This window comes from Lissotriton helveticus, chromosome 12, assembly GCF_964261635.1.
Source record: "Lissotriton helveticus chromosome 12, aLisHel1.1, whole genome shotgun sequence".
Lineage (NCBI taxonomy): Eukaryota > Metazoa > Chordata > Amphibia > Caudata > Salamandridae > Lissotriton > Lissotriton helveticus.
In genome coordinates this window covers 153,379,185-153,523,363 of record NC_136073.1, presented here as the reverse complement: position 1 = coordinate 153,523,363, position 144,179 = coordinate 153,379,185, and the positions used below count along the sequence as shown (strand labels likewise).

General features: G+C 44.2%; 1 protein-coding gene across 1 annotated transcript; it reads left to right on the top strand.

Annotated features, from left to right (window-relative positions):
- The first annotated feature begins 29,856 nt into the window (after nt 1-29,856).
- Nucleotides 29,857-139,050, top strand: LOC144798532 (hydroperoxide isomerase ALOXE3-like). The gene is made up of 14 exons (XM_078669460.1): nt 29,857-30,095; nt 47,238-47,442; nt 54,866-54,947; nt 65,413-65,532; nt 65,689-65,792; nt 75,424-75,596; nt 78,763-78,906; nt 94,998-95,201; nt 104,259-104,345; nt 104,427-104,596; nt 118,795-118,916; nt 121,258-121,358; nt 134,940-135,110; nt 137,551-139,050. Exons 1-14 carry the CDS (start codon nt 29,949-29,951, stop codon nt 137,728-137,730), a joined length of 2,010 nt encoding a protein of 669 aa, XP_078525586.1. The 5' UTR covers nt 29,857-29,948; the 3' UTR covers nt 137,731-139,050.
- The last annotated feature ends 5,129 nt before the right edge of the window (nt 139,051-144,179 follow it).

Sequence of the window (144,179 nt, the reverse complement as noted above, 5' to 3'; positions counted from 1 at the left end):
TGCCTGGCGCTGCAAAATGTGGCAAAATGCTGCACCAGTTCTTTGTGCACATGGCCCCAGGTGTTCAGCTTCTTATGGAATTCTGGAAGTGAGGAAGAGCCTTTTATGTGTAGATGGAGGTCCTTCCAAATTTTGGGTGCAAGGTAGGAGAAGGCAAGGCATCCTGTTCTACTTTTGTGGATGCGAGGGGTGTGTGCGAGTAAGAATGAGGCAGAACATTGGTGTCGTGAGGGATGGTGGAAGTGGCGGCGGAAGTTGAGGTATGCTGGCTCTATGTTGTGTAGTGCCTTGTATGCATGTGTGAGGAGTTTGAATTGGCAGTGTTCGTGTATCAGCAGCCTGTGGAGTTCTCTGAGGTGGGGTATGATGTGGGTGTGCCATGGGAGGTCCAAGATGAGTCTGGCTGCGGCATTCAGCCTGGTCAGAAGATGGCAGAGGAGGTTTCAGCATAGACTGTGTAGATGTAGTCTAGTCTACTGGTAACTATGGCTTGAGTGATGGTACTTGGGGTGTTTTGGGGGTATTTGGACAAAATTGAGAGTTTTTAATTTCAGCTGGAGACAGAAATACCGGAAAGAAAATATTGTGATACAAAAATATTATGATGCATAAATATTATCAAGAATGTAATTTTTTGGGTAAGTAGTATTGTTCTTAAGAATATCATTGTTTTTATTGATTTCTCTAATATAGTTGTTAAAAATATGGCTTTGTGGTTATTTTATTGTGTTCAATTGCATATATTAATTGTATGAGTTATAAATGTATAATTGTTATTTGTTTTTTCATCAATAGCTTGTAAATCTAAGTGATTTAGATTTTTTTTATTTTGGTCCTCTTTATTGTGTGATTACTTAAAATCATTACAAAGATAATAAATATGACATAAAATGACAATGCTAATGCATCGACTGGAGGGTATTAAGATTGCACTGATTACATTTACAACATTAGCGGCACAAAACTTTAAAGTCCAGAACAAATCATCCTTATCACGTGGAATTTAATAAGCATGCAGGGGCGCTATGCACATACATAAAATCAAATGTCAAATGCCCTAGTGCGCAACTGGTCACCTGCAAGGTCAAATGTAGCCAAGCTGTTTGGTAAAATACCCCGAACTAAGACACCTGCACATGATTCCACCATGAAATCAAACCATGTCTTATAATTCCCGTTATCAAGGTAGGAGGCTTTCAGCTTAATGTGCCACTTGCGGGTTCTAAAGGTTTAGTAGGCATGGAGTGGGAATAGTAAATTCAACCCCTCTGAAGTCCAATGCTTTCCGTAATGTTGAATAGACTGGAGTGGGAATAGTAAATCTTACCCCTCTGAAGCTATTACTACTGTTGTGCAGACTGGAGTGGGAAAAGTAAATTTAACCGCACTGAAGTCCAGCACATTCCCTACTGTAGCACAGAGGGGAGTGGGACTAGTAAATCTAATCCCTCCAAAGTCCAGTGCTTTCCCTACAGTTGTATGACAGAAGCCAATACTCTTGTCACCCAAATACCTTTACCCATCTTAAACCCTAAAAATACCCTTGCCATCCAAAAAAGCAAACCCAGTCTTCCTTACTTGTTTTTAATGTAGCTTATGAGTGGGCTAGGTCCCGGGGGACGGAAGGTATTTGTAAAACATTGAAGGGGGTGCACAGGGCCCCCTCCAACGGCATGTTTATGCCCTGGGAACCACCACCTCCTTGAGGCTTATGTAAATTATAATTGGAGGGGCTTGGTGGATCCCCCCGGGTCCCGAGGACCACTACCTCCCTGGCAATATATTAACAAAAATAGACAGGGGGACCAAAGAAACCACCATGGACCCTGGGGACCACCTCCTCCCTGGGGCTACAGTGAATATTAAAGAAGAGGTCCACACGGAGCCCCCGCCTTGGGGTCCACCACCTCCTTGGGGCGAAACACTTTTTTTTTAAATGAAGGAGAGTGGATGTAGAGCCCCCTCCTGGGCCATATACAGCCCCAGGGTCCACCATCTCACTGGGGCTGGCCCATGCACAACAAAGGAGTAGGGCTTCACTGCCACCCTCCTGAAGCCATATATGGCCCTGCTATTTCTTGAGGTGCCCACCATTAGGAGAAAGCTGTTTGCTTTTGCTTGGCAGGAGCTGACAGATCCTGCCAAGCAAAAGCAAAATATCCTACTTCAGCAAGTGAAGATGACATACTACTCCCACTTGCTGGAAGCAGAGTTCTCATCTCTTTCCCTGCCTGCAGACATGCGGGCAGGGAAAGAGATGAAAGTATTGCTTCCACACACAGGGAGCTGTATTTCCAGTAGTTCCCTGTGTGCAAGAGAAATGCCAGCTCAGGCAGGAGGCGGGAAGCTGGCTGGCTGGAACTGCAGGCGCCTTAAAGCTCCCCCACAGTCCCATAACACACTGGGTCCCTGCTCGTGGGCACCCAGGGAGATATGGCCAGGCTTAGAGAATGGGGTCCCTGGGGACAAAATTGACCTGAGAAGGAGGGCCATGCTGTCCCCTCCACCATTAAATGCTGGCCAGGACCTCAGCGATTGGGTTCCAGGGGCCACATATGGCCCCATCCCCCCATTACGTTTTGGACGGACCGTTTTGTCCGTAGTGCACACTTCACAGAAATTAAACTTCAACAGGAGGCACTTACAAATGTAAACAAAGCAGGTTCCCCCATTAAAGCTCCACTTCTGTAAAGGACACATGATCCTAATTTTTGGGCTTGGGGAAGGTCAAGCAAGTGTGTTTACTTGGCAATTCCATGTGGAAACATTTTCTGAAATCTTTCATGGATGTGACTGTATCGTTGATCTATTGGAGAGCAATCTGTATGTGACTGTGATGAGTGGGTTCTTTGTTCTGTCATGGTGAGAGCAGAGTACATGGTTCTGCCTTTGAATTACTATGAGAATGCAAGTGTACAAAACACTTGGATGCTTTGCCCATTTTGCTCTTCCACCCTTAGTAGTGTGCCAAGGACTTCCTGCCCTTTGCAAGGATGATGGACAGCTCATCAAGCGCCCCCCGGGCATTTCCGGACGATTTTGGTGAGGAGTTCTTGATGCGTAGGAATATGAGGACATCTCCTCCAAACAAAGAAGACTTACTTCATATAGTTTAGAGGAAAGACCCTTGTTTGGTGTAGATTTGCTTCTTTGTAGTCTTGTTTTCTTCTCTATAGGAGGATTCATGTTATCACATATTTCTGGATAAAGATGCTCCTGGAACAATCACATTACCAAAATGCACACAAGGTCACTGATGACATTTCATCGTGCTCCATTGTGCAGCTGTAGTGTAGAACAGTATTGGGCATTTACCGAAGGAGGTAGCACTTAGTGATTAACCAGTAGAAAGTACTCCCCTTGGGTAGATATTATGTGGAAAACTGTAGACTCTGGTTGGATAAAAGGGAAGGTGTGGTTCATTTGTTGCTGAGTCACTCACACAGCTACTGACACAACTACACAGACACTTAGATACCCACTCACATACCGCTCACAGATGTATTCAGACACTCATGCACTCACTCACAGACCCATACAGCCGCTCACTCTGCCACTCATAGATCCATGCAGACACATACAGCAACTCACAGACCCACTCACACACTCATGTACCCACTCACAGACCCATACAGTCACTTACACAGCCACTCACAGACCACCTCTGAGACGCACCCCCCACTTACAGACCTCCTAGGAGACTAATGCATCCACTCAAAGAACAACTCAGATACTCAAGCATTCACTCACAGACTGACTCACACACTCATGGAGACACTGACACACCCACTTAGACACTCTCACAAGCACTCACAGGTTACAGTTCGGAAATAGAATTTAAAAATAAACCTTAGAAATTCACTTTAGAAACCAAAGATTACAAGGACATTATAGTTATGAAAAAAACATTAAAAAACCTCAGAAATTCATTGAATAAAGTAAAGGTTAGGTGTATGTTATAGTTAGGAAATAGAATTAAAAATACTTAGAAGTTCACTGAAACAAACAAAGGTTACAGGGACATTATAGTTATGCTCAGACTTCACTCATAAAAACCAGTGACATTCAGCAGTTATAGTTACCCGAGCTAACTATAACTTATCTCCTGCAATACACTGCTTATGACCTCACATACTGCATCACTCATCCCATGGTCAGTGACATCACTAATGACATCACTAATAGCATCTCAATTGATATTCCTGATGCTATCATGGATGACATCATCGGTAGAACCATTCACACCCCACACAACCTCTCATACACCCACTGACCTACCCATACAACCAATCACACACCTACTTACTCATCCACTGAACTGTACACATACATACCCAGCCACTCACACATCCACCTGCACCCACTCACTTACCAATATACTACTCACTCACCATATACCTACACCCACAGCCACCCACTGACCCATGCAGTCACTCACTAATACAGCTACTCCCACTTATTTACCCATGCAGGCACTCACACATCCAGTCACTCACCCATACAGCCTCTCAACAGAGCCACTCACACACCCACACAACCACTTACATACCTGTTCACTCATCCATACAAGTACATACACATACCTTCTCACTCACCTATACAGCCACTAATGCAAACACTGAATGTGCAATACAGCTACTTACACACCCACTCACTTACCCACACACCCAATCAGTCACTCACTCACCCATACTCCTACTGACACACTCAGAGAGCCACTCATACAGCCGTAGACTCACTGATGTTGCCATTTACACACCCACTCACATTACCCATACAGCCACTCACACACCCACTCATGCATGCATTCAAATAGTCACACAGCCACTCGCATCATGTTAGACATAGTATCACTCATCAGTAGTGCACAAACTATACTAATTTAACATTTGTGGTACCTTGGAATACATTTTTAAAAGTCATAAATGTTTAAAAAACACTCTCAATTACTGGATGATTTTATTTGCGATGTCGCCAGTGATGTCACTTACCATGTCATGAGTAATGTAATATGTGAGGTCATAAGCAGTGCTTTGCCTGGGAATAATCTATAGTTAGTGCAGGTAACTATAACTGCTGAAATTCACTGGTTTTCTACAAGTGAAATCTGAGCTTGCGTTAGTAAATATCTATCTATCTATCTCTCTCTCTATCTGGATATATATATAGATATATGCACTTCCATGAGATGTCCAATCTTTCAGAGAAAAATTTGCACTCCAGCAATGTGCAATTAAGAGGTTTTTTCACGATAACCAGATCCCTCATCAGCATACAGGATGATGACACCCATTGTGTTTTGCCATTCCCAGACACCTTGCTTACGGGTGTTCGGCTGTTTATTTCCACAATAATTTTAACATCAAGTGACAACAATGTGACAATCAAAGAAGGACAAGAGTGATTCAACAAAATAGAACAGAACGTGGTGGCCATTTTGAAGTTCCACATTTTTCTAACCGTAGATTGTAATATAAATGATAGGTGCTTATAATGTGGTTTACAATTAATTTCAAAACATCTTGCAAACCTAAAACATAATATAAATGTATGCCTGCTGAAATGCAATGTTGAAACATAATCACGTCACATGAACAAAAAAGTCACTAGGTAAGCTCAGCGTGATACATGTTAGTACCAATCGTCTTCTTCTTAAATTGACGTCTTGTTAAATGTAAATGGGCAGTAAATGCCAAGTTGGCGATTTGGCATATTCAGCACATTAGTCCGCTGACCAAGGGCAAATGCTATGGAGTTACATTCCAGGAACTGTTAAGCTCCTGTATCCTGCGTCTAAAGTACATACGTCTATGTAAATCACATCTCTTATGGCCCATCTCTTATGGACCACGCACACAATTTAGCAAAAATATCACTGACTTCATCAGCCCACATGCCCTCCCCTCCGAAAACTACATCCTACTGGGAGACCTGAACTTCCACCTGGAAAAGAATAACGACAGCAACACCACCACCCTTCTGGACAACCTCGCCAATCTCGGACTCAAACAACTTGTTGACACCCCCACCCATCTTGCCGGACACACGCTCGACCCAATCTTCACCTCCAGCAAGCACTCCTCCTTCGATCACACCACTACTCTCCATTGGAGGGTCCACAGCTGCGTTCACTTCAACTACAAAAAGACCTCGACCCACAACCCCCCACAACCTATTCCCCGAAGAAACTGGAAAAAAATTACCACCGACCAACTTCTCACATCGCTTCACCAAAACCCCCCTGCCAAATCATGGGACCCTAACCAAGCTGACACCAACCTCACACAATGGATCACCCACAGCGCTGATGAACTAGCACCCCTGAAAAACCATCACATCAAGCAAGGCAACAAAAAAGCCCCCTGGTTCAACGACGACCTTAAGAAATCCAAGAAGCTCTGTCGTACCCTCGAGAAAGCCTGGAGAAAAAACCCAACCATCGACAACCTGGCCTCCTTTAAGATCGCCACCCGCAAACACCACCAACTCATCCGTTCCACCAAGAAATCAGCATTCAAAGATCGACTTGACAACAACGCCCAAAACAGTAAGGAACTATTCAACATCATCAAAGAATTTACCAACCCCAACGCCGGCTCCAACGACATCACCCCCTCCCAAGACCTCTGCGACTCTCTATCCTCATTTTTCTACAACAAAATCGCCGACATACATAACAGCTTCAAAAACCAATCCAAAGACCAGCCCACTTCACCCACCCCCGAACCAAAAACGCACTCTAACAACCTCTACGCCTGGAACACAATCACCACCGAAGACACCATCCGCCTGATGAACTCAATCCACTCAGGATCGCCAACCGACCCTTGCCCCCACCACATTTTCAACAAAGCAGACTCTATCATCGCACCCCATCTCCGCGATGTCATCAACTGCTCCTTCAACTCCGCTACCTTCCCGGAAAGCTGGAAACACGCCGAACTCAGCGCCCTTCTAAAGAAACCCACAGCAGACCCCACTGAACTTAAGAACTACCGCCCCATCTCGCTCCTCCCATTCCCCGCCAAAGTCATAGAGAAAGCGGTCAACAGTCAGCTCGCCGCCTTCCTTGAATCCAACAAATCCCTCGACCCCTCACAGTCCGGCTTCCGAGCCAAACATAGCACCGAAACAGCCCTCATCGCAGCAACAGATGACATTAGAACACTACAGGACAACGGAGAAACGGTTGCCCTCATCCTACTTGACCTCTCCGCAGCCTTCGACACAGTCTGTCACAGCACCCTCATACAACGTCTCAACAATGTCGGAATACAAGGAAAAGCACTGGAATGGATCATCTCGTTCATCGCCGGAAGAACGCAGAGAGTCCGCCTTCCCCCATTCAGATCAGAGGCCACCGAAGTCATCTGCGGCGTACCACAAGGATCATCACTCAGCCCCACCCTCTTCAACGTATACATGAGCCCCCTCGCATCCATCGCACGCCAACACAACCTCAACATCATCTCCTACGCAGACGACACCCAGCTAATCCTCTCCCTCACCAAAGACCCAAACACCGCCAAAACCAACCTACACGAAGGAATGAAAGATGTAGCCGAGTGGATGAAGAACAGCTGTTTAAAACTTAACTCAGACAAAACGGAAATCCTCATCTTAGGTTCATCCCCCTCTGCCTGGGACAACTCTTGGTGGCCACCTGCCCTAGGAACCGCACCCACACCTACGGATCACGCCGCAACCTGGGCTTCATCCTAGACTCCTCTCTCTCGATGTCCAGACAAGTCAACGCCATCTCATCATCCTGCTTCAACATCCTACGCATGCTCAAAAAAGTCTTCCGTTGGATCCCCACCGAAACTAGAAAGACGGTCACCCACGCCCTGGTCACCAGCCGTCTAGATTACGGAAACACCCTTTACGCCGGAACCACAGCCAAACTACTGAAAAAACTCCAACGCATCCAAAATGCCTCAGCCAGACTCATACTGGACATTCCTCGTCAGGCTCACATTTCCGGTCACCTGAAAGACCTCCACTGGCTCCCCGTCGACAAGAGAATAACGTTTCATCTCCTCACCCACGCACACAAAGCCCTCTACGACCTTGGACCCGAATGCCTCAACACACGACTAACCTTCTACACCCCCACCCGCCAACTACGATCATCCAATCAAGCCCTCGCCGCTATCCCACGCATCCGTAAATCCACCATGGGGGCAGATCCTTCTCCTACCTAGCGGCCAAGACCTGGAATCCTCTCCCCACCCACCTCTGCCTTACTCAGAACCACCTCTCCTTCAGAAAACAACTAAAAACCTGGATATTCGTAAATGCACCCCACTCCCCCAAGCGCCTTGAGACCCTCTGGGTGAGTAGTGTGCTATATAAATTCCTGAACTTGAACTTGAACGTGTGGGCACTTTGCGGGCACAGTATAATTAATATTTTACTGGGGTTCACATAACTATGGCAATGTTATATATATATATATATACTAGCAGCCCGCCCCGACGTTGTCTGGGTTTGAATTGCTGCCGGCCAGTAGTATATTGTTTTGTAGGATTTTGTTTTGATAGCATTTCTTATCTGTGACAGGCCTGTGAAACGCTCCGATTCACAGTGCACTGCTGATACACTTAAGAGTGCGCGTTCAGTAGTGTGTGAACTCGAGTTTCCCTACTTTATTTTTCCTTGCAATATTATATAGCGCAAACTCGACAACATGGCATGAGCACAATTTACATTACAGAAGAACACATTCATTTGTGGTAGGCATGGGGAGACAAAGCGATTTGCTTGGAATCACAGGATGTTGAGCTGATGCCGAGATTCAAATGTAGCTCCCCAGCTCTAAAGTTCGCAATTCTAGAACTTGTGGCGGGAGGTGTGTCTAAAAGTGTATGTCGGTGCTGGCCATCAATGAGAGAGACCTGTGCATTTTTCAAATGGGTGGTGAAAAAATATGAGTATGTTGCTGGAGATGTGGGCCGCCGTGCCACCAATGTACTTACCGGGGGAGGGTAAACACCCATTATTCGCAACTTTCTTTCCGTATACCATCACTCCGCATACTTTCATTACGAAAGTACCATGACCCCTCAATGCCATTATAAGGCATGGCATTACATTTTATATGCTTTTACCACGCATACATTTACAACGAAATTCGTTGTAAAGGCATGAATGGTAAAAGCATGTTTTTTTAATGTTTGGATAAGGTAAGTATGGGTATAGGGGTATATGTTTTGGGGTACTGAGGTATATGTTTTGGGGTGTTTGGGTATTTTAAGGGTTCCGATATAGTTTTGGGTTATGGGGTACAGGGGTAGTTTTAGGGTTTAGGGATAGGTATGGGTTATGGGGTATAGGGGTATTTTTAGGGTTCAGGGGTAGGTTTGGGTTTTGGGGTACAGGGGTATTTTAAGGGTTCAGGGCTATGTTTGGGTTTTGGGGTACAGGGGTATTTTTAGGGTTCAGGGCTAGGTTGGGGTTTGGGGTACAGGGGTATTTTAGGGTTCAGGGGTAGGTTTGGGGTACAGGGTTATTTTTAGGGTTCAGGGCTAGGTTTGGGTTTTGGGGTACAGGGGTATTTTTAGGGTTCAGGGGTAGGTTTGGGTTTCAGGGTACAGGGGTATTTTAAGGGTTCAGGGCTAGGTTTGGGTTTTGGGGTACAGGGGTATTTTAGGGTTCAGGGTTGGTTTTGGGGTACAGTGGTATTTTTAGGGTTCAGGGCTAGGTTTGGGTTTTGTATTTGTCATTGTCATTTTATATTCTGTTCCCTAAGTATACCGTCCTTGTAACCTTTGCTTTTTTCAGTGAATTCCAAAGGTTTGTTTTAGTATAAATTGCACTGCAATTTCATCTACAGATTTAATTTTGTTTTTGCAACTATAGAAATTAATTTTATTGCTGAATTTATAGTTAGCATACTTTTAAAAGTAAAAAACATGATTGAAGATATTTTAAATTACTAACTGTTTTTGTAAATCCACTAAAACAAGTAATTTTGTTAATTATTTGATGGGTCAGTAGATCTTCTGTGGTGCCCAAAAAAAGGACGTGACTGCCGCTACTCTCTGCTGTCTAATTGTGGTCATGTAATCGGAACAAACCTACGATTCCGGAATTGCAGTTTAATCAAAATCTGTAAAAATAAAAATAACATATATTCGTCCCTCAGGTTTTAGTAATTATATTAGTATAAACATATTCTTACATACATATGTGTAACCCTATATGCTTTTACCACGCATACATTTACAACGAAATTCGTTGTAAAGGCATGAATGGTAAAAGCATGTTTTTTTAATGTTTGGATAAGGTAAGTATGGGTATAGGGGTATATGTTTTGGGGTACTGAGGTATATGTTTTGGGGTGTTTGGGTATTTTAAGGGTTCCGATATAGTTTTGGGTTATGGGGTACAGGGGTAGTTTTAGGGTTTAGGGATAGGTATGGGTTATGGGGTATAGGGGTATTTTTAGGGTTCAGGGGTAGGTTTGGGTTTTGGGGTACAGGGGTATTTTAAGGGTTCAGGGCTATGTTTGGGTTTTGGGGTACAGGGGTATTTTTAGGGTTCAGGGGTAGGTTTGGGGTACAGGGTTATTTTTAGGGTTCAGGGCTAGGTTTGGGTTTTGGGGTACAGGGGTATTTTTAGGGTTCAGGGGTAGGTTTGGGTTTCAGGGTACAGGGGTATTTTAAGGGTTCAGGGCTAGGTTTGGGTTTTGGGGTACAGGGGTATTTTAGGGTTCAGGGTTGGTTTTGGGGTACAGTGGTATTTTTAGGGTTCAGGGCTAGGTTTGGGTTTTGTGGTAGAGGGGTATTTTTAGGGTTCAGGGCTAGGTTTGGGTTTTGGGGTACAGGGGTATTTTTAGGGTTTAGGGATAGGTTTGGGTTTTGGGGTACAGGGTATATTTATAGGGTTAAGATGGGTTAGTGTTTAAGGGTGTTGGGGTATTTTAAGGAGTAAGGGTGGGTTATGATTATGGGGTGCAGGGGTATTTAAAGGGAGCAGGGTGGGATTAGCACACGATATGAGACCTGGCATGAAGGGCGGAACGTACCACACGCCCCCAACGTTTGTCACGCCCTCAGCACGCGCCCACAGCACAACGCAGACACGCCCACAAGGGACTACTTTGCTGGCACGGTTCTTTTACCTTTTAAATGTATATGGTGGGCGTCTGCATAGCCTATGTCCTTCTGCTGCAACTGCCCTTTCCAATGCTGTATTGGCTGTTGTGATTGAAGCTGTGGTTCCTGAGATTACCCGCCTCAAAGGTTTGGGCTCTCTCTTTATTATATTAGTATAGATATATATACACACACACACACATATATATATATATATATATGTGATCAAGGTTACTGGATAACCGAAACGCGTCATGCCTGGAATACCATTTTATGCGAGCTATTAAATCTTCTCACTGATAATTTGCCTGCTTTTGGAGGTCCTTCTTTCTGTGTGGTGTGGAAATCGCTGAAAAGCAACAGAATTTGCAACGATATATATATATATATATATATATATATATATATATATATATTCACTGAAAAAAACAAAGGTTACAGGGACTTTATAGTTAGGCTCAGATTTTAGATGCAGAAAACTATAGAAATTCAGCAGTTATAGTTACCTTAACTAACTATAACTTACGCCCCGGCAATGCACTCTGTATGATCTCCCATATTACATGACATGGTCAGTGACATCATTGATGACATCACTGATGACATCTCAAATGACATCACTGATATCATCACTGAGGACATCATCCAGTGAGTGTGAGTGTTTTGTAAACTGAAAAATATATATAAGGAGCTACTGCATAAGTTAAATAAGTATTGTTTTCATACTACTAATGTCTATTATTATTTCTAACATATGTTATCTGAGTGCCTGTGTGACTGTTTGTATCAGGGTGTGAGTAGTTGTGCTAGTGTGTAAGTGGGTGTTTGAGTGGCTGTATGAGTCTGTGAATAGGCATGGGAGTGGTTTTCTGGCTATGTGAATGGTTGTATGTGTGTGTTAGTGGGTTTGTGAGTGGTTGTGTGATTGGTTGTGTTGGTGGCTGTATGGGTTTGTGAGTGGGTGTGTCAGTGTTTGTGTGGGTGTCTCTGTGGTTGTATGGATGTTTGAATGGGTGTGTGAGTGGTTGTGGGTTTGTGAGCAGGAGTGCGAGTGGTTGCATGTTTGTGTGAGTGGGTGTGTGAGTAGTTGTGTGAGTGGGTGTATGAGTGATTGACTGGGTGTGAGAGTGTGTGTGTGGTTTTATGGGTCTGTAAGTGGGTGGGTGTGTGAGTGTATTTTTGGGTGTGTAAGTTAGTGTGTGGTTGTATGGGTCTGTGAATGGTGGTGTGAGTGGTTGTGTTGGTGTGTGAGTTGGTATATAGGTGTGTGAGTACTTTTACGGGTGTGTGAGTAGTTGTGTGCATGTGTGAGTGGTTGTGTGGATGATGTCATCAGCGATGTCATCAGTGATGTAATTTGAGATGTCATCAGTGATGTCACTGACCACGTCATGGGGGAAGTAATATGTGAGGTCATAAGCAGTGCATTGTGGGGGCATAAGTTACAGATATCTCAGGTCACTACAACTGCCACATTTCTATGGTTTTGTGCATGTAGAATCTGAACCTAAAAATAATGACCCTGTAACCTTTGCTTTTTTCAGTGAACTTCCTTATTCATTTTATATTCTGTTCCCTAAGTATACCGTCCTTGTAACCTTTGCTTTTTTCAGTGAATTCCAAAGGTTTGTTTTAGTATAAATTGCACTGCAATTTCATCTACAGATTTAATTTTATTTTTGCAACTATAGAAATTAATTTTATTGCTGAATTTATAGTTGGCATACTTTTAAAAGTAAAAAACATGATTGAAGATATTTTAAATTACTAACTGTTTTTGTAAATCCACTAAAACAAGTAATTTTGTTAATTATTTGATGGGTCAGTAGATCTTCTGTGGTGCCCAAAAAAAGGACGTGACTGCCGCTACTCTCTGCTGTCTAATTGTGGTCATGTAATCGGAACAAACCTACGATTCCGGAATTGCAGTTTAATCAAAATCTGTAAAAATAAAAATAACATATATTCGTCCCTCAGGTTTTAGTAATTATATTAGTATAAACATATTCTTACATACATATGTGTAACCCTCTGTGTGCTTTTAAAGATAGTTACTTTTATTATGAGTGTGACAAAATTGTGAATCTACTGACTGGATCAGTGGACTCGCTTGATGATACACACAATCCTTGCTTTCTGATTGGGTGTATCATGGGTGATTGGGTGACACCACCGATGCATATGGAAAACCACACTCTAAATCACTCATTTGCCTTTCATTCTTCTATACAGAGGGTTGAGAAGCAGTGCTAATGTTTCATTTATTTTTGTGGAGAAAAACTTAGAATGGCTACATATGTGTTTTCTGACCAGCAAGGAAATCCTAATCCTGTTGTGGATGTTGTGTGGATGATGAGGAACAGTGGTGACCTGCAAGAAAAGAGAGTGATGTTTGGAAACATTTTATTATACCATCAGAGGAGAAAAAAGTAAATGCTAAAATTATGCGGTGTCATGTTTGTGGAGAGCAACTATTTAGAGGGACACATTCCAAGTGGAAGCACCTCAAAATTATACATGAATGGGTGTATAATGAGATGATGCAGGAGAAGGCAGATGGAGCAGGAGGATAGGTATCATCTTCAGGAGCTTTGGGGGACCCATCAACACTGAAAGTAATCCCTGTTCCCGCTTTGTGCAAGCAGTTAAGTGAGATGGTTACTCACTGTTGCAAATGTTTCATGCCCATGAGTGTAAAGATATAGTTTGTGGCTGCATACCTGGATGTAGTGAAAAATCACTGCTGTTAATTTTTGTTTGCTCCCCATTGAATTTTCAAGTTTTTGAGAGGCTGAAGCTGTGTTCTTCTTTCCAGGTGTTGTCACCTAACCCCTTTTACTACCATATTTATTTTTGTTCCTAATAAAAAAAATATTAAAGGTATCAAATTCAAGACATCAGGAGAACTTAAAGGTAGCGTTGTGTATTTCCCAACTTTGTATATGAGTGGGGGGGTGACTGGTTTTATGGGTGTGTTAGAAGGCATGTAAGTAAGGCATGTAAGTAACTGTGGGTGTGTGATTAGCTCTGTGAGTGTGTCTCTCAGTGTTTCATTGGCTGTGTGAGTACCTTTGTGGGTGGGTGAGTAAATATACGGGGTGTGAGTATTTGTGAGTGAGTGAGTGTCTGAGTATGCATGGGTCTGTGAGTGGATATCTAAGTATCTGAGTGTACCTGTGAGTGGGTCTGTGATTGGTTGTGTGAATGATTGTGTGAGTGTCTGTGTGGGTCTGCAAGTGGGTGTCTGAGTGTCTATGTGGGTCTATAAGTGGGTATGTGAATGTATGAGCGGGTCTGTGAGTGGGTATGTGAGTGTCTATTCCTTGGGGGTCTTTGAGTGGGTGTTTGAGTGTGTGTGCATCTGTGCGAGTATCCGAGAGGGTGTGTGAGTGTCTGTTTGGGTGTGTGATTCGGTATGAGTGTCTGTTTAGGTGTGCGAGTGGCTGTGTGGATTTGTGAGTGAGTGTCTCAGTGTGTGCATGGGTCTGTGAGTAGGTATCTGTTTGTCAGTGTGTGACTGTGAGTGTGTCTGTGATTGGTTGTGTGAGTGTCTGTGAGTGGGTGTGTGAGTGTCTGTGTGGGTCTGTTGAGTGGAGATGTGAATGTATAAGTGGGTCTGTGAGTGGGTGTGTGAGTGTCCATGTGGGTCTGTGAGTGGCTGTCTGAGTATCTTGTGGATCTGTGAGAGTGTCTGTGAGGGTATCTGAGTGGGTGTGTGAGTGTTCGTTTGGGTATTTGATTGGGTGTGTGATTGTCTGTGTGGGTTTGTGAGTGAGTGGCTGAGTGTATGCATGGGTCTATGAGTGGGTGGCTGAGTAGCTGTATGGATCTGTGACTGGGTGTGTGAGTGTCTCTGTGAGTGGGTATGTGATTGTCTGTGTGGGTATGTGAGTGTATGAGTGGGTATATCAGTGTGTGTGTGTGTGAGTGTCCATGTGGGTCTGTGAATGGGTGTCTCAGTGTCTGTGTGGGTTTGTGAGAATGCCTGTGTGGGTGTATGAGTGTATGGGTTTGTGAGTGAATGTCTGAGTGTCTGTATGGCTCTGCGAGTGGGTATCTGAGTGTTTGTGAGTGGGCATATACATGGTTATGTGAGTGTCTGTGTATATCTGTGAGTGGGTATGCAAGTGTCTATTTTGGTCTGTGAGTGGGTGAGTGTCTGTGTAGGTCTGTGAGTGGGTGGGTGAGCAAGTGGGTCTGTGAATGTGTGAGTGAGTTTGTGAAGGGGAGTATGAGTGTTTGTGAGTAGTTGTGGGATTGTTTATGTGGGTCTATAAGTGGGAATGTGAGTGTCTGTGCAGGTCCGTGAGTGGGTGTGTAAGTGTCTGTGTGGGTCTGTGAGTGGCTGTGTGAGTGCCTGTGTGGGTCTTGAGTGGATTTATGAGTGTCTGTATGGGTATGTAAGAATGTCTGTGTGGGTCACTGATTGGTATGTGAGTGTACAAGTGTCTGTGTGGGTATGTAAGAATGTCTGTGTGGGTCAGTGAATTGATATGTGAGTGTATCTGGGTGTGCATGAGTGGGGCTATGAGTGTATGTGAGTGTCGGTATGGGTTTGTGAATGGTTGTAGGAATGTCTGAAAGTGGGTGTGTGAGTGAGTAAGTAGGTCTGTGAATAGGTATGCGAGTGGGTCTATGAGTGGGCGGGTGAGTATTTGTGTGGGTCTGTGAGTAGATGCAGAATGTGTAAGTGGGTATGTGAGTGTCTGTGGGTGTTTGAGTAGAGTGTTTGCCTGGGTATATGAGTGAGTGTGAGTGGGTATGAAAGGGTGTGTGTGTTAGTCTCTGTGTGGGTATGTGAGTGCCTGTGTGGGTCTATAAATGGCTGTGTGAGAGGGCCTGTGAGTATGTTTATGAGTATCTGATGGGGCTTTGATTGATTGTGTGAGTGCCAGCATGGGTCTGTGAGTAGGTGTGTGAGTGCCTGTATGGATCTCTGAGTGGCTGTATGGATGCATATATAGGTCTGTGAGTAGGTGTGTGAGTGCCTATGTTGGTATGTGAAAGGGTATGTGATTGCCTGCATGAGTCTGTGAGTGGGTCTGTGAGTATTTGTGTGCATTTGTGAGTGGGTTTGTGAGTGACTGAATGGGTCTATGAGTGGGTATGTGAATGGCTGCATAGATCTGTGAGTGGGCATGAGAGTACCTGTGTAGTTTTGTGAATGTGTGTGTGAGTGTCTGCATGGGTCTGTTAGTGAGTCTATGAATGAGTGAGTGAGTAGCTATGTGGGTCTATGAGTGCCTGCAGGGGTCTGGTATTGGGTGTGTGAATGGCTACATAGATCTATAAGTGGGTGTGAGAGTACATGTGTGGCTATGTGAATGTGTATGGGAGTGCCTGAATGGGTCTGTAAGTGGGTCTGAGAGTGCATGTGCAGGTATCTGAGTGGGTCTGTAAGTGTTTTTTAAAGTGCATCAGAATCTGTGAATTCATCATGGATTCACACAGGGGCCACGCTGAGCACTGTGGCGGATCTGCAGAGCCCCACATGTGAAATAAAATATGTTTTAAGGCAATTATTTGCCCATCACAAATTCCTCTGAGACCCCTCTAACACACCCAAGGGGTCAGGGTATGTCTAACCTGCCCCCTTTAATCACTTTACAAATAAATGTAAAGACCCCAGGACTGTTTCCTGACAGTTAAAATGGTGGCTGCAACCTTCCATTCAGGTTACGGCTAGTCAACACCAATGCTGGGTACTTAGATCAACTTATCCACCTTATTGGATCCAAGGAGGATCCACATCCCTAGATATATAATTTTCTTTTGTGTATAATAACTCTGCAAGTACTGAACAGATTTACACTAAATTGTGAAGGGTTCTCGTCCCTGGGTATACACATTTGGTTTTCATTTAATATCTCAAAATCTACTAAACAGATTTACAGTAAATAACAAAAAGATAGCTTTCTAAACTAAGACCTACCATCCAGCCAAATTCAGTGTAATTCCAACCAGTGGTGTGGGCTGTAGTTGTGTCTTAAATTCCTATAGGAAATTGCATGGGGAAAAAGTGTTATGGGTCCCCCATGTTCATGTCCCCTCCTTGACGAATCACTCTGAAACTATCCACAAAGCAGTTGAACTCAGGTGCCTACTAGTTTTGAACGTTTTGTGGAGATTAGTCAAATGGGGCCAAAGGTATTGGCAAAACACAAAAAGCTTTCCCTATGGAAACTAAGTCCTAACTATAACTACCTACTGCCGACCACCAGTAGATAGTTATAGTTGGGCCGTAGATTCCATAGACTAGCAGTTCTTGTTTTGCTAATACCTTTGTCACATTTGACAAATCTTCTCAAAATTTTCAAAACTAGTTTGCCTCTCACTTCAGCTGTTGTCTGCAAAGTTTCTGGGTGATTTGCCAAGGATGGGATAAGAAAAAAGAGGGATCCAAAAATGTGTTTTCCCCTTGCAATTCCCAATAGAGATGTTATACATGTCTACAGCCTGAACTACCAGACAGAATGAGTCAAAGTTTTGTAGGAAGGTAGCCTTTGGTCCAGAAAGAACCATTTTTGTAATTTGGTGTAAATCCGTTCCATAGTTTTTGAGTTATTAGAGAAAAAAGAAATATAGATAGCTGGTCGGAGCCTAAGCACAGATCTCTTTTTGAGATTTGATTTGCTGCCAGCCTTTTAACCAGGAAGTGATGGCAGCCATCTAGGCCATTGGACTCAGTCACAGAGCAGCTTGGCATAGGCTTGTCCTGAAGGTAGATTGATACCCAATGCCCACACTCATTTGTCATTCTGTGGAATTACGTTGTTTTCAATTTGCACGAGTAACTTTTCTCATTGGACGCGACACCTTTAACACTGCTAGACTAGAGAAGAACATGTAGTCTTTGTATGTGTAGTAGTGGCAGAGTGACTGGCAACTGAGTGAAGGTGATTACAGTCTCCATTCTGTGAAGAAAGGAACCTCGCTCTGTGCTTGTGAAGTTTTGGGTATACACTTTTGTGACCTGCCTTAGCCCTTCAGGGAATGTTGAGTCTGCAGCAGAGACCTGACTGGTAACTAATTGAAGATGAGTACAGTCTTCAATCAGTAGAAAGAGGACACACCTTAGCCCTTTTCTGTTGAGTATAGCCATTGTCAGGGACTTGAGTCGACATGAAAGTTAGTAATTTGACTGTCAAGATCACACAAGAGCCATGCATACATTTGTGTTTCATTCAAGTACCTTTAGTATCTTGTTTATTGCTCCATGAGACCCCCATATTTTGTCAAACTGGTGGTTTAGTGACTTTGTCACCTACTCTTCACTTCTCTTTCTTTCACGCACAGGTACACGCACAAATACCTAGCTACTCCCCCTTGCTATGCCAATGACTTTTAGGCAGACTAGGTGAACAGGATTAAAAAAGTGGGGCCCATGGGTTATATTCATACTACAAGTCCCATACATAAATTGTAGAAAGTCAACCTCTATAAAATACATATTTATATTCCCTTGTCCATTGCTGGCATGGGGCATGCAGGACTTGACAGGGTTCCTACCATCACTGACATAAATCAGATCTGGCTCACCCAGAGATCCTATTCCTGTTACCAAGATTAGTGTCCTAGATTAGGATAAATACGTTTAGAATTTGGTCTCCAGAACCAAGAATATCAAAGGAAAGCAATTTTTGCAAAACTATGCAGGAAATTTAGAGCATCTGAAATGGGAACGTTGAACAACCTATGCTGGTCGGAAATAAAGACACAACATGACCAAAGAAACCCAAACACTTGGGGCGACTATCTGCGTATTGTCCTGGAGGAATTAGAGATCGAAGAAGCCTGGAACAGTAACTTGGAAAGGACATCATTCAATAAAGTGTGTAACACCAGGGCCAAGGCACTATCCTTCGTGGAAGATAAAAGGAGATTGGCCAAACGCTGTCATGCATGGGTGGTAATAAATTCATACATAAGCCTAAAACCACAACCCTACCTAGCAGTCCACTTCCGCCTATCACTAAAAAGGAGGTTCATGGCATTTAGATTTGGCGATCACTGCTCGAAGGACTTGGTTCCCACCTGGAAAAATAAACAGCAAATAAAGACATGTCGTTTATGTGGGTACCATACAGAAACTTTATGCCACCTAATGTGCGTCTGTGAATCCGTAAAAGTAGAAAGAAGGAAATTGTTGAAAACAGCCTTAAATGACTTAAATATCTGTACTTGCAGACATGTGGTAACAAGTTGGATGGGCGCCTCATCAAATATTTTAATATGTCGGGGGGTAACATTTATGACACTAGTAGATAACTTACTCACGAAAGCTGAAAAAGATTAAATGATTGGGGCCAGAAAAGGATTTTTACAGAAATTGTAAATATTTTAAAGTAGACTGAAAATACGTTTCGCTTTCAATTTTGTACGTTATAAATTGCGCTTTTAGTATATGCTTTATGGTTGTGACAAACTAAATAAAGTTAACTTTGACTTGACTTGACTAGATTAGGATAACCTGCAGTTCCTGGTAGGGCTCCTCAATTTATCTTTAGAGCAGGGACATATTCCACAGGCATGGAAAACATGCCATGGTACGGTCCCTTTAAAAAAAATCAATTCCAGGCCTGGCTAATTAATCAAATTATAGACCTGTGTCTATGCTGGCCATAACAGCTAAGATAATGGAGACACATGTCAATAGACAACTCTCCAGCTTAATGAAAGGCCCAAGACTGCCTTCACCCTTCCCATTGGTGTTTAGGATGGGACACAGTACAGAGTCTGCCGAGTTAGGCGTCACAGGAAATCTTAGATGACTCTTGGATGTGGCGAGATGGCTTAGCTGATCTTACTTGATTTCAGAGTGGCCTTCCACACTTTGTCTTATGTAACTCTCTTAGAGATGCTAACTGAGTTGGGACTTTAGGTAAAAGCCCTTTCTAGGATGGCACACTTCCTAAGGGACTGGTCTTTTCAGGTGTTTTCAGCACTGCCTCCTCCAAGCGGCATTCCCTAAATTCAGGAGTTCCCCCAGGATCATCCCTAAGTCCTGCACCATTTAAAATCTATGTGTTCCCATTGGGAGAATTGGTGGAAAGTTGGGACCTCACCTTGCCCTCAGATGACACGCAAACCATCCTCTCATTGTCATCAGCTAAAAGATTTAATGCAGAGGCCTTGAACGCCTGTCTGGGCTTGGTAACAGAGTGGATGAATAACCATTCACTCAAGCTCAATGGAGACAACACAGAGGTACTGGTGTTGGTAAAGAATCCTTCCCTTTGCGGTCCCCAACACTGACCGGAAAGTCTGGGCCCTCTTCAGGTGCTATCGCCGAAGGTGAAGAAGCTGGGCATTACGTTGGATAACATGTTGTCCATGAAACCACAGGTGATGATAATGGCTGCCACATGCCTCACTATCCAGAAACGGCTGTGGGAATTTATTTTGCAGCTCCCATTCCCAGTTCAAAGGACGGTGAATTGGGCACTTAAAATGTTGAAGCTGGATTACGGCAATATACTATATCTAGGAGCGGATAAAGCCTCCATTAAACAGTTGCAGGTGGTCCACAAGGATACTCTATAGACTTCTGAATAGTGCCCTGGCCTCCGGTCTTCTATGGGAACCCCCCTTTCTTGCAGTGAAGAAGAAAATTCCCTTTAACACCTTGTGCTACGTGCACAAGGCAAGAGCAAGGGTTGGCACACAATATCTGCAAGATTTTGTGAAATCCTATCAACCTTCCCAGAGCCTCTGTTTCAATTAACTTTGCTTATGCGTTGTCCCTTTAGTCAAACTCACATGTATGGGAGGCCAGTCTTTTGTGTTTCAGGGCCCTAAGTTATGGAACTCGTTCCGTGAATCTCTGAGAAACTGTTCATCATTGACGATCTTCCAAAGGCAGTTAAAGTCCTGGCTGTTCTAAATTAGTCGGACCGGGATAGACCTAACTTGATGGATTTAGCACAGGAAACCTCAATGGGGTTTTCCGGCACTAAAAACATCAAGTTAGGTCTAAATAAATAAAATAAAATTGTCAACATGGACACGCTCACACAAATACAGGCCCAAAAATAGTGCTAAATCTCAAACATATAAACGTTTTCTCAACAACCACACTTGTTTGTGCATACAGACATCTCTAAAAAAAGCCACTCCAGCTAAAAGCTAGACACCGGTGGGAATGGGCGGAGAAAAGGTGGGACATGCAAAACCCAATAGCAGCCAGCGAGAGCAAAACCACACGGCCGAGCGTGTGGTCAGCTTTCAAAACACCCTTACAAGAGGTCTTGCGCTGCGCGAGTTGTGCTGTGCACTGCAACGCTAGGCGCGAGACCTAAAAATGGCTTCACTCAAGACCCTTTATCAGGTGTATCATTTTCTGAGTACATTTTCTTTTGTTGGGTGGCCCAAAGTGTGAACAGACTAATTAGTTGCAATTCATATATCGGAGATTCACACGGAATTGGTTGATTGAGACTGTTAGAAAATAGCTTTAACACACATTTGTAGAATTATTTAACCCAATGTACTTCCGTTTTATTGAAAGTGTCTTACAAAGCCCAGCACATGTTCACACTGTGGTGTAATTCAGTAATATGTAGGCATAAACTCGACCTTAATGCTAGTGCGATCAATATCCAATTTTCTGGTGTAGGTATCCATTGTTTTTAAAAAAAGATTTTTTTTAATTATTAAGTCCTCATTGTCTACCCTGGTTGCTTCGATAAAGTCAAATAGAGAGCGGCACACTGCCTCAGATAACTGGATAGGTAGACCAGTATTGCTACAAAGTCACCTAATCAGTGAAATCGCATACCCAATGACTCATATTCCGCAACCATAAGGGCACTGTGTTGCTACACAGGTAAACCTGCCTTTAGACCGAAATCAACAGGGCAAAGTAAGCCAACATAGAAAGGAGCGAAGGGTTCAGAAGGTAGCACAATCATTGGACCAAACGGGGGGGGGGAACCTGTGTGATTCAAAGTTAGTTCCACTTCAGGAGATGTCAGAAGGCTCTCTTGTTTGTGTTACCTGATCTCATTAGATCGAGTTTTTGAGGTCTGTAACATAGATGTCTGCCAATCGGAAAGAGATGGTGGCATGGCGTCCTTCCATTTTTTACAAATTTCTCTTCTGGCCAAGAGCATGGCGTAAAAGAGGAGATATTTGGAAGGACCCTTCACCCCCTCCATAACTCCAAAAATTACCAGTACTGGATTTATCGTGATCTGACGACCTAGGGAGGTTGTAAGTGAAGTGCTTAAAGAGTCCCAAAATTGAGATAACAGAGGACATTCGTAAAACGTGTAAATCCGAATCTGCCATTTCCCCACACCTTGCACAGGCAACCGGTTGATTTTAAGCAAATTTTGACAGTTTTTGCGGCGAGTAGTAAGCCCTGTGCAAGGAGAAAAGATGGTTTCTTCGGAGCCACGCTGGTTTCAATATTTCCCATAATATCTGGAAAGAGCCAAGCCAAAGAGTTTCCACATCAAGGTCTGGAAAAGAACTCCCCCAGATTTTATCGAGCAGTTGGAATTCGCCATCCATCTCATCCAGCATTGAGTGATACCAAAAGGATATCTCCTTTTTTGCAGGGGTTTTAACTAAGAGTTGAGACTCTAGATGGTTGCCCCTCCCTAGTGGGGGTCTAAACCTGATGGTAGATTGCGCGTGGGCCCAACTTGCTATCTGTAAGTACTTGAACCTAGACAGATTAGAGCCTGTTCTAATACTTAACAATTCCCAAGATAAGAGGACCCCATCGACAAATAAATCACCCCACACTTTCAACCCCCCCTCTCTCAAAGGTAAAGCAAGGCTATCGTTAAGCCAACTTGGGCCCCCAGGTAAATCCCACAAAGGAGCCTTGCTTGAAAAATATCCTAGTTTCATGGCATTGCTGACCTTAGTCCATGTTCTAGCCATGCCCTGCAAGACCGAATTGAAAAAGAAACCCCTCCTGTGGCAACCCTGCCCCACTTAGCATGGCACTAAACATACAACCAATCCCGAAGTTGGTAGGTGTTTTCAATAACATACGGGAATGGGTGAGTTGAAATGCCCACGCGTACAGTTGGAAATCTGGGGCTGCTAACCCCCTCTTCTGCCTTCGACGCCTCTGTTTTTTCCAGTTAATTCTGGGGTTACGCTGGGCCCAGATGAATGAGTTAATGTCACTCTGTAATTTAATCAAAAGTGATGGCTCAAAATAAAGAGGTATTGTGTTAAACAAAAAGGTGATCTTTGGCAATATGGTCATCTTTATAAGGTTAACCCTCCCCAAGATAGAAAGAGGCAGTGATGACCAGGAACGCATAAGTTGGCGACATTCTTTTGCTTTAGCAGAGAAGTTGATCTCAACTATTTTGTTAATATCCTGGACGATTTCTATACCCAAGTAACGCATTTTCGAGTTGGGCTGAACCCCTATATCTGAGACTTCGTGGTTCCAGGTCATAATCTCAGTTTTGGAGGCGTTAACCTTGTATCCCGAGATTCCACCGAAGTCCGTGGCCAATGTAATAACAGAAGGGAGTGCTGTTCTTAAATCTGAAGAAAAAATCAGAATATCGTCCACGTACCGCGTACAGGGCCACCCTCTTCTCCCAACTCCCATACCTAAAAGGTTTGATGCAAGTGTCCTCCCGCAGCCGTTGGGCGAAGGGTTCGATGTATAAATCAAACAGGAGGGGGGAGAGAGGGCAGCCCTGACATGTACCCCTGGTGATGTTAAAAGGGTCAGTCAGTGAGCCATTAACCAAGAGACAGGCAGAGGGGTTTTGATAAAGTAAGCCAACTGCTCGGCGAAATCCTGCACCCACGTTGAACTTGGCCAAGACACCCGACAGTTATGACCAATTCAACCTGTCGAAGGACTTGGTCGCATCCAACGTGAGAACGGCCAAGAGCAGCCCGGCAAATGATGCAGCATCAATTGCACCTATTAGGTCATAAGTCAACTCAAAGAGTTGTCGACCCCTAATAAATCCCCTCTGGTCTTGATGTAAAATATCCCCGGCGACCATGCCCAGCCTATTGGCCATAATTGAAGCAAAAATGTTATAGTCCGCATTTAAGATGGAAATTGGATGGTATGATTCACAGAGAGAAGCTGATTTACCAGGTTTTAAGATTAAGGTAATTGACGCTTTATCCCAGGAAGTTGGAGGTAGCATCCCTACCTGAAGAATCTGATTCAATAAAGATGTACAAAATGGTACAATCGCCTGTTCTAGGAGCCTATAGATTTCTGCTGGAAGGCCGTCAGGGCCCGCTGCCTTCCCGGACTTGCTGTTCATTATAGCTTTCTTGACCTCATCCTGAGTAATCGTCTGATCTAAAGACGTGGATTGATCGGGGGTCAATGTAGGCAAGGATACCTCATTTAGCCAATTGACAATCGAATCCTGGTTGATACACTTGTCCTCCTTATAGATATTTTGAAAGAAGGACCTAAAGATTGTTCTTATTTCTTCATCTGAAGTGTAAACCACGTTGTCATGGGTGATCGAAGATATATTATTGCGGACCTGATCGGTCTTAGATTTCCAGGATAGAAGTTTCCCTGCGCCTTCACCGTATTGGAAATGGGCGATTTTACTGGTTTCCCATCTCTGTAATACACGTGCCTTCAGTATGGAATCCAAGTCCCCCTTAGCTCTAACCAGCTTATTCTGTAGTTCTTGTAGTAAAATAGACGAGGCTGATGATTGTAGTTCAAGCTCCCTTTGAAGCCTGCCTATCTCTGCCTCACTTGAAAGTACCTCTTCTCTATGTAACGTCATCATGACCCTGCTGGTAATTTGGCCCCTAAGAAAGGCCTTAAAGGAGTCCCATACCCACACTGGAGTGGCCGTTCCGATGTTACGATCCATGAAGCACTTGCTTTCCTCTACCAAAAAAGAGATCGCATCTTGTCTAGTGAGCAACGAACGATTAAACGACCAACTTCTAGGAACTACTTGTGGGAAGCCTGCCATTACCAACGATACTGTTAAATGGTCAGACAGATGTGAAAGTTGGTAAGTGATGTTTTTAACCATGCTTTTCAATGACTGACTGATCAAGATATAATCAATCCTGGATTGATGATGATATTTATGATTTCGAAATGAGACTCCCGGCTGTTGCCCGGATAATATCCTCCAGATGTCTAAATAACCGTACTGTTTCATATTGGGCAACAACAAAGATCTAGTTTTAGAAGGGTTCAATGCCCGATTGTGTGGGGACTTGTCCAATAGAGGGTCGGGGACTATATTGAAATCGCCCACTAATATAATAGGTTCTGAAACAGAAATCAAATGAGAAAAAACAGATGCCAAGGCACAAGGATCATCTACATTCGGGCCATAATATCCTACGAATGTAATTTGTCCCCCTACAATACTCACTGTGGAAATGACCCATCTACCACCTGGATCTGTTAATTTAGATACCAATCGAGCTTTTAGGGATTTTTTAAACAAAATTGCAACTCCTCTATTATTCGTAGATTGCGTGGTAGTTATAAAAAAGTCAATCCACGGATTCTTCTTAGCCAAATCGCGCAACTCTTCTTCTACCAAGTGGGTCTCCTGGAGAACAATGACCTGCGCATCACAATCACGAAGATATTGCATAATCTTATCCCTTCTGGGACGTGTGCGGAGGCCATTGATGCTCCAGGAAAGAATCCGCAGATTATTCATAAAAAAGCCGCCTCTTTCCTGCCGCCCTATTAATGGCGTTCACAACTGGGAAAAGACAACAAAAGATTAACACAACCATGCCGAAGATCACCTTAATACAGAAAAAATAATCCAGTACAACCAGAAAAGAAATGAGGATATTTTTTGCTTTCACCCCTTGCAACAACCACCAAATTGCCCCGTGACCCAAGCTATCCCCCCCCTGGGAAACCCTTGCCCTATCTATCTGGAACATGTCCAGAAGATAGTGCCCCCTCCGAGCGCTCGCAGTATAGATGAAAGTTATTGGAGAGCTCGAGATACCTAACAGATTTTAAACAAGATTCTGGAGTTTCTTCAATATAACCCTCCCCCTTTTTTTTTCCCCTTCCGATCTCTCCCTTTTTAAAAAAAAATGTACACTCTACTTATTTATACTCTCTAGTTAAATAGAATATATAACGAGAGATAGATAAACCATGCAAGTCTTTTGAAAAAACAAAAATTAAATCCCAATACGACTATGCCTAGGTTCCCTTATATCATTTTAAATGGAGGGGAAGAAAACCACTCATAGAACGCTAGTAACCCCCGCCTAACTTGATGGACCATCCTTTTTACCCCAAGCCAGCAACCATTCATCTGCCTCATGAACTGATCTAGTGTTGTACATTTTATTATTGTACATGATCTTCAATGCGGCTGGGAACTTAAGCTGGGCGGAGGCACCTAACTGCCTAAAGGCATCCAGTCTCCTCCCCAGCTCCCATTGTTTATCCAAAGTTGCCCTGGAAAGGTCTGATCTTACTTGGAAGGTGAAACCCTTTCCACTCAAAGACTTTTGTTTTAGGGCCTGACTAAGAATCATCTCTTTAAGGGAGTAAGTGTGGAAATTAACTAGGATTTTTCTAGGTTTTAGTCTTTGTGGACTTTTCCTAAAAGGCTCTCTGTGAATTCTTTGAATATCCAAACTCAAATTTTCCACTGACTGTTCAAGATTAAGTGAAACCCTTAGGAGCGCGATGAGCCCTCACTCTCTTCAGGGACGTTAAGGTATCCATTGTTGTGACATATATGTTTTGACATTTTATTTCAGCGTGGCTCAAAATACTTGAAGCTGATATGAAAATAAAAATTATGATATCTCTCTAGGTAAAATGTTATGTTGTCCAGACGCTATATTTGGTCTCAACCATGCTCAGAGCATGAACAGAATGTTCCTACAATAACAACAAGCGAGGAAGCCGGGATACAAACCCTTGTTTCTTGTCTTCAAATTAGTCCCTGAAATGGCATTTCTTCTAGTAAATATAGTTTTGTAGGGGGCAGCCTGGTTGTCCGCAGCAGGCTGTCCATTAGCTTTGTTTGTCAGTAAAATCCTTGACAGATGTGGATAAACACCGGTACACCATAAGCCAGGCTCTGGCCGCAAGAGCCCACATGTGCACTCTGAGTTCGGTTGGGAAACAATGTTAACACTTGCTCCCTGGGCACCTTTTTTGTCACACCTGAAATGCCAATTTGTTTATTAATCATTCTGTTCAAACAGATGGTTGGAATTGTATATATCCTCTGCCCTTTAATCTTTTATAGTGTGCAAACTATGAACAGATAGAGACCACAATTGGTGTGTAGTGATCTTTGATGATGTCACTGCAACATTTGTCTGTAAAATTATTGATGAGAAAACTGCATGGCGTGGGTGCAAGGGTTTGAACTGGCAAATTAATTTGAAGTGAACATGGCCAGTAATGGATCCCTACAATATTTGCCTTGTTCTCTTTACCCCAAAAAAGAGATGCTCTAGTCAAGCCAAACAGGTGGTATTCAGACAGACTATCAAAAATGTAATATCGGCCTACATAAATATCGAGTTGGAAATATCATCATACAGAAATATCACCTGCAAGAATATCGTTCACAAGAATATCGATTTTAAGTTAAGTACTATAGATTAAAAAAATATAGAAAGTGTAAATATCGATTACCAAAATAATTATGTTGTTAATATCGATGTTAATAATATTGTTGTTGATAATATCGATTTGTTATAATGTTTATGTTTTGTAATATATATTTTAAATATATATGTTATAAATTGTTTCTATAAATATTGTCTTAAAATATTTTGGACATTTTAAGTAGATTTTAAATTTCATGTAATAGTTTTTTGGGTCATTTTTAATAATGTAGCAGGGTGTGGGGTTTATAGGGGTACAGTTTGGGAAGTAAATAGTTATAATTAATTAATAATTTATTTTAATTAATATTAATTATTTAATTGATAATTATTTATTTTGATTGTATAATAAATAGTTTTCTTTAGTTTTGGTTTTAGATGCGGGTTTTGTAGGGTTATAGGGTGGCAAGTAAATTAATTATAATTACTTATTATTTATATATTATTATAAATAATTATTTAATTGATAATTATGTAAATTGTGTAACACATTCATTTTTTTTTTTTTTATTTGATATAGTTTTCTGTTTTTGTATGGGTAAAGGGTGTGCAGGAAACACATTATAACATTGTTTAAATATTGTTAATTAATAATTATTATTTAATTGATAATTAATTATGTAAATTGTGTAATTAAGATATTGTTTGGGTGATATGTTAGGTGTGAGTTTTATTTTTAGTGGTAAAGGGTGGGAAGCTAATTAAATACAAATCAATACTTTTGTAGCACGATATTAGTGTTGTCGATATTACGTCAGTGAACACAACCAGGTTATAATCTCTTTGAACAGAAGCTAGGAAACTGTTGAGACCTTCCTCAGCCATGTCAATGCAGTGCAAACTATTTCCCTACAGCATCCAAAAAGCGTGGGTTCTGCGGTGTTGTCTGTCTATAAAGGGCACATTGCACTTACGTCATCAAGAGAAATTATTTTCTTTTACTGCACATTACTGTTGGACCTCATATTGCTTTCTTCACAATGCAGTTGAGTATGTGGAATATAAAATATTGCCAGGGCCACTGGAACTATGTGGCAGGGGAGCACAAAATTATGCGGCAGGGTTGAGGTTGACAAAATTAAGTGGCTCGAAAAGGCAAATTACGCTACATAACGCAGCACATTTTAAAATAGTATTAGTTCAATATTTTATAATTTTTACAGAGGGTAGGACTGCCTGGGCAATGATTTAATTTCTTTAATATCAGTTTAATATCCATATACAGAAATAAACATCTGAAAGATGGCCAGCTAACCTTTGAAGAGGGCCTCCCACTGCAGTGAACATGTTGCCACGTTTCGAATAACGTTTGATCTGGTGGAGCTAGAAATTAAAAATAATAATAATAAACAAACTGCAGAATAGGCAGAACATAATGGAATATGTGCCAAATATGGCAAATCCATAATCCTGTGAAAAAGACTACAAGCTCAGAATTGTACAATTGCAGTGGCTTTGAATGCTGTTAACCATAGAATGGCCTTGTGTTGATTATATCTTCGCTCGAGTCAGGGATTTTCACTTCCCAACTCGGTGTATCCTGTCTTGAACAGCACTTCCATTCAGAATACAATGTTTAATTTTTTTTTTTACAGTTCAACAAATCATTTTTTCTCAAAAGCATCTTCCAATGCATTGTTTTTGGCCCATCACAGTTCACAGCCCAGCTCTAAAGATGCCTCTCCCTGAACCGCTCATGCACACGGGGCAGGGGTATCGTATGTGACTCCACTGCCTCATTTCCACCGTTCTGTTGTTATTGATCAACTTCAGCATAATGTTCAGTATTCCTCCTCGTGGCCAGTGGGGTCAGAGGGCAGCTTGTGGTGTTCTGGCATTGCTCCTTGGAAGGCTTCCAGTCGCTAGGCTGGCTCAGCATCATACACATTTGCTGAGCCAGGCAACTGATAGGCTGTGCTTCTGCCCAGCAGAGAGAGCTCTCACCCTTTCCCACGGCAACTGCTCGGCCATTCTGGGCTTTTATTAGCTCACATCGCTAAACATGCTCCAGCTTATCTCCACAGGAAATGAGCATGTTGCTAAGATTCTCTTGAAATGTTTGTTCCCCTCCTCCTTTGTCTTGTGGTTTTAATCAAATAAGGATGGGCGGGGCAGTAGCACTCCATGGGCCCAGCTGCCTGCACAAAGAACTCTGCTTTCTATAAAGAGGAAATACTGATGCCACACAGCATTAAAGTTGTATTCATCCATTGAAAGCAGCCAGCGAGCTCAGAAAACCTTCTGTATTCAAGGATGGCTTTTTATCACATCAGTGTGGAGACAGGTTCGAGTCCCACTGCAGGGACCTTCGATTGCATCTCCCTTACCCTGGTAGGACACCGCGGTGAGAGCTCCAAGGAGCCACTCCAGGATCCAGGGAGAGGCTTCATACCAGGAGCTGTAAGTATCTGGGTGAATGTTCCTATGCAGGGAGAACCCTTACCCTGGTAGGACACTGCGGTGAGAACTCCAAGGAGCCACTCCAGGATCCAGGGAGAGGATTCATACCAGGAGCTGTAAGTATCTGGGTGAATGTTCCTATGGAGGGTGACTGCATCTCCCTTACCCTGGTAGGACACCTCGGTGAGAGCTCCAAGGAGCCACTCCAGGCTCAAGGAAGAGGATTCATACCAGGAGCTGTAAGTATCTGGGTGAATGTTCCTATGCAGGGAGAACCCTTACCCTGGTAGGACACTGCGGTGAGAACTCCAAGGAGCCACTCCAGGATCCAGGGAGAGGATTCATACCAGGAGCTGTAAGTATCTGGGTGAATGTTCCTATGGAGGGTGACTGCATCTCCCTTACCCTGGTAGGACACCTCGGTGAGAGCTCCAAGGAGCCACTCCAGGCTCAAGGAAGAGGATTCATACCAGGAGCTGTAAGTACCTGGGTGAATGTTCCTATGGAGGGTGACTGCATCTCTCCTTACCCTGGTAGGACACCTCGGTGAGAGCTTCAAGGAGCCACTCCAGGCTCAAGGAAGAGGATTCATACCAGGAGCTGTAAGTACCTGGGTGAATGTTCCTATGGAGGGAGAACCCTTACCCTGGTAGGACACCTCGGTGAGAGCTCCAAGGAGCCACTCCAGGCTCAAGGAAGAGGATTCATACCAGGAGCTGTAAGTACCTGGGTGAATGTTCCTATGCAGGGAGAACCCTTACCCTGGTAGGACACTGCGGTGAGAGCTTCAAGGAGCCACTCCAGGCTCAAGGAAGAGGATTCATACCAGGAGCTGTAAGTACCTGGGTGAATGTTCCTATGCAGGGAGAACCCTTACCCTGGTAGGACACTGCGGTGAGAGCTTCAAGGAGCCACTCCAGGATCCAGGGAGAGGATTCATACCAGGAGCTGTAAGTACCTGGGTGAATGTTCCTATGGAGGGAGAACCCTTACCCTGGTAGGACACCTCGGTGAGAGCTCCAAGGAGCCACTCCAGGCTCAAGGAAGAGGATTCATACCAGGAGCTGTAAGTACCTGGGTGAATGTTCCTATGCAGGGAGAACCCTTACCCTGGTAGGACACTGCGGTGAGAGCTCCAAGGAGCCACTCCAGGATCCAGGGAGAGGATTCATACCAGGAGCTGTAAGTACCTGGGTGAATGTTCCTATGCAGGGAGAACCCTTACCCTGGTAGGACACTGCGGTGAGAGCTTCAAGGAGCCACTCCAGGCTCAAGGAAGAGGATTCATACCAGGAGCTGTAAGTACCTGGGTGAATGTTCCTATGCAGGGAGAACCCTTACCCTGGTAGGACACTGCGGTGAGAGCTTCAAGGAGCCACTCCAGGATCCAGGGAGAGGATTCATACCAGGAGCTGTAAGTATCTGGGTGAATGTTCCTATGCAGGGAGAACCCTTACCCTGGTAGGACACTGCGGTGAGAACTCCAAGGAGCCACTCCAGGATCCAGGGAGAGGATTCATACCAGGAGCTGTAAGTACCTGGGTGAATGTTCCTATGGAGGGAGAACCCTTACCCTGGTAGGACACTGCGGTGAGAGCTTCAAGGAGCCACTCCAGGATCCAGGGAGAGGCTTCATACCAGGAGCTGTAAGTACCTGGGTGAATGTTCCTATGCAGGGAGAACCCTTACCCTGGTAGGACACTGCGGTGAGAGCTTCAAGGAGCCACTCCAGGATCCAGGGAGAGGCTTCATACCAGGAGTTGTAAGTATCTGGGTGAATGTTCCTATGCAGGGAGAACCCTTACCCTGGTAGGACACTGCGGTGAGAGCTTCAAGGAGCCACTCCAGGATCCAGGGAGAGGATTCATACCAGGAGCTGTAAGTATCTGGGTGAATGTTCCTATGCAGGGAGAACCCTTACCCTGGTAGGACACTGCGGTGAGAACTCCAAGGAGCCACTCCAGGATCCAGGGAGAGGATTCATACCAGGAGCTGTAAGTATCTGGGTGAATGTTCCTATGCAGGGAGAACCCTTACCCTGGTAGGACACTGCGGTGAGAACTCCAAGGAGCCACTCCAGGATCCAGGGAGAGGATTCATACCAGGAGCTGTAAGTATCTGGGTGAATGTTCCTATGCAGGGAGAACCCTTACCCTGGTAGGACACTGCGGTGAGAACTCCAAGGAGCCACTCCAGGATCCAGGGAGAGGATTCATACCAGGAGCTGTAAGTATCTGGGTGAATGTTCCTATGCAGGGAGAACCCTTACCCTGTTAGGACACTGTGGTAAGTATGTGGGTGAATGTTCCTATGGAGGGTGACTGCATCTCCCTTACCCTGGTAGGACACCGCGGTGAGAGCTTCAAGGAGCCACTCCAGGATCCAGGGAGAGGATTCATACCAGGAGCTGTAAGTATCTGGGTGAATGTTCCTATGCAGGGAGAATGCATCTCCCTTACCCTGGTAGGACACCGCGGTGAGAGCTCCAAGGAGCCACTCTAGGATCCAAGGAGAGGATTCATACCAGGAGCTGTAAGTATCTAAGTGAATGTTCCTATGCAGGGAGAATGCCTCTCCCTTACCCTGGTAGGACACCGCGGTGAGAGCTCCAAGGAGCCACTCTAGGATCCAGGGAGAGGATTCATACCAGGAGCTGTAAGTATCTAAGTGAATGTTCCTATGCAGGGAGAATGCCTCTCCCTTACCCTGGTAGGACACCGCGGTGAGAGCTCCAAGGAGCCACCCCAGGATCCAGGGAGAGGCTCCATACCAGGAGTTGTAAGTATCTGGGTGAATGTTCCTATGGAGTGTGACTGCGTCTCCCTTACCCTGATAGGACACCGCTGTGAGAGCTCCAAGGAGCTACTCCAGGATCAAGGAAGAGTATTCATACCAGGAGGTGTAATGTCTCTGGTTGAATGCTTCCCTGGAGGGTGACTGCATCACCCTTACCCTGGTAGGACACTGCGGTGAGAACTCAAAGGAGCCACTCCAGGATGCAGGGAGAGGATTCATACCAGGAGCTGTAAGTATCTAAGTGAATGTTCCTATGCAGGGAGAACCCTTACCCTGTTAGGACACTGTGGTAAGTATGTGGGTGAATGTTCCTATGGAGGGTGACTGCATCTCCCTTATCCTGGTAGGACACCGCGGTGAGAGCTCCAAGGAGCCACTCCAGGCTCAAGGAAGAGGATTCATACCAGGAGCTGTAAGTATCTGGGTGAATGTGCCTATGGAGTGTGACTGCATCTCCCTTACCCTGGTAGGACACCGCGGTGAGAGCTCCAAGGAGCCACACCAGGATCCAGGGAGAGGATTCATACCAGGAGCTGTAAGTATACGCATCAATGTTCCCATGGAGGATGACCAGGACATATTTGACGAGCACAGGACTGAAAGTAACAAGGTGAGCCCAAAATTGTTAACTGTGACCACAGGGAAGAGCAGTGCTTAGATAGACTGAACAATCACCTAGAGTGGCATCATTCAATCAAAGGGTGGAATAGCGTGTCTACTATCTTTAAATGCTTCCGAGCTGCATGCTATGGGAACAATCTGTGTTCGTAGTGAGCGATGCAGCAGGATTTGTAAACTGTTGCACTGTACCCTAAAGGCTAGACTTTCATTTCCTGGACCCAAATTTCAAGGGCTTTTACTCTAAAAGCCCGACTCTCGTCTACTGGACCCAACTATCCATGGTCCGTCCTTTTACGTCTCTTCTTCTCATCTCTGGAACACATTATTCCAGTTATTTCATTTTACTTTAGAGGACCTTCCTCTAATTTCCTGGACTCAAATATCCAGGGTTTGTACTCAAAAATCCCTTCCTCTCAATTCTTAGACCCTACTATCAAGGATCTTTGCCATAAAGACCCCTCTCTCTCCTTCTGGATCCAACCATCCAGTATTTTATTTTATTGAAATCAAGGTATGACATTTGAAAAGAAAAATTTAAACCATGGACATTTACAGTGACATTAAAAGTCATGTGTCAGGGGAGGCATAGAGCAGGAGAATTACAAAGCAACAATACTGTAATCACAGGGTAAACGACGTTTACAACAAAACTTTATCCCCGCGGGGAATCACAACGCAGTCGTTATCACGACCGCGTTGTGATTCCGCATACCATTACTCTGCAAGTCAGAACAACGACTTGCGGAGGGGGGGGGGAGGTGTTGGATTTAAAATACAACACCTTTCCTAGAGTTCGTACAGACTGGAGTTGGAATAGTATATTATACTATTCCAACATCCAGAGCCCTCCCTCCACAAGTCGTTGTTTCGAATTGCGGAGTAATGGTATGCGGAATCACAACGCGGTTGTGATAATGACCGCGTTGTGATTCCCTGCAGAGAAAAAGAATGCGGGATGTGATCATATATTCGTAATCACAGTTCTAACATGCTCAAACCTTGTACAACAATTTCATCCCTCATCAACGGAGGTTCACATATCCAGCCCCTGTGGGTTTTCCACTTTTCCCAAATCTGTGTTTATTTGCTGGGGCACCCCCTAGCTAACCATCTAGTATTTGTATCATAATTGCCTCTTGTCTCAGCGTCCAGATCTATCCACCCATGGTCTGTACTATCAGAACCCCTTCCTCTCATCTCCTAGACTCAATCATCCATAATCTGCAACCTAACAACTCAGTTTTTGAGCTGCTAGGCCCCCACTATTTGAGGTCCTTACCCTAAAGACCCCTCCTCTCAGCTTCTCAGCTTCTGGGAGTTAACATACATCTGCACTTTAATGGCCACCCCTCTCAACTGGACTCAACCATCAAGGGTCTGTATCATAATGGCTGCTCCTCCCATCTTCTTGACTCAACCATCCAGGGTCTGTACCCTAGTGGCCCCTCCTCTCATCTCTTGGACTCAACCATTGAGGGTATGTATCCCCCTCTCATCACCTAGACTCAACGTTTCAGGGTCCAGGACCTACACCCTAGTGGCCCGCCTCTCATCTCCTGGATTCAACCATCCGGGGTCTGTACCCTACAAGCCACCTCCTCTCGTCACCTGGACTCACCCATCCAGGGTCTGTACACTAGTGGCCCCTCCTCTCATCACTTGCACTCACCCAACTAGAATCTGTACATTAGTGGGCCTTCCTCTCACCTCTTGGACCCAACCATCTAGGGCTGTACTGATGCGACACTGGGCAGCAGAGGGCTTAAGAGATATTGAAGAGCTTCAGAATGGGATGTGTAAGGGTGGAAACCTGGAGCTGCCTGGCAAGAAGGATAGAGAGGAAAACAAGGCAATGTTACAGGAGAGAATGGAAACTACTGGAGGAGAAGGGAGACAGAGTTGAGGGGAAAGGTGGGAAGGAGAATGGAAACTGCAGGAGTGCAGAGGGGTTTGCAAATGAGCTGCAGGTGGAAAGGTGGGGTAAATGAACATCTGGGTGGAGTGTTGGGTGGGGAGCCAACGCTGAAGTACAGGAAGTGAGAGGTGGAAGTTAAAATTGTAGGAATAAAAGGAGAAGTGGGAAATGAATGCAGCTGCAGATGTGAGGGAAAGCAAAGCTGCAATGGAGCGGTAGGAGGAGAACAGACAATGCCATGTGGGTGGATCACCACCGCCCGCATGGCAGTGGCGATCCGCCCGACATCCTAATGGGGCCCTTATAGTGTGAGAGTAACCAGCACTTTTCAGCAGCAGACAGGTACTCTGCATAGTGGGTACCCTACATTTCTGTTTAAAGCAATGCTTCTAGGACGAGGCAGACAGATGTGGGTGAGAGGCAGGAGAGAAGGAAATCATCTGGTTCTTCAATCAAACTATGGAGCTTTAGGGGGCAAGTGACACTGAAGCCTTGCTCCCACCCCAGGGGTTTTCAGGCAGGTGGTGCTGGCCAAATGAAGGAGGTTCAACATGGGTGGGTTATAGGCAAAGGGCGTGGCTTAGGACGTAAATAGTCAAGGGACGGGAGTTTGGGCCTCTTTGGTCAGTTGCATGAAGACAATCACAGGTCAGTGGGTGGCAGTGGGCCTAACAGTTCACAAGAAGAAAGACTAGACGTGGGATATAGAAACGAAAGGTGTAGGAAGATAAATAGGAATGGTACCAGGTAAGGGACAGTCATGGAGAACATAGAAATCTTCAGGAGGACAGGTGGAGTGAGAAAATGGAAGCATCAGCACGGCCTGTGAGATTCAGCTAGGGAAAGATACAGGGAGAGAGAAGTAGAGAACACTGAAGGTCACGATAAAGAAGTGAACACTTCAGGAGGAGATTTGGGAGCAGAAGACAACACTGCAGCAACATTGCCTGCATGGGCTGCTAAAGCTGTGTCAGCAGAGGCAAGTAGAAGGGAAAAAGGTGCAGCGTGCAGGCGGGGACAGACTCAGAGGCGCCTTGCAGCCTCTCAGCTCCTAAGAAAATCTGAGATGACTGTCACAGGGGAGGGTGTGTGCCATGGAAAATAATCTGTACTTTTGTGAGGAATTACTGTGGAGTTGAGTCATCATATTTCATCCTAAAATTTCTATTCAGCACCTGAAGTATTATCTTACCTTACAATGTAGTGGTGGGTTGATGTAGTAGATACAATAGCATCATACCTCTATATAGTGACATACAAGCATACCACAACACAGATCCTACACATAACAAATTCAAGGAGGTGCCATGCTTTCACTCTCCCTTCCTGAAGCCAAGAATACAACTCCCGTTTCTGTATTTTTTCTTCTTCTGTCCATTCAATCCACTGTTCATGCCTACAAATATATGAAACACCGCCCTACTTCTAACGCATGGCTTCCTTTTATTGTCAAGGGGTGATTGACCGCCACCATGTGGCTAAAAGAGGAAACTGCAACTACAGCTAGATATGTCATGTGTTTCCGAGACCGCAAGTGAGGGTGGTTTGCTCTCTTTTCCCTATGCAGGTATGTCCACTCTACACTCTCATTAGTTCAGTTTTCAGAACATTGGGGCGGATCAGACCCGCCTCTTTTGTGTGCAGCATTTTCTGAGTAGTGCTCGACCACATTTTCCCCTTTGAATTTGTGCTGCTTTTCATTCTACTGTCCTCTCGTTTTTAAACTCGGAAAGTTTCTGTTGTAAGACCACAGGGGGCATATCAACAAGGGCCTTATCTCCGCTTTTTTGGCTTTAAAAGCCAAAAAAGCGGAGATAATATTATCGCCCTATCTACAAGGGGATGCTAACATGCATTAGCGCATGTTAGCACCCATTTCCCGACGCCTCGCTTTGCATCTCTAATGAGATGTAAAGTGGGCGTTACTGGGCAGTACTGCTTGTAAATTTTCACTGATGTGCACATCGCAATATTTACAAGAAGGCCCACGCATTTTAGCAGATGTTAGTTTTTTTTTTAAAACGCGGTTTTCGCCAAAAACTAACGTCTGCTAAAATGCTGACTTAGGCATACTTACATTTGGGGGTGGATTATCGCCGTTTTCCATGGAACATCACTGAAAAACCAGCGATGTTCCATGGAAAACATCGCTATCGCTAGAACAATTATCGCCATTGCGCTATGCATTGTTAATACAGCGCTAGCATGGTGATAATTATCAGCGATAGCCAGCAATAAGAAATTTCACGCTGAGGGCGGTCAGCGATAATTATCGTTGCCACTTGACAATATGCACTTATATTCTTTCCAGGTGCTTTCTTACACTGACCAGTATATTTGGACAGATCTGTACAGACATTTACAGGCATTTGAATGTTGTTGTATGCTACACTATAATTGACAGCAAAAAGTAAAATGCTAGGTTTCTATTGTTCGTCCAAGCCACAGAGCGGTAACCTGTTTACTGTTCATGGGGTGATAGATTTTTCATGACTTTTAGTCAAATGAATGTCCAGTGTGGCAACTGATGACAGTGCATACAAGTACAAGAGCAATCCAAGGATTTTTTTTTTTATTGCTATTAATGAGGTTATCATATGTCATCTGACTGGTCTACCTGCATGCCCCACCTTATATACACTAAATGGGACTCAAATGTGATCTTGGGTAGATCCGTGCAGAAACCCCTCAAATTCAGATAGTGGACATAGGGCTTCATGGCAAACATCCTTTCTTTTTTTCAGTTACTTCTGACAAATGCATACATATATATATTAGAAAACATGGTGCTACAAACCGTATACTGTATTCCATTATGACAGGTTGTATTGAGGACTCAACCTGCCTCCATCCCAAAGGTTTTGACTAACATGCTCCAAATAAGGACATTTTCATTAAAACTCCTTTCTTCCCCACAGATGCTTACGTGGCTGGGCTAAGTAGCACAGCTTCGATGTCTGGCACACTCTAAGATTTTACCTTGATAGATCTAGAACTCTGCAACCTACAGGCCAAATGTTCGAAAATGATGGTGACAAAGAAGTTGCATGAGAGAGATGCTAAATCAGGGGTTCTGATCATTCCACCAGAGCAAAGATGGGTACTGCAGCTTCCACGAGGGTAAGTGGCTGCCAGAGCGGTCCACTGAGAAGCTCATGTATTCTGTAGACATGTGCTTCATATTTCCTCCCTAAGAGATGCACCAGGAGAAAGCCAGGAAGTAATAAGGTTAACTTTACAATGACCCTGCTAGCGCTAATCTGTATCTTGTCTCCTATGATTGACAATCTCCCACCTATCTGCAATTCACCTCTACTCACACCCAGAGATATACCCCTGCTCGGAATTTGAGGTCATCCCACTTCAACCTCCAGGTTATCCCCTCTTTCAAAAAGGAGAGGTTAGGCGGAGCTAGGTTCTTTTAGGGAACTCACTCCCACCATGCTATCTTCCATTCTGAAAACTCCTGAGAGCATGGCTGTTCTCCCAAGCATATGATTGAATCAACTAGCTGCATGCTGTCCCTATATTTAGCGCCAATAAACTGTATGGTGTACGTGCACTCTACAAATAATTTTAACATAACATAACATAACATAAACCTAAATCAGATAAGCAATGGTCTCCATTTTATAAAAGGGAACTAATGACCAAGTGCTGAATTCAAATAAATCGACCCGTTTTACAATCCTGCTATGATATGGCTTGATAGCCACGGGCACAAAATGGAAGGCACCTATGTGTATGAGTGAGGAGTCAAATTAAATACACCTCTACTCTTGGAGCGTTACCACCCTCTCTGTCAGTAATCTTGAGCCCATTTATGTCAGAGAATGTCCTCTAGTCACACACTGAGACAATGACTATTGGGTGCTGTGACCACCCCTAGAGGAGAGAGGGATTATGAGATCCAGGTATGTTGACTGATGAGACTCCTATGGGGAGACCTAATGACTAAGGTAAGAAGTGCATGAGTTATTTTGATTACATATCTCAGCCCAGATTCACTAAAGGTTTGCATCAGTGCAAAGCTATGCAACGCGTCACAACAGTATTATCCAGTATACAATGTGTTTTCCACTGGAAAAATGCATTTTTTTCAGCACAAAAAAAATCTCTTTGTGCTGCTTTGTACCAATGAGGGGCTAACGGGGTACATCAGCATGAATACATAAATGTTTTGATGCAGTGCCCAATCTTCTAAGGTAGCCAACCTGGGGTTTACATAAAAAATAATGTCTATCTGAAGTAAACATTAATGCCTCAAAAGAACCAACAAATTGAACGAGTATTGAAATGCACAACACAGCCAATGTGTGGAGTCCTGAAATGTGTCTAGGTGTAGAAATTTGGACTGGATCAAGTCTGCTACTAGTAAAAATCCAGTAGTAGATAGTGCACACTCACCTGGGTACAATGCTTGTAAGCTACGCATTTTGCAAGGCATCCAGTTGTGTGCCAGCAGAGGTAGAGACAGAAGTAGCAAGCCGGTCTCAGTTGGTATGGCGATGTGCTATGTTTCCCCCCTTGCGCAACTCAGAGAAACTAATTTGGTTGCTTGGCTGTGTTACATGAAAAATTAGCAAATTGGCTCCTAGACTCCAAAATGAATACTTTTAGTGCCTCATTTATGACGGGCGTGCATCATGTTTGAATGATACAATGTGGTACATGCGTGACGCAAACCTGTAAGTCAGAGTTTTGAAGCCACGCACACCACTTTACGTGGCTCTGAGTTGCTTAAATAATCTGGAGTAGCGCAGCACAGCGCACATCGCTGCTCTGCATTACTCTACCCTGGGTAGGAGATCCATGGGCGTTGGTGGGTGTTCTCAAGCAAACTCCTATAGATGTTGAGGCATCCCAGATTTACAAGAACTTGTAAACCTGGGGATGCACCAAAAATGTAAACCTTCCCAGGGGAGGCGTAACACTGAGAAATATTTCTATTTCTCCTTTCCTCCTCTTTTGTGCTGCATTCTGCAGCACACTTAGAAAGTGGAATATGCCTCCAAGAATTGGTTTTGTACAGGATGGTGCCCCTTCCTGTACAAAAACAATCCTGCATGCAACACAGGCACTCTTGCCCCATGGTGCAAAGGGGCTATCATTGGCACTTGGCCGCCAAAAGGGCGCCAGCACAAGGGAAAGGACTGGAATGTGCCATATTGCCTTAAATAAAGCACATTCCTGCCCTCTCCCAGTGCAGCACAGCAAGATGAATTGTAGGGTTGTGTGACTTCCTCTTATATGATGCCCTTAGTCTTTGTTTCAGTAGAAGAATAGATATATAAAAAAAAATACACCCTCATATTCCTTCACCTCTCAGCGGCGTACAACACTGTGAATCACATTATAATGTGCAAAAGATTGAGGAATAGTAATAGTATTGCGTTATTGGATCTGCCCAGGAAAGGGTATAAGTTGTGGCTACACCATCAGCCAATATGTCATGGTTTGGGCTTTAGCATCATTATCATTCTTGGTGATATGTACAGTTGGCCACCTCATGCATACTATTAGATATCTCAGAGAAAGCGTTCTTGAAAATCTTATCGATCCACCTGTGGGCTATCATTAGGACATCTTAGGCAGTGAATCAAAGGCTGTGTTACTGTGTGATTGATTTCCGCAGGGCATTCAAAACAGTGTGAAGAGGCCTGCTTTGGGATAAATTGAGAACCTGGAACATTCCTAGTAACCTTTTACATTAGTTGCAGGAATTGCACACAGTGAGTTGGGCACAGGTGGAGTTGAACAGGTCTGAGTGCTTTTTGAGGAAAATTAAAATGTTGAATGTTCTGTGGGCAAGCCTGTGTCCTGGCTGCAATTTGTTTACCATATGTGTGTTAGATTTGCTTGCTGTTTTAAAGTCTAAAGTTTATGTGGATGATTTGATTCTTTTAGATCATATGCCCATTCGTCTACAGAGAAAATTGGAGGCCCTAGAATTATACTGTACAGAAAAGTTTTTGAAATTTAACCTAGAGAAAACAAAAATGATGGTTTTCAGAAAAAAATTAATTAACTTTAAATGGTTACATGATACAACTATGATTGAAGTGGTCAAATCATATAAATACTTAGGGGTTGATTACAATGTCTTTCGGAAAGACTCAGAACGGCATTAAATAATTGTCCGAATCCAATTCAGAACTTGCCTTTCTGACTGACTCGGACAACGATTACGATGGCTTGAAAGCGTTCAGACTGTCTGACTCAGTTCCAAAAGGCATTGGGAGTAACCGTGTTGGTCAGAGCTGAATCGTAACGGTCTACGGACCGCGTTTCCGGCTGAGCGATTAGGATGTCCGAGTAAGACAGCCTTTCCAAATCAGTTGTTCCGACACGGGTCAGCCGTCGGAATCTGACTTGGACTAAGAGAACCCAATTCGGTCTGAACCGATTCAGGAACCAATTAGGTTGGAAGAGTTTCCGGACGACATCGTAATCGGCCCCTTAGTGTTGACATTTTCCAGGATTCTAAAGTGAGATGTTCACATGCAGAGTGTAAAAGCAACAGCCCTATTATAAATGGGGTGTTTAGTGAAATTCAACCAGATGCATGGGGGCTCTTACTGGCCCCACTTATGAAAGCATATGATTGCAAAATGTCTCCAATTGCTCTGTATGGGGGAGAGGTATGTGTTTGGAATCTATTAATGTTTGGGTGCCGGTTGAGATTGTAACCCTAAAACAATTACTTACTCTATCCAAGGGGACCATCGTACAAACTATTAAACAGGAATTAAATCTTATGTTATCGTACCTCATGGCAAGTTCCTGCCTTTTAATGTACCTGCAAAAGCAGTCATTATGCAAATTCTCAACAAAAATATCAAAGCTATGCAGGGATATAATTCTTGTCATTCAAAGGAAATCGGCTAAGGTTCTGCTCCAAAATAATAATGAAATTAAAACTATGTACAGCTTGTTGGAACTTATAGGGAAGTGGGTGCCATTTCCAAGCATACTTTTATAGAGACATCCTTCAAAGTGTCCCATAGGTTGGATATGAGTTATTTGTTGAATAAAATTTCCATTAGATTTACATTGAACACCCGAGGGGTCATGTGGATATTCCCCCATATAGCATAGTTACCTTACTCCGTGCTGTGTATAGAAATTCGTAAAGTACAGATTGGGTGTAATCCAATTTTCTGTAGAGCAGAAATGTACAAAAACTTACGAGACGAAAGTGGCTTGGGCCAATGTTTTTGAAACATGAATTGCTCAATATGTCATGCACTTATTGTTTGTCTTCTTCTATAAAATTGTTTGTTTTAGGTTTCTAAAACCCATATGTTTACATTTACTGGTATGTTCAAGATCTGGTGCAATTGCATTTTTGACTAATTGCTACTTTCATGTGGTAGTAGGAATAGTAGGTTTTCTACACTTTATTAAGCAGAAAAGCTTACTGGAGAGTAATTTGTAATCTATGTATTGTAATTTTGGTTGTTCCAGATATTGATGGTTTTATCCTGTTTTTAAGTTTGATTTTTTTGTATTGTATTGGACTTAGAATGTTTTATGAACATTAGCCCCAATACACCGTTTGTCCTTTAGCACAGCTCCTAAAACAATACAGTGAGCCTACAAATGTAATGTGCAAAAAATAACAGAAAAAGGGACGGTATCAGCATGTGCCTGGACCATGTTTTTTATTGGAGGAACAAGAGCCTACTTTCCAGGAATAAAGCTAAAACTGAAATCCTGTTCCTGATTGGAGCGGGCTTAACTAATTTCACATTGAACGCCCTTCCAAATTTGAGGTGGATCTAAACCTTGCTCCAATAGTAAGGAGACTTAGGTCCTCATTTACAATATTTTGGCATAGGGCAGGAACGCAAGCATTCCTGCTGTGCTGCTCTACATCAAAAGGAAAAGTCAGGAATGCACTGTATCTACAGGATACAGCACATTCCTGTCCTCTTTCACAGTGCTGGTTCACAAATGGCTGCCATTCGCCAACAGGCTCCCTTACACAATGGTGCAAGGGTGTCTGCATTGAAATCAGGTTGTTTGTGCAGAGAAAGGGACACCTTCCCTCACAAAAACAACCCTTACGCCACTCTGGAGAGGCGTAGGCTTTTGATACATTTCCACATTTACAGCATGTTGTAAATATGGGAATGTGTCCAAAGCCATGGGTGTTACGTGGTTACACTCACCATAATGCCCGTGGAATGCTTCACCCTAGCAGTGGGAAGTAGCGCTGCGATTTATCCTGCATTGCCTCATGCCATATTTAATAGGCCAGGAAAAGCAACCCAGGGTGGCTTTACATGACCTTCTTGATGTGGGTTAGTCCAGTGCTCTGCTGGACATCATGAAAGTGACATACGAGCAGCGCACTGGGCTTGCAAATAAGCCCCTTAGGGATGTATGACATTACAACGCATGCTTTTACATCGCATGCTTTTACAACGCGGTTTTTACAACACATACCATTACAACGCATAGTGCTTTTAGGCGCTGGATAGTGAATTGTTTAATTTACTATTCCAACTCCAGTCCCCGTGGATAGTAGGGAAGGTGTTGGATAGTACATTAAACACATTCCCTAACCTAGAGCGCCCCCCAGCGCAATGCGTTGTAATAGTTTGCATTGTAAAAGGTGCGTCGTAAAGGCGCTGCGTGGTAAAAGTTGCGTTGTAAAGGTTGTTTACCGCCCCTTAGTGTCATTCAGAATTTTGAGCTATCCTTCCCTATATCAAGGCAAAGGTCAATTATATAAACCATCAACTCTGCATGTTCTGTCAAATCCTGTCACAGACCAGGTGACTGAGGGGCGTTCTCAAATGTCTTGGTGATGGCACACCTATGTTATTGCAACATTGTTTTTATGGGGATCCCGAAGAAGCTTGTGAAGAAACATCAAAGATTCCAAAATGAAGTGACTAGACTATGATTCCATTGACCACATAAGACCAACTCTAAAAGATCCATCAGATCTGAATGATTGCCAGCGTTAAGTTAAAAAATGTTGCGCCACAATTAAGGTTTACTAGGGCAAAAGTTGTACTAGCTACATAAAATACCACTCCATTCAGAGTACAGTAGGGGCCTGTGTATTGAAGATGCTCTTTTGATCACTCAAGCTACACTGAAACATAGAAGCAGGATGGTTGATGGCAGATTTTTGGGGGCATATTTATGAAATTGTCATGCCGTGCAGCGCAGGAAAGCAAGTCAGCTTGCTGTGCTGCGTTACAGGGAAAGAGTAGGAATGTGCCGCATTTAAGTCAATACAGTGCATTCCTGCCTTTTCCCCTGCACTGGTTCCCTTTTGACAGCCTAGCACCAACGGAGGAGATGCAAGCAGAATTGTTTTTGTGCACAAAAAACAATCCTCTGAGGCTTATTCCTCTTGCTGTGTGCTCAGAATGCAGCAAATAAGCAAAGAGAAAGAAGTAATGAGGAGAAATAAAGATATTTCTCATTGTTATGCCTCCCCTGGGTAGACGTATCTTTTTGGCACATTCCCAGGCTTGCTAATTCTGGTAAATTTGATAATGTGTCAAAATCCATGGGAGTTTTGTGGAACACCCATGCAATGCCTTCCCAGGGCAGAGTAAGGCAATGCAGCGATTTGCGCTGAGCTGCTTTACTCAGGGCCTAAAAAAGCGGCCTTGCGTGGATTCATAATTCTCACTTAAAGTTTGTGTTGCTCAAGTATCACATTACATGATGCAAACGTGATGCAAACTGGGTTATAACTATGCCCTTGAGAGTCTAAGGCACCAGTCTATGAGTTGCTCTGAACCAAAGCCTGAGGACCTTTTAACTAAAGGTTCCCTGCTTACTGACATCTGAACTGCACAAAATTGAAGCAGTGATCATTGGATATTAGATGAAGACACTTCATCCAAAATTGTACTATAACATCTTACACACAATGTATATTTTGGTATATCACAAATAACAAATGGGGCAGAGGGGAGGCTAAAGCTAGGATACATCCCCATGTCAACTCAAACTATGAGTACTCTGCAAAAATTACAGCCAAAGAAGAAATGTAAATGTCCAAAATGAGTATTTATTGCAGAGTCCCTTCTTTAAAAGATGAAAACCCTCACCCACTAATTAGTGACAGTCTTCATTATAGGGATCCTCTTCATGCTGACAAAGGTCAAAGTGTTATCGGCATGGGCTTCAACTCTGATAGTCAGGGGAGCTCTTCTGCATGTTAAGATAGGGGACCTATGAAGTTGCAATGTGGTGGTGGTAACCCACTTAGCAGGTGAATAGGGAAGATGTTTTTTCTACCACCTCCAATACAGAGAAAGAAAGGTTAAACATATCTTATGGAGGAAAAAGCAATCTTATTTGTCTCCCTGTATGGCACTGGTAAAATTGAAAGGTGGAATGTTTGAAACCCGGATGATTGCAAGCATGTTTCAGCTCCTGACTTGCTAAGTGGAGCTTTCTTCAGGACCAGGATGAAATTCTCTGTACGAAAGGCCTTGTTAGGCAGTATAGTCAAAAGGCAGAAAACCATAATACTTGCCCCAAATGATCTTTAGGCACATTTATTGCCATTCATTAGTTATTAGGCTCTGGAGTAAAAGAAAACAAATATTATCTCTTTTCTTTGCTCCATTGAAGTGGCTGACTTATTTGTGAAACAGTGAGTGGACAGTGCAAACGGATTTGTGGTAAAATATGTCAATGTGCTCTCTTCAAGCATTTGGCTCATGCATCACACAGTGAAAGATCCCAACAACCCATCGGTCTTAATACGCTATCTTGCCATAGTTTTGCTTAAGAATGATTTTCACCCATAGAACCCACACAGAGGGCCAGGTGAAGTAAAAAAGGAAAAATAAAATATTTCTTGCTCATTAAGGAGTTAATGGGGGATTCATCTGACTTTTATAGACCCAAGTTGGTGTAGAAATTACTCTACATTAATCTTGCTTGGGTGGGCAGCAATAAATGGGATTGATCATCTGGCCATGCATGGTAGTTTTGTTGCAGGACCCCTGGTGAGATAGAGTATTAGGAAATACAGGCTGGAATGTTGTGCCTATGTTATTAATCCTAGTGGTTGTCGATGGATATCTTGTGCGTATGTACTTGTCAAAACCGTAGACCAGTATTATAAGATTTTGTATGGGATCACATCTGTGTGAGTTAACCTGATGCTGTTGTCTAATTATCATCTGGCAAAAACTACTACTCTTCAGCTTCCAGTGAAGGGTAGAATGTGATATTTGTTTATTCTTCAAATGTAAGGCACTCCTGATAATTACAGGTGGCTCTCCTTAAGTTACAATATAGTTAGTGGGTGCCTTATCACACTACAAACCCTACATAGAAGAGGTGTACTAACGTTTAAAAGGTAAGCTTTTACCTGTCAAAAAGGTTTATTTTTACAGGTCCAACTGTAGGTTTAAACTTCAGCATTCGGGCAACCATGGTAAGCCCTCTTTTCCTTGTCACACTAGTGGATGGCATAATATGTGCTGCAGTCTACAAGTAACATTTAACTTTGCATGCCGTGGGTGCAGTTTCTACACCATATACTATGGTCTTATAGGAGAACAAAATATGGATATCCCAGATTAATCAAATTATGCATGTTTTAGGGTACCTAGCACATAAACTGGGCACTGGATAGCGGTTCTCCAGTGTATAGAGTAAAACAACAGCATTAACAGGAATCATAAAATGGGGGGTAAAAATGCGAGAAAGAGGTATTTTATCGATTTTTCAAATATAATCACTATCATTTGACTAAATATCTGACAACAGAAATAAAATTGGGGTTATCCATGAAACTGTGTCTTCTTACTGTTCCTCAGCAGGACCAGTTTATTATCACAGGCGCAGACGATCTGGGAGACATTCTTCTCATCCGCCTCTACAAGGAGCCCCACCCCTTCTTTCCAGAGAGCAGCTGGTACTGCAGCAGGGTCATCGTACAATGTCCTCTGGGCAAGACCTATCACTTCCCGTGCTACCAGTGGATCGAGGGCTATCTGACCATGGAGCTCAGGGAAGGCTCAGGTACTATTCTTCTACAGCTGTTCTCCTCCACAATTCTAGGGAATATGTAAAAACTACAGAGCACCACGTTCTAGACACTGCACAATAAATGCAGTCTCATGTGCTTCAGAGCACTTTATTTATGTTCTCCCATGGTGGTTTAGTTTATTCGCAAGCTGGATGTGTGGGATGGTCTGTGCTGGTAAGGAACATAAGGCACAAGGAGATAAAGTCAACTTCCCAGGACTACGCAATAGGTTGGAATGAGAATGCTGGGATTAGAAATGAGGTCCTGTGGTTCCACTGCTAACAATTACTCATCACAAGACCATGAAGTGAGGCACAGGCAGGATATAAACCGATCTACCCAAAATTACACAATTGTATTCAGTCAAGTGACATTGTTAGAAAGCAGCTATCTGGATTGTACTTGACCAAGAGACCAAACTTCCTCCCAACACTCAGTCAAACACCAGGATATCTGAGCAGACCTAGCAACAGTGGCCACAGACTTTAGTCATCTTGCCCCTGTAGCCGAAATGCAGCAGCCCTCTATGCACAGGGGCCAGGAAGAACCCCAGTGCTAGTGTCACCTGGGTCTTAGGTGAGGCCAGGCACAGTGTATCATCATGTTCATAGAAATAACTGATTAAGCTTAAGCTGTTCATATTTTTTTGCAAAATATTTCATTATTGCATATAAAGAAAGTGAGATCTTTGCAAGAAGATCAAGAAACTTGACTATGATCCCAACATTGTGTTGGTTGAGGATATTAGGATGAGAGGCATCATCAATGATTGACTAATATTGAACCACTTGACCACTTTTCTGCCTTAAACTCTCCAGGCCGTTCAATCATGGTTCCAAGTCCCAACCCTTACCATGATAATGGACCTGGCAACAGTGCCTATTCACTTCAGTCCTCCAGTACTACTCCCTCGAAGTATGGTGAACGAGGTACCAGAGGGCAGCAGTCCTCTTCTTACACCACCCACTGGGCCTGCCTCCCGGGTTTCTGCAGGCCTCACTCCACACTGCGCCTCAGCTAAGCCACATTATAAATCACTTCAGTCACTCAGCATTTGCCTAAATAATCACAATGTCATGTGAAATATCAGTACTCCTACATTCTATAACTAGTCAACCACTAGACCAAATCTATTCTACAAGGGCCACAGACCATCCAAAGCAAAGACTTCACATTCACAAGCCTACCTGACCTCGCTCTGAAAAAGATTTCAATCACTCCATTTCTATTGTCCCCCATGAATAATAAATAGCCATGTACAAAATGGTTCAGGGCATTAACCCCTTCACCGCGGGGCTAATTCCCCCGCGGTGTGGGGGGATGGGGGCCGAGCGCGGCGCCGGCAGTGCTATTGACGAGCTTAGCTCGTCACGCTGCATGGTGGCGCTGTGTTCATGACGAGCTGAGCTCGTCATGACCACGGCCGTTTTTGTAGAACGCTCAGCCCAGAAGGGGAATTATCCCCACGGGGGATCGCCGCGGCGGTCGTGACGAGCTCAACTCATCATGAGCACAGGGCCACCGTGCCTCATGACGAGCTCAGCACGCAAGGTGTTAAATGTTCAGCCCTACAAACTGTAGTGACCTGCCTGTCTATTAACATCCTATTAGACATTGTTCTCAATTTCCACTTTTAAAGGGGGAAAATGAAACATGAAATGGGTACAGAAAGGCAACGTTCTCTCCAGGAGGGCATGTCTGATTCTGACACTTTAAATACACTGAACGCACTGCACCCCCTAGATGGAAGTGTGGGTAAGGTTAATCTGATTGCCTAGATGTCCAGGTTCTAGTCACTGGCCTAGAGACTAGCAATTATTTTCCCTCCTTCAAAATGCAAAATTTGCACTGAAATACACTTAGTATGGAATGAAAGAGTGGATTTTAGAACAAAAGGTATGGATTTTTTTAAAATTTTTTTAATTTTATTTAAGAAGTTTTGTACAGCGCTAGCCAGACCGCAAGGTATCGGAGCGCTTCACATAATTACAAGGTGGTGCAAAAAGAAAGCAAACAGAGCATATCAAAGTACAATACAGTGCACAGAGACCATCAAGGTGCGAGTCACAGTAAGAGGAAGAGGGAGTCCCCGTTCGGGCGGGGAGCAGAGTCTCTTGTGTGTGACATTCAGGGTGATCCCATCTGATAGTTGAGGAGCGATCCAGGAACAGGATTTTGAGCTGACTTTTGAATTTAGGGAAAGAAGGAATAGTTCTGATGTCGGGGGGGGGGTAGAGTTCCAAATTTTGGGTGCATTCCCGGCAAAGGACCGATGCTTGGTTTTTTGTTTTCGAGTTTTTAGTGGGATCAGGAGTAGGGTGTTAGAGCTTCTGAGGTTCCTGTTCTGACCCGCTTTTTTAAGTTTGGCCGCCAGATATTCAGGTTTGCCAGTGTGAAGGGCTTTGTGGGTGAGGCATGCTGTTTTAAAGTTCGCCCACAATTCTATTGGTAACCATTTGAGTTCTGTTAGTGCCGGAGAGATGTGGTCAAATTTCTTTATTCCAGTGACCATTCTGGCAGCCGCGTTGAGGGTTGTTTTCAGTGGAGCAAGATGAATTTTGGGTATTCCGGAGAGGATTGCATTCCCATAGTCAAGTCTTGATAACACCAATGCTTGGGTGGCTTGTTTGAGATCATTGGGTGGAATGAAAGGTTTTATTTTGCTAAGTAGCTTCAGATTAAGGAAGGCGCTCTTAGCCGAGATCTTGATGTGTTTGGTCAGATCTAGTTTAGAGTCAAGTGTGATGCCTAGTGATTTGACGGAGTCCGCTAGGGAGAGATTCTTATTGAGCGTGTCTATATCTTTTAGCCATTCGATCATTTGTGGGTTTTCTTCTTTGTTTGAGATGAGGAGTAATTCCGTTTTGTCAGGGTTCAGCTTTAGATGGTTGCTTGACAGCCAGCATTGGACTTCCTTTAGTGTTTCGTTGAGTCTGTGAATGTCATTAGCAGAGGAGATTTCCAGATAGATTTGAGTATCGTCTGCGTAGAGGTGGAAGGGAATGTTAGCTTTCCTGAGTAGGGTGGAGAGGGGTTCCATGTAGATGTTAAAGAGTTGAGGGGAGAGCACTGAACCTTGTGGAACTTCTCTATTGACTGGCTGAAGGTCGGATTCAAAGCTTCTCATTTTGATTCTTTGAGAGCGATTATGCAGGAAAGAAGAAAACCACTTGAGGACCACATTGTCTAGTCCAGCCCTTTCTTCGAGGGCTTTGAGGAGAAGAAAGTGGTCAACTGTGTCGAATGCTGCAGATAGGTTGAGGAGGATGAGGAGGCAGCATTGGTCTTGGTCCAGTGATTTGTGTATGTCATCAATTATGTTAAGGATTGCAGTTTCCGTGCTACACCCTTTCCTGAATCCTGACTGATGTGGGTCAAGGAGGTTGGTATTGTTCAAGTGCTGTGTTAGTTGTTGGAGAACACACCTTTCTAGTATTTTGGAAAGGAGAGGAAGATTGGAGACGGGTCTGAAGTTATTTAAGTCATTTGTATCAAGGCCTGGTTTCTTTAGCAATGGGGTGACTTGTCCCAATTTCAGGCAATCTGGGACGGTTCCGGTTTTTAAGGAGCTATTAATGATCCTGCACCAAAGTGGGGCTAGGGAGAGTTTCAGTTTTTTGGCTAGACGAGCAGGAAGGGGGTCGAGGGTATGAGATGAAGGTTTCGCGGTGGAGATAAGTTTGACTATTTCCTCTTCTAGAATGGGCTGGAAGAGTGACCATGGTTTAGTATTTGGTGGTGGAGCGCAACCAAGCATCCCCCCCATGCTGCTATGGGGTCGGGGAGAGCAGTTGATGACCAGTGAGAGCTCAATCTTGGAGACCTTGACATTGAAGAAGTTAGCAAAGTTGTTGCAACGTTCTTTGGAGGCCTGTCCAAGCGAGGAATCCGGTTTGGAAGTTTGTTATTTAATAATACTGAAGAGCTCCTTGGGTTTGTTTTTTGCGTTGTCGAGAGCAGATCTGAAATACATGGATTTCTTGTTCTTAATATGGTTGTTGTACTTCTTTCGGATGGATCTCAGTTTGTCTAGGTGGGAGATAGTAGGCACACTTCTCCATTGTCTTTCTGCAGCTCTTAATTGTCTCCTTTCTTCATTAGTGTCCGAGTCGAACCAAGATCTGGACGGAATGGTTCGGTTTTTTCTTTGTTTCAATGGTGCTAGATGGTCGAGGAGGTTTAGCATATTGATGTTATAGAGTGAGGTAAGATCGGTTGTGGATAGATTTTTGTCGTTTGGGAGGAGCGACTTTAGCCTATCTTCCATGACTTCCAGGGGAATCTGGGAGAAATTTCTCGACCATTTGGGGGGATCCTGCACAGGAGGCAGGGATAGGACTCTTTGGTTAATGTGGAATAAGATCATGTGGTGATCTGACCAGTCCACTGGGAGGATGTTGTCGATTGTAATTGTGTCTTGTTGAGCAATGATGGCATCCAAGGTCGCTCCTATGTTATGAGTTTCTTCAGAGCAATGTTGGAAAAGGTTATTGTCACAAAGGAGAGTATTAAGCGATTGGATTAGGGCGTTATTGGATTCTTTCCAACGTAGGTTGAGATCCCCCAAAATTATGTGGTTAATGTCTTTGAGTGCGCAATGGGCAATCAGGTCAGAAAGGTGTTCCTCAAAAGTAGTGTTGTTGCCGGGTGGGTGGTAGAGAAGGTGACCTACTAAAGGGCTGTTGTCCTTAAGCTTAACAGAGACCGATGAACATTCAAAGGAGCTATATTCGCAAGGGTCCATTACAGTGATGTCAATATCCTCTTTATGGATGATGGCTATCCCTCCAACGCGTTGGTCTATTTTGTCTTTATTGATGAGTTTGAAACCCGGGGGCACTAACATGTCAAAGCAAGGTGGGGAGCATTCCTTTAGCCAAGTCTCCGTGATGAACGCAATGTCTAAGTCTTGAGAGAGGATGGCTTCGGCAAGTTCCGTTGCATGCTTGTGGGCAGATCTACAGTTAATGAGCATGCAGTTGGTAGGAATATTGTGTTTGGTCGGCTACTTTTCTAAAGGGGCCCTCGGTATGAAGGTGAGGGCGGGTGGAGGTCTGGTAAGCGTCACAGGTGTGATATCTCTTCTGAAGCCCGTGATCACTTGAATCTTGGCGTTGGTGGCAATTGGGGGATGAGAACCATAGGTGGAGGCTAGTTCCATAGCTTCTTCATCTGACATTGCTGCAGCATATCTGAGAGGTCTATTTGATTGGGTCTCCACATCTTTACTAGTGTATGTCTCAGCTTCAGATGCGGGTGCTAAGGTTCTTAAGGGAGAAAGAAGTGGGATCCCCTCGTCAGTTCTAGGGGGCCTAGGTGGTCGTTTCTCGGGTGTAGGTAAGTTTCCAGAACATACATTGAGAGTAAAAGAGTCATTCGAATCAGCGGCCCTGTGTTGGACATGTCGGGGCTTACGAGTCTTATCAATATTGGAAAGGATGTCTTCCAGACCACTGCATATCATTTCAAGCTGACTCTCTAGTAGGGACAATCGGTGCGCCATATTTTTCAGGGCTGGTGATGAGCAGTTATGGGTAGGGGCATCTCGAGGGAAGGGGGGCCAGATCCCCATTGGGGGTTTAGTGCTGGGAAGGTCAGCTGGGCTGTTGGTATTAGAAGCCCTTGGTCGGGGGTTAGGTCTTGAGCTCTTCCTCCGGGTCGGTTAGGGTGATGCGGCGGTCCGTAGACCGGGATCTAGGGAGGGTGTTATGTTGTTGGCGCGGGTAAGATTGCTGGGGCGGTGGAGCTTGGCCTTCTCTGGTAGGTTGCTGGGGGTCAGTGGGCTGATATCGTGGGATGCTAGAGTGATTACGAGGAGGATAAGATAGCAGGGGGAGCGGGCGTTGGTCGTCTTTAGAGACCTGAAGGATGTGGTTCACAGGGACAGCGTGTTGAGGGGTGTTTCTGAGGGGGGGACTGGGGTGTCTCATCTGGAGGGGGGAGGAAGATATTTCTAACTCCTGCAGAGGGAGGTAGCTTGGGGCATTAGGATGGGGTGGAGCAGGACGTCATGACTGTAGGTGTACTGAGTAAAGGGTGGGGAAGAGGGAGTCGAAGGCCTCTAGGTTCTCATTATTGGCCTGTACCAAAATTGTGCCATATATAGATTTTTGGTTTTGAATCTTAACATTACTTGGAGCCTTTTCACAAACTGCACTTTGTAATACGTTTATTTGTGCCATAGCTGAACTACTCATGTACTACAAATGGTATTCACAAACCTATGTGGGGAGACTTCTGCTTCTCTTTTCTTTCCAATGCAGAGGTAGGTATATATTTTAGTAGAAGATGTGGAAGGAGCTTGGGGGATTGACTGAAGAATGGGGAATATTTATTACTAAATGGGTAGACAATTAGTGAGCATGAAGGAGGGCCTTACAGAGTGGTAAGGAGGGGTTTAGAAAGCATCATGCTAATACAAACACCCACCCACAAAACAGTATTCTCATTGCTATTTACCAAACTGCTCTTCTAAAGACACTACAGGCAAAAAGGGCCCAAGCAGTCATAAATATATTCTATAGCGCATCCTTGGAGTACGTCCAGCACCACACATGGCCCTCACAGGCACTGCAACATACTCAAATAGAAAATAATGGAGGCAGGGATTGCCCCATAGGAAATGTTAGTTAAAACACATTATTTCAAATTTACAATTACACACATACATGCACACAGCCACAAATACACAGACACTCACACACATATATAAATATTTGAGTGTTAAAATTCATATTTAATTAACAAATGTATATTCCATTAAATATGTTTTAAATAATTAAATACCAATGTATTTTTTATCAGAAATTAAAATTAAGTACATTCAATTAACCAAATAAGTTTAATCAAATTTACCAAATAATAATTAAATATAAAAAAGATAGTGAGGATGGTGATTTAATTTAGTTTAAAAAACATAACAATTGTACATTAAACTAATATATTTAATTATTTATTAAATATTTAATTTATAAATTAATGTGCTGTAACATGTTTTTCTTATAGTTCTTAGTTTACAACAACTATTTTACAAAAAATATATTTTTATTATTTTTCCTTTATTTTACCTTAGGCAGATCTTGGCAGTGGTGGCAATGACCTCTACCATCGGTGGGTCTGAACATTGGAGGGTATCCTAGTTTATTACTGGCTAAACAGGGTGATATACACAGTAGGTTTTACTTACTATTGTGCCACAACATTGTGAACCAGTTACATGAAGCTTATATAATAAGGACGCTTGTTAAATCAACATTAGGAAATGTAAAGGAATAGACATATCTGCATTTCAATGCTTATGATGGCTGTGAAACCACTGCTTTAAGATGCACTTGAGAATCTTTACGGTAATCATAACTCCTAAGATACCCCATGGCATTATAAATTGCTGATGGTTGTTTCATTTTTTCCCCCCAGCCCATACAGCAGCAGATGAAACCCACCCTCTACTTCTGCAGCACAGAGAATTGGAGCTAAAAAGCAGAAGAGAATCCTACAGGTCTGTGTAAAATCTGAGAAATTGCATGTTGTGCAGAGCAACGTAAAAGGAGATGTGTAGTCAATGATCATAATGTCCATGCATGTCAAGTTTAGATAGTTGCAGCACCTTCATTGGCTTACCACCAATTTCTATGGGGGAGGTCACTCCATGATATATAGTGCTACTAAGCAGCCATTCGATTTTTTGGAAGAGAACAGTTCCAATATTACAGGTAGTAAAACTGAAAAATAAGTTGTGTTTACCGTATGTGGGACCAGGGACAGACTGGCATTTCAGTCACTCTAGCATTTCCCTTGTAGTGTGCAGTCTAGGGGATGATTTTAGAGCAGGATACATTGTCATGGCCCAACCATGCCCTCATAAATCCATTTTAGTAACAGATTGTCAGGCTGGTTTGAAAATTCTTACCCGGGCTGATTTTGATTTACCCCCAGGTCCTGTCTGCGATGGATATCACTGGTGTACATGCAAGTGAGGTCTAGTCAACCTGTGATCTCTATATTGTGGTGGTACAGAAAATGACATGCTGTGTGTATGTTCTTATAGGAAAGATTTGCATTCAAGTTTTTCATGGTATGGTTGTAAGGTCTGTTGCTGTTTTCAGTGTACCCCAGAAGAGAGAAAATGAACAGAATTCTTTGCTGTGTGGCTCATTTGTCAGTGGTGTGGTGATGAGTGGTGGAGTTGATCTACGACCTATTGAGGGTGCTATGAGAAGACAATGAATGCCTTGTAGTGCATCAGTGAAGAGTTGAAGTAACAGTCTATGGGATTGCATGGGAGTCTCCATCTGTCTTATACACATGAGGAGTTAGGGCCTGATGGCAGATGGTTACTGCTTCACAACAGTGACGGATATCCTGTCTGCCGGAATATAAATCCCATTATATCGTATTGGATTTATAGTTCACTGGATGTGATATCCGTCACCGTTGTGACAGAGTAACCCGTCCGACAAGATCTAAATCAGGCCCTTAATTACTAAACTCTTTTAGATACAGTTTCAGATCTTTCTAAATAGCTTATTGTGTAACCACTTAATCACTGTTTTTCTTTTCTTATTTCATTTGTGTAATAAATTATATAGTTCAGCAACAATGTGATTCTGTTGAGGAATTGTGTGTTATAGCAGCAAACAAGTAAAAAAAAGAAAAAAAAAGAAAAAAATAACTAAAATAACTTAGCTGTAGATAGATATCCACCAAATCCTCATATAAAATATGCATTGTCAAAGCTAAGTTTTTTTTTTTTACAAATGTTTATTAGCTACTGGTCTTGGCTTGCCAATGCTTGTAGTATTACAGTGTTAGCATGAGCAAACACAAGAAGCAAATGGTCTTCTTAGATAGTAATTTGCTATCGTTTCAAGATGGCCACCACACTGAGTCTATCGTAAGCAAGGGATAGACCTAAAGCCTACTCTAATTACACATTAAAGTATTTGTTACTATGCAATCTGCCATGGTGAGAATGTTAAAATATTAGGCGTGAAGAGCTGTTTGGGAATGTTCAGCATAGAAAAGCATGAGGGATGGTGGAATCTTCTCCCTCGTCTAGTAAAAAATAGGTAAAATACTACACACTCCTAAAGGTGTTAAATTCAGGACTGTTGAATTTGATATAATGGCATCTGCATTATCTCTTTTGGTCATTTGTAAAATAATGAGTCTCCTCATTTATTACACATGGTGCCAGGCCTGTTGATTACACATTTATATTAGAGGTTGCCCACTTTGTCATGTACCTGAGGACTCACTTGATGAGTATTTGGAGTGAGATTGTTTGTTACCTGATTATTGTGTACCTACCCAAGGAACGAAACAACTGGTGATCTGTTTGTGTTGTAATTCATTCAACTGTACTTTATACAGTTGTGGACATAATACTTGTTTGATGTACAATCCAGTTTGAGGAGCTGGTTCGCTACATAATTGGAGTAAGTTGTAATACAGTTAGTTGTTGCTAAAATCTGGAGATTCAGGAGTTATCTGCTAGATCCCCTGAAATATATATTAATTTAGTCTACGTGTTGTATTTCACCTATTTTAGTTGGTGGCTGCAACCCTGAATGGCTGTCATTGGTATACTGATTTAGGGTAAGAATCTGAAAATAAGCGGGTGAATTCTGTAAGCAAGTATTAAAAGTTAGTTTCTGTGGTTTTGGGGTATGCTAGCCTAGTGATTGTAATAGTGTGGGGCCCTAGGCCCCCATGCATATGTAGTGACCACACAGACGCGGTTAGTTAGGGTGCAAAGGCAAGTGCGCCCAGCCCCTTTTATTATGAGGATCACATGTCCTGTGATGCCTGTGCTGGATGGGTGTGGGGTGGGGTGTGAGCCAGCCCTCAGTGAGTGGCTGGTGACAGAACAACTAGAACAGTGACAAATAGGTCAATACATCCCTCCAACACTTTAATCAAACTGGAACAACAAAGTCCAACCTGTGGAAGAGAATTAATTAATAAATAGAAACTTGCACTGAGTCTGTTCAGCTGCTTGCAGAAACAAGTCAATAGAATATCTGCAGCTAGGATCACCAGTTATGTTTGGCAGGGTTCAGTGTTGCCCTGCGGGTCCAGTACTCCTTAGACTCCAGGGGTGGAAGTTGACGCCAGTGTCTCTCTATGTCCAGTTCTCTGTGACGGTGCAGGTGGAGTGATGTTGAATCACCCATCAGTCCTGGTTGTTGTGGCATCCTCTCAGATGCAGCATTGCTTCTCTCTCCAGATTGGTGGAGTTGTTACAAACATCCCTCTCACCAGGATGCCCCTCTCGCAGGTGTTCCCCTCTCCCAGGATGTCCCGGAGTCCCTATTCACCAGGTTTCCACTTGACAGGGTGTACTTTGCCGTGCCACTCCAACGCCCCTCACTAGATGTGTGGAGGAAGCGCTATAAGTCCCACCTTTAAGTCCATAGCTCCACCTGAAGGGTAGTTGTTTACTCCTGCCACTTAGCACAAGACCTTCGTCTTTCTGGGACCTGCGGAAGGTCGGCTGTAGACTCATCTCTTGTGGCGGGACCCGCTCTCACCGGTGTCCCTGAGGTCTTTACCCCTGGTCGCACGGTCTGGTGTGGAGTGGTCGGATCCTCTTCTTCAGGACATCCGAGCAGCCTCACCGTCCAGACTCCTGTGCAACCCCAAAGATAGATGTCACAAATGGTCCAGCCTGCTCCCCTCTGCAAACACCAGGTTTGCTCGGTGTTCCAAAGACTCTTGAATAGCTGGTTTCTCCAAGTACCATCGATGCTGTCAGGTACTGTGCTCCATGCCAGATGTTCTTGCACTCAGTCACCTTTGCCTTCTGGTGTGCGGGTTGTCAGATCACACACTCCTCTCATCTTCTCTCTTCTTCTTGAAATTTCTTCGCAGTGGCGTCATGCCACACAATTCCCCGTTCTTGTTCTTTCACTTTGCGACACGGTCTCATCCAATCAGATCTTGCACTTCTTCTTTGATCAGGCCTCTCCATGTGATGTGCACTTCAAACGGGTCTCCCTGGTTCTGTCCTACCCCTAGGATAATGCAATCTCTTTTTGTGGTGACCAGACCTGTTGTTGCAACCTTCTTCCATTCATTACTTCTGACTTAAGGTCAATCTTGTCAGACCTCTCCTCAGTCCTCTTCACGGACCTCTCCTCAGTCCTCTTGTCAGACCTCTCTTCAGATCGCTGCTTCTCTGACCTCTTCTCAGGTCATCTCTGCCGACCTCTTGCAGGTCATCTCCGCTGACCTCTTGGAGGTCATCTCTTCTCTTGAGGATGTGCTCTAGGCACCTCAATACCACACCGGCGTGGCTCTCTCTTTGCAGCCTCCTGTCACGCTGGCTCTACAGGATGAGTCTTTTCGTGTGACCACCTGGGCCTGTTTCTTGTAGGGCGCTCACTCTCGGGCTCCAGCCCATACCGTCCATGTCCGGGGTGCATCTTCAACGCAACTTCTCTCCTTGCGCTCTTACTTATTCATCGGATGTTACGCCACTTCTCTTCATACAAGTACACTTTTTTCCCCTACCACGTTGAGCTGCATCAGCTGTCCCTGTGCTGCATTCATTTATCTTGGTTATTGTTTCTCACCAGTACTTTCGCTGGTGTGTGTTTTTTCTTCTAGCTTTGTGTAGCTCACATGGTATTGCAGGATATTCACACCCTTGGCCTAATTCAAGGCACTCATACAACCCATTCTCCTCCTCTTGCTCCTTTGCCAAAGACAGCAGTTTGTTAACCGTATGCGGCTTTGCCTAAGATTCCTTTCACTTTTCGTGAAGTGCTCAGTGTTCAGTTTTTTTTTTAGCCAGTCGTGGTAGCACAACATGGCCACTAGATGGCACTGTTGCATTGGTCCTAGGCCCGGCAGCTTCCTTCAAGCTGTGGGCCTTTGTGCTCTCTATCGCGGAGGTTTTCCTGCCTCCTCGAGACATCATACTCCCGGCTGCCTCTCACCCGGAGGCACACATGGGCACAGTGCAGGTTTTTCTCCACGTCCGTGCAGGCCCTTACTCCTGCATCAGATGCTTCCTGCGGCACCATGGAGCGATTCGCACTTTTCTTTCCTGCATGGCTCCCCACATCACAGCCGGTGAGTGAAACGCCATCTTTGTCTGCGGGCAGTTACCTTGATGACTCTGGGGTGGCAGGACGCTTGGAGGCTTTGGCTGTTTTAGGCGGCTGCAGCAGCTCCCATCATGCTGCTGGTCGCTCAGCTTATCTTTTATGCCGTGACCATGTTCCTTCCTCCTTGGGGTTCTCTCATGCCACCCGCCTACCCTGCGCACTGGCAGCTGACAGCGGTTTGCTCCTAGGTGCTTTCTCTTTCACTTCCACTGCTGGGCACCACTTTTCACGGCCACAACCAGACCACCATATTGGGCTGCACACCATCACGCAAACACTGCACTCCACGCTGTTACTTGAAGCGTAAAAGGCCATTTTATTAGGACAAGGTTGCAATCATTTAGACTTATTAACAGTACATCAATGCAAGAAATGTACGTTCCCATCCCATACCCCACGCATTCTCCATTCTGCCTTCTCAAAACCATCTCACCTGTTTGACTCTTCCCCATTCACTCGATAACCTCCTTCCTTTCCCCATTCTCACCTTCACTTGCCCTGCAAGCATCCTCTGTTGACTTTGCCTTCATTGCTCATTGCCTCCCGTGCCACGCTATCAGTCACCTGTGTACTGTTCTCCCCCCACCCAAGGGGTGGATCCGCCCGTATGTGACTCCCCACCCCTCCAAAGTACCGCCAACCAGGGAACCTCCGTAGGGCGGTTACCTGCCCACCCCACTGTCCTGTGCACCTTTCGCCTCCTGCCAGCTGACCCTGCAGCCTCCCAGTGGACAACCATCCACCACCTCACCCTGTGTCCTGCAGCAAAGTACCATTCTTGGTACAAACGTGAATCGCGAAAGGTGCCCCTCCAAAGCGGGCCCATGTGCCCTTCAGTCTGGCGCGCCTAAAGGCTGCCTCCACTCAGCAGCACCTGGTGAACGACCATCCACCTAACATGTGTCCCCTGCAATTCAGGAACGTCCCTGGGACAAACCCCACCAAGAAAAATTGCTCTCAACGCAGTGATAGTCCATCACTCCACCTGTACCTGCATGCCGGGTAAGCAAAAACATCCCATGGGGCCATTCCCTGCCGGAAAATGGCACCCCCCCAACGCGGTGAACGACCATCCACCACCTGGACCAATGCCCGTATGAACCAGCAACATGTCCGGGCCCAATCATTAGACCCAAAAAATTGGCACCCCCCTCGCGGTGAACGGCCATCCACCACCTGGCCTGCATCCACCACTTGTACTTGTGCTCAGCAAAACAAGCAACCTTTCCGGACCACTCTATTGGCCACCCAAGGTGCCCCCCCTCTCTGAGGTGAATGACCATCCACCCCTTGTACATCCGTCCTTTGCATCCCTTGATAAACAAGGAAATTGTTTGACCGCTCCTGGTCCACAAAAAGTGCCCCCCCCCAACGCCGTGTAGCATGTAAGTTTGTTCCCCTTCTATATGTAATTGCATCGCATCTGTAAGGAATGATTAACCTTAGAAGTTCATGATGACAAAGAGGCATTCAAGAGCGTGACGTGATCTTCAGATGATCATATGATTCCAATGAGAACAAACTTTGGTCTTAGTTAAGCATCAAACTCCTGCATGTTCATCCTCACTTCGTCTCTTATATCTTCGTGCGTTGGATAATTGCCCCCCTCGCAGCGAACGACCGTCCACCACTTGTACTTGTGCTCAGCAAAACAAGCAACCGTCCCGGACCAATCTATTGGTCACCCAAGGTGCCCCCCCCTTTTCCGAGGTAAACGACCATCCACTCCTTGTACATCCGTCCTTTGCATCACTTGATAAACAATAAGATTTGTAGACCGCTCCTGGTCCATAAAAAGGTGTCCCCCCCAACGCTGTGTAGCATGTAAGTTTGTTCCCCTTCTATATGTAATTGCACCGCATCTTTAAGGAATGTTTAACCGTAGAAGTTCCTGATGACAAAGAAGCATCCTAGAGCGTGATGTGATCTTCAGATGATCATATGATCTCAATGTGAACAAACTTTGGTCTTTGTTAAGAATCAAACTCCTGCACGGTCATCCTCACCTCATCTCTTATATCCCCTTGCGTTGGATATTTAACTGTGGATCCCACTACATGCAGTGAATGACTATTCATCAATCCGGGACTGCATCCCGTACACTGAATGTTCTCGGGCCAAGCTTCGGCCATGCGAGGTGCCCCCCGTGGATGACCATCCACCATCTGCACCTTTGTCCTAATGTAAGTGAGTAACAGTCCCCGACCATTCTTGGACTGGGACAGGTGCCTCCCCTTGAAAAAAGGCCCCCACCTTCAATCTCACCCCAAACAGTCCCATCACCAGAGCGCCATGGCCTGGACCTCCAAATCTTTAACCCCCAAACCGTCTTCCCCCAAGCACAAACCATGCACTTGACCAGGATGCCCCATGCTCCGTTCACTGGAAACACATCCCCCGCCAAGCATCCCACGATAACGCCAGACCTGACTTATCCCAGTAAACTTCTCTCCCTCTAGTATCCTCAAATCAGGGCAACCTCACATTTCCTGCGACCCAACGGCAATCGTAAAGGCACAAACATCCCCCCCCACAAATTTCATTCGACTGGTTCCCCATCATCTCACAGCCCATGCTTCTGGTCCCTGCTCCAGGGACGCCTGCACACCCGCTAGTGCGCCTCCTGTGCGGTCCAAATGCAGTGAGAAAAGCCACACCATCCAAGCGACTGCCCTGGCTCCTGCTCTACTTTCAGATCCTATGGTAGAAAAAGAAAATTAGTCCTGCAAGACATGCATCATGGACCCCAGCCCTCGTACGACAGTCGTCCTAAACACCGCTGCAAAAAACCCATGCCCCCAGTACCTTCGTCGCCACAGACACCATACTGTACCCCCAGCACCCCGAGTCAGCAGCCCCCCCCCCAGGACCCCAAAAACCATACGCGTCCGCACGATAACCCTGACACAAAACAGCCTGCCTATGCACAAGGCCAATAAAACCAGGAGAAACGCCTCTCCCCTTCGGAAGGAAAACAACGTCCCCCCCCCACACTCCCCCAACATCCTCCACTCTCAATACCATGTTATGTTTGATACACACCCCCCTTGCCCCCGAACAAACCGACACCAATAATGCCGCTACAACCGGCCCCCACTGCCCCAACGTCCGGGCACACCTCTGTCACATCTGTACCGCACCGCACCGCATAGCTGACGTGCCCACCGTGGCCATAACCGCAAGTCATTCGGTGGCCGCACTTGACCCCTGCAACAATAAGGAAACAGTGCAGTTACCATGCACCCCCCCGCAGCAACCCACTCAGCCCCAGCCCTTCTCACACAACTACTATTCCGCACGACATCCCCCTCACACCGTCCCAGAGCCCCACTGCGCCCCACACAACCACACCAGCCGACACCCACTTTCCCCTCAACATCCATGCCATCTCTCGTGCATCATATTCGTAACATTATATTCGTGACATTGTCCGAGTAAGAAAGCTGTATCGGTCACTGCGCGATCCCCCGACAGAGGGCAGGCCGCCACGGACCCCCCTACTGCTTCTGGCCAGCGTTTGGAGGCCGTTGTGCACCCCGCTGGCATCACACCTACTGCCAGGCTCGATCACCAGCTTTGGTTCGCCCCCCCACCGGGTTGCCACAACCATGTGGGCCCAAGCACCACCGGGCCTCGTGCTGTGCTTGCAGTCCCTCAACCCTGTCCCCTATACCCTTCACAGCGCCACCTGCAAACTCCGACAGGAACCCGACGCCTGACCCCCCCTCCATCCCCCCCAAGCCGTGGAACCCCAGCTATCTCCGGTGCACCATGACCAACTAAATGGAGCAGGTTCCCATAATGGAAGGGCCCATACCTCCACCTCGCTGCTAGAAAAAGATATTCGCCTGATGGAACCAGTGCCGGCTCCGAGCATCGTCATTAAAAGATGCCCACAGCCCACTACCTAACCACACATAAAAAAGCCCGCTACAAAATTAAGGTGCCCTTGTCTGGAGTAAGGGATGGAATGCCACCGAAAAAACAAGAAACAGCTGCCATCAAAAATCATCCCTGAGCTTAATATGGGCCCGAAAATCGCCCCCCCCCTTGTGGCACCCCGACACGGGCTACCCCCACTCCCCACCGCCCAAGCCAGAAGGCGGGTGAGAAACCCCCCCCACAACCGCTACGAGGTCCCTCGCAGCCGCGCACACAGACTCCAGCCCCATCCCCTACCCCCCTAGGGCGAAGGCAGCATGTAACGCAACCACCAATGATGCCACAGCAGCTAACGAGGCCGCAGGCGCGCACGCAGCGAGGCTCCACCACCCGCCCCCGGCACAGGATGCCCCCCCTTACCTGCCACGTCCGATGTGTCCGGTGTCGGCTCCTCCTCGCAAACCACCGCCGTGGCAGCACCCGGCCGTCCCTCGCACGTGCACAACTTTTCCTCGCAAAACGCATCCAGGCCCAGGTCTGCGCCTGCTGTACACACCCGCCGTGACCTCTCCACTCGGCCTGATCAGACTCTCACGCACCTCGTGGCAAAGCCAGCCGCCATGCCGCAATTCTCCCTGGGGGCACCGCAAAAGATCTCCCTAGCCCCGCCTCGACAAATCGGCCTCCTATCCCCTAGCCACCCCCAAACTACCAACTTTCCTAACAAACTTTAAAAAGCCTCCCGGTGGTGCTCAGGTGTCAGGAAGAGGCCGGATCTTCCTCTCCTGACACCTTTTATGGCCTCCCAATCCCACCCCTTCCTTTAACCCCTCTAGCCCCGCCCCCCACCTTGTCCTTCCGCTATTGCGCGAATACCCCGGGGGAAGACTGCTCTGCGACCTTCACTTCCCCTGGGGGCCGCATTCCAGCACAATACCATCTGCAGCCCTGTACTTCAACCACCCGTGACTGGGAACCTCGATCAGAGCAGCAGCTCCTCCTCCTGTTGCTCGGTCATCACAGCAGAGGCTGCAGGGCCTTCAGCTGACTGGCCCCATTCTGCCTCACTTCTCACCCCGTCGCACTCTTTCAGTTCTTCACCAGTGCCGGGTGGGGGTCTGCCTCATCACTGGCTTCTGGGGCTATTTTCCTTTCCCCACGATAGCTGTTTTCACTGCCGCCCACTTCCATGCACCTTCTGGGGCTCACCTCATGTCCGGCGGTCAGTCATTTTGATGCGGGTGGGCTCCCACTCAGCTCCTTCAGTTGGGCCTCAGTAGGCTGGTGGCAGGAGCATGCCACCAGCTCCCAGACTCGCCACGTGGTCTCTCCTTGTTCGTATGCTACCGCACACTTGCGGGTATACCAAGTGCGGGGTGGGCTCCTGATCACATTCTTCACCCAGGAGCTTTTCACATGCCCCGCGGGCCATCATGCACGTCTTGTGCCTGCTCGCAAGGGGTGCCCTTGACACGTGCAGAACTCTCCCCCTCCAACCACCAAACAAGCAAGGCGGCTGCACATGAGGGCTCAGCCTGCTCACCACCAATGTAATAGTGTGGGGCACTAGGTCCCCATGCATATGTTGCGACCAGACAGACACGTTTGGTTAGGGTGCAGAACAGGTCATGGGCATTATCAGGGTCACAAATCCTGTGAAGCCTGTGCTGGATGGGTGCGGGTAGGGTTTGAGGCAGCCCTCAGGGAGTGACTGTTGACAGAGCAACTAGAACAGTGATCAGCAGGTCACTACAGTGATGATTATCCGAGTGCTTAAAAATTAATTCCTTAGCAATATCTGAAACCAATTCCTGGATTACCTTCTTTGAATAACACCAGTGTGAAATGTCGATCTTACAAAAGTATGGTAGAGTGAATTTAATTGAGACCTAAGTTTTGCAAATAACCCAACTTTAATTTCAGTGATTGTTTAGTATATTATAAAGTTTGTCTCTCACATTTTCCCAGGTGGAGAGATTTCGTTCCTGGAACACCGAGATGCATCGACGTCAATTCTGCAAAAGAGCTTAACTCCAACATTACATATTCCCTCCTCAAACCCTCCTCTCAGCCTCTCTACAGAGCTACGTAAGTATATCAACCTTCAAGAATAGTTTAATAATAGTGCAGGGGGTGAGAAAGGTAAAATACCTTCATTGCCTGAAGGTGGGACTAAGGCCAAAGGATGGTCGAGTTGTGTGTTCTTTCTATCACATAGTGTTATTCTTTCCTTTGGGTTTGCAGACATGTGGGGGAGAAGTTGAAGATCTTCTCTGGCTGCTGCGACTCATGGAAGTCCCTTGATGACCTTCAGAGGGTGTTCTGGTTCACCAGAACACCTGTTTCAGGTTTGTGTCCAATACAAAGATGAAGCACCTATTGAGCAAAATGTTCTTGTATCAGGACGACAATAGTGGTTCCAGGAGGAAAGCCTTGAAGAATCTGTTATTTACTTGTCCAATTTGTCCAAGTCCTTAAGAGCAGTTTGATTGAACTGATAAAATGCATCATACCAGACTGCATTTTTTAGGTTCTCTCACAGTCTTCCAAGGTTTGTGACAACATGCTTACTTGGGCGAATCTAAGAAAATCTGTGGGGTCTGTGAAATTTTATTACAAGAGAAAGGTCTTACATGTGTCCCTGTTATTGGCCTAAACATAGCTTGAGAAGTTTCCAACTCTTCATGAGTTTAAATCTAGGTGTGATTTCCCCCACAAACTAGCAATATTTCTTTGCAAGTCCTTGTTTGCAGTCCTTAGGGGTGTGCCATTTTCTCCTGAGTTAACTTTTAACTGATTTCTTGACAATTTTGAAAAAGTACAGATGATGGTGAACTTTTTTTTCCTGACTTAACTTAAAAGTGGCACAAAAGCCCCGATTTTCACACTATAAAAACCCCTCTATAAACTACTAGGCATCTCACCCTCTTAAAAGTAAGTAATAGTTGTAATGGCAATGAGATCAGAACGTGAGTGATGGCTTGGATTAAATACATTTATTATTCAACATAGCAGCTTTGTCCTGCATCCTGGCATATCATTACTTTGACATGGCCGGATATCAGCATTTTAAGCTTATTCTTGATGCTTTGGGTTTCATGGTGATTAATGGGTGGAACACCATTAGCAGGGAACAAAGGGACACATGCATCAAGGTAGACTTTTGCAATTCCTTAATTGTGATTATTAAGGAATCGCAATTAAGGAATCGCAAAAACCTATGCATGTAGGAATGGCTAAAAAAAATTGCGATTACCAAACATTCCTTAATTGTGACTCACAAATTGCGAGCCGCAATAAAGAAATGGCCTCCTATTCATTACTATGGGCCTATAGGCCTATAGGAATGAATGGGAATTGCATGTGCAATTTGTGAGTACCCAATAGGTACACGCATATTGCACATGCATTTTCAAGGGTGCCAGGGTGCCAAATGGACACCCTGTTGCACTCCTGAAATTGATATGTGAACACATGTTGCACACACATATGCCCCAAGGGCATGTGTGTGTGTAACCTGGAACTTTGAAAAATGCACTTTAGTAAAAAAAATTACGTTTTCGCTAGTTACCACTTGGTATCATTTTTCGGTAATTAGCGGCCCCTAATAGCAAAATCGCTAATTTAAATGGCATCTTGCATTGCATTGAAGGCATCACAATTTGCAATTCCTCAAATGCAATCGCAATTTGCGATTTTTGCATTTGGGATGATGCATTCCAAATGCAAATAAATCGGAATCTGCCCGTTTGCGACCGGTGTTAAGCTTGATGCATGTGGGGGTAAACGTGTTCTTTTGCTAAAAACGTCTGGTGTGTTTATGAATCTACATGAAGTTTAGCAGCCTGTTCGCAAGATATGCCCAAGGCGGTGCCCTCAGGGCCTCAAGAAGATGTGGCAAGAGAATGGCAAAGTTAGGTCGGTCAATTGATAAACGGTTTGCTAATAACTTTTGTGCCGTTTCACAAATTGCACAGAATTCGAAAGATAATTATTATGTTTAACTTACTGCTGATTTGCTAATTTACATATAGATCCATCAACGGCGACATGAATGAAAGGAAGCAAAAAAAAAGTATTCATCTCCTTCTAACATTGGTGCCTTTTTAAACATCTGCTTTTTGTAAGGAATTCACGTTTAGTTTCTGACTGGTGTGCTAAGCTGGGTCCTTTTCTGAAATCATGGTCACTGGTGATGTCAGATATGAAGTCTCCATTGATGTGATCAATAATGTACTTTGATAAATCATGAGGGATGTTATGTTTGATGTCACAAGCAATGCATGACTGTGATGCAAGTTAACTATGTGTGTGTGTGTGGGTGTGTGTGTGTGTTTTAACAAAAACTGCATACCTACCAATACAAGTTAGAACACTAATCCAGGGATTAGAATTCGTTTTCATTCTGATCATTGACAAATATGGGCCTTTACTCATGTTACATGTTGATTTACAGCTACTTTGCTTCCCATCAATAACCCTTGCTAAGTTATCAATTGAGGAAAGATCCTAACTAAAGCTTAATATTCGCTGCTGGTGTTAAAAGCCGTATATAGTGAACTCAGCCTATCTGCTAACATAACGAATAGCAGAATATGTCAATGCAATTAAAAGGCAGGATATGAGATATGCCACTGCGCCCCATTATTAACAGGCCACAATGGAAGTGTCAAATGTTTGAAGTTATTTGCTATTGATGTCAGAAATTGGTAACAGTGGATTGACATTGGAGCGAAGTGTAGTAAATGGATACAAAAAAGTATTTCCATTAGCATCTAAAGTTATGAAAAATACAGCCAATTATATGTATTTTTGGAATGGCAAACTGGAAATATAACAGAATGGAAATGTTCTCCCATGTCTAACCCGGAAGTGATACTGGAAACTGTTCTTGTACATAACCTAAGACTAAACTGACACGTTTCTATCAAATACAGGGTATGCCTTTTTGCGAAAATCCAGCAGAGGGCGATGTTTGATTAAACTTGTTTTGATTCAACACAAACCAATCGTTACTAACGCACTTTTTAGGTCTCGCTGATCCAACGCGCATGCGCTGTCAGCGAGACATTTAGTGACTGGCTTTTGGAAGTGCTTCCAAAGCGGCCACCAGCTTACTCTCGCATGCACAAGTACGCGCGCCACATTTCCTTTCCCTTTTGTGGCGCTGTAAAGGCGTGTGCGCGATTATAGAAAAAGAAAATCTTTTTTTCTATTTCTTTAACACTAAAAGTAAAGCACGGGTGCCGCGATTATAGCAAAAGTAAAAAAATAGAAAATAAATTCTATTTCTTAACTTTTGCTATAATCGCGGCCCCCCCGCTTTACTTTTAACATTAAAAGTGAAGCGCGGGTGCCGCAACTTTTATTGTTAAAAGTAAAGCAAACCAACAAAGCGTGATCTTCCCACAGAATCAGACAGCCAATGTGGAACCTTTTCCAACATAGCACAGCGCTGTTTCATTCTTAAACATTGCAGAGTTTGCCCTTGTTTAATTTCATTTTGAAGCCAAATATATTCTCAGTAATTCGTGAAATCTGCTGACGTGTCCATCGAGGTGACACAGTGGCCTGCATGACATGAGGTCGGGCGATTTCAGAGTGGTAAAATGTAACGTATATCATTACACAGCCACCTGTTAATGTAGGTTCTGCATTGCATGCTGGCTTCTGTGCCTCGCTCCTCCAGCTGTCCGAGTACGAAGCAGTGCCCTGGCTATTCTACTATGCAAACGTACAGCATACATGTTCAGGACTGATAAAAGTAACTGCGCTTAGGGTGCTTTCCTTTTTAGGTCTCGCTAACCCGACCACACACACACACAACCACATCCACACACACAACCACACACACACAGCCACACAACCACACACACAACCACAAACACAACGCACACACACAACCACACACAACCACACACACAACCAGACACAACCACAACCACAACCACACACACAAATACACAGAACCACACACACAAACACAACCACACACACATACACAACCACACACCCACAGAATCACACACACACACAACCACAAACAACCACACACATATGCACACAACCACACCCAAACACCCAACCACACCCACAACCACAACCACACCCACAACCAGACATAAAAATACACACAACCACACACAAACACAACCACACACACACACACACACACAACCACACACCCACACAACCACACGCACAACCACGCACACAACCGCACATTCAACCACACACACACACAAACACACAAACAACCACACACACGCACACAACCACACCCAATCACCCAACCTCACCCACAAACACAACCACACCCACAACCACACATACAAATACACAGAACCACAAACACAACCACACACACATACACAACCACACCCCCACAGAATCACACACAACCACAAACAACCACACACATATGCACACAACCACACCCAAACACCCAACCACACCCACAACCACAACCACACCCACAACCAGACATACAAATACACACAACCACACACAAACACAACCACACACACACACACACACACAACCACACACCCACACAACCACTCACAGAACCACACAACCACACACACACAACCACACACACACAACCACACACACATACAACCACACACACAACCACAACCAAACACACAACCACAACCACACAACCACACCCAACCACACAATCACACAACAACACACAACAACACACAACCACACACAGAACCACACACACACCACAACCACACACAACACAACCACACACAACCACACACACAACCACACACAGCCACACACACACACAACCACACACACAACCACATGCACAACCTCACACACACAACCACACACACACCCACAACCACACACACAACCACAACCACACCCACACACACAACCACAAACACAACCACACACACACACACACACAACCACACACACAACCACACACACACAAACACACACACAACCACACACACAACCACACCCAACCACCCAACAACACCCACAACCACATCCACAACCGCACACAACCACACATACAACCGCACACACACACAACCACACACACAACCACACATACAACCACACACACAACTACACACACAACCACACAGACACAACCACGCACACAACCACACACAACCACATACTCAGCCACACACACAACCACACATACACAACCATGCACACTACCAAACACAACCACAACCACACACACAACCACAACCACACACACAACCACACACACACACACAACCAAACACACACACACATAACCACACACACAACCACCCACACACAACCACACATACCCACACACACACAACCACACACACAACCACACACACATAACCACACACACAACCACACACACATCCACACACAAACACACACACACAACGACACACACAACCACAACCACACACACAACCACACACACAACCACATACAACCACACCCAACCACACAACCATACACACAACCACAACCACCCACACAACCACACATCCACATTCACACACACCCACAACCACACCCACACCCACAACCACACCCACACAAAACCACACCCACAGAACCACACCCACAACCACAACCACACACGCAACCACACAGAACCAAACACACACACAACCAGACACACACACCACCACACACCCACAACCACACACACAACCACACACAACCACACACAATCACCTAACCACACCCAACCATACAACCACACACACAACCACAACCACACACACAACCACACACAACCACATATCCACACTCACACCCACAACCACACCCACAACTGCACCCACACCCACAACCACCCACACACACAACCACACTCACACAACCACACACACAACAACGACCACACACACAACCACACACACAACCACACACACAACCACAGACACAACCACACACACAACCACACACACATCCACACACACACAACCACACCAAGCATTGGCATAGCCAATAGGTCTCGCCTTTGGGACCTTATAAGTGTTTACCTACGCAACAGTTTATGTGGTTGCACCAAGGATATTGTGCTGCATAACTAAATACTTAGAAGGTCCCAAAAGCGAGACCTATTGGCTATGCCAATGCTTGTTGCATTAGACACTAGCAGTGCTTAATTTGCAACAAAATAAGAGCTAGGCCCCGGCGTTTTCCTTAGGAGATGGGGTGGTACTTTTCTGTTTTTGTCTTCGTCCCTTTACTGCCCAGCTCTAGCTCACTGAGGGTCAAAGCTTGATGATGAAAAAATCTTTCTACTCCTTTTATTCTCTACGTAGCCTGCTTTTACTATGCAAGTACTTAATGTTGTACTGAGGCAGCTTTAATCATGATCTGGCCATCTTTAGAGACTAGAAGTGTTCATAGAACAACAGGCCAATGGAGCAACGCCCCTCAAGGATCCTTACACTTACTCACATAAAGTGACCTTTATCCTTGAGTGGCTCTGTAGCAATGCAGAGCTGAACAGGATGGGCTCCTAACATCATTTGTTCTTCTTGTGCCTTGAGATTCAGGGAAAGTACAGTTAAAGGTAGCTGTGTTTGAACGTAGATAAGCTTTCTTTCTTTCTTTCTTTTTTTCTTTCTTTCTTTCTTTCTTTCTTTCTTTCTTTCTTTCTTTCTTTCTTTCTTTCTTTCTTTCTTTCTTTCTTTCTTTCTTCCTTTCTTTCGTCCTTTCTTTCTTTCTCCCTTCTTTCTTTCCTCTTCCTTTGATTGTTTTTTCCTTTCCTCAATAATTTTGTATAACATTGAACATGCTGCATCCTGGCTAATTTGCATTTACCTATTTTGACATCTCATACAATTATCTAAAATCTCTGTCCCTGCACCACTAAAACATGAAACAGGAGCATGCGCTTGCTGTAGACACACTAGGGCTTATTTACAGGCCCCGTGCGCCGCCGGTGTGTCACTTTGTCCCATTTTAAATATGACACACCTGTTAAAACATATGCTCTTTCCAGACATTAGTAAATATTGGAATGATGTTTGTGAATATAGTAAGGAAAATATTGAATATTACCGATATATTGTCTTATACTATAATAATTTGTAAATCAGTCGTTATTACAACAAAATTGACAGATCTTGAAGGCAAGCTTTTTGATTTTTTAATTTCAGCTGCATTGAAATCTATTACTGCTAATTGGAAAAATGCTTAATTACTGTCAGTGCATACGTGGGGGGCATAGATAATCTTTTCCAGAAGAGGAGTCAATTCATCCCTTACAGGTGTTATTCATAACACTTCTAATTATCATTTATTTATATCTAATCTGTTGAGTAAATAAATAATTGTTTAACTATTCTTATTCGGCACGGAATCGGATTGACAGGACGTTGAGCTGACTGTTACCTAAAAATGGGGACGACTTGCACCTAGAGACAATATCAGATGTGTGGCCTATGACAGCGTACACTCTTATCGCGAACCCCCACCTGACGCTAAAAAGAAAAAGAAAAAGAACGTTTTTCTCAGTACGGCGCTCAAGAGAAAATTGTCTGGTTTACATTTGCGTCCTGTTCAAGCTACATCATCTTTTATCTTTGCCATATCATTATAGGACACATAACCCAATAAGTATAGATTTTCTGTCCACGCATTTTTTCCATTGGAGATTATACTATCCTGCTTGCTGCTAAATCAAGTGAATCTTGCCCTGAGGAAGCCAGCTTCAGGCGAAACGCGTTGGCTGTTTCTTGGCTGTTTTAATTGGTTCTCTGATACTGAAAATTCTGGCTGTCTAATTGTACCACCGTGTAACACCGTGTCAAGTAGATTTATTAAAAAAAGACTTTTTATGCTTCAATGAAGGACATCAGCTGTATTTTGTTACATTGATACTTTTTTCCTGTACTGTTTTCTTGGTTGCCTCTCCAAGTGCTTGTTCGATATTTATTTGGTGTAAAAGTCCTTTGGCAGTGGACATAGGAGGTGGGCAGCTTGCATACAGCATATGTTTAAAAAGAATGTGTATATATAGGTAGTGCGAATATTAATCCCTTACTGCCTTTCTTTGCTGTGTTTTTTGGATTTTTTTATTCTTAATACCTCTACGTGGATCTACTCAATTAACAACTTGTAATATTTTGTTCTATTAAAGGTTTTATTTATTTTCTATTTTCCATCTTTTATTCTTTTCTTTTCTTTTCCTTTTCATTATTCTTGTCTTCCTTTTCGTTTCGTTATCCATACTAATATTATAAAGAGAGAGCCCAAACCTTTGAGGTGGGTAATTTCAGTAACCACAGCACCAATCACAACACCCAATACAGCGTTGGAAAGGGCAGTTGCAGCAGAAGGACATAGGCTATGCAGACGGCCACCATATATATATATATATTTTTTTGCAGAGTTTTATATAGTGCGAACTTGACCCGAACTGAATCAGGTATCAGAGCGCTTTACATAGCACCAGTTACATTACATGAGGACACACATTCATTTTTGTTAGGCACGGGGAGATTAAGTGATTTGCCCAGAATCACAGGATGTTTGGCGTCGTTACCAAGACTCGAACCCAGATCCCCAGGTCCGAGGTCGAGGGCCTTAGCCGTTAGGCCAACTCCTCTATACATTTAAAAGGTAAAAGAACCATGCCAGCAAAGTAGTCCCTTGTGGGCGTGTCTGCGTTGTGCTGTCGGCGTGGGCTGGGGGCGTGACTAACGCTGGGGGTGTGTGGTACGGCCATCGCATCGTGGGCTGTGGGCGTGTGCTGGGGGCGTGACAAACACTGGGGGCGTGTGTCCGCCCTTCATGCCATGTGACTCGTACATACAAGCGCCAATTACGTTGCTGCGCAGCATCAAGGGGCACGCTGGGGGCGTGAGAAACGCTGGGGGCGTGTGTCCGGCCTTCATGCCATGTGAACGCAATTGCGCCGCATAAAGGGGCACGCTGGGGGCGTGTGCTACGTTCAGCCCTTCATGCCATGTTGGTCGTACATTAATCAGAAGATTGCCTGCTGTGGCTGTGTGCTGGGGGCGTGACAAACGCGTTCACCTGGAGGCCTGGTAAGTAGCGTTACTGCAACCTCTCCTGTGCGCTGTTACTGAACTCTCTCATTCAACGAAATTAAACGCGCCTGCTGCCATCAACCAGGGCTGCAGCTGGGCCTCAAGCGGGAGAACACGCGCTTGCTGACATCAAACAGGCCTGCATCTGGGCCTCAAGCGGGGGAACACGCAAATGAGCGTGTCTGCGGAGACAATTACTGCAGCCTCTCCTACTCGCTGTCACTCAACTCTCTCATTAAACGGATTTACCCGCGGCTTATAACTCTCTCATTCAACGACATTACACGCGCCTGCTAACATCAACCAGGGCTGTAGCCGGGCTCAGGCGGCGGATCACTACACCAATTACACGCGCCTGCTAACATCAACCAGGGCTGCAGCTTGGCCTTCTCCGTCCCTATTCTAATGAAACAAAAAAATGTTGTCTACCGTGAGATTTTAAAATAAATTGCCCTTGCCAAATACACACATTACACACATTCTATTTCATACCCGGACAACGTCGGGACGGGCTGCTAGTTACAGTATATAATTATGTTCATGGTATTTAAGATTGTTTAGCCAATATTAAAATATGTAATAAATGTATGATAGTTCACTAGTTAGCAAATTAAAACATATTTGTACCTTTTTCCAATGCTCTTTTTTGTATGGTCCTGTTTATATATGATCAAAATCAATAGAATATTTGAACAGAAAAAGTGACGCACCGGCGGCGCAAGAGGCTTGTAAATAAGCTCCTCTGCATGACTTAAACTGTGCACACGGTTCTCAAAGACTTCTATAGCGCCTCCCCACCGTCATTGGTGCAGTGTACCGAACTGTTCATGCCTCAGTGCCTGAATAAGCTTGCCTGCTTATCTGCCTTGCACAGGCCCTTTTGTGACGAAAATAATGTCATCTATCTTGTATTAATATTCACGTTTTCCTTTCCGTCCATCAGAGTATGTGTGTCAGCACTGGAAGGAGGATGCCTTCTTTGGATACCAGTTCCTGAATGGAACCAACCCGCTGCTCATCCGGAAGTGTTCTGAAATCCCGGCCAACTTCCCGCTCACGGACGAGATGGTAGCAGCCATTTTGGGAGGCAACACGTGCCTCCAGAGCGAGTTACAGGTAGGGGTATTATTTATATTTCTTGCTAGATATCGGTGCTCAAGCACCACAGAGGGCAACACCACTGGGTATAAACATTTTATACTGCTCACAATCATCACATGAACACGGAACACCAGAACTCATGTAACTTTCACAAGTGCTCCCTCATAACAAATTCCATACTGCAAAATAGAGGGTTGCAATCCTCCCGTCAAATTCTTCTTCCTTGATGAGGAGTTCACATTCTGTATCTTGATGCTAATCCTGATTATTGCAAACACAGGAAATAGCACCTGTGAGCCATGGTCCCTTCGGGTCTGCTTCTTCTCATTCAGCACTGCAGTTCTGAGGAGAAAAGAAAATATGGAAGTCAGTGTAGAGAGAGAGTGTGCTCACTAGGCAGAGTTACCACACAAATCACTAACATTTTAAGCAAAAGACTCTTGAGGCAACCAACCTCTGACAGGGTTGGATTGGGAATAATAATCGGCCCGGGCATGCTAAAAAAAGTGGCCCACATTTGCATATTGTCTTTTGGGAAAACACTGCTTCGGTGATGGTTTATTAAAAAAAATAAGGAGGGGGAGGGGTTTAAAAAAACATATGAATTAGTTTACACTGGTCAAACACACTTGAAAACAAGCGAGGACACGTTTGCTCAGGCCCCCTGCCCCGGTCAATATGCATATGTTAATGGACTGGCCCAGCGAGAGAAATGGAGTGACATCGCTGCCCGTTGATAAAGGGGAGGTAATGGACGCCCATCTGCCTCCAGAAAGGCCCCTCAGGCACCCACTGGAAGCATCTAACAAGGCAAAAACCACCCAAATCGGCTCCCAGGCTGCTCAAAAAAGTAGCCCACAGCTGGAATTCGGATACCGGCTCCTCAGGCATTGCCGGAGTGCTTGCTTTACCAATCTGATGCTGATCTCTGATCTACGGAGAATGGTGTGCTGTTCCCACATCTTCTGAGTACCAAGGGTGCTGTGACCAATAACAAATGCAAAGTAAGCAGCAACAGCAGGGACTTGTCAGACCTTCAGGTGTGTGCACAGTCAAGAATATGTCTTCAGCACTCAGCTCCATTTTCTGAAAGCCCCAGCAGCAGAGTTTACATGTGTTTGGCCCTAGAATGTTCAATAAGTTGAAGGGCGCAAGGGATAATATTTCCGTCTTGTTAGGGGAGCATTCTGCTAGGTTGGGGAAGCAGTTCTCTTCACAGAGGTGTATCTGGGGAGGGCACCCCTTGCACTATTCCTCAAATGCACTGTGGTGGCCACTGTCTATGTTCGGCAGGCCATGTACAGTCTCCAAGGCCCACTGTCATGGAAACCAGCTGTATTCCTTTTCCAACGTTCTGGTGTACAGGAAACAGGATTGGGGGAAGGAGTGGGGGAGAAGGCTCCTTGTCATCCTCTAAGGGCAGAATCCATTAATCCATTAATCCATTACTCACCTTGTGAAAACCATTTTAGCAAATATACAAAGTTTGTTATCAAGTAACAGTAACTCCAACAACAGATGCAACTCGAGTGATGATGAATTATCTCGGCTGTGCACATGTTCTAGTGTTTGCATGCTTTATTACAAAATTGAAGCATGCTTTATATGCAAACATTTTCAATTGTGGAAATAAATGAAATCAACAGAAAAACAACCCCTTCTGCCTCATGCCAATGAGCATAATTTATAAGAGAAGATCAGTAGACATCTACAAGAGGAGGCCTGTAAACATTTACAAGAGGAGGCCAGTAGACATCTGCAAAAGGAAGCCTGTAGACATCTGCAAAAGGAGGCTGTTAGACATCTACAAGATGAGGCCCATGAAACATAAACAAGAGGAGGCCCATAGACATCTAGAAGAGGAGACCAGTAGGCATCTACATGAGGGGGCCAGTAGGTATCTACAAGAGGGGGCCAGAAGACGTCTATCAGAGGAGGCCAGTAGACATTTACAAGAGAAGGCCAGTAGACATCTACAAGAGGAGGTCAGTAAACATCTACAAGAGTAGGCCAGTAGACATCTACAAGATGAGGCCCATGAAACATACACAAGAGGAGGCCCATAGACATCTAGAAGAGGAGGCCAGCAGGCATCAATGAGAGGGGGCCAGTAGTCATCTACAAGAGGAGGCCAGAAGACGTCTATCAGAGGAGGCCCATACACATCTACAAGAGGTGGCCAGTAGACATTTACAAGAGGAGGCCTGTAAACATCTACAAGAGGAGGCCAGTAGACATCTACAAGATAAGGCCCATGAAACATACACAAGAGGAGGTCCATGAAACATACACAAGAGGAGGCCCATAGACATCTAGAAGAGGAGGCCAGTAGACATCTACAAGAGGAGGCCTGTGAACATCTACAAGAGGAGGCCCATGAAAAATGCACAAGAGTAGGCCCATAGACATCCAGAAGAGGAGGCCAGCAGACATATTCAAGAGGAGGCCAGTAGACATCTACAAGAGGAGGCCAGTAGACATCTTCAAGAGGAGGCCAGTAGACATCTTCAAGAGGAGGCCAGTAGACATCTTCAAGAGGAGGCCAGTACACATCTACAAGATGATGCTGGTAGACATCTGTAAGTGGAAACCAGAAGATATCTAGAAGAGAAGGTCAGTAGACATCTCGACTATAATGCAATAACTGTTGACACCATCAAAGGCTTATGCTGAGGGCTGATGGTGGACGACCCCTCAACTCTACAGGAGGGGGGCAAATGGAGAGTTGTATGCTTTCAGGGCACACCAAAGTTGTTACATAGGACCACCAGCTTTGCAGTTTGAGCAGCCTTTCAGGATCCTGGGCTCATGAACAGTTAGAGAATTGCACAAAATACTGCGAAATAGCTCGGTACAACTATAAAAGTGCAGGGTTGAACTGCATACTTCACCAGTAACTGACATGTTTCTCAGAGGTTCTTCTAACCTTCTCATTTACCTAGTAATTTAACTCTATTATTGTTCCCTTTCACCTGTTCTGTACTGTACAAAATCAGTTACCAATCTTATTGTGCGCAGTCTTGCTAGGGAGTTACACCATTAGGAAGCATTCTTAGAAGAAGTAATTATTACTCTTCACCCACCCTCCCATCTATCTGAAAACCTGATTTCCTGTCATCCTTGGCTTGTATATCATATTGCAAAAAACCATGGGTGCTGATTGGATTCTCTGCTTTCACAGAAAGGAAACATCTTTATTGCTGATTACAAGATCCTCGAGGGAATCCCTGCTAATGAGATCAATGGCCGCCAGCAGTACATCGCTGCGCCTCTATGTCTCCTATACAGGACCCCCACTGATGTGACTGTACCCATAGCTATCCAGGTATTCACATTTTCCTCTTATCTATACCAACAGATTTCTGAGCTTTATTGTTGTTGAACCCCCACTATATCCAAAGCAAGGCAATGATCGTTTGTGAAAAGAGAATATATATAGGGCTAATAAGCCACCCCATAGCGAATTCCACTGATTGTATCCCTTTTACATCACTTTAAAGCAATTTACTGCAAGTTACCTTTCACCTGCACGAAAAAAGAAACACAGGCTGATGAAAATGTTTGACAGGCAACATAAAATGTTTGTAATATGTTTGCTTTAGTATCTATCCATTAGGAACAAATATACCAATAGAACAAGTATTTCAGGTGTTCAATGCAGGAAATACATTTGCCATGCCAGTTAAGAGTCCAATAAAATGTAACACTCTGCTAATAATATGCGTTTAAATAGGCTAGCCTCCTAGAGTTGCCACTAAGTTATGCTAGAATATTTTTTTAATAAAAGGCAACTGGTTTGGGTGACTACTGATTCTCAGCAATGTCAGTGCTGGTCATTGTGATAAGAACCAGCTCACTGTCGGGGGGGACAGGTGGAAACATGTTGCCATTATTGCAGGTGGAGGGCACCGGCACTCATTTTAGGACTTCTTTTTCATTATCAACCTTGGTTGGTAGAGAAAAACGCAAAAAAGAAGAAAAGGGGGAAGAAAAAGTCAAACAGTAGCAAAGGGAGAATACAGGTGAAAAAGAAGTTGCAAAAGAAAGGCAGAGGGACATGAAGTGTCAGGTGGTGGAAGAAAGAGGCTTGAGGTGGAATTAAAATTAGGTGGTCTTGGTATTAAGGAACCCTGAAATTTGATGGCATCACTGGCGGGTTACTAAGAAAATGTTTGAGCTATGAATTTACTCCTTTTGGTTTTATAACAAATTAAGTGTTATGTACAGGTTTATGTTTAAATTCAGCAGGAAAGACATGCCATTACTGTAGAATATTCACGTACCATGTGCAGAGGCTGGGAGGCCTCTGGAGCTTGATGGGTTTCTGTAGCTCAGTAGAGGAGGATAAGACAATTGACCCTCGGAGTCAATCTAGCAGTCCTGAATTCAAGGAGATGGTTCTCTCTCCTTCAAGCAGCAATGCAGGCCTCAAGCTGCCTGGCAAACCTCTGAAAAACAAGGCAGGCCTCATGCACCAGAGCAGTCCTCTGAAGAACGAGGTAGGCCTTATGCAGCAGAGCAGTCATTTGGTAGCAGGAGTGAAGTCCTCTGAGAAACAAGGCAGACCTCAAGCAGCGGGGCAGTCCTCTGAACTAAACTGCAGTCCTTCTGTAGTCTTCTGCAGGTCCAGGATTGTACTGAAGAATTGGTCTGAGAGCCCAGTATTTATACCTGGTGCCAACTTTGAAGTGGGAGAAACTTCTAGACTTCGCTTCACTTCTGGTTCTGGAATTTTCTTTCTTCCCTGCCCTTGTTCTAGGATGTCTGGATTCACAAAAGGCTATTGTGAAGTTCTTTGTGTGTGTACCGAGGCGGTGAGTGCAACTGCAAGTGAAGTAGGTAACAGCTTCAGCCCTCCCAACAAGTCAGCATGGTCCGTCCTGCCAAAATCCAGTCCCTCATTGTGTGGCTATCTGGGAGGAATACACAAAGGCTGATTACACATACTCATGTGACTCAGGAACAGGCTGCAGGCACCAAATGGTTAGGACAGAAAAACGACATCTTTCTATAACTGGCATTTTTAGATTTCTGACTTAAGTTCTGACTTTACCATTAAAGATAGTTTTAAATTAGGATCTATTTGAATGTAAACATGACCTTTGTTACGTGTCGCCAAACAAAAGCTATCACTTATTAAAAGTAATACGGTAACCCAATGTTATTGTTAGAAATGGGGGTCTCTGGTTGGCAGAGGTAGGTACCTTTGTCCAAATAGGGACCCTTGCTTCTAGTCAGGGTAAGGGTGGTACACCTAGAAAATAAGCCCTACTCACCCCTTGGTAGCTTGGCAGGAACAGGCAGGCTTATCTCAGAGGCAGTGTGTATAGCATTTGTGAACACATACAGTAAAACAGCGAAAACACTACAAAGGGACACCTCACCAGTTTAGAAAAATAAGAAATCCTTACCTAAACCAAACAAGACGAAACAACAAAAATCCACAATACAGTAATCAAAATATGACTTTCAAAAGGTAGAAACAGTTCTGTCCATAGCAAACTATGGATGCAATACTTTCAACACAAAGTACCTTGGATGCGTCACTGTCACAAACAAAATCAGCCACAGGGTAGGTGGTGCGTCAGTTCCGTACTTCAGGGGAGGTGACGCATCGGTTCCTTACTGTGCGGGGAGGTGATGCGTCAGTTGCTTACTGTGGCCCTTGTGTTCTTCTAGACTTGGCGCCCCAGTGCGATGTGTTGCACACCGGAGGTGAGGTGTCACTTTACGAGGCATCGCGTCGTCTGGCGTCGGTTCTGGAGCTGCGCGGCAAGGCTTCAAGCCGCCCAGCGGGACTCATCACAGCTTCGACTCACCCAGCATCGGTACCAAGAGGCTTTGCATGGTTTTGTGATGCTTCACACCGGTTCTTGCAGAGAGCAGCTACACAACCCTCTTCTTAGGCCTTTTGACTGCAGGAGGCACCTCAGGCAAGGGTAGGACTCACAGATGGCAGAGTCCAGCAGCACCAGCAGAGTTGCAGGAAGTCTTTTGTGTCCCTGAGACTTCTTAATAGGAGGCAATCTCTATTTGAAGCCCATGCAGATCTTCTTCAAGCAGGGGACACAGTACACAGCAAAGTCCTTTCTCCTTTCCTTGGCAGAAACAGCCACTGCATGCCAACCCCAGACAGCAAACAGCACAGGGGCAGTATTCCGCCTCAGTTTCTCCAGCTGTTCTCCTTGGCAAAGGCCCATCTTGATTCCTGAAAATGATCTGAAAGTCTGGGATCTGGGCCCTTCTTTTTATACACAAACATCATTTGTTCTCTGAAGGCAAAGAGTGTCTGTATCCAGACAAAACCAGTTCTGTGGGACACTTTGCAAGTGCAGAACAATCTCCATTGTCAGTGTGAGCCCTGGCCCCAGACACACCACAAGGGGGCGGAGCCATCATTTTGGAAGGCAGGCACAGCCCTATTCAGGTGCAGGTGCTACTCCTCCCACTACTCCAAATGCAGACCAGAGCTCTTCAGCCCAGCCCTGACTCATCATGCTCTCTGGAGCCACTGTCCCTCTCCAGCCCCTGTCATCCAAAGCCAGACGTAAAATACACAACCTAGCAGAGGCATACTGGATGGCTAAACAAGAAAATACCTACTTTCTAACATGGTATTTTCAAATTCAGAATGTAAAATTCACACTCACTAAAAGATGCATTGTAACATTCTGAGTTCAAACTTTATTTTCCTACCTTGTTCCTTGGGGTAGTTATGCTTATAAGATGTTATAAACAAACTCCCCATTCTTTCCTATGGGAGCAGGTAGCCTCGCAATCGTAAAAAAAATGGAATTGGCAGTATTTTACTATCAGGACATGCCACACACATCAGGGCATGTCCTACCATTCACATACAATGCACCCTGGCCACAGGGGTACCTTGGGCCTACAATAGGGGTGACTAACATGTAATAAAAGGGAAGGTTAGGGACTGGCACGTGTGTGCACTCGCAAAGTTGACATGGCAGTCCCAGACAGCACACAGGCTCTGCAATAGGAGGCCAGTGTTACATTTACAGACTGCTTATGTGGGTGGCACAATCCAGTGCTGCAGCCCACTAGCAGCTTTGACTTACAGGACCTGGCACAATCAGGGCACTTTACTAGGGACTGACAAGTAAATCAAACATGGCAATCATGTAAACTCCAATCCATAACACAATTTACAACAAGAGTACGTGCACTTTACCACTGATTAGCAGTGAGAAAGTGCGCAGAGACACAAAGCCAGCAGAAAGAGTCAAAACCGTCAGGTCAGAAAGCAAAAAGTCAGGGGAAACACGTCAAAAGATTCCAAGTCTAACAGTTATCCTATGGAAGAGGTAGGCCTTGCAGTAAATTTAAACAAATTGTGAAGTTTTTCACTATCAAGACATGTAAGACTTAAAAGTATATGTCCAATATTTTAAATACACTGCACCCTGCCCCTGGGGTTGTCCAGGGCCTACACTCAGTGTGACTAACTTATATGTAAGGCTCCCTGTTTCCCGTTTTTACTGATTTTTACAGATAAATCCAGACAAAATGCATTCATTATCTTGTTTGCAACCAGAAATTGGGTTGCTTTTTAAGTAATTCTAAATACTGTCTGCCATGACTGCCAGGCCAATAAATGTGTGGATTGATAGATAAGGGGATTAAAAAATAAAGGAATTTTATTAAAGAGGCTTTAACAGCAGTAGACATGCACAAGGTTGATATTGAAATGTGCATATTTTAATATAGGTGCACTGATTTATCTTCCGCAGGTGTTTCCAACATTGGAACCTGGCAGACATTCAAGCATGAGTGCATTTTTATTGGTTAAATAAATCTGGAAATATACTAATTTTCCACAAAAACCAAAAGAAATACGGATACAGATAAAATTAGCAAAAAATAAATATGGATAAATTCAGACGGAAATAGCAAAACAATAAATACCATAAAACCGGGAGCCCTACTTATGTCTATTAAAAGGGAAGGGTTAGACCTGGCAAAAATGTTGTTTTGCCAGGTCGAATTTGCAGTTTTAAACTGCACATCCATGCTGCAATGGTAGGCCTAAGGCATTTTTAAAAAGGGCTAATAAAGTGAGTAGTACAAAATGTGCTGCAGACCTGCAGGCCGTAGGCCCTACTGCAATAAGTGCTGCAGGCCCTAGGCATATGTAGAACCACTTTACTAGGTCCTAAAATTGAGTCCTAAAATCCAACAAAAACGGGTTCAGGAAACAAGAGTGATGAATGCAAAAAGCTGTCTCTCTCCGCAAAGTCATTCCCCAAGTCCTACACCTAGTAATCAGCCGCGGTTGCTGCAGGTATGAGCGGTGGGGCCAGGTGAGGGGGGGATTTCTAGGGATGACCACGAGGGAGGGAAAATTAATTATTTATTATTTTTTTCCCTCATGGTCGTCTCTTGAAATACCCCCTCACCTGGCCCCACCGCTCTTACCTGCAGCGGCCGCGGCTGCTAGTAATAATGAATGTGTTACAGATGTGTTCTATTTCATACAATTTACTGATACAACATAGTGTATCTTTTCTTCTTTTAGTGGTAACACCTAGCTAATTAAAATATGATGATTTGTAAAATACGATAATGTGCTAGCAACTGTAATACATGTGACTATTCTCATTACTGGATTAGACAGGAAAATATGATTTCCTCTTTGGCAATAGGAAGTTAAGGATATGCACATTTTTCTTAGCATCACCACAGGTTTTGTTGTCCGGATTATTGTAGCGGTTAAAAATACCATTCGGTAGAATAGTCACCTCCTGAACCTTAGTATTCGCTCTCTATTGACCACGACTCTGAGGTATTGCTACCCACTCCATTACCCCATCTCCCATAAGTACTGGACTGATTATGCTCCCGATTCATGCCCTTAACAGGCCTAAATTTTTTGTGCAAGCACATTTGGATCTGGTTCAGAAAGAAGAGATAATGGTGTAGCATTCGGTTATATGACGGATCCATGCGTGCAATTATATTGCATGCCTTAACAACACAGTCTTAATTACAACTGCTTCCTTGCCATGCATGCCTTTTCCACACAAGGCTCTGCAAGAAATTTGGTTGTAAAGGCATGATTGGTAAAGGCATATGCATGGTATAGATTACATCCCATCCCCCCGCCCTCAGCCCTAAAACGTGGCCCCCAGCCCTGCAAACGACCCCACCATGGCCTAAAAACTATCCCGATTCCCCCCGCCCTGAGCTTTAAAACAAGCCCCAGCCATAAATACTGTCCAACTCGAGCCCTAAAACCTGTCCCCAGCCATAAAAGCGACCCGACCTCCCTCCCACCCTGAGCCCTTAAAAACTGGTACCAAGCCCTAAAAACTACCCTGAACCCTGTGTCCTGAGCCCCCAAACCCATTCACCAGCCCTACTTGCCAAGCTGCATGCCGATCCTTCCTGTCCTGACTTCTATTCTCCCCACCAATCCGCTCTGAATGTAGATAGCTGACTGCCTTTAGCATGTATACGTGTGGTAAAGCATGCGTGGTAACGGCACGCGTGTTAACGCTTGTAGGGAAAACAAACGCGTGGTTACACATGTGTTGTAAATGCTGTTTCCTATAGATTTCAATCAGAGTGGTTATGAATCCCAAATTTGTGGAACAGATGGGAAAGTAGGGCTTTCTGTGTGTGACATTTTGGGAAATAGCATGCAGATTTTGTTTTATGGCACCATACTCCACTTGGCCTTGTGAACACTGGACCTTTTTCCCCACTTTTAAAATCTGGCAAATTTGACCTGACCACATTTTCAGGAAAATGCTAACTTTATCGCACGCAGTAATTGCAAGGTGCAATACACATTGCACTACACCTATTTGCTCAAAGTTTTGCAATTTAACAGACTCCTTGTAAAGCCCTTGTCTTTAACAATGTAGTGTCTTTTCAATATTGACTTGTAGCAATCCTATTTGGAAGAGACCCATAAAGTTTATGTCACAGCTCTGTGGGAACACCTGGAACAATTTTAAATGTAGTTCTTCTTCCACCAGGCCAAAAATAGCACACAAGGTCTACCTTGCACAATTATTTTATCAATAACGTTTATAAAGTTAATGACCACACTGTTTCTGCCTGAAATGTTGTAATAATGTTTTACAAAGAATTCCATAACATACAGGTAGTCAAAAGAGATTTCAAAGAGTGAACGTCTTGTGTGTCTCAGTTCCCTATTTAACCTCTTGTTTGCCGAGAGACATTATTCATCTCTTTGGTAAGCAATAAATCCAACACCTCTTTACTTTATCTGCATTTACTTAGTTACACCATCACCTAGCCTAAAGTATTGTAAGTATAATTTAGGTTTAGAATTATTGTAATTCATTTGAAACCAAATGCAATTAAAATGTTTAAGGATTATGGTCAGGGTTAGTGTGAGAACAACACTCCCTATTAAGGTAATTGTATGTTATATAACAATATTATGCCATTTATAGTGAAGGCAGGTACTACAATTATTGAATATGATTCGAAACATGTTCTAAATGAAATATCAGAGTAGCATCAGTACAATAGTTAGGCTAAGGTGTACAAATATTTGTATTTTATCATTTAAGATTGCAGAGTGAGAATTAATATAAAACAAACAATTTATCTGACTTGAATTAATTAGTTGTTGTTGGAACTGGCCCTTTCTGCAGGGTTATGCCCAACTTTTTGCCTTCCTCCTCCTATTTTTCTGACCCTCTTTTTATTGGCTTTAGAAATCCAGGCCCTTTACCACTGCTAACATGTGATAAAGTGCATATGCTCTGTACTCTAAACATGGTAACAGTGGCTTATCCATAATTGGCATATTTAATTTACTTGTAAGTACCTTGGACAGTGCACTATATGTGCCATGGGCATGTAAATTAAATGGTTGTAGTGGGTCTGCAGCACAGATGTGCCACCCTTTCAGTAGCCCTTTGAAAATTACTCAGGCCTGCCATTGCAGAGCCTGCGTGTGCAGTTTCGAACTGCTATTTCGACCTGGCAAGCTAACCTACATGCCAGGCCCAAACCTTCACTTTCATTACATGTAAGTCAAATTTGAGCTTGGTGTCTTAGACTCACAATTTGAAAACACTTCTTTTAGTAAAGTTGGTTTAAAAATGGCAGGTCTGAAAATGCCACTTTTAGAAAGTTAATAAGTAAAAGGGAACCCAAGAGTTGATAGGGACCAAGGATAGTAAGTATTTTCAGGAACAAATAACCCTACAGGCAATCAATTGATAACAATGCTCTGAAGGCCAGAATAATGTTCAGGAGTAAAATCGGATATGTAGTACACTTTTTTTGATAATCAAGTTTATTGGATTTTCTAGAGAACAAAAATACATTGATAGCAAATCAGGCACATTATTTAGATACAGTACAATCGAGAGAAGACGACAGAGACTCATAGGGCATTTGTGGAATAAGTACAACACTTGCTTATAAATATTCATGTACACGACACACTCGAATCCCTCAAGCGGGCAGTAAGTTGAACCACTTGCCCCATGTTTTGCCAAAGAGTTCAGGGCAGCCCCAGGCCTCGAAGAGGGGCTCCTCCTGAGTTCCACACCAATCCACTCCTTGTCTCCATTTCCGCATAGTAGGTGGCTTGGTTTGGGACCAGAGCGACGCTATATCGCGCTTTGCCACCGCCACTGCCGTTCCCAAGAAGCGCTTATCGGCCCGGGATCCATCAAGGCCATCGAACACCCCCAGGATCAGGTGTAGCTGGTTGTGGGGAACCTCCCACCCTAGGGTTTGTGTAAGCCCATGTTCCACCTCCGCCCATAACTGCGTGAGGATGGGACATTGCTACACTATGTGGTAAAAATCTGCCAGAGCGTGGCTGCAGCGCATGCAGGATGGTTAGGACCCCATGCGGGTGCTGTACAAGCATGCTGGGGTGAGGTATGCCGAGTGGAGATAGTAGAGTTCGACTAGACGCAACTTGGAGGAGGTCGTCAAGGTCTTGGGGGCCATAAGGGCGTCCCTCCAATCCGCATCCTCCGGGGGACCCTGCCATCCTTCCCAGCGGGCACGAAGCAGGTCTAGGTATGCAGGGCCATTGTTAACTAAGGAGCGATAAATCCTCAACACTCCCCCTCTGCCCATGTTCCCCATCATCACTTGGGCCTCCAGGGGGCTAAATTCCAGGAAGGAGGTGGGGGATGGAATGTGGGCTTGGAGGGCATGCCTTAGCTGTAAGTATTTGTAAAATTGGGAGGAGTGGAGGGAGTGACAATGTTGTAAGTCTGCAAATGATATGATATGGTCCCCACCCAGACGTTTCCCAATAGCAAGATCCCCGATGTGGTCCCAACGACAGAAATCCTGGAGAGACGAGACTCTTCCAGCCAAGCCCCACTCCACAGAGGCGTCTGTCTGGTGAGTTTCTGGTCCCAATTTACATGGCGTAAGGCAGCCCGCCAGGCCATAAACACAGTTCTGGTGACGGGGGAAGAGCCTGTGGCACGGGGCTCCTACACAGATAGGCTTGGATCTGTGCAAAGTCTATTGACCTGAGTTCAACTGGTACGCCGGGTCGGACCAGCCGCCCGCGAACCAGTTGTGGATCACGATGAGCCTCGTGGCCAGGTAGGAGAGGGGAATATTGGTCACCCCCATGCCCCCGTCATAGGGGGGTATGCAGCAGTAGGCTAGGGACATTCGCGGTCTCCCTCCTCCCCACAAAAATCAGGTGAGGACACCATTCAGTTCCCGAAACCAGCTGCCTGGGAGATGAGTGGTAATATTTTGTAAGATGTATAGGAAGCGGGGGAGGACCATCATTTTAAAAAGGGCCCTCCTGCCAAGGGTGCTGAGAGGGAGGGATTGCCATTTCCTGAGGTCCCCCTTGGCCCTGGTGACCAGGAGCGTGATGTTCAGGGCTCACTCGAGGTCCGGGAGGAGGGCAACTCGCACTCCCAAGTACTTGAATGATTGCCTACGCAGGGGAATGGTTGTTTGCCAGTCGGCAGAGCGGGCGTCCAAACATCGTGGGCCGGAGCTCTCTGGGTCTGCCAGGAAAAGGAGGACGTCATCAGTGTACAGGGGAATCTTGTTGATCTGGTTTGGATCCGAAGCCCAACCGCAGATGAGGGGATCTTGGCGGATGAGGGAGGCCAGGGGTTCCATTGCTGATGCAAATAGAAGCGGCAAGAGCGGGCAGCCCTGGCGAGTGCCCTTCTGGATTGGGAATGTCTCTGAGAGCACGCCGTTAATGAGGAGCCTTGCCTTGGGAGTAGAGTAGAGGGCCCGGATGAGGTGTCGGAAGGGGAGGCTGGAACCCACCCTCTCCAACACATCCTCAAGGTAGCCCCAATCTACTGTATCAAATGCTTTTTCAAAATCTATGAAAAGCAAGGCAAGATATGAGGTGAGGTGATGGCGATGTGCAAGGGTAAGATGGAGGCGGCGTATGCAATGCTGGGTACCCCCAGCAGGCATGAAGCAGCATTGATCTTGGTGAACCAGCTCTTGCAAATGGGGGAGGAGACGTTGGGCCACCACAGTGGCGAAGATTCTGACCTCTGTATTGATAAGGGAGATGGAGCGGTAATCCGCACAGACAAGGGAGGGCGGCTGTGTCTTCAGGAGGACTACGATAGTGGCCACATCAGTCTCCGGCGGAAAGGACACTTTATCCACTACGTGTGTAAACAAGTCTGCTACGTGTGGGACCAGTGTGTCCCGGTAGGGCGCGTAATACTCTAGGGGATAACCGTCAGGCTCGGTCATTTTGTTGGAGTGCAACAGTAAAATAGCCCCGTGTATCTCTTCCGGGGTAAAAGAGAGATCCAGAGTCTCCGAGTCCGTCTGGGAACAGCAGGGAGCCGAGTCCTGGTCTAGGCCAATAAAGCCGACAGGAAGGTCCGAGGGGGATGGGCCACGTAGTAGCCCGCGAACGTTTGGGCGACGGCTTGGAAGGTGGCGTGGTGAACCCTGGTCTCGCCCCGAATCTCGGGACTGATGAGATTGGCTTTGGGATAAGACACTAGCTTATGGAGTAGTTTGCCATGTTTATCGCTCCAACCATACAGGCGTGCCACAGAGGAGCGCCAAAGCATTTTAGTGGACTCCAGTGAGATGTGGCACATCTCTTTTTGGATCAGTGTAAGCTGTCGAGCGGAGTCGTCGCTATCATTGGTAGCCTGGGCACCTTCCAGCTGTGCCGCCAGGGCCTTCAACTGCACAAGTCAGGCGGACTGTTCTGTGCGTTTCGCGTGGACCAGACCTCTAGCCACCCCTCATATCACAGCCTTGCCGGCCTCCCATAGTGTTCCTGGTGAGGAGACTGAACCGATATTAGTTAGGAAGTAAAGCCTTAATTCCTGCCCAAGGATTTCAACAAAGTCTGCATCCTGCAGGAACCAGGTATTCATCCGCCATGCCGTACGGGTGCCGTTAGGGGAGTTCCTGAGACGGAGGGAGATGGGAGAGTGATCTGAGATGCCCCTAGGTAGGACTGTGGCCTCGGACATCAATTGACAATCTATGGCAGGTAGCAGGAACAGGTCGATACGAGAGTGGGTGCGGTGGGCCGCCGAAGTGTGGGTGTACTGTTCCTTGTGGGGATTCCACACCCTCCAGGCATCGCAGAAACCCAAAGCAAAGGACCAGTCAGATAGGCATTTTGCGAGGCAAGGCAGGAAACCGATGGAACACCTGTCGTGTTACGCGAGGGTTGCAGAACTGCGTTGAAGTCGGCCCCAACAACCGTGAGGCCCTGTGGAAAGGAGAAGAGTACAAGCGATGTAGCACACTTTTAATCAAACATATATATGTGTGGAAGATTAACCTCACTTGGGTAATCCTCAACGGGGGTTAAAAATATGGGGGAAAACAGGCATCAGACATAGCTAGGCAGTTCGGGCTGAACTGTTCTCATGAGGCACGGGGTCAAACTGATTTGCATATGGCCATGTCTGAACTGGGGTGGTGGAGTGAGCTAAAGAATGATGATGGATTAAACCTAGATCAGTTGACTGGTGGTGAGTGCTTGCAATGTTCAACACTCCGTCTATCATCCCCTTTGGTAAAGCTAATTTATGCCCATTGTTATTCTGGAAGAGAATTAGGTCCACTTCAGAACTGCTCCTCTGTGCTAACGCTCTCATGGAAGTTAGTCACTTGGACAAGTTTAATAAAATAGGCTGGTTAAGAAATTTAAAGAGACTACTGTCCATCATTGGGTTGCAGGGAAATTGGGATAACACTGACTCTTCATCTCTCCCTTCTAAGGATCTTGTGAATTCACAGTACTGGGATTGGGTAGTACAAGTCGAACTAAGTAATACCTCTTGGTGGAGGTTAACAACAGAGGTTATGGATTTTTTAAACTGGACAGTTCTCTGGTGGGTTACCTAGATTTGATACCAAATGACAGAAAACTATATGTCCAGTTTAGTTCTGGTACACTCCCTCTGAATCTATTCATAAGTACATGGCACCGCAATCCAGCAGTCACCTGGTTCTATTTTAGTTGCAATACACCATTGAATCTGTCACCCATTTCATTAAGGACGTTGAATATTTTTTGAATCACAGTTTAGATATCCAACTTCAATTATCTGTGGATCTGGTTATTTTAGGCTCTCAAGAAAGCCTGGTCAGACATGGGAAGGAGGCCGAAGAAGGGTTTATTTTTATTTGTATGTCCATCTTCCGACTTTGTATAACGACCCAATGGCTCGATGTTGAACCACCAACTTTTTTTAACTGGCAATCTAGATTATTATTATTTTTTTTTTCCATTTTTTTTTAAAACTTTTATTGAGCAGCAAAAATTATATTTACAAACACGGGCCTACAACCCCACGGGCCGGCCGCTAATACGCAAGGCATAGTGCGATACATGAGAATCAGTGGCCGAAAACCCAGCGGTCAGGCAAGGACAGGATGCAAAATGCCGCACACAGTGTAGAAGCAGGATAGAAAACTTTTCTTATTTTAGAGAAAAACAAAAGGAAACAAACACAAAAACAAAGGCGAATAGCGTCATGGACAGAGTCAGCCCCTGAGGGGGGGAAAAGCTCACTGATGAGAAACACAAAATTGCAATCAATGGATCAAGTCAGGGCGGGGGGAAACAGATGGGAGGTCAGGCAAGCCATAGAAATAAAAAAAAATCGAACATATGGGAGTGCCAATTCAAGGGGACAAGAGGACATCAGGGGTCTCCACCAGTGGAGGTGTACAGATGTTCCAGCGATAGGTGTTCCACTGACACCAGATCTTCGTCCATGCCCTTGGTCTGCCCCTGGCTGAGTATACCGTCTTTTCCCTAAACATAGACCAATCCATATTTTCTTCCCACACGGACACGGTGGGGGGTCTTTGCGAGCCCCAAAGTTGCGCTATATCTCGTTTTGCAATCATATACCCCAGGGTCGCCCATCTCGTCTGGGCCACTGTGTAATCGTTAGGTTCCCACACGTTCAGCAAACACCTCCGGGCCTCAGGCATCAGGGCAATCCCAGTAACACCAGCCATCACCGCAAGCACTCTAGTCCAATAGTCAGCCACCTCCGAACACTCCCAAATGATATGGAGAAACGTAGCACTCATCCCGCACCCACGCTTGCACAGCCCATCCGGGGAAAAACCCATTGCAACCAAACGGGGACCAGTAACGTTCACCCGGTGTAATATCTTAAGCTAGACGAGTCGGAGACGGGCGGGAATGGCGACCTCTTTCGGAGAGGACAGTGCCGATTGCCAGTCTTCGTCATCCAATTCCAGCCCGTCTCCGGCCCACAGTTCTCTAAGCCGGCCGAGCAGATCCGTTCGACTGTTGATCAATTTCTTATAGATCAAAGAGATCGTACTATCAGGTAGATGACCGTCAAGTATACGGTCTTCAAGGGGAGAGGATTCAGGGACGGCGGTACCGGAAACCAGAACCGAAGTCAGAGCATGACGGACCTGCAAGTATCTAAAAAACTCTCTCTCACTCAGTTCATACTCATTCTGAAGTGTCTCAAAGGACTTCACCGCCCCTTTCACCCAAAGGTCACCCACTCTACCGATACCAATCATGTCCCACCTTTCAAACCCCTTCGTCTTCCAGAGACATCCCAACCGTTCAGACGCATAAAGTGGAGTCGCCAGCGTAACTCGATCATCCCAGCCCATACTCACATTCGCAGCCCACCACACACTCACAGCAATCCTTGTTGGTCCCGTAAGGTGAAGCCTAGATGCCCTGGAATAAAGCACTCTATTGAAGTCTCCACCCAGCAACTGGTATTTGTCCATCTCAAAAGCCGGATTCGGGCCGGGGGAGTACACAGAATGGTTGATAGCGGACAACTGGGAGGCCCAATAATATCTTCTGATGTCCGGGAGTGCCATGCCCCCATCGTACCAAGGGATGGTAAGTTTCGCAAGGACAATGCGTGGACGCCCGTCCCAAATCAACTGTCTCTGCAAACCCTCTACCTCCCGGAAATAACTAGTAGGGATGTCATCAAAGGAGTTCTGGAGTGCATAAAGAAATCGGGGTAAAGACATCATCTTGAAGAGGGCGGCCCTGCCAAGCGGCGACAAAGGTAATTTACGCCACCGGGCCACGTCCAGCCTCAATCTACGAAGTGGGGGAAGAAGATTGCGTTCGAAGCGGACCGACGAGTCCAATGTAATAAAAATCCCCAAGTATTTAAAGCCCGATTGAGTAACCTGGATGGGAAACCTACGTGGTAGCGGAGGCAAGCCGCCAGAAATAACATACACACAGGATTTTGCCCAGTTTATAACCAAGCCAGAGTTCTTGCCAAACGAGGTAAGGACGTCAAAGAGGACATTGCAATCTAGATTATTGTCCATATATCAACTTGAGACTGCGGTTTATAAATCTAGGGGCATAAGAAAGAAAATGGTGGGTCTGAAATTGTGGGCACCTGTAGCTAACTGGATATGATTTCACGTTGTATTGTCATGATGTCATTATTTTGTAATTCTATAAGATCTGTGTATGTTGATGCCAAAAAGCTGGATGGTGTATTATGATTGCCCGTTTATTCTTTGTATTCTGTCTGTCTGCTGATAAAAATTTCAATTACACAAAATAAAATAAAAAAAATGAATCTGTCACCCAGATATTGTGTGCCTGACCAGCTTAAGCACTCCCAAGAGCGAAATGGTTAAAACCTATATGTAAGGAGATAGGAATTCGCAATCACGAAGAAGATCTGCGAATCTTAAGATCAGATGCTAGACCCCTGTTTTTTTGCTCTGTTGCCAAGTTCCTGGGCCATATGTGGGAATTAGGAAAAACGTGAAAAAGTATTGGTGTTAATTTTATTATATGAATATTAAGTGTATAATTCAGCATTTTATTATTTCAGATGGTTTATCTTACCACGTTTTACTTATTTAAGCATCTTCAGTACCTTAAGACAGGTTTTTAGAAAGCTGTGTATTTATAGAATTCATAATTAGGTTATGAATAGTTGCATATTAAAATATATATGTGGTTGTATTTAATCATTTGCTCAAAGAAGATAAGAAAATGTTTATGGCATGAATGGCGAAATAAAGTTATATGACTGAGAAAGCTACTGTATTTAAAAGCACCCTTTTAACTTGACAAGTATTTCATGATATATTGAAAGGATTTTTGTTGTTTTGCTTTTGTTTTATCCTGATTAATATTTACTATTTTTGTAAACTTGCGTGGAATCTATTTGTAGTGTTTTCACTGTGTTACTGTTTGACAGTGTTGCACAAATACTTTACACATTGCTCCTTAAGTAAAGCCTGACTGCTCTGCGCCAACCTACCAGAGGGTGAGCACATGTTAATTTAGGTTGTGTATCAGACTTAGCCTTGTCAAGGGGGTGTTCCGCCTGGCTGAAATACTTACTCTAGCCAAACAGAAACCCATTTTCTAAGAGATATAATTAGTGATTAGCTTTCGGTTTGTATTAGGATTACAATAAGAATTTTTTTTAACATTTATAAAAAAAAGTGTTCATTTTAATTTTTGAATTTTCTGCTCACTTTCTATGAGCTAATTGTTGTAATCTGAGTTCATGAAATTTCCTGAATTAATTTCTCACAAATATTTTTTTCTCTGTTTTTTTTAAATAAAATGTGCTCTTTTTTTCTTTGGTTTGAACTGCTATTTTCAATTTTATTGTTATTCCAAGTATGTAATATTTGCATATTTCTTAGGTGAGTGTATTCAATTTCCTTGATGCATGCCCCATTTCAACAATCATTTTAACCACCTACCACTCCCTAATACGTGCGTTGTCTTAAAAAAAGAAAAACAAATATAAAACGATTAATTTAAATCAATATAGTTATCCATGTCTTGTCTTCCTCTTGCGGGATTGCAAGCCCAGAAGTTCTGGTTACCATTTAGTCCTCAGCAGTCCTGTACTGGTTCCATGTGTGCCTGAAACCTCTTTGTCTCATATTTATTAGATCAGCCAAATTCCAGGGCCAGACAGCCCAATTTTCTTGCCCACTGACTCTGAGTGGGATTGGACCCTGGCCAAGATCTGGGTGCGCAATGCCGACTTCCATGTTCACCAGATTGTCTCTCACCTACTCCGGGCTCACCTCTGCAGTGAAGTGTTCTGCATAGCCACTATTCGACACCTTCCTATGTGTCATCCAGTCTACAAGGTAAGACAAGAAGTCAAATTGCATGGTCATTGAAAATGATGCTGAAGATTAGACTTAGGTATTTGTTCCTACCAAAGCAACACAAGAGCTGTGAGGTAAAATCCATTGATGCCACCTCTGAGGAAGGTATGATTCTTCTTCACCTGCACACCAGGAGCAAGTTTTCCATAGCTCAAACTATCAATATTGCCAGAAGCCTTGGTATGACCAACCTACAGGAATTACATTTGGAAGTTATAATACACTGATACCTGACTATACTTTTAGTGCTGTTGAGCCTGTAATCATAACAAGCTTCTGCACTGGATTTGGGTGCATGTCCATGAGAAAATGCAGAATGAGAAGTGATTATTGTTCTTACATGAGGATTCTTGGAAGGCATAACAGAGGCAAGCCCAGAACACCCTGATGCTTGCTTGGAAAATATGTCTATCAGTCCAGTTAGCGAGATCTAGTTGCTGGATCAGAGAGTCTGTCTAGGGCAGTGTCTATTGATCATATGACAGACATCAGACGAGCCAGCTACATAGTAAACTCTTTGCCCTAAAGTGAGGTTCACACAGGATGTTTGTTAGGGAGCCACAAATATGTCCTTGATACGCTGTCAAAGACGTCAAAGTGTCTGAACAGACCAAAGTCTAGGCAAACTGATTTGAGATTTCAGTCTGATATAGGCTTTCTGCAGATCTAACGTTGTAAATGCTGGAAGCCCAGAATATGCAATACGTGTGTAATTAAGTTTCAACCTGCTAGGGGGCGTGGCCAAGCTGAGCTGCAAAATGGCCACTCACTAAGTTGGCTCTGCCGGCCGAACCCGTAAATTCGACATTTATCCTGTCGCTCCCAGGCAGCAACAATGGCAGCTGCCTGCACATATGCCAGGCAACCTGTAACTCGACCTTCCTGAGTCTGGGGTGCTGCGGATTACTATACTAGCTCGCACGGAACATTGCGGCCCGGTACAGCCTTGTGCACATGCTACCAGAAGAAGCCCGGGACTGGCGTGGGTGGCGCTGCTGCCGATCCTGCGCCTCCATCGCTCTGACTGCTGGGGATATGCCTGCGCTGAGGATTGGGGAGACGAGCACCTGTAGAGCTGGTGGGCTGGCCGCCGTACTCTGTGCCAACGAGAGAAGGGAGATAGTGTTGGCTGAGCTGGTGAGTTGGGGACAGGGGGCCGGGCTGAGGTGGGGGCGTGGGGCACTGGGGGTCCTGTCGTAGGCCTCTGCATGTAAGTGGGGGACTGTGGGGCCGCTGCTGCTCTGGCTTGGGGCGTCTCCGGGTCAGCTTGGGCTCTGCTGCGCACGGCGCTGGCTGGCTGGGCTCTTGTGCTTACCGTCACCTGAAGGCACATATAGAGCAGTGGGAGACGCGGCGGGCCAGAAGTTCTGTGCCCCGAGGCTCGCCTGATACGAAGCGTGACTACAACTGCTTGGCACTCGCAAGAGGGCTGATTAACATAAGACACCAGCAGCACAAACACCACATTGCAAGCAGAGAACGGGCAATAAGGGTGTACATTAAAGCGACCAGGACCAGAGGCCAGCACATCCAGGGGCCAATTTGTAGAAATCACACACCACTGGTGACTGAGGCATTGGAGATGTGGCCCTTCTAGAAAATCACAAGGCAAAACACGCAGAGTGAGAGAGGCACAGCACACCTGACCAGCAAGCGTGGCAAATAGGAGTGCCACGAATTCAGCGCTTTGCGTCATTGCCATTAGGGAAGGTTTCTGTTGTGGCGATGGGCTACTCGCGGCTGCCGATCGGCGGCCGGCTCCTTATTGGGCTAAGGAATGGGGAAACCAATGTAAAGCAGCCCAAATTAAACTTTGACAAAAGAGTGACGTGACAGCAGGTGGGCGGGCCAACGCTGCATAGTGAAACAACTGGGGCCACTCATGGATATCACACAGGAAGATGACCTGAGGTCCATGTTGACGGACGTTAAATCTAGCCTACAGACAATTGATTCCAAACTGGACTCTGTGGCTGCACGTTTGAACAAAGTCACCCAGAAAGTTGACAAACAAGAAGCCAGACTTGATATGCTGGAAACCAGAGTGTTGGATGCTGATGATCTTCAAACAGAAACACACGAACAGTTGCTGCGCATGGATAAAGTTCTCCACCTAATAAAAGCCAGGAACGAAGATTTGGAGGCTAGATCTCGGTGCAATAATGTTCGCGTCCTTGGAATTTCAGAAACAATTAATATTTCAAACTTGGAAAAATATGTGGAAACGATGCTGAAGGACTTATTTAGCGACCTCCCTGACATGTTCTTAGTGGAGCCGGCGCATCGCACATTGGGCCCAAGACCACTGCCTGGTGGACCATCCCGCCCAATCCTTGTTCGTCTCCTGAAGTATTGAGATAAGGACACAGTGCTGTGGATGGCCTGCGAGCAGGGCACAATTCAATATCAGGGCAACACAATACCTATGTACCCGGTCTTCACACAACAGGTACAGGCGGCGCATCGGGAGTTTGTCCAAGCCAAGAAACTGATCCAACAGGCCGACATTAAATATACCCTACTTTACCCCGCAAAAGCTTCACGTACAAATGCATGGCAAACCCCTCATATTTACAGATGCCAGCGCTGCATTGAAATTTGTTAAGCAGGTGAAAAAAAACTATAGATCGTGAACCTCGCAGAGGAAGGATCGCCAAGCCGCAGACTGAGTGAATATGACTGAGTGCATTGACTACAGATAAGATTCAACTGGTTCATTCATATACTGAATGGTAATACCACTGTGGGTATTAACTGTCCACGCTCGCTTCCCCCAGTTCCAAGCAGCTTTCTAGTGCCTTGGCAGTTTGACTATCATAGCACTGCCAGGAGACGACCCAGAGTTGTCCTATTGTATATGTAATATATCACGGAAGTTCTATTAAAATGCGCTCGGCCACCCTGCTTTACACAGCTGGGGTGTATGCCGGCAGCTCCACCTCCCCCCAGGGAGAACTCCTACCAATCCTAGGCTCACCTAGGCTGTTTCACAAGAGTTGGGTCATATAAGGGGATGATAACAAAACCTGATTGGGGGTTGGTTTGGGTGGAGGGAGAGTAGGGAAGTTAATTGTTACTGCTTATTAGCGCTTGATATATTGCCAATGTCTCAAAGAGCCAACATTTATTATGTACCACACTACAAAGCACAAGACCCAAATCCTGCATTAGAAAAGGATGCAACCATGTGGGTGCACCATTGCGCTCACGGGGGGATGCACAGTAAAGGGAACAGCGTTGCGCACACAACGCAACAAAGGTCCACTTGCTAGGATGTCTACATTAAAATGTATAACGTGGAATGTGCGAAGTCTTAACAACCACAGCAGGAAATCAAGATTAGTACACTCATATCTCACAAGACATGGGACAGATATTTGCCTCCTGCAGGAGACACACCTGACAGTAGCAATTCGAACTCAGCTCAACTCAAATAGATGGATAGAGGTGTTGATATCCAACTACTCTAATTACTCTCGTGGGGTGGCGATTTTAATACGTAGAGGAATTCCCTGGAGAACTCACAGACAGTGATAGATCCTGTAGGGCGTTATATATTACTACAAGGCATGATCTATGGTAAACAGGTTATTATTGTTAATACGTACGGACCCAATACAGACAATCTGGATTTTTTTCAATCACCTATGGCGCAAGATTCAAACACTGGGGGACGCTGCACTGTTGTGGGGTGGAGACTTCAATCTTGCCTTGTCACTGCAGGATGACAAAGTAGGTACTTCCCGCACACACCACCCATGGGCGGCTGCAGCACTCCACAGCATAATTGAAGACTATCATTTGATAGATTCATGACGGGCGCTACAACAGGCTCGGGAAGTAACTTGCATAACCCAGCAACACAATGCGTGGTCCAGTTTGGGTTTTTGGCTAACGTCTAAAGATATGCACTCTTGGATATCCGGAATATCACATCATTCATGCAAATTATCTGATCAGGTGCCTGTCCTGATCTAGTTCCTGATCCTGAAGCCCTACATAAAACCTTTCACATAGCGGCTTCCCCCAAACACACTAAATGATTCAGTGTTCAGGGAGGAGGTTCGGAAAAAAATAATAGAATACTTCAAACACAACACGGGCACATTTGACTCTATGGGTACACTATGGGAAGCGTTCAAGGTGGTGACACGTGGGACCTGCATTGCCCTACAGTCTAGTGTACTCAAATACATCAAAAATAGTGTGAAAAGACTGGAAGATGATATTCAAGACTTAAAACAGCAATACTTCCATTCCCCCACTCCCGCAACATTAGCACAGATACGAGTTAAGAAGAGGCTGAGAGGAAGATGAAATTCCTAAATAAATACACACAAGCACATAGATACGGAGAAGGGGAGAGGCCAGGGAAAACTTTGGCGAATCTCTTGAAAGCCCCCCAAAGTTCTGCTCATATCATCGAACTCTGCAACCCGGAGGCGTCGCCGTCCAGACCTCCATCAGTAGTTCTGCACACAATAAAAAGCTTCTACTCACAATTATACACAACACAAACTGACCCGGACGACTGCGTACTAATAGAATACCTAGACACACTGGAACTGTTGTGGTTAGGGAGAGCACATCGAGGGTATCTTGATGTACCGTTTGCTGTAGAAGACATAAGGCAAGTAATTCAAAGCCTACCGGCAGACAAGGCTCCGGGAGCCGACTGCCTTACAACCAAATTCTACAAAGAATATGCAGAGATTCTAGCGCCTTACCTTCTGGAGGTGTACCAGGAAGCTCTACTAAATTGGAAAATACTGCAGACCAGGAGGAAGCTGTTATTATCACATTATTAAAACCAGATAAAGATCCCACGAAATGTGATTCATATAGACCGCTCTCCTTAATCAACCTAAATACCAACATCTTTGCCAAATTATTGGCCAATAGATCACAGCTACTACCCCAATGATAGTTCAGCCAGACCAGTCCGGTTTCGTACCGGGACATTCTACTTCACATAATCTTCGTACCTTATTTGAACTACTACATTATTCAGCCCCCGTGTATCTGCATTAGCCACATTATTAAACACTACAAATACCTTTGATTCTTTGGAATGGAAATTTTTATTTACTCTACTAACTCGATTGGGCCTATGTCCCGTCTTCATTCAACAAAAAAGGCTCCTGTACACTTTACCCACTGCCAGACTTAGAGTAAATGGGCTACTGTCGGATCCCATAAAAATCGCAGGCGGCACACGACAGAGGAGCCCACTAGTGCCCTTGCTTTTTGCCATAGCAACAGAGCCGCTAGCAGCCAGACTTAGACAATATCATGCTAACCAGGGGGTTGGCTTTACTACCAGGGGTCTGATTCTGTCCATGTATGCGTATGACATTAACCTATACATCACTGACCCGGCTGTAAACTTTACACCCATCACCAGGGAACTTGTGAGGTATGGAGGTCTATCGGGTATTCAAATTAACTGGGCAAAGTCCACCATACTTCCACTAACCACAGGAACACCTACTTTCAACACAGATTATCCGATCTCCTGGGCCAATGGCCCAACTCGCTACTTGGGGATCTGGATTAGAAGCAATCTTTAAGAAGTCTGGTCTGAGAACTATGGCAAAACTATGGACTGGATAGAAGACAGAATTAATAGGTGGAAAAATCTGTCACTCTCACTGGCGAGTCGCATTGCCATCACCAAAATGATTATCCTTACCAAATTGTTGTATTTATTTGCAAATATTCCAATGCCGCTACCCTCACACTTCTTCAGATGTCTCAGATCAAATATGATTGAAGTAGTGTGGGCTGGTAAACAGCCAAGGGTAGCTTGGGAAATACTCACATTACCTCTGGCACAGGGGGGGTTCAGAGCACCAGATTTTGCGCTATACGCCTATAGCGCACAGGCCCAGTTTTTACAATTCTGGCAGTACCCAATACCATTTCAACCACATGTGGCCATTGAAATAGATAAGGTAGCACCTCTTCCCCTGAACACTGCACTGTATCAGGATTACAAACGCCCATGGCAAGAAATTGATACTACTGAAACGTTGAGGTGGGCATGGCACAGCTTACGCAAACATACAAAAATACGCAGACTATATGCGCCGGCAATGCCGTTAGCACATAACCCACTGATTTCCCCGCTACTGGACAGAAACGCTCAGACTAGGGTACGGCTAAGCAAAATAATAACCACCAATGACCTATACCCAGAAGGGCAATTCTTAATGCTCCAAGAAATGTGCAACAAACCACGACCATAGGCGCTAGACACACTATTGTACTATCAGATACGGGCGGTATGTCACGCTAGATAAACTACATTCCCCGCTGCCCCACCACCATTGCCTGCACTGGAATATATACTAAATGTAAACTCCGCCACAAACTGGTGACTCACATATACACCATCACTCAGAAAGAATACCCAATCGTTGTCCCCCAATTACGTAAGGCTTGGGAGACGGACCAGGTGAGGAAATTACAGATGAGCAGTGGGACTTTTGTTGCAGGCAATTAGAGCAGCTATCCTTAAATTATAGATTAAGACTAATACACTTCAAATATATTCACCATTTGGATCACACTCTGACACAATTACACAGCATGGGGCTGCAGACAGATGCGACCTGTTGGCGATGCGGGAGCCCGGGACGACATTCTTAGATGTAGCCTGGGAGTGCCGGACTATGGCCACCTTCTTTTCTAAAACACTCAATCATATAGAGACTATCACTGAGCAGACACTGCTGGGAGCCCTCATGGTGACATTGCTGGAATACGTACATAATATCCCATCCTCAGCGGGAAGGCTTATGGCATTACTTTTACTGTTGGTCACAAGACAAGTGGCATTGCATTGGGTAGCAGTATCCCCCCCCAACTATAAATACCTGGATAAAAAACATAACGTACTGTGCAGATCAGCTGACCTGCTACGGGGAGCTGCTACTGGCCAGATCCCGCCTCAAAGATATATGGGCCCCATTTATGAGCTGGCTTCATACCGCCGATGTATATATAGGTGACAGTCTGTATGTAGTGTTAAAGTAGATTTGTTGCAGTAACGGAATATGTGATGTGTACAGTCAAAATGTGGGTACCCCTCCCCCAAAAAAAATTATGGGTGACGCTGAAAACGAGAAACTGGTAATTTTATTGCAATTGTAATAATGCTGTGTACATCGCGGTACTGTTTTCGTCTTTTTGTTTCATGTTTGCTGATGCTAAAATCTCAAAACAAATTTTAAAAAAAAGTTTCAACCTGCTATGCAAGAGATTGGACCATGCGATGAGGGCAATGGATTGGCATACAAAGTGTGTGGGGTATTGTTGATATTATTTTAGCTGTGCTTCATGGGAGATACTTTTAATAGCTCAGTCACTGTGAGATTTTGCCTTATTTGGTGTTGGGTATGTTTCCTGACAGTGGTAGGCTTTGATTTCATAGTGGCCCACATTAGAGAAGTTAGAATGGAGAAAATAACTGCACCTTCGCTGGAAAAGCCAGTTGAAGGCCACACAGAAAACTACATTGCTTACTCAGAAGTAGAGCTGGGTATCATATTCCTAGCAGTGCAAGCAGACAATGAGGCTTGAGCTTATGGAGACTTAATAATAGATGTGTCTTAAAAAAGTAGAGGATAATAGGGATACTGAGAAACTCCACACAACTGTGACACCTAGCAGTGGAGTAAACTGCACATTTTAGGCCTTTGTTTCCTTCTTGTAAGAATGGCCTGAAGTCATTTTGGCATTTTACTGAAGGTGTTTGCCTTTTTCCAGGAGGATTACCAAAACTTCATGGCGCAGGGTGCCTAAGACCTGTGAGAGTCAAGCTGTTGGCCAACTAGCTAATGCATGTCGTCTATAAGATTTTGGATGTCATTAAACATGTCCGCTAGCATATTTGCATGGTCTATAGTATTTTGGATGTCATTAAACATGTTAGCTAGCATATAGGCATGGTCTATGACATTTCGGATGCCATTTAACATGTCATCATGGTCTTTGTCCCATGGAAAAACCTGGGATATATTCTTCTCTTTTTTCTCTTGGTCAACACAAAGAGGTATTGTACTCTTCTTCTTTACTCATGAAGCTTTGTTTTGGGGGTACAGATGGTGACTAGGTGGGGAGAATTTTGCAGGCTGCAAATCACACAGCTTGCTGTTTTTGTCTATTTCACGGTTTTAATTGTAAATGTTGTTTAGATCCCGAAGTCAATCTGTTGACTCTGCTCAGAATGAGAGGGCAAATCCTTTTATGGTGGCAATGTTGGGTCAACTAATGTTTGTAATTGTTTATACAGATGTTTCTGAAAGATAGAGATTAGGTGTCCTTGGTCATGCCAGCATATCTTTAGGCATTTGGCATGAAGGGCACAGAGGAGCTTTAGCAAATGTGTTTCTTTATAGGCAGAGGGACACACAATACCATAGTTATGTAATACTGGGAAACAGTTTATGGATTTCAAGGTGAATAATATGCTATGTAACTCAGGTAACGGTTCCTCAGTAGCATTGGCTCTATGAGATTACAGTCTCAAAGTTTAGTTAAACCGGTAAGAAAAGAAACAGCAAGTGGAGTCACGAAGGACCTCAGAGGTAAATCAAGCATGATGTCTCTTTTAGAGGTGCTTCATTGTTAAGAAGATGTCAACTATTTTCCTCACGGAACCCAAGCCCCGTTTGATATCATGTTGCAGAGACTGTGATGTAAGTCTAACACGTACTCTGTACCAAGTTCACATAGATGTTCTGTGATCCATCAGGAGCCGATTACATCCATTAGTATTTTCCTTTTAAGACCATAGTCTGTGAGTCACAGACATTAATTCCCTAAGAAGCTTTAATGGGCGATTGCTTAAGGTAGTGTAGGAGTTGGTGGCCTTGGAGAATTTTATAAGGTGAATCAAGTAGTTTTGGCTCCAGATGCGTTGGTTCCACTAAGCGTGATATATAGCTGAGTTAAGTAGTCTTTATTAGGTCTTGACCCTATGTCTGGTCACAGGTTGAAACAATATATTTTTCTCTCTCCTTCCTTCTGCAGCTTCTCACTCCTCACATGAGCAATACGGTACAAGTCAATATTCTTGCTCGAACAGGGCTACTTGGCCCAGGCGGGACTTTTGACCGGGTAAGAACAGTATTTTAAAGACATTGCTCATTAACTTACCCTGAATTTGTTCAAAGTACAGAACATTGGATTTCTTTCCAGGCGGTGGCTACAGGACAAGGAGGAGTTCCTATACTCCTACAGCGAGGGCTGGAGAATATGACCTACTGTGACCTCTGCCTGCCAGATGACCTCAGATCCCGCAACGTGCTCACGCTACCCCAGTATTATTATAGGGATGATGGTCTTGAAGTCTGGACTGCAATAGAGAGGTATGGTCGGGAGCGTGATAGGGAGGGGATAAAGTAGAGGCCATTCAAGGCACATGGTGGGAACTCTAGTGGGTATCAGAGAATGATGGGCTGCATGATGGAAAGGTTTCAGATGAGAGATGTGATATGGTGCACAGCTAGTTATCCGTCAAACTTAATATAGAGTGCATGATTTAGAAATTGGAGGCAAGTGGCATTCCATTATACATGTGAGGAGGCTGGGTAATACATATGCGATATGGAGATAAAGTGATGTTTATGGGAAGGCTGGAGAGAAACAAACAGTTTTGATAAGGTGGTTGCTGGGTAGCTTCAGGTATAACAAACATCTAGTTTCTCATATGATATTATATGCTGTAAGTTTACATCCTTGTTTTCCAAGTCCAGGTGAAAGGAGAGAGTCTGGAGATAACAGAATAAGAGATTATTTACACATGGGTGGAATAAATGTCCACAAATAGAATTATCATGAGCCCTTTTATGAGTGCTTCTGTTAATTGTGAGCATGGAAATTGGCAAGCTCAAACCCTCTCGCTCACATTCTCTCTCTATTCCTCTCTCTCCCTCACACCCACTCTTGTCACTCTGTCTCTCTCTCACACATACCCACAAATCCACACAGCCATACACACATACCCATTGAAAGAGCAAGAAACAAGCACAACACTGCCCAGTCTTTTCAAGAATTGTCTTGAATAATGGGAATGCAGCATCTCTCTTCTAATAGGGAGAGGGCAAAAGGCACAAAACAATTATGGACTACACCAGTAGCACAGTAAGTTCATTACGGGAGAATAGTAAGGAAAAAATGGATTGAATGATTACTACCCTAGACTTGTACAGAAAGATAACAGAGTCAACACAAACCCAAAGTGGTCAGCAAATGAATGTTCTTCTGTCATTAATAGCTGCAAAAACATCACTCACCATCAGTGGCAGACATTAAATAAGAGAATAATGCAGGTTTGGTGGGTCAGGTCTCATCCACTGTGAGGCTTATAAATACTTGTTTCAATGTCTTATTTGCAGTTCAGTTCATAAAATGGATTATCCACTCATTCCTGGCTAATTGACACCCTTTGTGATTCCCTTCTCAGGACGGAGTCCCTTCTTTTGTGGGGGAATGTAAGGGGAAGTACACCTTCACTTATTCCACTTTACATAGTTTACAAAATCCTCAATTAATTGGTTCTGGGTCTTCTTGCAATACTGTAACTAATTATAACTGTAGCTCTAGTCCCAAGAACCTCCTTGTTTTAGAACAATGACTTTATACTTACCCTAATGATGTAATCTGTATAAACTATGGTCCATGGTAACTTAGGTGTCATTTAGAGTTTGGCAGATTGAGAACTTTGCAGTGAGTTGGCAGAGCTTGCATTCTTTAAAATACACTGTTCAAGTGTCCCATTTATGGGTGGAAAAACCACGGACAGTGCACATTTCAAGACTCCATATCTTCGCCAGTGAAAGTCTTGGGTGACAGCCTGGCAATCACAGTGTAGCTACCTTCAGTTGATTGTGGAGTCCATCCATTTTAAAGACTGTCTTGCAAATGCAGATTTTCCTCCATAGGTTGCCATGAAATCAGAAAAAATAACCAATGCCCCCTTTCTGCGAAGGTTTTTCTGAAAAAATAAATAATACAAAAAAAGCTGCAGCAACATGGTGATCTTCTTGACATCCACCCAATCAGTAGGTGCACCTTAAGGAAAATGATCCCCACAAGAATGGCAGTGATCTCTAAATGGGAAGGATGATCATCCATTGGGAAGGTGGGGTCCTCTTCTACACTGGCAACTTGGCTGGCCACCCATCCAACTTAATATGAGCTGCTTTGCCTGACCTTTAATTTTCAAAGCACAGCCAGTTCCATCAATATCCATGTAAAGTAAAACCTGTATACTATGTCACCAAATAACTTTATACCAATACAAAACTATACTGCCTATCACGTACAGCCTTGGGGCTCAAAGCAAAAGCTGACAAGGTGGGGAGGGGGTAGAAAGCCAACAGAACAGCCTGTATGGATTAGGGAAAACTGTTATCCATTAAAGAGAGCAAACAGAGTTGTGCCTAGTAGGCCTGCGGTGTGGACTGTCTTTATAGATCAACAGAATACAATAAGCCAACCCGGGAGAAAATGAAAGTTTTGGGAATGTGTATGATAGGAGGCTTGCAGTCTTAGATGCAGTAGTAGAGTATACAATGGAGCATGATTACATGTCTTCCCAGCACTAAGAGCATATAGCATGGAGCTTAATGTGATGTCTGAGGTCATCTCTGAAGTGGAGAGATATGGAGTGGTGCATTGAGGGAAGTTTACATTCCCTATCTTGTTTGTCTTATTGTGCATGACAGGAGATCTGAGGTGCAGGGTGGAAAACAGATGTCAATCCAGGAGATGTGACAGACAGTAGGGTGCTTGATGGATGTCCAGTAATAGATCTGTTTAGTATAGAACAGGAATGGTGATCTAACAACTGCCCAGCAGTAGCAAGTGGTAGTCGTGGTCTTCCTAACATTAGAGAGGCTTTCTGTAGCTCAACAGTCATATGAATGCTTGCAAGGTGTAAATAGCTAGGACTTATTTCCAACCTTATTGAAAAAGAAGGAGAGCGCAAAGGCTGTGAAGATACTATACAGTACAATGCATTTCTAAAGCACACAGCTACAGCAAGAGACATCCCAGTGCTAGTGGGAAAGATCACCCACAGCTTCAAAAAAGAAAACACGGTTAGGAGATGTTTATAGCGGAATCAAAAATCTAAATATCATTTCAGAACAGCTGCTTCTCAAAGCAAGTGTAAGAGCGTTCCACAGCCTGGCTGCCAGATAGGAGAAGGATCTGCCTCCTCTTCTAGCAGTAGCGGACCCCCCCCCCCCCAGCGCCTTGAGACCCTCCGGGTGAGTAGTGCGCTATATAAATGCCATGATTGATTGATAGTCTTAAATATGAGAGGAGTTTGAAACAATTTAATATTGTTAGTCCACAGTGAGCAGGCCTGAGCAGACAACTTCAGACAGCGCCTGAGATAGAGTGGTCGCTTTTGATTGAATATCCTGAAGGCACAAGTGAGGGCCTTCAAGTGGATTCTTTTGTTCACCAGAAGCCAGTGAAGCTGACATAGGTAACTAGATACTGAGACCCAAGGAGGTATTTTAATGGGATCACTGAAAGAATATCGACTACCACAATATCGAGTACCCAAAATATCGAGGAGAAAATATCTACTACAAAAATATCGAGTTTGTATGTACAAACAGGTAAGTACAAAAATATCGACTACAAAATATCGTTTACAAAAATATCGTTGTAAAAAATATCGACTTTACTAAAAACAATGTTTAATTACATTAATATAAAAATTTAATTACTAAAATATAATTAACAATACTTAAAATAACTTTTAATAATTAAATATTTAATGAAAGTAAAAAAAAAATATTTTTTAATCATATTTCTTAAAACATATATATATAGTAACAAAATTTAATTAAATAATAGGCAATATTGTATATGTACCCCAAAAACCCAAAACTGACCCTGAACCCTAAAAATACCCCTTTACCCAAAAACTAAAAACTGACCCTGAACCCTAAAAATACCCCTTTACCCAAAAACTGAAAACTGACCCTGAACCCTAAAAATACCCCTTTACCCAAAAACTGAAAACTGACCCTGAACCCTAAAAATACCCCTTTACCCAAAAACTGAAAACTGACCATGAACCCTAAAAATACCCCTTTACCCAAAAACTGAAAACTGACCCTGAACCCTAAAAATACCCCTTTACCCAAAAACTGAAAACTGACCCTGAACCCTAAAAATACCCCTTTACCCAAAAACTGAAAACTGACCCTGAACCCTAAAAATACCCCTTTACCCAAAAACTGAAAACTGACCCTGAACCCTAAAAATACCCCTTTACCCAAAAACTAAAAACTGACCCTGAACCCTAAAAATACCCCTTTCATTTAACATAATTACCAATTAATCAATTAAATAAAATTAATTACCAATTACATTTTAATTAATTAACAAATATTTTTTAATTAACAATTAATTAAATATTACTACCAATTATTAAATTAACATATTTAATTAATTATAATTAAATTACTTCCCACCCTATTCCCCTATAAACCCACAACCCGCTAGAGAAAATACATTATTTTAATTGACATAATTAGCAATTAATCAATGAAATAAAATTAATTACCAATTAAATTTTAAATAATTAACATATATTATTTAATCACCAATTAATTAATTATTACTACCAATTAATAAATTTACATATTTAATTAATTATAATTAAATTACTTCCCACCCTATTCCCCTATAAACCCACAACCCGCTACAGAATTAAATTACACAATAATTAAAAAAATAATTAAAAATAATTATAAAATAAATTGACACTTTTCACACATATTATAACATAAACACACTATAAATAATTAAATATTATTTAAAAAACTATATTTTTTACTATCTAGATTATATACTTGGATATTTTCACTGTCTATATTATTTACAGCCGATATTACTTCACTTACCTTAAAAACGATATTTTGGCTGTCGATATTCTGTCTAGTCGATATTTTCTCCAAACGATATTTAAAACTCGATATTCTGTCCAGACGATATTTTGGAGTCGATATTATGTCTGTGCACCATTTTAATGATCAGCCAGGCAGCAGCATTCTGAAACATTTGGAGACGCTGAATGAGAAAGGCTGGGAGCCCTGAGTACAAACTAATGGAATAGTCCAATTTAGATGTGATCAAAGCATGAACAATTGTTTTTTCGATGTTCCACCGGAATAAGCTGCAGCATTCTTCTCAAGGACCTCAGAGTCAGGAAACAAGAGACAGACAGTGTTTTAAACTGAGGCTCAAAAGTGAGCTTGGAGTCAAATCTAACCACAAGATTCCTTACCGCCGGGGAGAGGGACCATCTCTGATGTCCACCAGAGTTTAGAGTCCGGTGGACTTCAAACCAAAGAAAATAATCCCCAGTCTTGTCTTAGTTCAGCTTTAAAAATCTGGCATTCTTCAAGTCCCAAACAGAGTTATGGCAAGTCTTAAAACAAATCAAAGAAGAAGGAACATTTCCATGAAAAGCCAAAAGTAGTTGAGGATCGTCCACATAGGATACAACTCTAACTCCCCAAGACTCAACAATTTTAGCCAACGGTAAGAAAAAAAAAGTAAACATTAAAAAAGGGAATGGCTCATGAAGTGACCTAGATGGCAAGTGCAACTTTGTAAGCTCCTGATCGAGTTGCTCCTAAACCTCATTTTGCAGGTGCTGGCATACCTGTAATGGGGGGTGCTGCATTTCCCCCTTGTGGACAGCGGTGACTGTCTGCCGCAGTCTGGGGTCATTTTGTGGCCCTAGATGTCATCAACAAATGCAGCCAGAGATGTATCGCCTCCAGAATGACGGACCGGGGCTAGCTAGTGCCTCCCTGCTGGGATCGCAGTGATTTGGGGTTGAGGCAATCACTGGTCCCTATGGGACTTCCATTGTGTGTGCAGCGAGGGATCGCTTGACTGTGCTGCTTACTGTTGCGCCCGGCGGCAAGGTAGATGTGGGCAGCGGCCTGTACCTCATGGCTGAACTGCTGACATTTGTGGCAGCTGCCTTGTTGGGCACTGGGAGCGACAGTCTCCTTTTCCAGATGCCCGATGTTACATGTGGCTGATTGAGGAGCCTGCCAGCATGGAACCTCTGCAGCTGGTGGGGTGGCCCCGTGCAGACTTGTACCTCTACCGGGATTTGGGCTCATATTGGGCCCTGTGCATATGATGAACCCTGGTGAAATGCTGTGGGTGCCCCTTGAATGTGAATACGTCTGCAATCTGGGAGACTCTGTTGGGACCCATCCTTTAAGGATGTGGCCTTATCATCACTCCTTGGGGCCCCAAGGGAACACTGCACCAACTGGATCCTTGCCTGCCTGACCTGCTTCTGGACACTGGGTGGCTGTGGTCCATAACTTATGAGGGGACGGAAGCTGCCTGAATTGGTTGTGGGACCTGGGCCGGCAGGTGCCACTGGAGGCCCAGTGGAACTTCCCCCACATTGTTGGGGGTGCCACTGGAGTGGCCAGACCTCTTGATTCTTTTATGCCAGCATGAGACATATTGGGCTCTGGGGGATAAATACTGCTGCAACAGCTGTGCCCATATGTTCTGTAGGTCTCTCCTTGGATTAAATCAATGGGGACTCACCACACCTCTAAGACTGGAACCAGCACTGATTGCGCATGCTGCCCGGGCCCCACGCTTGTCGCAAACAGGTCAGCTGCTGCCCACAGAGCTCTCCATCTGTACATCCTACAACATTCTCATGCTCCCCAGGGTGGTGCAACGTTTCTTTGCCCGCCGAGTCTTACTGCAGAAGCATGCCACTTGCTGCTGACAGCTCATGATGGGTCGAGACAAAGGCGAGGCGGGTCACGCCAAGCTGGATAAGTATTCAGCTCCCTTTGAGGGCACAAGGGCACTTCGGGGTCCAGAGGCTCCACTGATCAAGAACAACATGTCCCTCATCCTGCAAGCCATTAAAGATTCCAAGACTCTCCTAGAAACCAAGATTGGGGAGGTGTGAACAGATATGTCTCAGTTGCACCAAGAACACGGCCAAACAGTTGAAAGTATCTCCTAAGCAGAGATGAGGCTTTCCATCTTAGAAGACACTGTCAACCACCTTTCCTCAGAAATGTCCTGACTATCCTGTGATGGAAAGCTCCTCCAAGACCACACAGAAGACACATGAAATAGGGCATGACGCGACAATCTTCGCTTCATTGACTTTCCCGAGGGGTCCGAAGGCCAATCTCCCCAGAGATTCCTCGAACAATGGATTAGATCCTGGTTACAGCCTGAAGATCTCTCCCCTTGCTTTGTTCTCGAACAGGCACATCGCTCCTTAGCCTCAAGACCCCTCCAGGGTCCCTTCACCAGCCCCTCATTGCCTGCTTCATGAATTACAAAGACCGGGGCTCAGTCCTACATTGTGCCCACCAGGCCGAAGATCTTAAATACCAGTCAGGGTGAATACTGATCGTTACTAACTTTACTCACATGGTGCAGACACAAAGCAAATCATTCAAACAGGTTAAGGCCAAACTACAGAAAATACACATCTTCTATATGCTCCTCTACCTAGCTCAACTAAGAATTATTCACCGCTCTAAAACTGTCTTCTTTGAGTTTCCAAAAGAGGCCCAGACATCGCTAACTGAGCAATGGTCACTTGCCACTAACCCCCCACTGCAGTTGGGATCCTCAGACTTGCCTCGGATGGATGACAAGAATCCATGGTTAGGCTGAAGATTCAATGCCAAAGGAAACAGTCGAACCATTGACAGACGTGGATGCTACTACAGACACTGATTGGGAGAAGAGCCAATGATCGGGAGATGAGGCAACTGTGAGCCATGTGGCCCCAGACCCCACTCTTAATGCAAACTCTGGATGAGTGGGCCACCTGCTCTTGAACTTTTGTTTGGATGCCAGTACCATTGTATCTTGCACAACTAATGTTAACCTCAGTTTTCGGAGCAGCAGATGGGGGGACCATTGTTGGTATTGGGTTGGTATTGGACCACGGATGCTTTTTATGGGTGGGAAGTATAGAGTGGGGGGAGTTAGGGGAATTGGGATTGTTCATTATGTTTTTGTTCTTTTGGCACTGTTTTTCTTTTCTTTTGCCTTACACTTGATGGGCGCAGGACTCTTGGCCCCCAGGTAAGATCCCTATTGGTGATCCCCCTCTCACTGAAGCTATCGGCTGAATAGCCCTTGTTTATCAAGACCCGGCCATCACTCGATCATTCATGATCTTGAAGTTACCATCTTTTTGGACTGTATTAAGAAAGGGGCTGTTTTTCAGTATCTTCAGCACCATTCCACATAAATAGTGCCACTGCATGAAACTCACCTTCAGGGCATCAACTGTCAATTTCTGGCCCACAAGGATTATGACAGAGTACTCCATAACGAATATGCTATGGGCTCCAGGATGGTTGCTATCCTTCTTCACAGGTCTCTCACAAAAGCCATACCCAATGTCACACAAGATGCCCAAGGTGGAGATATCCTCCTGGAGGGTGCACTGGAAGGCGTTCTCTACAATATCCTATGCATATATATTCCCCCACAATGAACCAGGTTACACTGAAATCTCTTGGGGACTTAGTGGCAGCCCTCCCTCAGGCAACAACAACACTGGGAGGAAAGTTTAATGATATCATCGACCAAAAAGACTGGTATCGGCCCAAAGGATTCACTCCCAGCATAGCACGGGTCTTGGGGATTTGTCAAAAGGTCTCAGTCTCAGAGACGCTTGGCAGGTGTAGTACCCTGACTACCTGGGCTTTACTCATGCCTCTGCCACCCACGGCTCCCAAGACCACATTGATTACTTGTTCCTATTAGCCGCTGACCTCCTTCAGAGATCGAGATCCTGCCTCTGGGTATATCAGACCATGCACCGATTCTGCTTCAATTTGACTTGTCCCCTGGGGTAACTTACTTATCTGGCATCTTAATGCCAGGTTCCTACAAGATGAGAAGTTCAAGGAAAATATTTGGGACACATTTAAATAATTTCTTGAGGCAACCAAGGGCTCTGGTGGCTTTGGTATGACCTTATAGGAAGCTGGTAAAGCATATATGAGGGGTGTGACCTGGTCCTACATCCAAGGAGCTGACTGCAAAAAATATCACTGAATGATCAAGCTTGAAACCTCGATAACACTTAAAAACCACAGAGACCCAGGTTCACTCTCTAACATGGAAAAGTGACAGGTGGAAACAGATAGGAGCTTGTTGCACCAATTATGCCTGGATGAGGCCATAAAATGCTGGCTAGCATCCATCTGCCAGGTGTATGAATGGGGTGAAAAATCAAGAAAACTGTTACACTGGCTCGCCACACACCATGCTGAAAATACAGTGATACCCCACATTATGGATACTCTGGTGAATGGATGAATGACTTGAGGGGGATCTCTGTTGTTTTTGCTCAGTTCTACAAGGAGCTTTACGGTCAGAAACCACAACCCAATGCCGACATGACTCCCCCTTTGGTAAAGGAACTTCCCTTGCCTTGTGCATCATCCCAGGACAAAACTGTCCTAGACAAGGATATTACTAAAGAAGAAATTGGGGATGCACTGACAGATCTCAATTCCAGAAAAACACTTGGACCTGATAGGTTTCCTATAGAGCTTTAGCGCAATCTCTGCCCGACATAATCTCATTCCTCGTTAGATTATTCAGTGGGGCAAACACCCAAGGCCAATTCTCCCCAATGGTTGTCCAGGCTACTATCATGGTCCTCCCCAAGCCGGGCCACAGTCCAATGACTTGAGCATCTTTCCGACCCATAGCCCTCATTAATAGCGAGATCAAATTATATGCTAAGATCCTGACTAACTGGGTGTTGACTGTCCTCCATACCTTGGTTCGCCCAGACCAATGTGGATTTATTCCTCGATGCAGCACCAGGCACTATATCAGTCAAGTACACATAGCACTATCTCATATCAGAATGCTAAGAGGTCTGGCCGCTCTCCTTTTAATAGACTTTATGAAGGTGTTCAATATGGTGGACTGGACTTATCTTGATGAGGTGCTGGTTGGGAAGGGACTGGGGCCTCAATTCCGGGCGTACGTCAAAGGTCCTCTACGTGTCCGCCTGGGCCCCAATGTGAGTTAACAGTGTATTGTCGGATGCCTTTTCTGTGAGGAGAGGCATCTGGCAAGGGTGCCCTTTGTTTCTGCTTTGATCTACACTCGACATTGAGCTGCTGGCAGTGTGGATTTGTTGCGATACTCAGGTGTGGGCTTTTGATTGGGGAGTGGCGATGGAGGACCACATAGCACTTCATACGGATGATGGCCTTTTATTTATTTCCAAACTGACTGAAACAAGGCCCAGAGTTCTCCAGATACTCGTCATATTTAGGGAGGCATTGAGGCTTTAGGTAAACTGGGGCAAATCTTTGCTAGTGCCGATAAAGGGAAACTGTTGGGATGATGCTTGGCAATCTAGCTTTCAAAACCTCCGGATGCATACATCCTCGGAGCCGGACTTCACGCGGAGCCTGAATCTCAGTCCTGTCATGCCCAGGGCAAGAGAGGACTCTCAAGATGGCTTAATCTCATCTTAATACCATAGGAAGGATCGCCTTTTACAAAATGATGATCTTTCTCAAACTCCTAAACGCCTTACAGAATTACACCTATAACATTTCTCAAACATGGTTTGACTCAGTATAGGCCATAGGATGTAGATTAATTTGGGCCTGAGGCGCCCTATAGGTGGTTTTTGGGAAATGCACTTGGGCAATCTATGATGGAGACCTGGCCAGGGCTGATATTCACCTTTATTATTGAGCGACACAACTACTCCCCATTAATGGCTGGCTTGTCGGAGGGTGAGACGACATGGGCGGATTTTGCGGATCCACGATTCACGGATTTGCGGATCGTGGATCCGCAAAATCGGCGGATTTTGCAGATTTGCGGATCCGCGGATTTGCGGCGGGGCTTCCATGCGAGTGCACATGCCTCTTGTGTGGGTAAAAGGTCCGATTGTTTTTTGGACTGATGAATGAGTCACTGCATTTGAGCTTCAACTAGTTCCAGCGACCATGTGTGTGTTACTATGCAATCGCCCGAAGGGCGCAGGGGTCCCTTAGGTGAGCTGTCCATCATAGTGGGTCAATGGCGGGAAGACGGTGCACACCGCGAGTGTGAGGGCGGGGCTTCCATGCGAGTGTCCAGCATCACAGCTGATTTCCGAGGGTAGATTTGGGAAGAAGGCACACCTGCCTCGACGACACTCACGATTTTTTTTGGGCAGATGAATGAGTCACTACATTTGAGCTTCAACTAGTTTCAGCGACCATGTGTGTGTTACTAAGCAATCTCCCCGAGGGGTGCAGGGGTCCCTTCAGCTTCCTGGCCACAGGAACAGCACGAGGATTGCGCTCGTGAAAGTCAAGGATGCAAAGGCCGCTATCCAGCATCACAGCTGATTTTCGAGGGTAGATTTGGGAAGAAGGCACACCTGCCTCGACGACGCTCACAATTTTTTTTGGGCTGATGAATGAGTCACTGCATTTGAGCTTCAACTAGTTCCAGCGACCATGGGTGTGTTACTATGCAATCGCCCGAAGGGCGCAGGGGTCCCTTAGGTGAGCTGTCCATCATAGTGGGTCAATGGCGGGAAGACGGTGCACACCGCGATTGTGAGGGCGGGGCTTCCATGCGAGTGTCCAGCATCACAGCTGATTTTCGAGGGTAGATTTGGGAAGAAGGCACACCTGCCTCGACGACGCTCACAATTTTTTTTGGGCAGATGAATGAGTCACTACATTTGAGCTTCAACTAGTTTCAGCGACCATGTGTGTGTTACTATGCAATCGCCCCGAGGGGTGCAGGGGTCCCTTCAGCTTCCTGGCCACAGGAACAGCTCGAGGATTGCGCTCGTGAAAATCAAGGATGCAAAGGCCGCTATCCAGCATCACAGCTGATTTTCGAGGGTAGATTTGGGAAGAAGGCACACCTGACAGAAGCTCCTGGTCACAGGAAGGCCATGTTATAAATATTTTACGATGGCGCCGGCAAGCTGCCAGCGCCATCCTAAAATAGTTACTAAATTAGCTTCAACAGGAAGCTCTAATAGATAAAATAAAGCAGGTGCTCGAGCACCTGCTTTATTTTATCTACAACAGGCCAGCAAGGCTTCAACTTTTGCCCCCAGAATCCGCCGCTCGCGGATTTGCGAATTCGTGGTAAATTCGCGGGAGTTCGCGGATCGCGAATTTACCGAAAATCCGCAAAATCCGCGAGCGGAACGGATTTTCCGCCCATGCTTAGACGACCCAGCCTCTAGAGGTGAACTGACCATATTGGGATTAGAGTCACAAGACACATTTTCCATGTCCTGTACAATGCACCTATTCCTTCAAATGTTCTGGAAGTAACCCAAGTATCATTCAGAGTGTGGAGAGCAGCTCTTTGCTGGTTGAGATGGGATCACAAACTCACAAGGAAGACCCAATTATGGGTGGGATTGGTGGTTGTCTCAGGTATTCACCTTGAAGGGTTTTAGAAGTGCAACTCCATTGGGATATCAAGAGTTGCAGATGTTTGGGGCAGCCTGCACATGAAATCTTTCTAAGAGCTCCTAATAGAATTTCGAATGCCAACCTCCTAATTCCATCGATACCTACAACTCTGACATGCTCTACATTCACATAACGATGAGCTGCAGGAATGTTTTTAAATCCTGCAAAAAAAATTATGTTTTTCATGAACTCCTGCTCTTGAGTGAGTTGCTATTTGTGAGTAGCTCATTAATATTAATTAGGCTGGTCAAAACCCATTACAATACGGTATTTTGCAGACGGACCTATTAGTACATATGGCCAGATGTACAAAGCATTGTTCTGGTCGCAAACTGCAAAACAGATCGCTTGCAACTAAAAGAATGTTTTTTCAAATGTACAAAATGTGATTTGGTATCTTGTTACCAAATCACATTTTGCATTTTCAATTTCGTATGTGGAAAGGCGTCAATAGGAAATCCCTTCCAAATACCAAATCAGTATAGTATGTATTACTGTTTTGCAACCAAATTCCGATCGCAAAACAGTAATACTTTTCCATCAGTTTTAAACTGGTGGTAACCCATTCGTAAAAGGGAAGGGGTCCCCAAGGGACCTTGACCCCTTTGAGAATGTAAATAATATTATTTTTTAAGTGCAGGCAGTGGTCCAAAGAACCACTGCACCTCTTAAAAAATGAGACTTCATGGTTTTTTTTAATTAAAAGCATCCCATTTTCCTTTAAGGAAAATGGGTTACATTTAAAAATAAAAATAAAGTTTTCTTTATTAAAAGCAATCACAGACATGGTGGTCTGCTAACCTCAGAAGGCCACAAACCCAGTGATGGTTGTGATTTCTAATGGGTCGCAAACTGCAACCTACCACATTACTATTCATGAGGTAGGTTGATTTGTGACCCACAAGGAATCCCTAAACAAAACTCAATGAGTTTCATACATTAGGAATACCAAATTCCAAATTGTGATTCGGAGAGAATCGCAATTAGGAAATCGGTGTTCCTAATGTTTGGACGTCTGCCCCATAGTTTAGTTCACAAAATACCACTCTGGTTGCAAACATATTGGCTGCAAATTGCGACCAGTATTTTGTAATCAGTGCTTATTACATCTGGCCCTAGATATTTTACTATAAAAAAGTGTACTGTGATGTCTCACAGAATTAGAGAAATTCTTGTGCTGATGAATAATAAATGAGTTCCCGTGAGAGAGAACTATTACAAATGGCATTTTTTGTATTCATTAATCTAAAGGTTTCTGAGAACTGGAACACAGGATATATTAATACAGTAGTGACATCCTAATTAGCCATGTGCAAAGTGCACAACTTCAAAAAATGTGTATTTAAGATATGTCAGCTTCCCAAATGGTAAAGTTGCCAAAGTTTTACAATCTGGAGTAAAAAAGGGGCCTACATTTCAGCAGGAACATGTCTACTGCCATGCGCGTGCAGGAGAGCCCCACCTTGCAGAAGTGCTTTTCCCTGTTGCCCAAGGACGGAACTGGCAACAGCAGGAAAGAGGAGAGAGGTCATTCAGTGTGTGGCTATTGTGTTTCTCCACTGCCACTCAGATAACAGAAGGGTAACACAACTTTCCTGCATCAAAAAGCCCATTCATGTTCACAGTTATAGCCAACTGCTGGGAATATTGGGATTTGATGAGGTGGGACTGCATCAGCCATAGCAAATTCAAGAAAACGTTTCGCTTCTTCAAGAATTATGAAATTTCACGACTTCCCTGGAGTACTTACGCACAATTAAGGCGTTGCCATATCTACTTCTAATAGGTCATAGTTGCATGAAAAGGATCAGATCTGTTCTTACCCGTTCTTCCTACTTTGAGTTCTTTGAAGTCACCATGTTATTTTATACACACCATCCTTTACTACACCATAATGCTCCTCATAACAGCACTAATGAAGGATGGGCCATAGAGTTTGTTATAGGGAAGACATTCAGGTGTTCAAATGCTTTGGCTGATGCTTTAAAATGTAAAATGCACGCAACGATGTCACAAACACTGTTGTATTCACCTTCTAGGTTTGTATTGGGCATAGTAGAGTGCTACTTTAAGAGTGATACGTCAGTGCAGAATGACCATGAACTGCAGGCTTGGGTGAATGAGATCTACAGAGAAGGCTTCTTGGAGAGAAAATCCTCTGGTAAGACACAACTTATATGAAAATTAATATGCATTAGTTAAGAAAATACAGAAGGAATTGAAACCCTACAGAGAAGACTCCTGGACTGTAATGTCACATGCAGCCTAGTAACATGTTTCCCCATAAACTCTAGCAATTAGGGCCCATACAGAAACAGCTTTCTCTCTGCACTAATTCTAGTGCTGTGTTATTTTTGAAAATCATGGTTTGTTGCTGCCTATTATATTTCAGAAAATCTTGAAAGCGGAAGGACAAGGAGAATTGGGCGGTCCAGTCTACAGTCTCCTAATTCATTCAATGATAGCAACAGGGTATAATGTTTTGAAATCTCAGTTCTAGGTGTCAAATTTAGGGACCTGGAATGTTTATGATCACCAGGAGCATTAGCTTGTGGAAGCAAGTGCCCTCACCCACCAAAAGGTGGCATGCTTCATCATCGGGCCTGCTCCTCGTTGGAGCTGGCACTGCAATACCCAACGTGCCTCTAAAGGGCTCTCTTTGCTGGAGATCTTCTCAATTTTCCAAAATGATACTGGGGACATATTGTGTATTTCTAGAATGATAGTAGGAAGATAGGAATGAACTGTCATATAGAAATGACTATAGATATTTCTAAAGGAAAATGTAATTCAAGGGACAATATCTATGTCAAGGTCAAAAAGTGAGGGAAGCTGGGGGAAAGAATGATCCTAGATTCTCCTAGATGGAAATGGGGTAATCAAATGAAATATGTCAGTTATAATTACAAGGTCAACTTGTTTCTTGCCTACATTGTCAAAAGAAATCGAGTGGCATTTCTTCAGGACCAAACACTATGTAGGTGTACCTAATCTTCATTGAAGGAGAGTAAGGGTACTCTACAGTGGGTGTTACCCCATCTCTGTGTATAATGTGTTGTGTAACTTACACTGGAGTGTAACCCAATTTCTTACAGTTGTCATGCCCCTGCAGGAATAAGCCCTCAAAAACTATTTTCACTGCAGAAGGCTCTGGCTGCTCTACGAGAAAGCTAGAGTACAGATGATTAAAATATTTATTCTGCTATCAATGGTTTGGGACCAGCTAGAAGAATAGTTTAACAACTGTTTTCATATTTATTAACAGTCCAACTCAATGGTAAAGTTGAGTTTTTCATGAATATTTTGAAAAATCAACTTTAAAATACTGCATGTATGTTGAGACCTGGAGATGGATACTTTGTTCCCCCAGCCAGGCTGGCTCCAAACCCAGAAGAAGGGGAGCTACCCCCAGAACTGGTTTTAAGTCACTGTAGTGGAAAAGACCTGACCGTACCTCTAAGTGGGCACATAAGCTTTGCAAAAGGGAGAAAGGGTTCCCCTAGCTTGGTTTCAGGATGGCCTGTTTGCATTAGGGCAAACAGGAAATGGCTGAAAAAGTTGATAGGTTGTCCCCTGGGAAAATGTACCCATTCAGTTAGGGAAGAGCTATGAGTTACATCTACTCACTAGCTAGTGTTAACCATAAACAAAAATCAACTTCTTTTGAACACTTTCTAGACCTGTTTAAAAGTCGCAGGACTACACTTGTTGTTTGAGACATATGAGGAGACCGGAAGGGCTGACCCTGCTCCCACTTGTACCTGGGACAGTTGGCAGAGTTCCTGTGTGGTTTCAAGGACACAACAAGCGTCAGGAGGCCTTTTCTTCCTGAAGTGCCCTCATGACCAGTTGCAATTGGATTTCCACTGGAACCTAACCCCTGCACAATGTCCTCGAGATCCTGGGACCTTTTTCTGATTGTAACTGATCTTCTAGAATCACTAAATATCTGTGGAACGTGGAAAATCCTGACTTCCGGCCGCCAGATTATCAATGAATGCGAGTTGTGTCAACAATTTAGCACCACTAGTCCCTTGATAGGAAATAAAAAAAATATAGACTCCACAGGGAGAAAATCCCTGGAGATTGTTTCTTGTTTTGGTCTAGAGGCCCATGAAGCGAAGAATGCTCCACACTGTATATACCTGGTGTTGTCAGTCTCCTCAGAGGATACATCAATGCAGTTGGCTTACTAGGTAAGACATGGGAGATACATAGGAGTTTTGAAACTGTAGCATCACCATTTAACACAAAGATGACAGTGACCCTCATTTCTCTGTGTCTTTTTTTATCTCTCTTGCTCTTTCTCTTATAGCAAGTGCTACAATAACTTTTTGTAAAGTGTCCTAATATACCTTCCATTGTAAAACCCTTATACTATATTTTAAACATGGCTCAGTTGATGCCTATAACATTGTTTACAAACAAATGCATAGCAACATTTTATGTAAACTTATGTGAGTAGTCTACGATTGTGATCATTGATATTTGTACTCCCTTAGGTATACCAGACTCACTGAAGACCTGTTCAGAGCTGGTTAAGTATCTAACCATGGTGATTTTCACCTGCTCTGCCCAGCATGCTGCTATCAATAGTGGGCAGGTAAGTGAAAACGTTGTGACTATCCTGGAATGTTTTACTGCATCCTTTTACATCACTCACCATGGTCAACCATAATCTGGATAAAGTGTATTTGTTTGTTTATTTGTGTAACACAGAATGGCCTGATTACTTACTCGTAATCTTCATTACTCTTAGTCCTACGCATTCACAACCCAGTCCTTACCTGTCAGGTTTAGTCATCCTATCCTATCCCAGGACAGGAAACAAAACAGGAAATGCCAATTAACCCCACTCAACCTGAACTGACAACTACAAAAGAGTAGTATTTGTCCTGCCCTTCTGGTAATACCAAGCCTCTTATCAAAGGCCTCGATAACAGGGACGGGGGGTGGGTGGATTTGAATGACTGGGTCGAGGATGAGTTGGACTAAGAGTAATGAAGATTAGCGGTAAGTCATAGGGGCATTACCTCTGCTCCCTCTTCTTTGATCCAGTGCTTACCTATGAGGTATACCACTACTTCAATAAAGTCATTAGATAAGAGAAAAAGCCAGAAAAATAAAGATATAAGGCAATACCAGACGTGTTAAAATCCAAAACATACTGATCAAAACACCACAATAATCAAAAATAATCACAGTACCGCAGATTGCAATATTTCGTATCCAATATTTCGTCAATCATGTAAACGGTCATGCAATCTATAATGTCTCCTAAAGGTGTGCTTAGAGGCCCATGCCCCAGCTCTGCAAATGTCCTCCAAAGCCACTGCCTTCAACTCTGCCCAAGAGGCAGCCATTCCTCTCATGGTAAGACACTGTGATCCTGGAGGCCAAGAAAGATCTGAACTGGAATAGTCTGTCAGTCAGTCAGTCAATCTTTATTCGGGTACCACAGTACCCATAAAAGCAGAATATAAAATACATTACATACATATAAACATTTTAACCGGTCAAATAGTCTAAATACATTAATTATACAGATCATAAGTGATTTAGTGCAAAATTTAGGATCATCACAGTACAAAACTATTTACATTACTCTCAGTCTTCAACCATGGATCTGCGTGCCCCTACTGCCGTTTTTAGGAAAGTGCAAGTGCGAAAAATAAGGTCCTCATCATCTAAAGTTAACATGGAATCAAATGCTGCCTCTAAACTAATTGGTCTTCTCTTATTAAAATACGAGCATAAAAACGGTTTAAAAAATTTGATATAAAATTTGCAGGGGAATATAAAATGCTTTATAGATTGCTCACTCCTCCCATCGCACGTACATGGGATTGAGTTTAAATTAGAACAATAACCAAGTGGGAAGGAGTACAAAACGAATTGTGCCAGCCCTTAAACGGAACAATAAACTTGTCTCCCAGCGAGTCATCGGTAGTGACAAATAGATGTGGAGTCGGTGCCTATAATATTCAATGGCCATATAGTTACGCACAGTAGTTTTACTGACCTCTACTGCCTCATGCTCGGTCTTACATAAGGAGTACAGAGAATTCTGCATATCCTTTTTTGTGACTAAAGCAGCAAGTGAAGGGTCCCAAAAAATGCTTTCCATATTTAGACTGCGCAAACTGCTCAACACTCCACCCAACCACGGCATATCTAGGCCTCTAGCACAACCTAAGCAGTCCTTAATGATTGACTGGGTCAGAGTGGCTGCTTCGTTCTTCCATACAGCAATCCACATACGTGTTCGGCAAGCCCAGATAAATTCAGAAATAAAATTAATATTGAGCTGTTTATGAGATATGTAATGGGAGGTTGAAATAGGGACATTCAGTATTTTTCTGCAGAATCTATTCTCCTCCTGCTGTATACCAGAGCAGCTGGCCGTCCCCCATATCTCAGCACCATAGGTCGCTACCGGGGTACACTGATGTTTATAAATCCTCTTGACAGATAATACTGCACCCATCGTCTTAGGGCGAGGGATGCTTAAAATCAAGATAATGGCCTTTGAGAACTTGCTCCTGGCGCGAGCTAAGTGCTCACTCCAGGAGCTGTTGGCAGCAAAGGCCAAACCCAAATATACAAAGGATTTTACCGCCGTCATCTTATGGCCGTCTATTGCAATCGGGCGTATAGCATGTTTGCCTGGGCCTCTGCTCATTAAAAAAGATTTTTTTAAATTGACTTGTAAGTCTAGATTTTTCATAAAAATATTAGAATCTTCGACAAGGAGGGGTAAAGAATTTGATGTGCGCCCTATTAAAACTGCGTCATCGGCGTAGAGCAACACAGGAATAGGTACTTTGTTAATATATGGGACTTCTTGGGTGGCCAATTTCAGGGAGGCGTTCAGGTCATTGATATATATAATAAAAAGCAGGGGGGCCAGAACACAACCTTGTCTGACCCCCCTGCCAATATCAATAAACCCTGAGACCTCTCCTCCCACCCCCATTCTTACTTGGGCCTTAAGATCTCTGTGCAGATAAGCCAGGAAATTGACCAGAGTTTCGTCCAGGCCCTTGGATAGAAGGGTTGCCCACAGCTTAGACCTATTAACTAGGTCAAAAGCTGTGGACAAGTCCATGGAGGCCATATAGACCGGGGATTTCTTAGCAATAGCATATTTACTAATAATTAAATTCAAGGTAAGGCATTGCTCCCTTGTTCCCACCTTACTCCTGAAACCCAGCTGACAAGGGTCCAAGATGTTGGTTTCCTCTGCCCAATCTAAGATTTTGTTATAAAGAACTCTACCTAAAATGTTAAGGGTGTTGTCTATTAGGGAGATGGGTCGATAGTTACACGGTAGTGATCTATCGCCTTTTTTAAAGATCAGAACTATTACACTTCTCGCCCAAGTTTCTGGGATCTTCCCCAGGGTCAATTTGTTAAAAATATTCAGAAGTAAGGGGGCCCAAAACGCTTGATTCCATTTAATTAAGTCTATTGGCAGCCCATCCGGGCCGGGTGCTTTATTGCCTAAACTTTGGTTAATTGCTTCAGTTACTTCTGAAATGCCAATGTCTATAGGTGAAGGATTACCAAAAATAGGGGTTGGGTCAGATGGAGGTGGGACACAGTAAATAGTTGCAAAATGGGCCACCCAGGCCTCACTAGTTATAGTGCAACTGATAGGTGTCAGTGACTGCCCCATGGAACGCACTTCCCTCACTGCCGCCCAGAAGATGTTAGCATTATTTAAATTGGCGGCGTCGGACAGCTTGTGCCAGCGCTCCTTTACGACTTCATTTCTCCTAATTTTGGTTACTACCATGTAATTGTTTCTAGCCTGCCTAACTGTTATAGGGCATCTCGGGACAGTGGTTAGGGCCCTGCGAAGATTCCTATTTGAATTCAAGCAGTCTCCATTAAACCAACTAGGGACAGGTGCTACCTTTTTGGGAGGTTTGGATATGAGGCTTTTAACAGTCAGACATATCTTACCAAAGTCCTTGATTATCTGTTCAGGTGTTGAGACAAGAAATAGGCAGGACTAGATCAGAGGCATGTTGTTTTTAGCCAGTGCCTTAAAGACTTCTGCATTGTCTGCCCCTTTCCAACATAATCTTCAATTATCTGTTGAGACTGATAAATTTGCCGCTACGCAGTCGCTATAAGCGATAGTCCATCTGGTTGCTTTTAGTATTACTTTAATCGGGTTAAGATCCCCAAAATCAGACGGTGTCACCGCAGCAAAACTCACCATTTTTCCAATTAGGGGGCATACAAAAACATAGTCTAATGTACAGCCACTCCCCCTTCCTCTATATGTCGGGTGGTTAATCCTATGAGAACTTACAACTAAGTCCATAACATTAGATAGGTTATGCGAGTTAAAAAGTCTTTTAAGTTCTTAGGCTCTGGTTTAAGAGGGTTGTGTACAGAAAGATCTTAACATATCAGTACCTTGGCTTTGAAATGTAAATGTAAATGTAAACGTGGTATACTTGTAAAGCGCACTGTTATTCTACCCGAGTGTCCTGGCGCTGTAGACCGCTGGGGAACCCATCCTGGTTTTCCCTGTGAGATGGTCCCTTTCTGGGTATCTCCAGGGTGAAACCAGGCATCCCCGGCGTCTGTGGGGGGCCGTTGTAGAGATGAGGCAAGCTTAATGCCCAGAGTTACCGAGTGTGTTCCCTGGTTAGTGTGGGCACTGAGGCGAGAATTATCGAGTCTGTTGACCCTGGTCCAAGACCCTGCCGCGTCGGGAATTTAACCCTGGTCCCGGGCCGTTCTCTGCTTACAGGTCTGCCGCCTCTAACCAGTGAGCCACACCTCTCCAAATTTAGCATTAAAATCGCCACCTAATAAGATGCCTAAAGTATCTCCTTTTGCGGACTGGTTATCCAGATCAGACATAAAATCACATAACTTTAAAAAGCTTTTATTAGTGACTGACTGAAAATCATCGTTATAAACATTTAATAAATAAAATTGAATACCCCTTTTAAACAATGCAGCTTGAAAATCTAGACTATACGTTGGGATTATTTCAAATGTGCCACCAGATGTCACCTTGAATCCTATGAACAATCCCCCTGATGGCCTTCCCTTCCTTGGTTTTTGTGAAAGGACACTATAACAATGAAAACCCTCAATGTATAAGTTTTCGGTAGCCCAAGTTTCTTGAAACATCCAAATATCTTGTTCCCTGACCAAATTTAGCGATTCAATATCATCAAGTTTTGATCGGAGACCTGCCACATTCCAACTGAGTATGCTCAGACTTGTCCCATCTTTCCTTGTTGCTGGGACATTCTTCCCTTGGGGTGGTGCAGTCAGTACTACTCTGGGTGGTGAAATACTGACAGCCTCAAAATCTAGGGGTGTTGGTGGTCAGTCTTGAACTGGAATAGGCCAATGCAATAACCTCTGGATTCCAGTGGCTCAGTGTGAATTTGATTCATAAAGGGGGTGGTGATGGACAGAGCATCTGAATTAAGCAGAGACTCTTACCCAGTCAAGAGATCAGGGCTTGATCCATCACCGTTTTTTAGCTCACTGAACCAACCCAGTTCAGAACCTGGCTACATGCAAATTAGTCTGTTCCTGGCCCAGTGCATCATGGGAACAGGGCAGACCAAACTACCAAGCCAATTCTTTACTTGAAAGGAAACAAGCTTCCGGGGACCGGTTTCTGGCATTACAGCCGTCTTCGGCCTGGCTTGCTTGAATCCTGATGGTGCAGTGAGCTAGGGACTCATGTCTGAGCATACCCTTCCACTCCTATAATGGCCAAAACGATTCATAAAGGGGGTGGTGATGGACAGAGCATTTGAATTAAGCAGAGACTCTTACCCAGTCAAGAGATCAGGGCTTGATCCATCACCGTTTTTTAGCTCACTGAACCAACCCAGTTCAGAACCTGGCTACATGCAAATTAGTCTGTTCCTGGCCCAGTGCATCATGAGAACAGGGCAGACCAAACTACCAAGCCAATTCTTTACTGGAAAGGAAACAAGCTTCCGGGGACCGGTTTCTGGCATTACAGCCGTCTTCAGCCCGGCTTGCTTGAATCCTGATGCTGCAGTGAGCTAGGGACTCATGTCTGAGCATACCCTTCCACTCCTATAGTGGCCAAAACGATTCATAAAGGGGGTGGTGATGGACAGAGCATCTGAATTAAGCAGAGACTCTTACCCAGTCAAGAGATCAGGGCTTGATCCATCACCGTTTTTTAGCTCACTGAACCAACCCAGTTCAGAACCTGGCTACATGCAAATTAGTCTGTTCCTGGCCCAGTGCATCATGGGAACAGGGCAGACCAAACTACCAAGCCAATTCTTTACTGGAAAGGAAACAAGCTTCCGGGGACCGGTTTCTGGCATTACAGCCGTCTTTGGCCCGGCTTGCTTGAATCCTGATGGTGCAGTGAGCTAGGGACTCATGTCTGAGCATACCCTTCCACTCCTATAGTGGCCAAAACGATTCATAAAGGGGGTGGTGATGGACAGAGCATCTGAATTAAGCAGAGACTCTTACCCAGTCAAGAGATCAGGGCTTGATCCATCACCGTTTTTTAGCTCACTGAACCAACCCAGTTCAGAACCTGGCTACATGCAAATTAGTCTGTTCCTGGCCCAGTGCATCATGGGAACAGGGCAGACCAAACTACCAAGCCAATTCTTTACTGGAAAGGAAACAAGCTTCCGGGGACCGGTTTCTGGCATTACAGCCGTCTTCGGCCCGGCTTGCTTGAATCCTGATGGTGCAGTGAGCTAGGGACTCATGTCTGAGCATACCCTTCCACTCCTATAGTGGCCAAAACGATTCATAAAGGGGGTGGTGATGGACAGAGCTCTGAGCTGGGATGGTGCAGTGAGCTAAAAAACGGTGATGGATCAAGCCCTGATCTTTTGACTGGGTAGGAGTGTTCTGCTTAATTCAGATACACTGTCCATCACCACCCCCTTTATGAATCAGTGTGAATTTGGACATCTTTGTACCCTTCCCTGGGAGGCCAAACGTGACAAACAGAATTGTATTTGCTCTAAACATTTGATCCATTTCTCTGCTCACCTAATGCACCTGATTACACTGTTCATCATCAGACCCTGTAGCTTTTACTCACTCTTTAACCCCGTTGTTTCCCTGGGGACCATATTCACCATGAAATTCCACAAAACCTATATTTCTGTATAGCTCCCAGGATGCCATGCTCACACTAAGACCCTAAGGGCATGGGGTGTTACTACCAGAGTGCTAAAGCTCCTGCTCACCCTCGGTCCTTGCAGAGGGAATTGGGGGTGAACATATGCTTCAGGGGCATTGTTCATTTAGGTCACTGAGCCTCAAATTTTCCTTCAGGTTCCTATGCTTCATGCTTACTCTTAGGTCCCAAAAATCCTTCTCACTCTAAGGTCTTCAATGCTCTTGTTTGTCTCAATGCCTCTTGTTCACCCGGGGCACCAAGGCTCCTACTCACTGTCATTTACATGTGGCTCCTGGCAATGTTCAAGTCCCAGAGGATCTTTCTCAGGGATATTGAGAAATGAAGCTACTGCTCGCCTTATGGCTCTGGGGCACATGCTCATCCTCATGTTGCTGAATATCCTTCTCAATTTCAGATCCCATATATCTTTGCTTACCTTCAGATCACTGACTTTCCAGGTCACATTGAGGTCTCCTGAGGTTTCTGTCCACTCAAAGATAGTCAGGAATGTCCCTGCTAAACATCAGGCATTCAGTGGCTGTACACATCCAGGTCTTTTGTGGACTGTTTTGGTTGCCACACATAAGTCTCACTGCGTGTGATGTTTTGAGGATCTAACAAAGCTTGGTACTTGATGACTTTTATATTATGTGGAAGAGGCATGATATGAATCTTCTTGACATGCTGCAAGACATCCCTTCAACTACGGTCTTTTTTATCATTTTATATATATATATATTATCTGCACCCTTGCACTCTCTATTGCTCACCCACACATGTTAACAGCCCTAATATTTAACCCTCTCTCCCCTTTCTGTACCCTCTCGTTTCACCTGCACTATCACATTCTCACCCAGCGCTTTTCCTGGATTTTCTATGTTTCTGTATTTCTGACTATCATACCAACATTTATTTCTGTGTCTCCCACCTTCTGCCTTTCTCTCATTCTACAAACCCCTCTATCTATTTGAATCATTCTCCTTTCCATTCTTCCCCTATCTCATTTTACTTCTCCTTCTTCCTGTCTCTCGCTGTACACCTCTTAATTGCTCTGATATTCCCCATTGCCATCACCACTGCACTAATTTCATCTTTTTCTCTTATTCTATAAATCTCCCCTTTCACTCCTCTGTCTCCTGCATATGCTCTATCCTTCATTATTTTTCTACCTCTCATGTCCTTATTGCCCACTCTCTCAACTTCTATTGCCTTTTTGAGTTTTACTTTAGTTCTTTTACCTGTTTTGAAAATTCTCCCTTTCTTCAATTGTGTTTTGTCATGTGAGACACATTTATTTCTCTTTAGGATTGTACATATTTTTGTTCTTCACCCACTACTGGTGTCCCCTTTACAGTAACTACCTGTGTTAGCAAATCATGACATTTGCAGAAGACCATTCTTGGTAGACATTAAAGAAATTCCTGTTCTTGTGAGTGCTTTCATTTTTGCATGCTTTCAAATGTTGTTCAGGAGAGCATAGCGCCTTGTTCTACTTTTAGTAGCGGACAGACAAAATGTCTGATTTATAGTTGTCTGGTAAAGGAAAATCCATCTATTTAAAAAAGTGGAGAATCCACAGGTGGCATTTCGTTTATCATACTATCCCTTTTTTGAAGGGACAGACGCATACTCTTCCTTGCTTGAGCTTTACTCTGGATTCCTATTTTCCGCTAGGTGTTGCCAAACTCTAAATCAAGCTGTAGGCTGCTGTAAAGTTAGAACTATGAAGTATGTGTGAGGCCTTGATCCATCCTGTCCTTATTATTACTTACCAGGAAAGGTCTACAATTCTCTTCTGCATCCATCCTTTACCTTATCATTCACTGTTCTCTTCTCTAAACTTAATCTTTCCTCACTTTGTCTTTTTCTTGGCATTTTCCTTCTCTCCTTTCTCCCTCTCTGACTCACTCCATGTGCTAATTCAGAAATACTTCCTTCTTCTCTATCCTCTTTCCTCCCTTCCCTCCCTCAATTATTTCCCCCTCTTTCCCCTCTCTCTCCATTTGTCTCTACTCCCTACTCTTTCTCTCATTTCCTTTTGTCTGCCTATCTCCTTTGCTTATTTCTCCTCTGTATTCAACTCTCCTTTTGCTCTAAAATACAGGGTGAATCTGTTGTTCCACTGCAACACTATCAAACAAATATGTTTTACCCATTTCTAGTCATAATCTAGCATATTTACTAACATATTGCTCATCGCAGTGCAGAATGTCACCTTGCTGCATAATAGGGAAAGAGCAGGAATGCTCCATACTAAACAATATATGGTCATACCTGTCATTTCCCAGTGCTGGTGCACAATGTGCTGCATAGCACCAATGCAGGCACACTTACACCATGGTGCAAGGGTATCTGTTTGTAGCCAAGATTGTTGTTGTGCAGGAAGGGACACCTTCCTGACCAAAACAATCTCCTGAGGCATTTGCCTCTCTCTATGTGTGCTGCATAATGCAGATATTACTCCTTGTTACACCTCACTTGGGAAGGCATAATAGCATTCTGATGCATTCCCAGGTCTACCAGTATTGGTAAATCTTGGAATACTTCAGAATCCATGGGTGGATGGGTGGGAACACCCATGCTCCACTCATCGAATGCCTTCCCAGAGCAAAGTAACGCAATGCAGGGATTTGCACTGCGTTGCGTTACTCTGGATTTATCAAGCCACACAAGGCCACGAAAGGTGGCCTTGCATGACTTGATCAATCATACTTAGTTTTTGCGTCAGACTTGTCTCCCCTTCATAGTGCAAGGATGATGCAAAATCTACATGCCTGTTAGTATTTTTCCTGAAGTTCCATCGCTTGTGAGCTGTGCACAGTACTGTCCCCTTCAACAAACAGATGGAATTTCATTAGAACTAAACTCCCAATCACGATCTGGTATAACACCGTACAGTTTTCAAACCAAAAAGGCTGGCATAAGGCACCCTTAGCTTTTCTATTTGTTTATTGTGGCCTATTGGGAAGGACTAAAGCCAAAGTTCCCTGCCCAGGACTTGCTAATAGCATTGCTCAAACGTTGCTCCTCCCCGAGGACTCAATGTAATCTCCTGAGGCCTGTGGTGTGAGGAGGTGCACCCCATACTGTGCCTCCTCAGCGGGCCCATTGGCATTCTGCACATGACAATGGACCGGCCTGCCTCTGAGGTTTGCTTAGAGTCACACTCACCAAAGCTGCAGCAGCCTTTCAGGTTGTGCATCTGCAGGAAAGTCGATGCAGGTATATGGACCTGCTTTATCATTCATTTATTCTTTATTTCGGTTCAAAATAAAACCATAAAAGATGCATCAACAATATACACATACAATGTAAAATACATGTGGCAGTTCCAAATATAAATAATAGCGCAACAATGTGGTAGGGACTGAAAATCTGAATCAGTAATGCATTTTCCGTACCAAAAATCCTATTAAAATATTTAAATACATTAAAACCGACCTGCTCTATCTACTTCTGAATGACCTTGGGTGTGCCAGAATCTTCCGTTGGTGGGCTTGGCCCAACCACTAGAACCGAGCCTGATTCTCACCTCCTAAGAGCGAGAGCAGGGGAAGCCCGTGTTTCCAATGGCACAGGTGGCAGCACCACCATGTCTGTAATAGAGGGATCATGAACATTGCAGTGGACTGATTGCGCAAGTTATGTGTGACTTTCCATCACCCTCTCCTCTATGGCAGTCATGTGAACCATGGCAGTGTGTGAAGGAGCCGAACAGCCCCTAAAATCTCTGAAGAAAGTACTAGCTCATCACACCCAGTTATTTCAGTACAAGAAATATACCCACACGTTGAGGGTACAGTTCCGTACCCATATTAGTTACTGCAGTTCCCCCGTGCCAGGTAGGCATGGAGGAATATTAACTTTTTCCCCTTGACAGGCTTATGCCATGCTTGTGATAGCACTGTCTGGGGATAAAGCCCCACAACAGTGGTTTGGAACCTTAAATGAATGGGATCTCTGCCACCTATGTGGCAGAGGCAAACATCTGCCACAATGGACGCTGGACAACACAGCTCTCAATGTTCAAATGTGACTCTAAGCATTTAAATACTTGAGACAGCAAGATTCTAGCTGAAAGGTTGAAGGGTGTAGTGGCAACCCTGGTCCACGAGGACCAGTGTGGGTTAAAGTCCTGGGAGGCACAGCCTTGAACTTGCGAAGGCTTGCACATGCGAGGTACTCAGTACACGACAGTGACCGGGCACTGGCTCTGGTTTCGGTAGACATTATGAAAGCATTTGACACAGTGGAGTGGCAATATCTAGAGCTTGTGCTCCGGGGAACGGGTTTTAGACCCCTCTTCTGCACCTAGGTCAGATCATTGTACATGGAGCCCAGGGCTAGGTTGTGCAGTGGGGAATGCTAACTGAAGAATGGAGTGTAAGGAGGACAGGCTACTCTTCGCCCTGGAGATGGAGCCACTAGTGGCAAAGCTTCAGAAAGACATGAAAGAATTTGGCATTGTAGTGGGGGAGATCACGCATCTGATATATCTATATGCAGATGATGTGCTGGTTTACCTGCAGCGCCTGGAGCATTTGGTGTTCCAGCTCTTGACACATATGGTAGAATTCGGCATGATAGCAAGCCTGCACATTAACAGGCATAAATCATTATTGTTTCCTCTCGGGCCCTGGCAGGCACCCACAGGGAAGATTTGCCCTCGCTAGACCTGAAATAGGAAACCACTTCTTTCTGCTATTGAGGGATTACAGTTATACCATAGAGGTCCTGTGTCAGTACTGTGTTGAATTATTAGGTAACACAAAGCCTGCGCACACCAATTGTTTAGGACAAGATAATCAAAGATGATAACCTTACTCAAAAGAATGCGTGCAACACAGTGACAAGCTAGCCAACCTAATATACAAGCAAATTCTTCTGGTGGAGAACCACCAGTATACTGGATGCACAGCTGTGCATCCAGTATACTGGTGGTTCTCCACCAGAAGAATTTGTCAGTACTTTGTTGGGCCATTGTTCAACAGACTGACGAGGTCCGTACGATTTCGGTCACACTGCTGCTGTCCATGGCAGGGAGGGTTGCAGTAGCGAAGATCGTGTTCCTACCCAGATTTATGTACTTCAGAATGCTCTCTATACGCTGCTGGGCAGCTTGTTCAAGACTTTCATTAGCCTGATGGTTTCCCTTGTGTGGGCGGGGTAGTGAAGTAGGGTGGCGCTACTACAGCTTAAGCAGGACCAGTCGGAGGGCAGCATGGCATGAACTTAGAATTAAACTACTATGCATCCAAATTGCAGCCTGCTAAAAAGTGGGTGCCCAGGGAAGAAAACCGGGAGACACTGGTACTGCGTGGTACACATGGCGAGTAATCCTTGATGGCTCTATTGATGCGTGTCAAGCATGTACCATCAGGCACCCCTTAGCTGATCCATCAGGTGGCAGAGGTGTGAGAATGAGTGGTCATCGAGGTATATAAGTGAACTCAATTTGCTACGGACCTAGTGCTATGGACGCTACTGCCATTTAGTTGTATTGAGACGGACATGTCCATAATGAGATGGAGAGGAGGATGCGAAAATTGGGTGACTTATAGCTGGGGGAGACGTCTATCACCTTTGCGGAGGCATGGGAGGCTTTAGCACTGGGGGTCAGTCGATTTTTGCAATACATCAAATTGGCAAGTACGGCAGAGGGGATTTGGACTGAATTCCCAAAAGCACCTCAGCAGGCAGAAACCTTACAACTATTATTGATGGCGGCGTCAGCAAGACATTTGGTGACACACATCTACAAAACACTCAAGATGGACAGGACCTGGGGAGATCCAGTGATGTGGAGGGCATGGTGGGAGGATTTGGAGACCACTCTAACAGTCCCAAAATGAGATGCAACCTGCAAACTGGTTAAGACAGTCTTGTGCAACGTCCGATTTAAATTGACACACTTTAATTTAGTATATTGCACCTACCTAATGCCGGTCAAGCTCAGCGAGATGTATGCGAACAGAGGGGTGGATTGCTTCAGATGTTGAAGGGAGGGAGCCTCATTCCTACACATGCCTGGTAGTGCCCGAGGGTGCAGGATATTTGGCTTAGAGTGATTGTGAGGCTGAGGGCGGTGACTGTGTTGACAATCGAAGGACTGCTCAAAGAGTGCTTGCATGGCATTATTAAAAAGGGGTAAATGCACTGGAAGTTTATGCAGCTGGCATTAGTCTTAGCTAGGAGATGAGTTGCAATTGGATGGATCAGTGCTAGGGCTCCTTTCATAACACTATGGTGTAGGGATGTAGACAAATGGTTGTTTGCTGAGGAAATACATATGAAGTTTACTTGCAGGGATGACAAGCTGAAGGAGGACTTGGAAATATTGACTGTAGTAACAGAAACTATGCACACAGAACAAAAGGCGGAGGATGGTATGGGTGTGGAATCTCAAGACACAGCCCCTTCTGCATGCAGAACAGACCCAGGGGGATGGGGGATTGATTGTGACTTCCCTGAGCCCTTGATGACTGCTGGATGGTTCGGACGGGGGGGGGGGAGAATAACAGGACTACCCAGCTGCTGAATACCCCAAAACATGACTGCTCTTTTTGCCAGTAGACGAATAGTTCCTGAAAAGGAGGCAAAGATGAGACTAGCCGAGAAGGGAACTAGGCCTCGAGTGAAGGGTGGTTGACATCCTTGTAAGGTATCAACTCTGCAGAGGAATGAACATAGTAAGCATACCATTATCTGTTCTCTTTTTTATTGTTTTAGTCATTGCTAAATGTTTAAATGGTGGAATGCAATGTATACAAGCATACTGTGAATGTCCTGTGATGTAATGCATAGAATGCTGATAAATAATAAACCGATAATTAGAAAGGGCTTAGACATTGCTTCAGACTCTCCTGAAACACATGTCCTACAAGTTTGGAATTTGGGCTGATGAGCTTTCAATGCAATCTATTCAGACTCCGCTTGTAAATGAGCATTTAAGTAGACTAATTTTCTTTTTCTTATGAATCCCATATGCCTTTGCTTTTACCACTTCAGTATGATTTCTGTTCCTGGATGCCCAATTCTCCAGCCTCCATGAGGAATCCTCCACCAAGAGCGAAGGGTTTGGCCACCATGGAGAGTGTCCTGGAGACATTTCCAGAGGTGAACAGCACTTGCACTATTATCTCGGTCTTGTGGATGCTTACTCGGTGGCCCATAGACATAGTAAGTAATGTTTAAACCTTAAGTAGCATTATGCCACTACACCTGTATTGATTGTAAGAGATGTGTGCACTGTATTGCCTTTGCTTCATATGTTTTGTTCAGGAAACCTTCTACTGATGGTGCCTTGAGCCATCCCTGAGGGAAAAGAACAAAACAATTGGCAGAAAAAGATACAATTCAAGGTCTAGAAAAGATACACCAACCAAGTAGATGCTATGTGGCAGTTTCTGAAGTAACTAGCAATTAATCCTTGAATCCTAATAACTGATGGCTTAAAACAAAATAACCAGCTGGCTTACAGTACACTGCACGTGGCATCAACGTGTAAGAGTTGTGACTGCAACATCTGCCTCACTTTTTTCTATCACTTTTTTTGGGTGTGAATTTCCTAGCACCTTGACACATAATCTAAGTCTTGACAATAGAATCCACACTAACCCAGGGTACAATGACTCCACAAGCTACATAGCTTTGCAATAAATGATCAACCCCCTATCCTCCACAGGACTCAAAGTGGCAAAGAGTACAGGTGCAAAGGAACCAAAACCAGATGAGTCTCACAGCAGAGATGGATTGCCTCTACAATAAGCTGCCTGTCTCCCATTCCACGCATCATATTGCTGGCATATGCCCACACTGCCATTAGCAATGTTGGGTCCTCCCAAATGAGATCACATTACTTCAAGTTCACTGGATGTAAGATCCCTGCTCTACTTGATGAAAAGTCACCAAACCAAGATAGTGTTTAGTGTCCCAAAATGTGAAGGACACACAAGGGAAGGAGACATAGGCATACCCCTCTGTCTCCTTCAGGTTCTTTGAAGGAGACATTCATCACACCCCATAGCCTCTCAAATGAAGAGATGGTTTCAGTTCAGATGAGAGGTGATACCGAGGCACCAGCATCTGAGCACCCCAGGATGCACATCACCAGGCTATTCAAATGTGTTCACTGTTTGTAAACACTGAGGTTCTTTGGCCTTAGGCTTATATATAAAAAATACACACACACACTGAAATAAGCAAATGTGAAGTGAAGTGATGTTATACTTTGGTGAGAATGGCAGTTAAAAAGCAACATTTTAAACTAAAGAAAACACTGACATTCTTCAGTTATAGTTAACTGAAGTAACCTCAGCTTGTACCCATGCAGTTTTTCATCAATGATGTACATTTAAATTTGTTCAGTGATGTTATCAATGATGTCATAGAGCATGTTATCAGTTTTGTAATATGTGAGTTATAAGTAGTGCATGATGAGGGTGTGGGTTATAGTTACTTCCAGTTACTGGTGTAACATGGTGAATTTCAGTGTTTATTTGAGTTTAAAATGTTATGTTTTAACTGGCATTTTCACCTAACCATAACATCACATTAACCTTTGAGAAATTCACGGAAATGTTTTTTTATTTTCACATAAAGTAGAATATCGTAAACATACCTAATTACAACGTCACATTAACCTTAGTTTTTTTCTGTGAATTTCTAGTTTTATTTTTAATGGAAAGTACCAGCATAAAGATATGTAATTTTCAGTAAGGCAGATCTACTGGCTTTCTGAAGGGGTCAAAACACCTGTTTTATTGGTTTTAGCAAAGGTTCAGCACATCAACCTATATAAAGCAGGCCTTTCGGCTTTGTCTACAGGCATCTTCCTGCACAAAAACAATCCATAGCGGCAGCCCACAAAGAAAGAGGAAAAAACTAGGAGAAATAAATATATTTCTTCTCGTTACACCTCACCTGGGGAGGTGTATCTTTTTAGTGCATTCTCAGGTTTACCAGATCTGGTGAATCTGGGAATGCGATAAAAACCATGGGATTTGCTTGGGAACAACAACTGCAGCGCCTATGGAACTCCTCCCTTGCACAGAGTAATGCAAAGAAGCAAATTGCACTGCTTTGCATGACTCCAAATTTATGAAACCATTCAAAGTCACGCAAAGTGGCATTGTGTGGCTTCGTAAATATGACTTAGAGCTTTGCGTCTTGCATGTATCATGTTTAGTGGTGCAAGCATAATGCAAGGCCCTCGTAAATATGACCCCTGGTGTACTATACCAAATATGTGCTCTCCACTGAGATTCTGCACTTACATTACAGCTAATTTGTGTGGCATACATGCCCTTGGTTGAACCTAAATAATTCCGCTAGAGTGCTTTTGAAATGTAGATAATCTTCCTGGTCACATGATGCAGCCTTGTGTTTGTTAACAAGCCCCCTCAGTTACAAACTATCCCATGAAACGAAGGTTAAAAATTGCCACATCCAAAGATACCCGCGTGGTTTTTAAATTAATGCACAGAATGGTACATGTACGCTTTTGATTGGTCAAAATAAAAGGTTATATTCGTTAAAATGTTGGGTATTCTTGGGAACATATCTATGTATCTGAGTCCTTGCACATGTTCACTTTGCACATCCTGGTCTCTTTTGACAGACTCCATTGGGCTGGTATCCTGAAGAATACTTCACAGAAGAGGAGCCCAAGCAATGCATCAAGGACTTCCGGGAGCGCGTGGCCCAGATAGCCCTGCGCATCGAAGAGAGGAACAGACCCCTGGCCCTGAAGTACAATTACCTGAACCCCAAGGAGATAGAGAACAGCATTTCCATATAAGGAAAATGACATGGCCTTCCAACATGCATTTTGGTTCTCCTTCCAATCTTGCAGAACTTTGGTGACGAATCTCCAGCAGACCTTACTCTTCACCCAGCCCTTCCCACTCCTCCCCCATGCCTGGCCTGCCCCATATTTACTTCTCTCTTGTCAATGCTTATTGTTTGTACTTTTAGGCACAGTGGAATCACCTTGAAATCCTGACCCAGGTTCTCCTGGTCGTGAAGGCAGATTCATTGTTCCCCTGTGTCCCAGTCGGTAACCCACCAACTTTAGTTATAGCACTACTCAGCAAACACTGCATACTTCAAAAGGGAGAACAGCATGTGAGCTCTGGACAGCTTCTGTGGCCGTCAGTGGTGGAACACAAAATGATGGGCTGCCCTGCAGGACGTCGCAAGGAGCCACAGACACTCCAAAGTAGAATACTGATATTTATCGTCTTGAGCTGAACAGGAACCGCTGAAGGTGGTGTCCACTACTGCACCCTAGGAGCTGCATCAGCCATCCCCATTTGACCGTAGACTCTGCAGCGGTCAGTCTTATGCCCCCTGGTGGTGGTGTATTTCAGCCTGAAACCCCAAAATATCTGGCTCTAGTATCATGATTATCTATTTCACAATATTTCCCTGAGTTAGTGTTTTATTTTCAAAGAGCAAAGCTCAGATACTGAAGGAGGCACATCTTACTAGCTGTTTCCGTGCTGTGTTAACTGAAAATAAAGCGCAAACGTAAATACATATGGGGTTAAATTAATTCACTTTATGCCCTGGAAGCAGAAAAGAAATGAGCCAGCTCTGTGCTGAGTCAGCACAGTCCATCGTGATACAGCCCCTGCAGACATGCAACCTAACTTATTGGCTGATCATTGCTGTTATCCCAAATAGCAAGGGAGTATTGTTTGTTGGTCCATTAGACTCATCTAAAGAGATGTTGGCGTATAGTGGCCCCCCGCAGACAATCACAAGGAAAGACCTTGAAGAATGATCTGATCATAAAAATAACAGCTGTGGTTATGTGGTAAAGGTAAGGGAAAACAAAATTATGCAGAGTAGATACAAGATAATCTCTAAATCAAGAAATGAGAAGTAAAAAAGAGACTGGGTTTTACGGTCTTATGATTCAATAAACATCTGCTAATTAATGAAAGAGAATTTATAGGGTGAGTTTTTATTTTGTCAAATCTAAATCGACCACAAGGGCCAACGTGTTCCAAGGCACACGTAGCTTCATCAGGGCCAATCAGTAATTAAATACTATGTACAATGACTGTAATAAGGAACAAGAATACATAGAAATGTAGAATCCTAAAGAAAGAAATTGAAAAAGGAAGAAAATGGAAACACAAGTTAATGCATCGATTCTCTGTAAAAACTCTTTGCAAGACATTATCATGTGATAAAACAAAGAATACAATCTGAAAAAAGGTAGAGAGGTGAAAAACAAAAATACAGTATCACTATAACCATCAGTTGAACTGGGCTCAATGTCCAAGGACTCAATCATTCTCGCCTCGGTGCCTACTCTAATCATGGGTCCCACTCACAGGGACAGCCAGGAAGGGTTCCACAGCGGTATACAGCGCCAGGATGCCTGAAAAGTGGTAGTGCGCTTTACAAGTATACATACATTACATTACATTACTATGCAAAAAAACAAGATCCATGTGCAGAAGAGCTGACTTTGAGAAATATCCTTATGTCATTACACAAAGAAGATATAAAAAAGGAAACATATTTAAATTGCATATTTGAAGAGCTGTGAAAAAAAGGAAAAGAAGTGATCCATTGTGCATTAGGCTACAGAAGTTAAAACCCCATTCATGAAAGAACAAGGTGTTAAAGATTGGTAAATTATCGTACTAAGATAACATATGAAACACATACCCTTTAACATGTTTACCAAAAAGCGTATTTTTATATAATGGAAAGAAAATATTTCTATCAACAAGATATGTACATGAATATTCACATAGCAATGACATTTCTACAACATATGCAATTAAACTGGATGATTCAAGTTATGTGCTGTACATCAAATTTAATTTCAATATTTACTGAAAAGAAAAGTAAACCTCTATTAGATGTGACGTCACAGCCTCTACATGAGATAAGTCACAAACTGATGTTTCAAAGACTGGTTACTAACAAGTTTTATAAAGGTACAAGAGGAAGAACAAGCATTTGCAATGCAATCGGTCTTGCATTTGTGAAAGCTAGAGCTACTGGCATTGTAAGTGACAATATTTTTTCTTATGTATTTTATAATCATTTAAGGAAAAGAAGTGCACACTATGCCATATTATACGTTTTCAGAGCTACTGTACAGTAAAGATATGGCTATGTTAAAATAAACTAAGTGGGCAAAGTACACAGGTCGCTGAGTAGAAAAGAGGTGTTTATAATTTTAAAGTTATATGGATAGAGTACATACAACTTGACTAGGAAGCGGCAGGGGTGCCTGTTCCAGTGTATTTATGAACTCCCCATGATGATAACTTGATGTTCCTCTGTGATGTGTGAGGAGTCATTTATATGTGGATTTTATGTATCAATTGTGAATTATTCATAGGTTAGTGTTTACCTTTTTAAGTAGATTTGTATAAAGTTCTCAATAAGATGGAGTATCCAGAGATTAAATTTCATCTACCATAGTGAACCACTTCCTCTGGTGAATTGACCAAGTCACTGCGGCTGTTCGAATCATGCATTGTACTCGCTCGTTCGGAATCCGGCTCCATTGTGCGACACGATTTGGCTACGAATGAGTCGTACGGACAGGATCTGGTTTGGAAATGATTTGGTTGACGCGTATGTGATCTTCGCATCGTATTTGGTCGTTGAGACCTGTGCACGATTCGCGCGGAAACAAGGGCTATGGATCGGATCCGGGAAAGCCAAATCCGATTCGGATGCCTTCCGAAAGACATCAGAATCAGGCCTTTAGATATGAATTTCAAAATACTGCAGTTTCACAGCCTGAGCACTACTGAAATACAGATATAACTTATTACATATACCTTATTACAGTGCCCCACCAGCAAAGGTTTGTGGTAACTTTTCCACACATATATGGATAAGATTGCAAAAAATGGTAGGGCATCTGATGGGGTCTGAGGAAGTACAACAGTGGGTAGTGCAAGACCTACAGACTTACCATGGAACTGGGAATAAATGCTGGTGGCTGATAAAACATGACCATTTTTTGAGGCTTTGCTTAAAGTAAAATATTGAGAGCAGTAATGGGTGCTAAAAGGGTGATATATGAGAGTAATCACCTTCCACCCAGATTTTGCCCCAATACCGTATCCAGGAAAAGGGAACTGTCAGTAGCTAAAAAGAAATGAATGTCCCCATTGCTGATGCATCAACTGGATGGCCAGTAAAGTTGAAAGTGAGTTTCAAATGGGATAAGTAAATCTTTGGCAGGTTGATGCATCAGGTTCTTCCCTGTTACAGCATTCTGGCTGTCGGGGAAGCTGAGCCTTTCGGCCCCCTCCAGCCGATCCTATTAGCATGGAGGTAAGTAAAATAACATGAGTGTACCTATTGGTAATTTACTGCAGAGAAACCTCTATGTGCCCGAGCTTGTTGCTAAGAAAAGACTGCGGGGAATAAAGATATACCCATTTTTGTTTACCGGATGGTAGTTCTTTTATTATCTCTCCAGTAAATCAATTCTCACGCGGTCCATGTTTAAAAATAAGGTTTCTTTTGTTTCAACCAGAATATTAACTGAACAGGAGATTTGCTGGGGCTATTTACATTTAGGCGTAAAATATGGCATCCAAAGTTCCCTGGTGCACATTACATTGGAGGTGTCATCCCATGTAATTTGAGTAAAATAATAGGTAATAATTTGCTCAAACTTCGTTTGTAGTTGTTTTGACTTATATATTACCCAAATCAGTGTTGTATGCATGGGCAAATATCACTGGCGATGGATAGTTGGGTCTTGCTTGCGCAAGCAAAAGAGGCAACCTACTTTGTACAAATACAGTTTTGAGCACAGTTTTACAGAAGCACTGGAGTTTAAATTACTCCTTTAATGTCCTGCTGGTGTATAATAAACCTGTACTCACTTTTATCTTAACTGAACTGTGGTCTTTGATAAAACCTCAGAACTGCAGTAGAATTCTGCATTGTAAGAGCTTATTGCGGTACAAGTGTCTTGTGGCTGGTCTTCTGGCACTGGAGCCGCACAGAGAAGGAGGCAGTATATCTTATGTTTATCAAAGCCTATGCTACGTTTTAGACTCCACATGCCCAAGCTGAAATAAAATCTTCTTGTACAGCCTTCATGCTGGCTTGTAGCTTAGGTTCCTGCGGCTGCCTTTCACTGTGTTTTTGCACATCTTAGTATGTTCTGAAAGCAGATCTGCCATGTAGCAGTATTCACCTCAAAGATCAGGGTTTAGTGAGGAGCTTAATGTTACCATTAGGCTGTAAATCGATGCTGACATGCTGTCCGTTCAGATGTTTTATGTGACTCCAGAATGCGAAAGTAGAAATAGTACCTCAATCACAGCACTTGCAGCCGAGGGACCCAAATTAAGTTTAATCAATCTGTAGTTCAGCGGTGGTCCACACAAGCCACAGGTAGTGACACATCATGACTTCTGGAGAATTTGGTAGGCAGCGAAGGAGAGTGATTATGCAGTTATATATATATATTTTTATTCGGTTTTAAAATGTATAAAAAACCATAAAAGCAATATCACAAACATAAAACATCATATACATAGTTTAGGCGCCTTATCCATGAGTAACATTGGGGGTCCCTAACCATGCTAACTAATACAACGAATTTCTTAGTTTCTAAAAATCATTTACTTTCACAGGGATAGGACTTTTCAAAGGTTTATTCTATGATTAAAAATGCATTTCAAGAATTTAATAATATATTTGCAAGTCCATTCAGTCTCTAGAAACTGCAATCGCAGCATGGCTGGGCGACATCTTCTAAGACCCAATAATTTTAGCAGCGGTAACAACCAAAGCTTACGATGACTAACATAAAACTTACAAAACAGAACAGTGTGGATGGTTGTCTGCTCTGAAGTTTCATCACATGGACAAGGCGGGAGGGTTCGATCCCAACTGTTTTGCTCCGGAAAAACCACCAGTCGGTGAAAGATGTTTAACCTAAATCTTATCAGAAGGTATCGCTCAAATTGCGTCAGATCATATAATAGATATGGCTGAATAGAAAGGGTAGTCTGGACCGCCATTGAATGTTGAACGGAAGCTTTCATTACTTCCTTGGCGATTCGCAGCTCTTCTAAGTGGCCCAGGGGTCTTACTTTCAGTTCCTTCCTAGATATTTCACTAATCGTATCAGGAGTGGTGTAATAATTCCCAAGTCCCAGATCAGTCAAAAGATTTTTCACATACAGGAGCCAACTGATTTTAAGTGAGCGGTCTAATGACATACAATCTGCCACAATTTGCTTAGTAAGTGAGTTTTTCCTTGATGTCCAGATTCGACGCCAAGGTAAAAGTGGTTGAATTTTTGCTAAATCCACCAAATACGGGATCCCCAGTTCTGTATGACATGCAAACGTAGAGACGCATTTAGGTGCCGCTAACAGAAATCTTAAAAAAGTGTTCTCTGCCACTTGTAGGGGACTAATGTTGGCATGCCCCCACACTCCGGCCCCGTACAGGGCTATCGCCTGGCATTTAGCTCTATAGATTTGTAACAATTCTACAGGTGGCCTTTTTCCCAGTCTCTGAGAGAAGTTTATAAGTGCAGCAATTGCTCGCATTAGATGATGCTTCCTGGCCTCAATTGCAGGTTTCCAATTCATTCTATCATCAATTATAATACCTAAGTAGGGGTATTAGCCAGTAAGTTCGAGTTTTTCTTTACTAAGACATATGTCTTTACCTCCCTTTTTCCCTGAACCTGCTGCCATTACATAAGTCTTTTTTATATTTATACGTAGATCTAGGCTACCCATGAAGTCAGCATACCTGTCCAGGGCCTTCTGTAGTTCGCGTGGGGTACGAGCCAGTATCATAGCATCGTCCGCGTAGAGCAGAGCGGGGACCGGACGGTTTCTTACTTGCGGTAGGGCCTGGGCCCCCCTCAACATTGCCATCTCCAGACCGTTTGTATAAAGTGAGAAGAGAAAGGGGGGCAGTTAACCAGTGGTGAGTGTGGGCGGGCTAAAAGCCCCTCTAATTTCTAAACACAATAGATCGTCGCCATAGCGACAGTGGATGCATGCTGCCTACAGGCTTGAGCTAAAAATGAGTGGAAAACAGTAACCTAGAGCAAATACTTATTAACCTAGGGGCATAATAGCAACAAAAAGAAATAATTATCGCTAAATGTGCTTAGCGAATTTTTTTTTATCGCCAGCTATTGCCGGATATTATTGCAGAGATAGCGTGCTATTAACAACGTTTATCTCCAAAGCGATAAAATATCTGGTGATATCGGCT

Bases quoted from the DNA above. Each gene is read 5' to 3' on its own strand.
- LOC144798532 (XM_078669460.1), top strand. From the start codon at position 29,949: ATGGCTTTTTATCACATCAGTGTGGAGACAGGTTCGAGTCCCACTGCA. The intron at 65,533-65,688 runs GTAAGTATATCA...TTGGGTTTGCAG, and splicing joins CAGCCTCTCTACAGAGCTAC to ACATGTGGGGGAGAAGTTGA. The intron at 75,597-78,762 runs GTAGGGGTATTA...CTGCTTTCACAG, and splicing joins GCCTCCAGAGCGAGTTACAG to AAAGGAAACATCTTTATTGC.